This window comes from Procambarus clarkii, chromosome 5, assembly GCF_040958095.1.
Source record: "Procambarus clarkii isolate CNS0578487 chromosome 5, FALCON_Pclarkii_2.0, whole genome shotgun sequence".
NCBI classification, from domain to species: Eukaryota; Metazoa; Arthropoda; class Malacostraca; order Decapoda; family Cambaridae; genus Procambarus; species Procambarus clarkii.
In genome coordinates, this window is record NC_091154.1 from 4,306,844 (window position 1) to 4,451,022 (window position 144,179).

At 46.0% G+C, this 144,179-nt stretch overlaps 4 protein-coding genes and 2 long non-coding RNA genes across 14 annotated transcripts in view; all 6 read right to left on the reverse strand.

Annotated features, from left to right (window-relative positions):
• Window positions 1-10,272, reverse strand: part of LOC123765391 (diphosphoinositol polyphosphate phosphohydrolase 1) — a 45,037-nt gene extending 34,765 nt beyond the window's left edge. The window contains exon 1 of the mRNA XM_045753940.2: window positions 8,524-10,272. Coding sequence (XP_045609896.1) covers window positions 8,524-8,613 — 90 coding nt within the window. The 5' untranslated portion in view covers window positions 8,614-10,272. The remainder of the gene's footprint in view (window positions 1-8,523) is intronic.
• Window positions 10,273-12,317: 2,045 nt separating this feature from the next.
• Window positions 12,318-13,697, reverse strand: LOC123766973 (outer mitochondrial transmembrane helix translocase-like). The gene is made up of 2 exons (XM_045756457.1): window positions 13,458-13,697; window positions 12,318-13,358 (listed from the first exon to the last, which is right to left on the reverse strand). The coding sequence occupies exons 1-2, from the start codon at window positions 13,695-13,697 to the stop codon at window positions 12,318-12,320; spliced, it is 1,281 nt and encodes a 426-aa protein (XP_045612413.1).
• Window positions 13,698-23,929: 10,232 nt separating this feature from the next.
• Window positions 23,930-28,416, reverse strand: LOC138372928 (uncharacterized). The gene is made up of 2 exons (XR_011230990.1): window positions 27,467-28,416; window positions 23,930-24,944 (listed from the first exon to the last, which is right to left on the reverse strand). It is a non-coding gene; the product is annotated as an uncharacterized lncRNA (long non-coding RNA).
• Window positions 28,417-39,391: 10,975 nt separating this feature from the next.
• LOC138349665 (uncharacterized) lies at window positions 39,392-62,904 on the reverse strand. 4 transcript variants are annotated; one of them, XR_011230988.1, is made up of 3 exons: window positions 43,865-44,568; window positions 41,362-41,578; window positions 39,392-40,230 (listed from the first exon to the last, which is right to left on the reverse strand). XR_011230988.1 is itself a non-coding variant. In XM_069338625.1 (2 exons), exons 1-2 carry the CDS (start codon window positions 44,495-44,497, stop codon window positions 41,569-41,571), a joined length of 351 nt encoding a protein of 116 aa, XP_069194726.1. In that variant the 5' UTR covers window positions 44,498-44,566; the 3' UTR covers window positions 40,898-41,568. The 4 variants fall into 4 exon arrangements, 1 of the variants encoding a protein (XP_069194726.1); XR_011230989.1 differs by lacking the exons at window positions 39,392-40,230; window positions 43,865-44,568 and adding an exon at window positions 62,034-62,904 and having other exon boundaries at window positions 40,898-41,578; XR_011230987.1 differs by lacking the exon at window positions 39,392-40,230 and having other exon boundaries at window positions 40,898-41,578; window positions 43,865-44,669.
• Window positions 62,905-73,789: 10,885 nt separating this feature from the next.
• Window positions 73,790-94,807, reverse strand: LOC123765403 (uncharacterized). 6 transcript variants are annotated; one of them, XR_011230981.1, is made up of 4 exons: window positions 93,808-94,671; window positions 90,885-91,101; window positions 89,718-89,772; window positions 73,790-74,629 (listed from the first exon to the last, which is right to left on the reverse strand). XR_011230981.1 is itself a non-coding variant. In XM_069338595.1 (2 exons), the coding sequence occupies exons 1-2, from the start codon at window positions 94,598-94,600 to the stop codon at window positions 91,092-91,094; spliced, it is 351 nt and encodes a 116-aa protein (XP_069194696.1). In that variant the 5' UTR covers window positions 94,601-94,664; the 3' UTR covers window positions 90,421-91,091. The 6 variants fall into 6 exon arrangements, 1 of the variants encoding a protein (XP_069194696.1); XR_011230979.1 differs by lacking the exon at window positions 89,718-89,772 and having other exon boundaries at window positions 73,790-74,864; window positions 93,808-94,670; XR_011230980.1 differs by lacking the exon at window positions 73,790-74,629 and having other exon boundaries at window positions 88,934-89,772; window positions 93,808-94,670.
• Window positions 94,808-107,117: 12,310 nt separating this feature from the next.
• Window positions 107,118-113,584, reverse strand: LOC123765427 (uncharacterized). Its single transcript, XR_011230985.1, has 2 exons — window positions 112,854-113,584; window positions 107,118-108,257 (listed from the first exon to the last, which is right to left on the reverse strand). It is a non-coding gene; the product is annotated as an uncharacterized lncRNA (long non-coding RNA).
• Window positions 113,585-144,179: the final 30,595 nt, after the last annotated feature.

The window sequence follows — 144,179 nt, forward strand, 5'->3', positions numbered from 1 at the left end:
ATAGAAACACTTGTAATGCACAGAAGAAGTCACTATAACAAGTGACGATGTTTCCGTTCGTCCTGGATGCCTTATGTATTAAGGGCCAATGGGCTCAACATGCCTCTGTTGACCTAGCGGCAAATAGACACCCAGTGTTACGAATTGGCTACTACTTCATTGCAAGTTGAGTAAGTGTTAATTCAAAGTTCATTTAATCTTAGACAAGTATTTTACGCCACGGAACTGAAAGGATAAAATCGTAGCGGACAAGTCGGAAGGTATTTTGGTGGTCGGCGAGTGGTGTCGGGACCTCAAAGCAATGTTCAAGACACTGTAGTGAGAAATTGACCACCAATCAGCACCACCGACCCACGTGACCGAAGCGAGGTCAGCCTGGGCCACCATTGAAATTGAAATTGAAATAAGTTTATTGAGGTAAAATACACACAAAGGGATGAGGTAGCTCAAGCTATTCTCACCCCATTCAGTACAACGTGTTAATATATACATAGACACACATCTCAAACAATAAACATATTACCAAACATTCTGAGAGGTAAACATATACATTTCCTCCTTCACAAGTAGTATGGTATCAGACGTACACACAAATACTTTTATGACCTAGGTATACTGTATAGACAATTTGCAAGACACCTGCAGATAATTCAACAAAATATTACAATCTTGGTGCAAAATTCTTATATCTCTCAAGAATATCATCAACCTTTCCGTTGTGACACATCCAGGCTATTTGTTCAGGAACAGTCCTTATCTCAGTGTTTCTATATACATTAATCAACGGACAATCAAGAATATAATGGGCAAGGGTGTGAGACCTTAACATACCACATAGTTTACACTTCGTGTCATTACCATGAACATCTATCCCATATTCCCAGTAATATTTGTACCCAAGCCTGAGCCGCATGTACACAGAGTCACTCCAAGCATTTCTCCTTTTACCATAAGTGAAAAGGGTGTTTTGACTCACATACATGTAGTGTTGCATGGTTTGACTTCTCTCATACATTATCTCTCTCCTCTCCACTCCCACCTGTGCCTGAATATTTCTGATTTTGCTTCTTATTTGTCTCATTGTGAATTCACATTCAATGTCAACTTGTGGTTTTGATGTGGCACGTTTGGCCAAGTCATCCCCCACCTCGTTGAGCACTATTCCAACATGAGATGGAATCCACATGAATTTCACACTATGACCTTTCAGCTGTATCTCAGTTATTCTTCTCTTACAGTCCTCCACTATAGACATGAAGACTGGGTTTCGACTGTTTAAGGACTCCAGTGCTCCTCGGCTATCGACAAATACAAAAACATTTTTGTCGTCATGACGTACTTCCTCCAAACACGCCAGAATGGCCTGCAGTTCAGCTTGTGTGGATGATATATAATTACTAAGTCGGAGTTCAATTATCCTGTCCACAGTCCCAAACTCTGTATAATCCCTTATTAGGACACCACACCCTGCCCTGCCCCGGCCACCAAGGCAGGAGCAGTCTCGTCCCACCTGTCAGTCTCTCGTCCCACCTGCCAGAATCTTATTTCTACTTCTTGGGGAATTTTGGCCTACATCCCAGGCAGTATAGTTCCCCTGCTTGAATCATCTATTTAAAACATGTTTAATATATTTTGCTTGAAACATATACAACATAAATAAATAGATAACAAAACCCATACATGAATAAAATGAAAGTGATTTTTTTTTAATTACTGTTCACTTAATTACAGTGTTATTGGCTCTCCATAACACGTTTTGTCAACTGTTGTGTTAGAAGACATTGGTGTCTCCCTATTGACCACAGACATCATCCATTTGTCCCTGACGTCCTTTAAGTTGCAAAACTACTGTGAATTACCGTGGTCTGTATATAACCTGAGATTTTGGCAAGCAAGACAGTTAACTTCGAACTGTGCGATTATGTATTCAGTACCAAAGACGAACCAGTTTAGGTGATAAACGTTGTAAATTTATTCTTTCAGAGCACATACAAAGATACAGGTAGTAGTGAGGTACATGTATAATAGCGACATACTTTGTACATTAAGGGAATTGGTTGTGCAGGTGTACATACGTTAAGTACATTGGTGATGATTTTTGCACATTTAAATATATATTACATTCCCAAAAGCCTAAAAAGTGAAAATGCTTTATACACTCTGAGGTAAACGTTGTAAGAGCATGTGTCAGGCGTTGCTTCTAATACAATTATCAGAACCCACACAAGGACAGAAGTGAGCCGCACATGACAAGCCTGGCTCATCGTTTACAACGCTCCGATATGTTCCACAGGCTGGTCCAGAGGTTACTCTGACCAGTAAGCTTTTAGAGCGGGGGAGGGAATTATCAGGGGAAAGCACCAAGCCATTACAACTATACCTGTATAGCACTTAGAAAGGGTCAGGATAAGGATCTGGGATGGGATATTGGAAAAGGAATGGTGTCCAACTACTTGTCGGGGATTGAATGCTGACGTGCAAGAAGCGAGACCGTCGCTCTACCGTCCAGCCCAAGTGGTTCGACTACTGACGAACAGTTGGGGGTGGTCTCCAGGACGAACGATCTCAACACCGGGAGTTGGGCAACTGTTGATGGGCTGCATCAGGTGTCAGTAGTGCGACCTTGTGACAGGGTGTGGGGAAAGGGGGAGGGTCCTGATCCAAGCCTAAACTTTATACACAGGTTTCCTGTCCTTGATAGCACAAATTATGGGAATATACCTTATGACCCTTGTGATAAGGGTCCAGGATAGACTAAAAAAAAAAAATTTACTTTCCATTTTATTCCATGTATGGGTTTTGTTATTTATCTATTTATTTTAAATATTTTTCACTTATTACATAAAAGTCAAACAGTAAGTAATAGTTCTAGTAACAAGGGAAGTATCAAAGCGTGTCATTTTAATGGTTTAGTATCATTTCCTGACACTAATGAAGTCCAGAAAGCAGCCTCTTCCTGGACCTCATGCCAACCAACCGAAAAATGCTGCTACTTCGTGTCATCTGTTCTACACATGTTCTCCTGCAGTTAACACCTGCACTTTGTATACAAAATTCTTTTGTAGACTGAATGCTTTGTTATGTATTTCTTTTTCAAGAAAATTTACATATGTAGGTGACGAGTCACAATAACGTGGCTAAAGTATGTTGACCAGACCACACACTAGAAGGTGAAGGGATGACGACGTTTCGATCCGCCCTGGACCATTCTCAAGTCAATTGACTTGAGAATGGTCCAGGACGGACCGAAACAACGTCGTCCCTTCACCTTCTAGTGTGTGGTCTGGTCAACAAAATTTACATATTTTTTGGGGGGTGGCCTGCAGGAATAGACCAAATGTCCAATGCTGATTACATATTCAATTGCAATTGGGGCTGAACTGATTGAATTGGAGGTTGTTGAATATATATCAGATTTGAAGATATGATGTGTGTGTTTATGATATATATGCTTGCTCTTGCGGGCGATGAGTCACAATAACGTAGCTGAAGAATGTTGACCAGACCACACACTACGAAACGTCGTCGTCCCTTCACCTTCTAGTGTGTAATTACCTAAGTGTAATTACCCAAGTCTAGTTACAGGATGAGAGCTACGCTCGTGGTGTCCCGTCTCCCCAGCACTCTTTGTCATATAACGCTTTGAAATTACTGATGGTTTTGGCCTCCACCACCGTGTAATTACCTAAGTGTAGTTACAGGATGAGAGCTACGCTCGTGGTATCCCGTCTTCCCAGCACTCTTTGTCATATAACGCTTTGAAACTACCTGACGGTCTTGGCCTCCACCACCTTCTCACTTAACTTGCTCCAACCGTCTACCACTCTATTTGCGAAGGTGAATTTTCTTATATTTCTTCGGCATCTGTGTTTAGCTAGTTTAAATCTATGACCTCTTGTTCTTGAAGTTCCAGGTCTCGGGAAATCTTCCCTGTCTATTTTATCAATTCCTGTTACTATTTTGTACGTAGTGATCATATCACCTCTTTTTCTTCTGTCTTCTAGTTTTGGCATATTTAATGCTTCTAACCTCTCCTCGTAGCTCTTGTCCTTCATTTCTGGGAGCCACTTAGTAGCATGTCTTTGCACCTTTTCCAGTTTGTTGATGTGCTTCTTAAGATATGGGCACCACACAACAGCTGCATATTCTAGCTTTGGCCTAACAAAAGTCATGAACAATTTCTTTAGTATATCGCCATCCATGTATTTAAAAGCAATTCTGAAGTTAGAAAGCATAGCATAGGCTCCTTGCACAATATTCTTTATGAGGTCCTCAGGTGATAGTTTTCTATCTAGAACCACCCCTAGATCTCTTTCTTTATCAGAATTCTTTAAAGATTTCTCACATAATATATAGGTTGTGTGGGGTCTATGTTCTCCTATTCCACATTCCATAACATGACATTTATTAACATTAAATTCCATTTGCCAAGTGGTGCTCCATATACTTACTTTGTCCAGGTCTTCTTGAAGGGCATGACAATCATCTAAGTTTCTTATCCTTCCTATTATCTTAGCATCATCAGCAAACATGTTCATATAATTCTGTATACCAACTGGTAGATCATTTATGTACACAATAAACATCACTGGTGCAAGAACTGAACCCTGTGATACTCCACTTGTGACATTTTTCCATTCCGATACATTGCCTCTGATTACTGCCCTCATTTTTCTATCAGTCAGAAAATTTTTCATCCATGTTAGAAGCTTACCTGTCACCCCTCCAATATTTTCCAGTTTCCAGAACAACCTCTTATGTGGAACTCTGTCGAAAGCCTTTTTTTAGGTCCAGATATATGCAGTCAACCCAACCATCTCTTTCCTGTAATATCTCTGTGGCTCGATCATAGAAACTGAGTAAATTCGATACACAGGATCTTCCAGATCGAAAACCATACTGTCTGTCTGATATTATATCATTTCTCTCCAGGTGTTCTACCCATTTAGTTTTGATTATTTTTTCCAATACTTTCACTATTACCAGTGTGGTCTGGTCAACATGCTTGCTCTTGATTCCATCTTTCAATCTGAGTATTACTTATCCATCCCCCGTAAGCTCATGATCGACCTTCTACAGGATGCAACACTAACAGTCGCTAACTCTTAGATATCTATCTACTGTTAGGTGAACAGCGACACCAGGAGTAAGGAAATGGGATCTAGATGTCTCACTCTGTTCAGGAATCTAGCTTGGGGCCCAATTGGTTGCGAGCCAACTGCACTTACTACCGTGTCACAGGTTAAGCTTTCCAGTTTATCAGTGTGCTTAAACACACAAGTAACCAGATACAGTTTTGGCAATTTTAACACAATAATAATGTTGTATATTTATATAAAATACATTAGGCATATTGGATGTTCATAAATACACTTGTAATGTGAATTACAAGTATAATGTGAGTAAATCCGTGCAGTCTCCGTGGTGTAGTGGTAAGACACTCGCCTGGCGTTCCGCGAGCGCTATGTCATGGGTTCGTATCCTGGCCGGGGAGGATTTACTGGGCGCAATTCCTTAACTGTAGCCTCTGTTTAACGCAACAGTAAAATGTGTACTTGGATGAAAAAACGATTCTTCGCGGCAGGGGATCGTATTCCAGGGACCATAGGATTAAGGACTTGCCCGAAACGCTACGCGTACTAGTGGCTGTACAAGAATGTAACAACTCTTGTATATATCTGAAAAAAAAAAAAAAAAAAAAAAAAAAAATGCAAAGCCCCTAACACGCATTAGCATTTCGGGCAGAGACATTGAACCTAACCACAATAAACCTAACGTTAACCACAAACATTGGGAATATAGATCAATAGTCACGTCTACAAATGGTGAATTTTTACCCATGATAGACAATAAAATATATTTAACTACAAAAATAAAAAAAACTATCGCACAAATTGCATTTGTGGGTTTTCCATTATTTTTAAAAGTATCAATCTGTAATTTTGGGGTAACCACTGTCAATTTTAATAGCCCAAGTAGGTGGCTGTAACAAGATATAGTCAACCAATACAAAAATTTGATGAAGCTTCCTGTTGAAATCTGCATTTTATTTATATTATAGTAGTAGGCATCCATCAGGCTGCGAGCAGCCGCGTCCAACAGCCTGGTTGATCAGTCCGGCAACCAGGAGGCCTGGTCGACGACCGGGCCGCGGGGACGCTAAGCCCCGCAAGCACCTCAAGGTAACCTCAAGGTAGTAGTAGGCATCCATCAGGCTCAGGAGACTATGGAGTTGCGCAGTGGCGTCGGCCTGGTCTGCAGTGGCCTCACCAGGACGCAAAGCCAGGGCAGGTTGATTCGGGGAAGAAGCTGTTACCCAGGCAGCAGGTCCCCCCCCCTCTCCACGGTGCTGAAAGTCTCCAATGGAAAGGCATATGCCAATACGATTGGTTCCAGTTCCCATATGTATATGTATATATATATATACATATACATACATACGGGTTCCAGACAGAGATCATCACAGCCCCCTTTCACCCGAGGTCAGTTTCCTTCAAGACCAAGTAGAAGAGGGATAATAATTATAATAATAATTGTTGTATTTAATAATTATCACTCTTCCTTCTGCTTGGACTTGAAGGAAGCCGGCCTCGGGTGAAAGAGCGCTCTGACGATCTGTCTGGAAATCATAGGTGCGGGACTTTTTTTTATTATTATTATTATTTTCTACCACAGACGTGGCCAGACATTTACAATGCTCACCAGCATATATACATTTTCTTCTGTCCTCCATGGACAGGGTTAGAGATGTGTTAAACATATAGTTCAGGGATTTATTGAACAAACTACCACAGTAGGTGATTCGGTGCTTTTAAAATGCTAAGCTAACGTACATACGTAAATACATAGATACACAGATTTACGTATGCTCTACATAGTGTTCGATATGTCTTTTACATAGTGTCATTAATGTGCATTTACAAAGGTGAAATGTAATTCTGATCAGCTTCCATATATATATACTTAATACACATACATATACATACACACACACATATACGTACATATACATATATTACATACATATATACACACACGCATGCATTCACATACATTTGTCTCTTTTACCCTGACAGGGTGAGATAGCTGATGGAGAAACTAGTGTGCAATTAAGCGGGACTGGGACCTTTAAGGTGACTGGGAAGTCCACCTCCTGGGGCTCGTGCGGCCCCAGGCTCTGCTTCAGGAGGCTGGGGGCGTTCTTGCCCTTGCTGGGGTGGTTCTTCTCTGGCTCCGACCATGGCGGTCTCCGGGTTTGGAGTCCCTGTGCCTTCTTTCACCAACTTCGAGGTTAACTCCTGACCTGACAGTGCCTGCAATGATGCTGGAACCAATCGTATTGGTGTTTGCCTTTCCACTGGAGACTTTCGGTGCCAGACAGAGGGGGGGGGGGGGGGACCTGCTGCTTAGGTGACAGCTTCTCCATATCAACCTACCCTGGCTTTGTGGTCTGGAGAGGCCACTCCAGACCACCAATTCCACAGTCTCCTGAGACTGATGGATGCCTACTACTACATACATACAAACATACATATACATGTACACAATTTTATATATATATATATATATATATATATATATATATATATATATATGTCGTACCTAATAGCCAGAACGCACTTCTCAGCCTACTATGCAAGGCCCGATTTGCTTAATAAGCCAAGTTTTCATGAATTAATTATTTTTCGACTACCTAACCTACCTAACCTAACCTAACCTAACTTTTTCGGCTACCTAACCAAACCTAACCTATAAAGATAGGTTAGGTTAGGTAGGGTTGGTTAGGTTCGGTCATATATTTACGTTAATTTTAACTCCAATAAAAAAAAAATGACCTCATACATAATGAAATGGGTAGCTTTATCATTTCATAAGAAAAAAATTAGAAAAAATATATTAATTCCGGAAAACTTGGCTTATTAGGCAAATCGGGCCTTGAATAGTAGGCCAAAAAGTGAGTTCTGGCTACTAGGTATGACATATATATATATATATATTTATTAGATTTTACATTCTTGTACAGCCACTAGCACGCATAGCATTTCAGGTAGGTCGTTAAAACTTAATTTTCCCTGGAATACGGCCCACCAAATCGTTTAACAACCAGGTACCCATTCACTGCTGGGTGAACAGAGGCTACAGTTAACGATTGGTACCTGGTCAATCCTCCTCAGCCAGGATACGAACCCAGGCAAAATAGCTCGTGAAACGCCGGTCGAATGTCTTACCACTGTTGGTGTGCCGAAGCATATATATGGTTAGGTTAGGATGCATTCGCTTAGGCACAGTTAGACAGGGACTTTGTTTGGTTAATTGTAAGGTTAAGCAGATTTGAAAAATTAAACAGTATTATACCTGACGAGATGTATATCCAGCTGTAGCGAGGTGCACATAAAAGACTAACCAACTAATTATGCCAACTAAATGATAAATCCTATAGACATAAAAATCCTATAGAGTGTAGGTGTCTAAATGGTAAATCCTATAGACATATATGGTTAAGTTGGGCTGGGAACGGCTCACCTGCGTCTCGTCCTCGTTGACACATATACACGCTGCCCGCTTAACAAATCCGTCTTCATCGTAGTTACGCGCTTTCACCATTTCGGTCATAATACACAGGTCTCGGAGAGCGATCCGGCGATGATGACGGTGACGACAATGATGATGATGGTCGGTGATGGTGACGGCGGCCTAGACTAGGTGCCCGTGGAGTCGTGGAGACATGATGGTGATGCTTGCTGGGAGACGGGCGGAGGTGAGGTGAGGGGGGTAGGGGGGGGAGGAGGAGTAGGGAGAGGTAGCCCAGAGAGGATGAGAGAAAGCGAAAACAGACGAGTTGTAAGATAAAGTGGGGGAAAAAAACGTCAAAAACGAAGCAGAAAGGAAGAAAAAAAAAAGTGTCAAGAGAGAGACAGAGAGAACCGAAGTATTTAAAAAATGGAGAGGAAAATAAGTGTTTCCGAACCAACCGGCTCGGGCAGGGGTTTAGCGGAGAGGGAAGCGTGGCCCGACCATGGCAGCAATCTCTATCCCCTATGGCGGGAGAGACAGACAGGCATCAAGAGAATGCGGGCAGGTCCACCTATGAGGTGGAGAGGGAGATGAGAGATGGGGAGGTGGAGGGGGACCCACACACACACACACACACACGAGACAGAGAGAGAGAGAGAGAGAGAGCCTTCCACACCTCAATTTACGGGGGGGAACAAGAGCGGCGAACCTCCCCCTCGAGCGTTATATTATAACTCTCCCCCAAACACAACACTCCGCGGCCGCTGCCCCTCGCCCTACTTGTAGTTCAGATATATAAGTAAGCCGTCAGTCCTACTGCAGTAGCGTGTCACAGCCATGGCTTCACGTGAGGGAGGAGGCAGGAGACGCGGTCAGGGAAGGGGCGTGAGAGAGCGGGAGATATAAACTATCCACCACTAAAGATACTTGTCTCGCCTCCGCTCGACGGCGATGGCTGACGGCCGCCCAGCTGGGAGTCGGGTCCAAAATGCCGCGAAAGACGCACTGTTCTACGTCATCTCTAGCCTCTAGACGTATCTATTCTACCCTAACCTGACTTAATTGTGCCTAACTTGGCCCTATTCTAACTTGTCCTAACGTTGTCTAGCCTGCTAAAAATAAAACACAAATTTATATAATTTTATTTATACCGAGTGTGAAGAGCGTGACGTCACTGTGACGTCATGAGCTTGACTTTTGGGATTAGTTTTGGACCCTTGTGCCAGCTGGTTCCCAGCGATCGTTACCTTCCTCCCCTTCACTCTCTGGGAAATATATCTCTGCTCGTTTGTTTACACAACTATTTTCCCTATTTACGGCTCTAACTCTCCATTAAATACGCTTCTCTATACTCCGTCTCTTATATAATCACAAGATATCCAAGGTAATATATTAATCAATGCAAATCTCTTTTGTTTTCATTGTTTTCTCCATGTCGAATTTTGTTTGGTCTAATTTAGAGTTATATATATGCATGTTTTCCACCCCCGTGTTTATATATCATAGTGTATTTATTGCGCTTTTTAATTAGTTTCGCTTCAATATATAAATTATTTAGGGTTTTAAAATATCCAAAATATTTGGCAAGACGTACACAAATAGTTTAATTTCCTTGGTAACTGATGGGACTCCGGACCCACCAACCAACACATGTGCATTCATTATTGACAACACGAGAGTAAATATTTACCCTAATTGACTAGTTATACTCTGTCTTGCTCAACTTCAAGTTATGAAAAACATCTAAAAATTCAACCAGTTAAAAAAATATTAGCTCTCGTTGAATAAACACTGTAAAAAAAAGAACTTATTAACCCCCCCCCCCCGTTCCCTTCCTTATTTAGATTTTATCCAGCTTATCCAGATTTTAAGTACCCGGGACCCCAGTGTCAACCCAGCCCGCTGGAGGCAGAATGCAGTTCCCTGGAGACAAAACGCAGCTCGCTGGAGGAAGAACGCAGTTCCCTGGAGGCAGAACGCAGCTCGCTGGAGGAAGAACGCAGTTCCCTGGAGGCAGAACGCAGCTCGCTGGAGGAAGAACGCAGTTCCCTGGAGGCAGAACGCAGCTCGCTGGAGGAAGAACGCAGTTCCCTGGAGGCAGAACGCAGCTCGCTGGAGGAAGAACGCAGTTCCCTGGAGGCAGAACGCAGCTCGCTGGAAATAATAGGAAATGACATTGCAGACGAAGCTGCAAAACTTGCAACTAAGAGAAGAAATGAAGACATTTACCATACCATTTTTATCTTATTATTATTATTATTATTATTATTATTATTATTATTATACCACAGAGTCTATCACAGATTAAGAAAGTAATTAGAAACAGAGCAATGGAAAAGATGTACAGTGACCACAACACAGCAGTTGCAACATCAGGATCTGCGGGTTGGTACAAGAATTCAACCAACTACGAACCACTTAGTTTGATGAAAGGGGGCAGTAGAGCAGCAGAAGTACACGAAGTACACTTACATCGCATCAGGCGGGGATACCCATGTGCATGGGAGATAGGCTTACAGGTTCCGGAAGATGAGAGGAAATGTCAACACTGTGGAGAAATGCCCGACAGACCACTGGAACATTATCTAACACAGTGCACAGTTACAGCCACAACAGACCACTGGAACATTATCTAACACAGTGCACAGTTACAGCCACAACAGACCACTGGAACATTATCTAACACAGTGCACAGTTACAGCCACAACAGACCACTGGAACATTATCTAACACAGTGCACAGTTACAGCCACAACAGACCACTGGAACATTATCTAACACAGTGCACAGTTACAGCCACAACAGACCACTGGAACATTATCTAACACAGTACACAGTTACAGCCACAACAGACCACTGGAACATTATCTAACACAGTGCACAGTTACAGCCACAACAGACCACTGGAACATTATCTAACACAGTGCACAGTTACAGTCACAACAGACCACTGGAACATTATCTAACACAGTGAACAGTTACAGCCACAACAGACCACTGGAACATTATCTAACACAGTGCACAGTTACAGTCACAACAGACCACTGGAACATTATCTAACACAGTGCACAGTTACAGCCACAACAGACCACTGGAACATTATCTAACACAGTGCACAGTTACAACCACAACAGACCACTGGAACATTATCTAACACAGTACACAGTTACAAACCCATTAAGATTTCAACTTAGATTCAACAGAGCAGAAGAAGTTGTTAAACACATGGGACAAAATCTTACTGAAGCGACCATACGAGTCATAAACACTCATACTCCGCCCAAGTAAAACAGAAACAAGCAACACTTAGTGGGCCAGCCAGAGGCTTAGGGCCCGCCCAGTGGGCCACCCAGTGGGCCACCCAGAGGCTTAATAGGGCCCGCCCAGTGGGCCAGCCAGAGGCTTAGTGCCCGCCCAATGGGCCACCCAGAGGCTTAGGGCCCGCCCAGTGGGCCAGCCAGAGGCTTAGGGCCCGCCCAGTGGGCCAGCCAGAGGCTTAGGGCCCGCCCAGTGGGCCAGCCAGAGGCTTAGGGCCCGCGCAGGAATATCGCTGCAAAAAAAAAAAAAAAAAAGCTCGCTGGAGGCAGAACGCAGCTCCCTGGAGGCAGAACGCAGCTCCCTGGAGGAAGAACGCAGCTCCCTGGAGGAAGAACGCAGCTCGCAAGTTGCACAAATTTTCTGCCCATGACGCTATGCATATGTAAGTGGCGTTGCAAGAATGTAATAAACATCAGTACTATGTAGTAGGCATCCATCAGTCTCTGGAGACTATGGATGAGAAAAAAACGAGAATACTATGTACTCTCATTTTATTTTGCACTTCTTATATTGCTGCAGCGCCGTCACCAAGTGGTCCTGTGTTATGGGTGAGAGAGGCACGTGGTGGTGCCGTCGGTGGAAGGCTGCGTCGGTCTCTTCCTCGTGTTTTGGGTCATGTTGACCCTTGCAGTATGTTGCCACATACTCCCTGTGCAGTTGACTTGCCGCTCTCTGCACTATGTTCTTTAGGTCAGAGCCGGTGAAATTCTTGGTGGCTTTAGCAATGGAGTCTAAGTCCACGCCGGCGTCAACGTGTTGCTTGCAGAGATGATGGTGCAAGATTTTCTTCCGGGTTGCTTGATCCGGCTTGTCGACATGCAGCGTGAGGGGAAACCGGCGGAGAATGGCCGGGTCGATGTTCGAGGTCGTGTTTGTGGCGGCAATTACGATGATTAGGATGTCTGACTCCTCGGCGACCTTGTTTGTGGCCAGAAGAAAGGTGGCCAAAATGCCGCTGTCCAGACCGCGGTCTTGGCGGTCCACGAAGAAGAGGTCGACCTCGTCTATGAAGATGATGCAAGGCTGGAGCTTGACGGCCAGTGTAAAGGCGGCCTTCATGTTGTTCTCTGACTCCCCGACCCACTTGCTCTTTACTGCCGCCGGGGAGATGACTATCATGGCCAGCTGCATGGCGTCTGCGATAGCTTCCGCCATGATGGTCTTGCCACATCCGGGCGGCCCGTACAGGAGCAGGCTGGGCACTTGCCCGACCACATGGCTACTGTGGTACAGCTTCAGCGTGGCCGCCGTTAACACATTATCCTCTATAAGTTCCAAGACGCTCTCGTACCCGGATATATTCTGCCAGGGAGACTCTACCCGCTGCGGGTACCGTACGCCGCAGAGCAGGTTGCGCTCGGCGGTCGTCAGCTGCGGGAGATCGTCGTCGTCCGCAGCGGTACTCACGTGCCCGGAGCTCGCCTCACCTCGTCCCACCACGTAGCGGTCGACAATGTCCCTGAGGGCCTGGCCCTTGTCCTCGGCCCCACGGTCACCACGCAGGACCTGCCACACCTCCTGGAGGACCTGGCGGTCACGGAGGAGGGCACCAGAGCCGCCTCCCGGGTCCTCCAGGCCGCGGGCGATCCACTACACCCGCCACCTGGTCGCGGCCTCCTGGGCTACCTGGCGGAGGAGGCCCACCAGGCACACGCCGGCGTTGACGCCCAGGTCGAGGAGCAGGTCCTTCAGGACGACGCCCGCCTGGACGACCAGGCCGTAGAGGAAGGCCAGGATCTTGCGCCTGTCCCGCCAGAGGACGGACAGGGCCCCGAGGACCGCGGCCAGGATGAGCGCCTCCGTCAGGTAGACGGTCACGCGGACGGTCCTCGCGGCTCTGGCCTCCAACACCTCTCTGCTCACCATGTTTGTCGCTTTAATATTTATATTTTATATAGTTTTGATCAATATTTCAACAGTAGAAAACTATGGAGGAGAAGTGCGGGAAGGGAGTTGTTGGCTGGGGCCCCAGTGTCATCCCGAGCCCATATAGCCTCTACCCGGGCCCCCAGTGTCATCTCAGGCCCCCAGTGTTATCATAGGCCCCAAAGTGTCATTACGGGCCCCTATAGCTTCTACCCGGGCCCCCAGTGTCATCCCGGGCCCCCAGTGTCATCCCGGACCCCTAGCATCTACCCGGGACCCCTAGTGTTATCACGGGCCACTAGCCTCTACCCGGGCCCCTATAACATCTACCCGGGCCCCCGGTTTTATCACGGGCCCCTAGCCTCTACCCGGGCCCCTATAACATCTACCCGGGCCCCCGGTGTTATCACAGGCCCCTAGCCTCTACCCGGGGCCCCTATAACATCTACCCGGGCCCCCAGTGTTATCACGAGCCCCTAGCCTCTACCCGGGCCCCTAGCATCTACCCGGGCCCCCAGTGTTATCACGGGCCCCTAGCCTCTACCCGGGCCCCTAGCATCTACCCGGGCCCCCTAGCATCAACGCAGGCTGAACTCCAAGGTGTACTAGCAGCATTACAGGAAGTAGAGGAGCCCTGGAGTCTTGACATAAGAGACGACCAGTACACCAGCACCTTGTGGTGAGTATAGAGACAATGTGAGGACAAAACTGGGTGTAAAGTAAGCTTCGTGTGGAACCCTTCACATGTGGGTGTATTAGTGTGTAGTATGGTGCACGCCTACACCTTAGATCACTGTGTATTAGTGTGTAGTACTGAGCTATGTAACACTGAGCTATGTAGCTCAGAGCTATGTAACACTGAGCTATGTAACACTGAGCTATGTAGTACTGAGCTATGTAGCCCTGATCGAGCTATGTAGCACTTCTTTTCTTCCTGTGAGGAAGAATCATTCGAGGTTGTCAAAAACTAGGTCAGGTCTGGCCTCTCTTCATCCCCCCCTGAGCTCTGGACGACGACTTCAACCGGTGTTTCACCGCGTTGGAGTCAGAAATTTACCTTCCTGATTTACCCGAGTTCCTCTAACACCAGTGACCTCGACGAGGACAGGAAGCTGGCGGCTTGTCGAAGGGCCCCAATGATCGTTATAATGAGTAATATTTACAGGTGTGCTTGGGTCTGCAACTCACCGGCTGCTTCCTACCTGCTGGATACCTGCTTGATGGGGTTCTGGGAGTAGTTCTACTCCCCAAGCCCGGCCCAAGACCAGGCTTGACTTGTGAGAGTTTGGTCCACGAGCTGTTGCTTGGAAGCGAACCGCAGGCCCACATATCCACCACAGCTCGATTGGTCCGGCACTCATTGGAGAAAACAATCTACTCTTCTCTTGAAGATGTCCACGGTTGTTCCGGCAATATTTCTTATGCTCGCTGGGAGGATCCTTAAAAGCTCTCAAATGCTCATCCTTAAATGCTCTCAACTCTCTAAGACATAACTGTCACATGCTCGCGTCCGAAGCTAGACACAAATACAACAAAATTATTATGGATGGTAACAGAGTCCATTTCATGTGGTCTCCATCTCATGTTGGCCTCCGAATGCATGATAGAGCTGATAAGTTAGCACAAGAATCTGCCTTTAAAGGAGCCGTTGAGTGTAACCTTGGATTATCAATGAGCAATCTGAGAGCAGCAGTACACCGAGAACTTCAACAAGATCTTGTAGATCTGAGGCAAAGTGAAATTGACACCAGTAATTCCATCTATCATCATACTATCATGCAAGAGGAGCCACACATCTATGGATCATCCAATAAAATCAGCAGACTTCTAGATAAAACTAAAGATGTTACTACTGCTCGGCTTAGACTCGGTTACAAGTATCTCTGGGAATTCTCATTATCTGCCGATGTAGACCTGACCAAATGTAAACTGTGTCAACAAAATTATTCGCACACCCTCCGCCGTCACTATGTGATGGAGTGCGAAAAGATACGTGAATTTAGAGACAATTCTATAACCACTGTTCCAGCGATGTGTAAATATTTCATTCAAAATGATCTACCAGACATTTTAGCCAATTATCCCCAGTTTGCAAACTGTAGGTAGTAACTGAGTGATTGTAACCTATCCACCGCTGCCCACTGGATGGGGGGCAGTGTGCAGGACAAACATATCAATTGTGACACTAGGCTCTCCACATATGTTAGTTGCTTAATTTAGAAACTGTACTTGTGGTCGATCTCGAACCCATTGTTAATGTGACGACTTATATTGAATTTTGTAACTAGCTCATCAAGACTGTAACTTGCTTAGCTAAATGAATTGTGGGGTTCAGTCCCTGAGCCCATTATGTGCCTCTGTAACCCTTTCCACTACCGCCCACAAGATGGGTATGGGGTGCATAATAAATGAACTAAACTAAAAACGCTGGGAGGATACCGAACAACGTTTTCCTCTGATGTTTATACAATATTTCCTGTGCCCATGGCACCCCTGCTCTTCACTGGTTCTATTCTGCATTTGCTTCCATATCCTTCACTCCAGTACGTTGTTATTTTACTGTGTAGATTAGGGACCTGTCCCTCCAGCATTTTCCACGTGTATATTATTTTATATATCTCTCGTCTCCTTTGTAGCGAGTATATTTGGAGAGCTTTGAGACGATCCCAATAATTTAGGTGCTTTATCCCGTCTATGTATGCCGTATATGTTCTCTGTATTCCCTCTTTTTCAGCACCCTTTCTTCTGCCCAGTCGAGAACTTTATTAATATCTGCTTGTAGTTTTTCAATGTCTTCAGAAGAGGTAATTTTCATGCTGATTTTTGTGTCATCTAAAAGGATGATACGAAGATGTTACTTGTATTTTTGTCTATATCTGATATGAGAATAAGGAATAGCAGTGGTGCAATGACTGTACCCTGAGGTACAGTGCTTTTAACTTGGACTCTTGTTTTATATAGCGGACTGTTACCCTGTGTTCTGTTCCACAGAAAATTTAGTATTCACCATCATACTTTACCAGTTATTCCCATTGACCTCATTTTGTGCTCTATCACTCCATGGTCACATTTATCAAATGCCTTTGCTAAGTCCGTGTATACCATATCGACATTCTGTTTTTCTTCTAATGCCTCAGTGACTTTGTCGTGGCGGTCAAGTAGCTGTGAGAGGCATGATCTTCCCGCTTTAAATCCATGTTGGCCTGGGTTGAGGAGGTCATTGGTCTCCATGAAACTGGTGACCTGACTCCTGATCACTCTCTCAGGAGTCGTAATCTATCACTCTCACCAGCGTACTCCATAACTTTAAATAAATAAATAAATGTTTATTTAGGTAAGGTACATACATACAAGAGAGTTTACAAAGATTGATCGATTTATAGATAGAGCTAGTACATACAATGCCTAAAGTAAGTAAGTAATTATCAAAAGAAGGCACCAAACCGGGAAGGCTGTGTAGCACCATCAAATGCGCAAAAGAATCAGAGGGCGCTAAATATCACCAAGGATGCCAATACGAGAACAAAAACGCATAAGGCGAACGATATCAAAAGTATCCGAGTCACCAAGAATTCTATTGAGGGACAGGTGACCGCGAGGGGCGGTCGGAAAGCAAGACACACGCTCGTCCTGGAAGTCAGGACATTCAAGAAGGACATGCACGACCGTAAGAGGGACAATGCAACTAGGACAATAAGGAGCAGGGCGGCGCTCCATCAAGTGACCATGGGTTAAGCGAGTATGGCCAATACGCAACCTCGCCAGAGCTGTTTCCCACCGCCGGTTACGGTGGAAGGAGGACGGCCACGAGGAAACACAACATTTAAGAGTACGTAGCTTGTTACTAGTAACAGACAACCAAGAAGCCTGCCAACGGGTAAGGACTGAGGAATGGATAACCGGGTAAAAGTCGGAATACGAAATGCCTTTACGAGAGACGGGACAAGAGCGGACAGCTTCCTTGGGGGCAGCATCCGCACGCTCATTTAAAGACACACCAATATGGCTGGGAACCCAACAAAACTCAACCGACTTAAATTTACTGTGAACGAGAAACAGCCAATGCTGGATCTCGACAACTACTGGATGAACCGGATTAAAGGACTCGAGAGCCATGAGGGCACTACGAGAGTCAACAACAACTACAAAGGAAGACTGATAACGAGAAAGCAGGAGACGAAGAGCATAGAGAATAGCATAAAGTTCCTCTGTAAAGATGCTAGTCTCCGGAGGCAAGTGACACATATAAGTGCGATCAGGAAAAACAACAGAGTAGCCAACACCGTCCGCTGACTTAGACCCATCGGTGAAGACAGAAACGGAGCGGGAGTGAGAAGAAAAGTGCTCGAGGAAAAGGAGTTTTAGAACCGTAGGAGGGGTTAAAGCTTTAGTGATACGGGTCAAGGATGTACAAAACCGCGGAAGAGGGACCCTCCACGGGGGCAAAGAAGGAACAACACGTGGAGAAACATCAGAAATACGAACGGAAAGAGAATCCTGTAGGCGAGATAACCGGACAGAAAGAGGGAGGTGGTGAAGAGGAACAGGAACCGCAGGAGGGGTAAAAGTTAAAGCATGACAGAGGCGAGAGGAAGGATGTTACAAGGACCGCGCAAGATAGCGAAGACAGTAGCGATCACGGCGGTCCTGGAGAGACAGGAAGCCAGTGTCAACATACAAGCTAAGGATGGGAGTCGAACGAAAGGCACCAGAACTGAGGCGCAACCCAGTATGGTGCAAAGCATCAAGACGGCGAAGAGTAGAAGGAGAAGCAGACGAGTAAGCAGGGCAACCATAATCGAGCTTAGACAGGACGAGAGAGGAATGTAAAGCAAGGAGAGTGCGCCTATCTGCCCCCCAAGAAGTATGGGACAAGACCCGAAGGAGGGTAAGTGCCTTAGAGCACTCAACACGGAGGTAAGAGATATGGGGAGACCAAGACAAACGAGTGTCAAGGAATAACCCCAAAAGCTTCGCGGAATCTTTGTATTCAAGGGGATGACCATAAAGTGACAAAGAGGGACGAAGAACAACCCGTTTCCGCGTAAAAGTCATGGCACAAGTCTTAGAAGTAGAGAACTTGAAGCCATGATCTGTGGCCCAAGACGACAAGGCATCAATTGCAAGTTGAAGCCGGCGTTGAAGGAGAGGCGAATCATCACCCTGACAACAAAGGGTAAGATCATCGACATAGAGAGCAGGATAAGACACCAGAAGGAAGAGAGGAAAGAAGACCATTGAGGGCAACCAGAAAAAGAGTAGTGCTCAGAACACTACCCTGGGGCACACCTTCGTATTGCTGAAAAGAGGGAGAGAGAGCGGTACCAAGGCGCACCCGAAAGGAACGACGAGAGAGGAAGCTGCGGAGAAAGAGAGGGAGATGACCACGAAGGCCAAAAGAATGAAGTTGAGATAGGATATGATAACGCCAAGTGGTGTCGTAAGCCTTTTCCAGGTCAAAAAGGACGGCAACAACGGAGGTCTTCGCAGCAAAAGCAGTACGAATATAGACCTCCAAGTTCACCAGGACATCTGTCGTGCTGCGGCACTTGCGGAAACCAAATTGAGAAGGGAAGAGGAGGTGATGGTGTTCCAGGAACCACATCAGACGAACGTTAACCATACGTTCAAAGAGTTTGCAGACACAACTTGTGAGGGCAATAGGGCCAAAGTCCTTAGGGGAAGTACCCAGAGACCCCGGTTTGCGAAAAGAGGGGGACAACGGCATCAAGCCAGTCCTCAGGGACTGACGACGACTCCCAGATCCGATTATACAGACTCAGTAAATACCGAGACGTGCACAGAGGGAGATGGCGAAGCATCTCAATGAATACCATCGGAGCCCGCCGCCGTAGAACCGCAGAGGGCCAGGGCAGAACGAAGTACAGAGAGAGAGAGAAGGGATCATTATAGGGAAGCTGAAGATGAGTGCAGAAATCTAAAGGAGGACGAGATTCAAGGACAGGTTTACGAAGAAGGAAAGATTGGGGAAGATGAAGACCAGAACTAACAGAAGGAAAGTGGGAACCCAGTACGGAAGCGACCTGCAACGGGTCCGCCACAAGAGTATCATGGAGGTGAAGGACCGGTGAAACATCGGGAACGAACTTACCCGCTATCTTGCGGATACGCTTCTAGATCTGGGCCAGAGGAGTTTCGGACGTAATTGTTGAGACATAAGATGCCCAACATTCACGTTTAGCCGTACAGATGGCCCTACGGGCCACCGCACTCGCTTTCCGAAAGAAAAGAAAAGAATCGGTCGTCTGCCTACGGCGGTGCTTCTTCCAGGCTGCACGCTTACAGCCGACAACCCGAGCACAGTCCGCATTCCACCAGGGAACGCACTTTCGTGGACCCCGAGAGGAAGAGCGAGGAATAGAGCGGAGGGCAGCGTTGAAGACAGTGTCATGAAAAAGGAGGAGAGCGCGAGAGAGGGGCAGAAGGGAGAGGTCAGAGAGAGCAGCACTGAGGGTAAATAGGGTCCAGTCTACCTTAGCAAACTGCCACCTAGGGAAAGAGAGGGAAGGGCGAAAAGAGAAAAAGGAAACAAGGATGGGGAAATGATCACTTCCATGGAGGTCATCAAGAACCTGCCACGTGAAATCTAAGTAAAGAGAAGAAGAGCAGAGAGAAAGATCAAGACAAGAAAGGGTGCGAGTCCGAGAGTCCAAATGAGTGGGTTCACCAGAATTCAGAAGAGACAGGGAAGAAGAGAGGAGAAACGGCTCAAGAAGGCGACCCCGGGTATTCGTCAGAACGTCACCCCAAAGAGAATGACGAGAATTGAAGTCACCCAGCAGGAGCACAGGCTCCGGCAAGGAGTCTAGGTGGTGTTTCAAATCAGGAAGAGAAAGCGGGACACTCGGGGCGGAGATAAATGGAACAAACTGTGTACCATTTCCCCACAAAGATACGAGCAGCAGAACAATGGAGAGGCGAAGGAAAAAGTAAAGGAACAAAGGGAACATCAGCACGAATCAAGAGAGCAGAAGAGTTAGAAGCCCCAGCAACGGCTGGGGGGGGAAGAGAAAGGAATAGCCACGAAAACGACCAGGACGAGCACCAAGCATCGGCTCCTGGAGACAGACACAAAGGGGCGAAAACCACGAAATCAGAAGTTGGAGTTCAAGAAAATTGGCGTAATGACCTCGAACGTTCCATTGAAGAATGGACAACGACGAGAAGAGAAAAGACAAAAACAGAGAACAAGGAAGAAACAAAGACGAAAGAGCAACAGAGCACGTTAATGAATATCAGGGTCGGGATCAGGGTCAGCAAAGTCAGGGTTGGGAGGCATGGGTAAACTGTAAACTGAGCAAAGACGGAGGGAAGGAAACGGGAGAACAGATCAGAGGTGGGCGGGCGGAGTCCGGAGGAGGAGGAGGAGGAGGAAGAGGAGGAGACAACGGAGAGGAGCAGTCAAGGACAGCAGCAGGAAGAGGGGGGGGGGGGGTAGAAAGAGGGGAGCGTACCTCAACAAGGGCAGCAACCGAGAGGGAAGCGGGGGCTAAAGAAACGTCCATAGCAGGAACAGGGGGCGCAACCACCGAAATGGGATGGGAAGGAGCGAGAGAGGCAGAAGTAGGGGCCGAGGAAGAAAGCGAAACCTTCTTACCCGCCGGGGAGGAGGAAGGAGAGGAGCCAGGCTTACGCTTCTGACGTAAAGAGACAGGTGTCCCAGCAACCACGTACTTGGCAACGTATTCTAGCGTCTCAACAGGAGAAACTGAACGAGAGCACACATGACGGCCGTTTGGAGAGGGATGGACATCAGCCCGCACCGACAGGCGGCGGGGAGAGTCAAGAGACGGAGGGGAAGGAGGATCAGAGGGAGACGAGGAAGAAGACACAGGAGACATGACAGACCGGGTAGAAAGAAGGGGAACCCCAGACAGAGGACCAGGAGGAGGATCCTACGGGAGAGAACCCAAAGGAACAGAGGAGGGGGCAGTGGGCGTATCACGGTCCAAGGCCCGGAAACGGTTGAGAGTCTGAGGAAGGCGGGAAGGACGAGGAGAGGAAGAGCGCAACACGCGAGCATAAGAGATATTAGCATAAGGCGGGAGCCGGCGAACCTGGCGCCTCGCCTCAGGAAAAGATAAACGCTCCCGGTGCTTCAAGTTGAGGACGGCTGCCTCAAGCTTGTAATGGACACACGCACGGGAGAAGGTAGGATGGGCCTCACCGCAGTTGAGGCAACGAGCCTGGGGAGAAGTGCACTCCGACTTAGAGTGACCCTTCGCCACCACACAAAGGACAGAGAGAGACAGTCCCGGAGCAGCGGAGGGCACCATGCCCAAACCTCCAGCACTTGTTGCAGAGCCGAGGAGAAGGAATGTACTCCTGGACAGAGCACCTGGCACCAGCAAGAATGACAGAGGGATGGAAGGGTACCTACCATCAAAGGTGATCTTCACAACCCGGAGGGGTTGACGGCGACTACCACGAGGGGGACGAGTAAACGTGTCCACCTGGAGAATAGAATGGCCCTGGGCAGCGAGGATATGGCGAATATCGTCGTGGCAGTCGCGCAGGTCCCGAACACCGGTCGCAACATGGGGCGGGAGCAGAATAGTGCCAACACTGGCATTCAACTGAGCGTTCTTGGAGACCCGAACAGGGGTCTCGCCAAGGCAGGATAAGGCAGCCAAGCGGGAAGCTGCATCCTGAGAAGGAGCAGCAACGACACGTGTACCGAGACGAGTGGGGTTGAAAGTAATGGAGGCATCCACGGAATCAACGAGATGTCGATGGAGGGAGAAATCGTCAGGAGGCGCAGAATCAAGAGGGAGGAGATCAAAATATTTGGCCCACGAAGCGGGACCAAACAAAGCTTGATAGGTAGCAGAACTGGAAGGAATGGAACGAGGGCGGCCGTGACGAGGACGGCGGTGAGAACCCCCAAAGAGAGAGGGGTTAAAAGGCGCAGTAGTTACAACTAGAGAAGGAGCCGCGCCAGGGGACGAGGTAGTCACCACTGGGGGCTTGGGGCTCGACCCAACCACAGAGGAGGGAGGGGAGCCAGGGGAAGGAGTCAGAGAGGCCAAAGGAGGAGCAAGGTCGGGGCCCAATGCAGCGGAGGCTACAGAGCCCGGTCTTCCAATACGGACTCGGGGGCTTGGTCGCCCACCCCACGAGCTTGAGAAGGTAAACCAGAAGCAGCCGAAACAGGGGTTATCATCATTACGAAAAGAAGAATTCATTCACGAATGTGCCCCCACACCCACCATGGAGCCACAATTAGAGGCAGGACACCCTAACTAGCTAACGCCGATCTTGTCGGGGCCTCCTAGGGGTGCGTCGTGAGTATACGCCCCACAAACGCCACCTTAAGAAACCGACAGTCCGTCGAGATCGGGTTCAGTGACGAAAGTAGGATTGACAATAAAAGGTTCCCCTCGCTCTCGACGGCGGGTACTACAGTTCTACGGGTGCAAGAGTATGCCTCCTCAAGCACCCGGGCGTCAATACAAAAGGCCAAAAGAATGATCAAAACTGGCACAAGGTCAGCAGGAAGTGACAACGAGAAAGGAGAAAAGGGGGGGGGGGGAGAAAAAGAAACAGAAGGAAAAGGCGTCCAGCAAAATTTGAGACGACAGCAGCAGGAGCACAAAGCTACAAAAGGACAGGGGGGACCTCCCCAAGAAGCATCACACTCCGGCAGCCGGCCACTAAGCCCCCCTCACGACAGCAACGAGCTGAACAGGAAGGAAGGGGGGGGGGGGGCGCTAATATAAAATAAGTGTTTCTTTGATAAATTATTGGACAATCTAAACAAGAACTACAGTACTGTATAAATCAAACGCCTTTTTTATTTTTTTTTACTAAAAAGTTCACTTTTAAATATTGTGATTTCTTGGGATTCAAGAAATGATCACGTTTAATGTAGAATGATAACATTAATGATAAAAAAAAACCTTTGCAGTACAACATTATCCTACAAAAAAAAAAAAAAAAACTTTTGCTTCGAGGGGCAAGTTTATTGGGCAGCGCCACTCATCCTGTGAGTGGACACACTGCCATAGTGACAGTATTGAGCAGCGCCAATGACAGTATTAAGCAGCGCCACTCATCCTACGAGTGGACACATCCCTAATAGGAAGAAAACCCGCCGGGTTCATCCTGTCACTTGTACCCAGACACAGCTGGGACTTGCTTAACTGTCAAGTAAACAGGTTCTTAAACAAGATTAACATTCGTCAACCCTTAAAATCTTATATTATCGTGCGGGTGCAAAATGGGGAAATCTTGTGTAAAGTATCTATATATGACAAATAGTATTTTCCTAACTCAATGTGGGGTTTACTATTCTACACATTTAAGCTATTTAACCCGACCCTTAACCGTCTGGCTGAGAGTGTTTGAATTTTGTATTCAATGCCAAAAAACTGTTTACGTTGAGTCAATATTATAAATATGCTCCATTGTGTGTAAAACTTCACATACAGAACATTAAAAATTTCATCACATTTCAGAATATCAATGCTCACATTTGGCAGGTATTCTATGCTTATCAGATCACTGAACACAATATGTAACTTCAGATTTATATAAACATTTAAATTTACATCACAATATTCATCACATTGACAGGAATGAGTGAAGCTTCTCGGGCAACAAAAATGTCAATAAAAGTTCATATTCGTTTAAAATATAAAAGGTAGTTCATCTTATTTGGCATCATATATATACTTATGTACACAATCTGCTGACTAGTTGGCTCTCACCTCAGGATAATGTGACCATCAAATACTGGTCAACCAGTATTTCTTAGACCAGTCAAGAGACTGGTCTAAGAAAATTGAACGATGTTAACACTAAATAAACAAAACTCTTGCCTATATACAAATGGACAAAAACAACATTTTTCCAGTCCCAAACGCCTCTTCAAGATTATACAAAGTGGTCAAGCACCTGGCTCAAGGTAGACCTAAACCTGAATACCGTATCGTACCCTAGTCTATGGACTTACGGAGGGGAAGATCAGGCCACGGGGCCATTGATCCCTGGAACTTCTTTGGTGATCCGTCTGGTAGCCTCACTGGCCTTTTCAATCTGACTGGTATAGCCTCACTAGCCTTGGGAATCAGTCTGGTAGCCTCACTAGCCTTGGGAATCAGTCTGGTAGCCTCACTAGCCTTGGGAATCAGTCTGGTAGCCTCACTAGCCTTGGGAATCAGTCTGGTAGCCTCACTAGCCTTGGGAATCAGTCTGGTAGCCTCACTAGCCTTGGGAATCTGTAATCTGGAAATTTGAAAATTCTTTAGTCTGAGTAGGCTACACTGAACAGTCTCGAAATCAGCTAACCAGAACAGATTTATATAATTCAAAAGTGATGCAAGCTGTATAGTATTGCATTCTAATTATAATATAATATATTATAAAATATAATATATTATAAAATATAATATATTATAAAATATACCGGCACCGAGTCTGGAATTATGAGCAGGAAAATTGAACCTGTGACTTAGTAACTATATATCCCCCACACAAGCTGAACTGAAGGCCATTCCGGCTGGTTTGGAAGAAGTCCAGCAATATGAAAATAGTTTTATTTGTCGATGGCCGAGGAGCAGTTGATTGTTTAAACAAACTAAATCCAATCTTCATGTCCATAGTTTAGGTTTGTAAGAATAGGATAAATGAGATACAGGTGAAAGGTCAAAAAAATTAAATTCATGTGGATTCCATCTCATGTTGGAATAATGGTCAACGAGGTGGCGGAACACCACATCAAAACCACAAGTTGACAGTGAATGTGTTTTAACAATGAGACAAATAAGAGAATCTTGTGTATCTTAAAGGAGTGGAGGTGTCCTTACCGGAGGCGGCGGCCTCAGCCACCACCAACACCCCTCCCTCGTCACCACCACAACCATCACCACCACCACCACTGACACCATGCAAAGCCAACATCCACCATCACCACCACTACCGGTATCAAGTACCAACCACAACCACAGATCAACAACATATTAGCCCTATATAATATCACCTTATCATTCGCTATCTAATCTGATTAGATCCTATTTACCCTCATAAATAGTAGCCCATGCACTTAGTCTGATTGGTACAGCGACGGATTCACTTCTTGCTGGGTCGCCGCTCAATCCCCAATGGTCCAAGTGGTTAGAAACAGAAATAAGAAATATTCAGGCTTAGAAGTGGTGAGGAGCGGTAATGTATGAGAGAAGTCAAACCTTGCAACACAATCATGTATGACTCGAAACACAAATTTATCGTAAAAGAAAGGGAAATATCAGGTGAAAGCGCCAAGCCATTACGACTATACATCACTGGGAAGGAATGGTGCCCAACCACTGGGTGGACGGTCTGGGATTGAACTCTGCCCTGCATGGTAAAGGAGATATGCTCTAAAGTGACTCTGTACACATGCGGCTCAGGCTTGGGTATACATACAACTAGGAATATGGAACAGGTGTGCACACGGCTAAGACGGAACAGGTGTGCACACGGCTAAGACGGAACAGGTGTGCACACGGCTAAGACGGAACAGGTGTGCACACGGCTAAGACGGAACAGGTGTGCACACGGCTAAGACGGAACAGGTGTGCACACGGCTAAGACGGAACAGGTGTGCACACGGCTAAGACGGAACAGGTGTGCACACGGCTAAGACGGAACAGGTGTGCACACGGCCAAGACGGAACAGGTGTGCACACGGCTAAGACGGAACAGGTGTGCACACGGCTAAGACGGAACAGGTGTGCACACGGCTAAGACGGAACAGGTGTGCACACGGCTAAGACGGAACAGGTGTGCACACGGCTAAGACGGAACAGGTGTGCACACGGCTAAGACGGAACAGGTGTGCACGCGGCTAAGACGGAACAGGTGTGCACACGGCTAAGACGGAACAGGTGTGCACACGGCTAAGACGGAACAGGTGTGCACACGGCTAAGACGGAACAGGTGTGCACACGGCTAAGACGGAACAGGTGTGCACACGGCTAAGACGGAACAGGTGTGCACACGGCTAAGACGGAACAGGTGTGCACACGGCCAAGACGGAACAGGTGTGCACACGGCTAAGACGGAACAGAAGCGAACAGTGTGAACTACAGAACCTACACACTTGCTACTTCAGGTTAGGCTAGGTTAAGGAAAGGTAATGTTAAGGTTAGGCCATGGTTAGGGCAAGGCCAAGGTTAAGGCAAGGCCAAGGTTAAGCTTAACGTTAAGTTATGGGTAGGCTAAGGTATGGTAAGGTTAAGGCTAGGGCAAGTTAAAGGAAGGTTAAGGTTAATAAAAGACTATGGCAAGAATAAGGCTAGGTTAAGGCAAGGTTAAGGAAGGGTAGGGCAAGTTTAGAGTAGACTAAGGTCAAGGTTAAGGTAAAGATAAGGTTAATGTAATATATGGTTAAGGTATGGTAAAGCAAGCTTAAGGTAAGGGTAAGAATAGGTTAAAGTAAGGTTAGGGTAAGTTTAAGGTCAAAGGCAAGGTTAAAGGTTAATGCAAGGTTACGGTAAGGTTAAGGTAGATTACGAGGTGCGTTAGGTTAAATTATGTAAAGTAACATGGGGTTAGTGAGGCAGAGATAGGGGCGGGGCGGGGCGGGGCCGGGCGGAGTGAGGCTAGGCTAGTATGCTACAAGTATATGCGCCGGCTTCCTGTCCCCGCCGAGGCCACTAGTGATAGTGGCCCACAGGTAAACTCGGTTAAACCCTTATACATTACCTAAAAATTCAACACCCCTGGTAAACCATTGTCTACTTTCCCTAAACAATATTAATATCTACCTTAGCTGAGAGGAGGAAGGTGACGGGTCCAAGGTAGATGTTGGGGGTCCAGGGTAGATGTTGGGAGTCCAGGGAAGATGGTGGGAGTCCAGGGAAGATGGTGGGAGTCCAGGGAAGATGGTGGGGCCCCGGGTAAATGCTGTTTACCGGTTTACGGTAAACAACGGTTTACACGCGGTTGAAATTAAATCTGGGTGAGACATAAAATAAAAATATGCTGCACAAATGATGTTAGGTAAGGAGAAGGGTAAAAATGTAAAAAACTTTATTTATTGAATACTTAAAGCTATAATTATGACTATATAGACTATTAAAAAAGAGCCCGGGTAGATGTTGAGGGATGCTAGAGGCTCAGAGTGGATGCTGGGGGCCCATGGTAGATGCTGGGGGGGGGGGGGGAGGCGTTCTACTCGACAGAGTCCAGCTACCTGGGAGTTCTCTCCTACGCCATGCTAGCTGTCACTCGCCTCAAGGCATCGGTTTCCTGCACCAAGCGATCCGCCACCCTCCTCAAGGCATCGGTTTCCTTCACCAAGCGATCCCCCACCTTTATCAAGCCATTTGTTTCCCGCGTCAAGCGAGCTACGTCCCGCTTCAAGCGAGGTGTCCCCAGCGTCGAGCCATCTGCCACCATCGACATTCGAGTTACCACCTGCATCAGGTGATCTGTCACCTCCCACAGGTGATCTGTCGCCTGCGTCAAGAGAGTTGTCATCTGCGTCAGGCGAGCTGTCACTTGCGTTAAGCGAGCTTCCTGCTGCATCCGGTAACTTTGGTCTAACGAACTGTTGCTGGCAGCGTCCCCCATGTCCACTCAAAGCAAGCTGATCCAACACTGCGGGCCTTGCTGCTGAGTGGACAGCGTTCGGGGGTCGTTGTCCTAAGCAGGGTTGCCAGATCCGAATTGTCAAATGTCGCGAAATTTTAATTAAAGTCCCGCAATATTTTGTTTATCAACTGAGACGGTTTTCATTGCAATATATTTTAATACATAAAATAATACAACATGATTTAATGATTGTATTAATATTATCACTGAATGTATTTAATAATATATTGAAGGTAGAACAACCCGGCCTCACACTAGGCTGGTTAGAGTAGCGGCCGGCCTCCCAGGACACATTCATCAATTTTATCAAACTGTGTATTAAAAATTTGTTTACACTTATATATAAATTAATATTATTATACTTAAAATTCTTTGTATAGTTAGGCACAGGTCAAACTAGGTGTTTAGGTTCTGTTGGCGATTATTTGTAATTTTAGTTCGTGAGTGAAGCATTTGAAGATTTTTGGTTCGAACAGAGGACGTGAGCGAAACACATTTTCCGGAAGTGTTCGGACGTCATCAGTTGAGAGTCCAGCCCGTCCTCCAAACAAAGACATAAAAGTGATTCCATGCACCCGCCAAACTCCCTGTTTATGAATGAAAAACGGTTTACACGCGACTGACAACTGCTGACATTCGAACACTTCTGGAACAAGTGGTTCACTGACGACTATTGTTCGAACCACAACGCTATAAATGCTTCACCCACGTACTACAAATACAAATAATCGCCAACAGAATCTAAACATCTAACCTAACCTATGCCTATAGATGCACAATGTGCTAAAATATTATAATATTCACTTGCATTTGCGAATATTCTTGTTTTGAATGAACAGCATGTTAAAATTTATGAATGCGTCATTGGGGTCGACCGCTGGATGGAATGGATTTGAGTCGAGAACGGGTTGCAAGAGGATTAAGAAAAAGTTAAGATAACGGCAATGATGGACAGCAGTAACACCCTTAAGCATTATACAATAATAAACACAAATTCTTCCTCTACTGGCCGAGGAGGATTGACTGGGCGCTAATCCTTAACTGTAGCCTCTGTTCACCCAACAGTGAAATAAGTGGGATGGTATAGAGGCCCACACAACCCATACCTGTCCTGTGAGTGCCAGTGTGGACTGTCACTCACCACCACAACTACCACCACCACAATCACAACCACCACCACACCCATCACCACCACCACAAAGACCACCCCCATCACAATCACCACATCAACTAACTCCATCACCACCACAAATTACAAAGTAAATGTCCATCAATATTGCACAATCATTGCATACTCTTGCAAGCGATACTTTTTGAGTACATCTGGCCCTCCGTCGGCTGGGTTTTGCCCGTTCAAATGTTCACTTAAGCTGTTCACCCGGGCCGGTTTATATGACCTGCTCCTGGTTGTCAAAGTTCACTGAGTGAACATCCAGAGGCTGAACATTATTGGTGGGGTGATGAACATGGCGGGAAGAACAAGTGAACAATACGAACACGATGAACATGTGAACTTTTGGACAAATTCCATCCCCCCTCTTGCAGTTTTCACAATATGATGCCTATTTGAAATATTTCGCCTGAGAGTTATTTGTGAGCGGAATTTTGGGTGATTGGACGAATTTGGAGTTGTATATGTATTATATAGCACTGAGCTATGTAGCCCTAAGCTATGTAGCCCTGAGCTATGTAGCCCTGGGGCCGGATTCAGGAAGGTACTTACGAAGGTTTTTCCTCTTAGCTAAGTGCGTTTTCCGTCTTAGCGCCTTCGTGGCGGCTACGTCCGTATTCAATTAACTACCCCAAGTGGAAAAACCTTCTTAAGTTCATTCCGGGATTTAAGTGTGGTTTCGACCACTCGTAGCTTTACGTAAACTGGATATAAGTCATTTGTTCTCTACTACATAACACTGGGATCGATTTATGATATTGGAACATGACCAAAATATTATAGCTGGTGAATCTAGTGGAGAGGAATCCTTCGTGTTAGTTATATATGCATTCTCTGCTTGGAACTTGAAGTAAATATGTGTTTGATGATAGTAGAATTAGTTTTATAATAGCAGGATATTATACCAGTAGTTATTAAGTAAATAAACACTGGTGATCATGAAATATGAGAGAAGGTGATGAGCCCTGCCTGATGGGATCATTTACTATCACCAAATGCCCCTGTTCACCTAGTAGTAAGGGTGTACCTTAGCTATACATACCCATTTCTAATTTATTTAGTTTGGTTTTATTTTGAAATTAAATCTGGGTGAGACATAAAATAAAAATATGCTGCACAAATGATGTTAGGTAAGGAGAAGGGTAAAAATGTAAAAAACTTTATTTATTGAATACTTAAAGCTATAATTATGACTATATAGACTATTAAAAAAGAGAGAGGGAAGTAGGGGTCCAAGACCTCTTCCTGTTATACAATTTGGGTGTGGAACAAGTAATTATCAAAAGAAGGCACCATGCCGGGAAGGCTATGTAGCAGTAAGGCAGTGAGGTAAGGCAGCTACTTATTTGAGAAATGCTTATTTTATTTACCTTATAAGCTGAGGCAACTTATTTTATTTGAGGAATACTCAGCTGATTCCTCTACATTTAGCATGGAACAAATTTGTGTCCAAGACCTCTTCCTGTTACTCAATTTGGCTGTGTGTAACCAAACTCGAAGTGCTCTACAAATCAAGGGACCCAGAATGTGGAATGACCTCCCGAATCATGTCAAAGGCTGTACCTCTCTCAACCAGTTTAAGAGTTAAACCAAGTACTGCCTAATTAACTCCATGTAACCTAACTTACCTCCTAAATGTCAACCCATGTCTTGCTATTTTTTAAACAACGCTGTTCACCAACATGTGCAATTGCTGATTTATGCTATGTTAACCCCCTTTTTGTATTTTTTATTCCTTCTTTCAACACAATTTATACCTAATCCCGATTACTATTAAGTTTTAGTCTGTTTTTTTTCCCCCACACCGTGCCCGAAATGCTATGAGTATTAGTGGCTTTAGGTATTGTATGTACTAGCTCTGTCTATAAATCCAACATTATGTTTGTAAATCAACTGTATGTACTTTTCCTGAATAAAATGTATTTATTATTTATTTTTTAATCAGTAAGTATTAAAAGAAGGCACCAAGCTGGGAAGGCTATGTAGCACTATTGTGTGTAACAATAAACCATTTTTTTTTTTTGACAAATAATGCACCTGTATGGGAAAACAAATCCTGTCAGCTGTAAAAATATTGATGCAGTTATTTAAATGAAAAATATAATGAAAGAAATATTACTGGTTTATTTTTATCCTATCTTTTAGTACTGTACAGTATATCCAAGGAAGTGAAAAATTGAGACATAATGCACAATTTAATGAATGATTAGCATGGATTAGCAGTTCAAAAGAAATATGACTATTACATATCAACATGAGATCTTAATGATCCATGGTCAATATGATTTAATAAGGATAATACAGTACTGTATTTGTAATACAAACTATAATTTAAATTCTTTATTACTGATTTTTTTTATTAAGAAGATTAGGTATACACAGCAATGTGCTGCTACCCTATTCTATATGGAATATTACACAGTGTAGATAAAAAACTAGCTATAAGTTTATCTAATACTCCCATCTCACAGGATGGTTAGACATACTGTACATGGAATCAATTTAGAAAATACCAGCCTCAATACAAAAAACAAATCAACTCTGACTAAACAACTCTAAGCAATTTTCACAAGAGGTAAGCACTGAATCATGGAAACATTATATTAAAATTACTCTTACCAGTTTCTACAAAACTCCTCTCAAACAATGTATTTTTAAACATGTTTAGGTATACACAGCAATGTGCTGCTTCCCTATTCTGTATAAAGGACCACACAGTGTAGATCAAAAACCAGCTACAAGCTCATCCAACATCCTCACCTCACAGGATGGCCAGTCATACATGGAATTAGGAGAGAACAAAATACTTAATGCTGATCTATTAGCCTCCACTGGCAAAATCTGGGTGCAGCACAAGAATATCTTCCAATATTCCTGAGTGTATGAAGTAATTACAGAGCTCAAAATACCTCATACCATTTGGTATGAAGTCACTGATAACAGGACAATCACAGATATAGTGTTGGAGAGTATGTTCTCTCAAGTAGGACTGAAAACAGATGTTTTTTTTTCCACCAAGAGGGCTATAAACCCATGGAACCACCTACCCGCTGAAGCCGTAAATGCCAAATTCCAGCTAAAAAGTAAGTAAGTAAGTAATTATCAAAAGAAGGCACCAAACCGGGAAGGCTATGTAGCACCATCAAATACGCAAAATAATCAGAGGGCGCTAAATATCACCAAGGATGCCAATACGAGAACAAAAACGCATAAGGCGAACGATATCAAAAGTATCCGAGTCACCAAGAATTCTATCGAGGGACAGGTGACCGCGAGGGGCGGTCGGAAAGCAAGACACACGCTCGTCCTGGAAGTCAGGACATTCAAGAAGGACATGCACGACCGTAAGAGGGACAATGCAACTAGGACAATAAGGAGCAGGGCGGCGCTCCATCAAGTGACCATGGGTTAAGCGAGTATGGCCAATACGCAACCTCGCCAGAGCTGTTTCCCACCGCCGGTTACGGTGGAAGGAGGACGGCCACGAGGAAACACAACATTTAAGAGTACGTAGCTTGTTACCAGTAACAGACAACCAAGAAGCCTGCCAACGGGTAAGAACTGAGGAATGGATAACTGGGTAAAAGTCGGAATACGGAATGCCTTTACGAGAGATGGGACAAGAGCGGACAGCTTCCTTAGCGGCAGCATCCGCACGCTCATTTAAAGACACACCAATAAGGCTGGGAACCCAACAAAACTCAACCGACTTAAATTTACTGTGAACGAGAAACAGCCAATGCTGGATCTCGACAACTACTGGATGAACCGGATTAAAGGACTCAAGAGCCATGAGGGCACTACGAGAGTCAACAACAACTACAAAGGAAGACTGATAACGAGAAAGCAGGAGACGAAGAGCATAGAGAATAGCATAAAGTTCTGCTGTAAAGATGCTAGTCTCCGGAGGCAAGCGACACATATAAGTGCGATCAGGAAAAACAACAGAGTAGCCAACACCGTCCGCTGACTTAGACCCATCGGTGAAGACAGAAACGGAGCAGGAGTGAGAAGAAAAGTGCTCGAGGAAAAGGCGTTTTAGAACCGTAGGAGGGGTAAAAGCTTTAGTGATACGGGTCAAGGAAGTACAAAACCGCGGAAGAGGGACCCTCCACGGGGGCAAAGAAGGAACAACACGAGGAGAAACATCAGAAATACGAACGGAGAGAGAATCCTGTAGGCGAGATAACCGGACAGAAAGAGGGAGGTGGTGAAGAGGAACAGGAACCGCAGGAGGGGTAAAAGTTAAAGCACGACAGAGGCGAGAGGAAGGATGTTGTATGGACCGCGCAAGATAGCGAAGACAGTAGTGATCACGGCGGTCCTGGAGAGACAGGAAGCCAGTGTCAACATACAAGCTAAGGATGGGAGTCGAACGAAAGGCACCAGAACTGAGGCGCAACCCAGTATGGTGCAAAGCATCAAGACGGCGAAGAGTAGAAGGAGAAGCAGACGAGTAAGCAGGGCAACCATAATCGAGCTTAGACAGGACGAGAGAGGAATGTAAAGCAAGGAGAGTGCGCCTATCTGCCCCCCAAGAAGTATGGGACAAGACCCGAAGGAGGGTAAGGGCCTTAGAGCACTCAACACGGAGGTAAGAGATATGGGGAGACCAAGACAAACGAGTGTCAAGGAATAACCCCAAAAGCTTCGCGGAATCTTTGTATTCAAGGGGATGACCATAAAGTAACAAAGAGGGACGAAGAACAACCCGTTTCCGCGTAAAAGTCATGGCACAAGTCTTAGAAGTAGAGAACTTGAAGCCATGACCTGTGGCCCAAGACGACACGGCATCAATTGCAAGTTGAAGCCGGCGTTGAAGGAGAGGCGAATCATCACCCTGACAACAAAGGGTAAGATCATCGACATAGAGAGCGGAGAAGACACCAGAAGGAAGAGAGGAAAGAAGACCATTGAGGGCAACCAGAAAAATAGTGCTCAGAACACTACCCTGGGGCACACCTTCGTATTGCTGAAAAGAGGGAGAGAGAGCGGTACCAAGGCGCACCCGAAAGGAACGACGAGAGAGGAAGCTGCGGAGAAAGAGAGGGAGATGACCACGAAGGCCAAAAGAATGAAGTTGAGATAGGATATGATAACGCCAAGTGGTGTCGTAAGCCTTTTCTAGGTCAAAAAGGACGGTAACAACGGAGGTCTTCGCAGCAAAAGCAGTACGAATATAGACCTCCAAGTTCACCAGGACATCTGTCGTGCTGCGGCACTTGCGGAAACCAAATTGAGAAGGGGAGAGGAGGTGATGGTGTCCCAGGAACCACATCAGACGAACGTTAACCATACGTTCAAAGAGTTTGCAGACACAACTTGTGAGAGCAATAGGGCGAAAGTCCTTAGGGGAAGTACCCAGAGACCCCGGTTTGCAAACAGGGAGGACAACGGCATCGAGCCAGTCCTCAGGGACTGACGACGACTCCCAGATCCGATTATACAGACTCAGTAAATACTGAGACGTGCTCGGAGGGAGATGGTGAAGCATCTCATAATGAATACCATCGGAGCCCGCCGCCGTAGAACCGCAGAGGGCCAGGGCAGAACGAAGTTCAGAGAGAGAGAAGGGATCATTATAGGGAAGCTGAAGATGAGTGCAGAAATCTAAAGGACGAGACTCAAGGACAGGTTTACGAAGAAGGAAAGATTGGGGAAGATGAAGACCAGAGCTAACATAAGAAAAGTGGGAACCCAGTTCGGAAGCGACCTGCAACGGGTCCGCCACAAGAGTATCATGGAGGTGAAGGACCGGTGAAACATCGGGAACGAACTTACCCGCTATCTTGCGGATACGCTTCCAGATCTGGGCCAGAGGGGTCTCGGACGTAATTGTTGAGACATAAGATGCCCAACATTCACGTTTAGCCGTACGGATGGCCCTACGGGCCACCGCACTCGCTTTCCGAAAGAAAAGAAAAGAATCGGTCGTCTGCCTACGGCGGTGCCTCTTCCAGGCTGCACGCTTACAGCGGACAGCCCGAGCACAGTCCGCATTCCACCAGGGAACGCACTTCCGTGGACCCCGAGAGGAAGAGCGAGGAATAGAGCGGAGGGCAGCGTTGAAGACAGTGTCATGAAAAAGGAGGAGAGCGCGAGAGAGAGGCAGAAGGGAGAGGTCAGGGAGAGCAGCACTGAGGGTAAATAGGGTCCAGTCTGCCTTAGCAAACTGCCACCTAGGGAAAGAGAGGGAAGGGCGAAAAGAGAAAAAGGAAACAAGGATGGGGAAATGATCACTTCCATGGAGGTCATCAAGAACCTGCCACGTGAAATCTAAGTAAAGAGAAGAAGAGCAGAGAGAAAGATCAAGACAAGAAAGGGTGCGAGTCCGAGAGTCCAAATGAGTGGGCTCACCAGAATTCAGAAGAGACAGGGAAGAAGAGAGGAGAAACGGCTCAAGGAGGCGACCCCGGGTATTCGTCAGAACGTCACCCCAAAGAGAATGACGACAATTGAAGTCACCCAGCAGGAGCACAGGCTCCGGCAAGGAGTCCAGGAGGTGTTTCAAATCAGGAAGAGAGAGCGGGACACTCGGGGGGAGATAAATGGAACAAACTGTGTACCATTTCCCCACAAAGATACGAGCAGCAGAACAATGGAGAGGTGAAGGAAAAAGTAAAGGAACAAAGGGAACATCAGCCCGAATCAAAAGAGCAGAAGAATTAGAAGCCCCAGCAATGGCTGGGGGGGGGGGGGGGGAGAGAAAGGAATAGCCACGAAAACGACCAGGACGAGCACCAAGCATTGGCTCCTGGAGACAGACACAAAGGGGCGAAAACCGCGAAATCAGAAGTTGGAGTTCGAGGAAATTGGCGTAATAACCTCGAACGTTCCATTGAAGAATGGACAACGACGAGAAGAGAAAGGACAAAAACAGAGAACAAGGAAGAAACAAAGGCGAAAGACCAACAGAGCACGTCAAAGAATATCAGGGTCGGGATCAGGGTCAGCAAAGTCAGGGTTAGGGGGCATGGGTAAACTGAGCAAAGACGGAGGGAAGGAAACGGGAGAACAGAGCAGAGGTGGGCGGGCAGGGTCTGGAGGAGGAGGAGGAGGAGGAGGAGGAGGAAGAGGAGGAGACAACGAAGAGGAGCCGTCAAGGACAGCAGCAGGAGGAGGGGGAGTAGAAAGAGGGGAGCGCACCCCAGCAAGAGCAGCAACCGAAAGGGAAGCAGAGGCCAAAGAAACCTCCATAGCAGGAACAGGGGGCGCAAGCACTGAAACGGGAGGGGAAGGAGCAACAGAGCCAGAAGGAGGAGCTGAGGAAGAAAGCGAAGCCTTCTTACCCGCCGGGGAAGAGGAAGGAGAGGAGCCAGGCTTACGCTTCTGACTTAAAGAGACAGGTGTCCCAGCAACTACGTACCGGGCAACGGATTCCAGTGTCTCAACAGGAGAAGCCGAACGAGAGCACACACGACGGCCGTTAGGAGAGCGATGGACATCCGCCCGCACCGACAGGAGGCGGGGAGAGCCGATAGATGGAGGAAGAGGATGGGAAGGAGGATCGGAGGGGGACGAGGAAGAAGACACAGAAGACACGACAGACCGGGTAGAAGGAAGGGGAACCCCAGACAGAGGACCAGGAGGAGGATCCTTCGGGAGAGAACCCAAAGGGACAGAGGAGGGGGCAGTGGGCGCATCAGGGTCCAAGGCCCGGAAACGGTTGTGAGTCTGAGGAAGGCGGGAAGGACGAGGAGAGGAAGAGCGCAACACGCGAGCATAAGAGATATTAGCATAAGGCGGGAGCCGGCGAACCTGGCGCCTCGCCTCAGGAAAAGATAAACGCTCCCGGTGCTTCAGGTTGAGGACGGCTGCCTCAAGCTTGTAATGGACACACGCACGGGAGAAGGTAGGATGGGCCTCTCCGCAGTTGAGGCAGCGAGCCTGGGGAGAAGTGCACTCCGACTTAGAGTGACCTTCGCCACCACACAAAGGACAGAGAGAGACAGTCCCGGAGCAGCGGAGGGCACCATGCCCAAACCTCCAGCACTTATTACAAAGTCGAGGAGAAGGAATATACTCCTGGACAGAGCACCTGGCACCAGCAAGAATGACAGAGGATGGAAGGGTCCTACTATCAAAGGTGATCTTCACAACGCGAAGGGGTTGACGGCGACGACCACGAGGGGGACGAGTAAACGAGTCAACCTGGAGGACAGAATGGCATTGGGCATCAAGGATATGCCGAATATCATCGTGGCAATCCTGCAGATTCCGAACACCGGTTGGAACATGGGGTGGGAGGAGAATAGTGCCAACACTGGAATTCATCTGAACGTTCTTGGAGACCCGAACAGGGGTCTCGCCAAGGCAAGATAAGGCAGCCAAGCGGGAAGCCGCATCCTGAGAAGGAGCAGCAACGACACGTGTACCGAGACGAGTGGGGTTGAAAGTAACACACGCATCCACGGAATCCACAAGATGCCGATGGAGGGAGAAATCGTCAGGAGGCGCAGAATCAAGAGGGAGGAGATCAAAGTATTTGGCCGATGAAGCAGGACCAAACAAGGCCTGATACGCATCAGCACGGGAAGGAATCGAGCGAGTGCGGTTGGGGCGCGAACGGCGTTGAGAACCCCTAGAGAGAGAGGGGTCAAAAGGCGCAGTAGTCACAACGAAAGACTTAGCCACACCAGGGGACGAAGTGGTCACCACCGGGGGCTGGAGGCTCGACCCAACCTCAGAGGAGGGAGGGGAGCTGGGGGAAGAAGTCAGGACGGTCAAAGGAGGAGCAAGGTCGGGGCCCAACGCAGGGGGAGCTACAGAGCCCGGTCTTCCAATACAGGCCGACTCGGGGGCTTGGTCGCCCACCCCACGAGCCTGAGAGGGTACAACGGAAACATTCAACGACATAGAGACGAAAAGTGACAAATTCATCCACGAATGTGCCCCCATACCCACCATGGAGCCACAATTAGAGGCAGGACACCCAACAGGAAGCTATCGCCGATCATGCCGGGGCCCCCTAGGGGTGCGTCGTGAGTATACGCCCCACAAACGCCACCTTAAGAACCGTCAGTCCGTCGAGATCGGGTTCAGCGACGAAAGGAGATTTGACAATAAAAGGTTCCCCTCGCTCGAGACGTCGGGTACCACAGTTCTACGGGTGCAAGAGTATGCCTCCTCAAGCACCCGGGCGTCAAAATAGAAGAAGTCCAAAGAAATAATTCAAAACAAGCAAAAGGTCGGCAGGAAACGACAAGCAGATAGGAGAAGAGGGGGGAGAAAAACGAAACACAAGGAAAAGGAAAAGCGATCCGGCACAATTGGAGAAGACAGCAGCATGAGTGCAATGCCAGAAAAGGACAGAGGACTGCCCAACGGAGCATCACACTCCGGCAGCCGTCCACCAAGCCCCCTCACGACGCCAACGGGCCGGAAGGGGAGGGGGAGCCGTCCACTAAGCCCCCCTCACGACGCCAACGAGCTGAGCGGGGAGGGGGGGGGGGCGCTAATATAAAATAAGTGTTTCTTTGATAAATTATTGGACAATCTAAACAAGAACTACAGTACTGTATAAATCAAACGCCTTTATTTTTTTTCTAAAAAAATCACTTTTAAGTATTGTGATTTCTTGGGATTCAAGAAATTATCACGTTTTAATGTAGAATGATAACATTAATGATAAAAAAATTCTTTTGCAGTACAACATTATCCTACAAAAAAAAAAAAAAAAAAAACTTTTGCTTCAAGGGGCAAGTTTATTGGGCAGCGCCACTCATGTGAGTGGACACACTGCCATAGTGACAGTATTAAGCAGCGCCACTCATCCTATGAGTGGAAACATCCCTAATAGGAAGAAAACCCGCCGGGTTCATTCTGTCACTTGTACCCAGACACAGCTGGGACTTGCTTAACCGTCAAGTAAACAGGTTCTTAAACAAGATTAACATTCATCAACCCTTAAAATGTTATGTTATCATGCGGGTGCAAAATGGGGAAATCTTGTGGAAAGTATCTATATATGACAAATACTATTTTCCTAACTCAATGTGGGTTTACTGTTCTACACATTTAACCTATTTAACCCGACCCTTAACCGTCTGGTTGAGAGTGTTTGAATTTTGTATTCAATGCCAAAAAACTGTTTACGTTGAGTCAATATTATAAATATGCTCCATTGTGTAAAACTTCACATACAGAACAGTAAAAATTTCATCACATTTCAGGATATCAATGCTCACATTTGGCAGGTATTCTATGCTTATCAGATCACTGAACACAGAATATGTAACTTCAGATTTATATAAACATTTAAATTTACATCACAATATTCATCACGTTGACGGGAATGAGTGAAGCTTCTCGGGCAACAAAAATGTCAATAAAAGTGTTCATATTCGTTTCAAATATAAAGGTAGTTCATCTTATTTGGCATCATATATATATACTTATGTACACAATGTGCTGACTAGTTGGCTCTCACCTCAGGATAATGTGACCATCAAATACAAGAGACTGGTCTAAGAAAATTGAACGATGTGAACACGATATATACAAAACTCTTGCTATATACAAATGGGCAAGAACAACATTTTTCCAGGCCCAAATTCCTCTTCACATTATACAAAGTGGTCAAGCACCTGGCTCAAGGTGGACCTAAATCTGAATACCGTATCGTACCCTAGTCTATGGACTTAGCGAGGTGGAGATCAGGCCACGGGGCCATTGATCCCTGGAACCTCTTTGGTGATCCGTCTGGTAGCCTCACTAGCCTTGGGAATCAGTCTGGTAGCCTCACTAGCAATGGGAATCTGTTATCTGGAAATTTGAAAATTCTTTAGTCTGAGTAGGCTACACTGAACAGTCTCGAAATCAGCTAACCAGAACAGATTTATATAATTCAAAAGTGATGCAAGCTGTATAGTATTGCATTCTAAATATTATATATATATATATATATATATATATATATATATATATATATATATAATATATATATAATATATATATAATATATATATAATATATATATAATATATATATAATATATATATAATATATATATAATATATATATAATATATATATAATATATATATAATATATATATAATATATATATAATATATATATAATATATATATAATATATATATAATATATATATAATATATATATAATATATATATAATATATATATAATATATATATATAATATATATATATATATAATATATATATATATATAATATATATATATATAATATATATATATATATAATATATATATATATATAATATATATATATATATAATATATATATATATAATATATATATATATATAATATATATATATATATAATATATATATATATATATATATATATATATATATAATATATATATATATATAATATATATATATATATATATATATATATATATATATATATATATATATATATATATATATATATAATCAACAACAGTGTTCATTTACGTCGCTAGTCCCTCAATCAAATCCTTTATAGATGCATTTTTTAACAAAATGAGTTTGGCTAGTGTCATCAACCCAATAATTCTTGCATGTGATGTTTGAAAATTATCCAAAGAAAGGGGGGGGCCATTCTATGAGGTGTGGAGTGACTAAGTGGCATAATGTTTGTATAATAATGTCCATATGTCTGTCTTCCATTATGGAGCCACGAGTCGTGTGTGTGTGTGAGGGCCCATTACAGTCTAGCCAGGACCCATTTCCTGCCACCTATTTCAGTGGTAGGGAGGAAAGCCATGGGTATGGGTTACATGTAAAAGCTCACAGCTTGTTATTAATACGGAGAGGATATGGGTAGCGATTCTAGCCTAATGTGTGTGAAGCAGGGATCCGATTAACCACAAAGGGTGCATAGGACTGTGTGAATACTTTACATATTTTATAACTCAAAAAGACCAGCTGACTATGATGGTTGAGACAGGTGCTGCTCCTGCTGGGTGATGAATTCATTTTACAGTAGGCGCCAAACTCCACAATTGCTTGCATATGCCCTTCCAATAGTTAACATGTTCAGACTTGCTTGAGAGATGCACACACCTCCAGCAAACGAAGACACTTGCCACACAAGGCTAATGACCTCAGGGACTCGACAGTGTAGGAGGACTACTTCTCCCTGGAATATACAGAAAATTTAAGTTAAAATTTTACCCCAGAAGGTTAAAAGGATTCAGCATGAACCGGGACAACTACGGTGTATGGAAGCACGATAACTGGGTTACCAAGAGGCAATAGTTGACATATATTGTGACGGGTCGGTGGCGGAAGATGGCAGGACAGTTAATTGTAGTGTCCTGATAAAGGGAATCTTGAGGTTATCTTGAGATGATTTCGTGGCTTTTTAGTGTCCCCGCGGCCCGGTCCTCGACCAGGCCTCCACCCCCAGGAAGCAGCCCGTGACATCTGACTAACACCCAAGTACATATTTTACTGCTAGGTAACAGGGGCATAGGGTGAAAAACTCTACCCATTGTTTCTCGCCGGCGCCTGGGATCGAACCCAGGACCACAGGATCACAAGTCCAGCGTGCTTTCCGCTCGGCACCGAGTCTGGAATTATGAACAGGAAAATTGAACCTGTGACTTCGTAACTATATATCACCCACACAAGCTGAACTGAAGGCCATTCCGGCAGGTTTGGAAGAAGTCCAGCAATATGAAAATAGTTTTATTTGTCGATGGCCGAGGAGCAGTTGATTCTTTAAACAATCTAAATCCAATCTTCATGTCCATAGTTTAGGTTTGTAAGAATAGGATAAATGAGACACAGGTGAAAGGTCACAAAAAAATTAAGTTCATGTGGATTCCATCTCATGTTGGAATAGTGGTCAACGAGGTGGCGGAACACCACATCAAAACCACAAGTTGACAGTGAATGTGTTTTAACAATGAGACAAATAAGAGAATCTTTTTTATCTTAAAGGAGTGGAGGTGTCCTTACCGGAGGCGGCGGCCTCAGCCACCACCCCTCCCTCGTCACCACCACCACCACCAACACCCCTCCCTCGTCACCACCACCACAACCATCACCACCACCACCACAACCATCACCACTGACACCATGCAAAGCCAACATAAACCATCACCACCACAACCGGTATCAAGTACCAACCACAACCACAGATCAACAACATATTAGCCCTGTATAATATCACCTTATCATTCGCTATCTAATCTGATTAGATCCTATTTACCCTCATAAATAGTAGCCCATGCACTTAGTCTGATTGGTACAGCGACGGATTCACTTCTTGCTGGGTCGCCGCTCAATCCCCAATGGTCCAAGTGGTTAGAAACAGAAATAAGAAATATTCAGGCTTAGAAGTGGTGAGGAGCGGTAATGTATGAGAGAAGTCAAACCTTGCAACACAATCATGTATGACTCGAAACACAAATTTATCGTAAAAGAAAGGGAAATATCAGGTGAAAGCGCCAAGCCATTACGACTATATATCACTGGGAAGGAATGGTGCCCAACCACTGGGTGGACGGTCTGGGATTGAACTCTGCCCTGCATGGTAAAGGAGATATGCTCTAAAGTGACTCTGTACACATGCGGCTCAGGCTTGGGTATACATACAACTAGGAATATGGAACAGGTGTGCACACGGCTAAGACGGAACAGGTGTGCACACGGCTAAGACGGAACAGGTGTGCACACGGCTAAGACGGAACAGGTGTGCACACGGCTAAGACGGAACAGAAGCGAACAGTGTGAACTACAGAACCTACACACTTGCTACTTCAGGTTAGGCTAGGTTAAGGAAAGGTAATGTTAAGGTTAGGCCATGGTTAGGGCAAGGCCAAGGCTAAGGCAAGGCCAAGGTTAAGCTTAACGTTAAGTTATGGGTAGGCTAAGGTATGGTAAGGTTAAGGCTAGGGCAAGTTAAAGGAAGGTTAAGGTTAATAAAAGACTATGGCAAGAATAAGGCTAGGTTAAGGCAAGGTTAAGGAAGGGTAGGGCAAGTTTAGAGTAGACTAAGGTCAAGGTTAAGGTAAAGATAAGGTTAATGTAATATATGGTTAAGGTAAGGTAAAGCAAGCTTAAGGTAAGGGTAAGAATAGGTTAAAGTAAGGTTAGGGTAAGTTTAAGGTCAAAGGCAAGGTTAAAGGTTAATGCAAGGTTACGGTAAGGTTAAGGTAGATTACGAGGTGCGTTAGGTTAAATTATGTAAAGTAACATGGGGTTAGTGAGGCAGAGATAGGGGCGGGGCGGGGCGGGGCCGGGCGGAGTGAGGCTAGGCTAGTATGCTACAAGTACATGCGCCGGCTTCCTGTCCCCGCCGAGGCCACTAGTGATAGTGGCCCACAGGTAAACTCGGTTAAACCCTTATACATTACCTAAAAATCCAACGCCCCTGGTAAACCATTGTCTACTTTCCCTAAACAATATTAATATCTACCTTAGCTGAGAGGAGGAAGGTGACGGGTCCAAGGTAGATGTTGGGGGTCCAGGGTAGATGGTGGGAGTCCAGGGAAGATGGTGGGAGTCCAGGGAAGATGGTGGGAGTCCAGGGAAGATGGTGGGGCCCCGGGTAAATGCTGGGGGCACCGGGTAGATGTTGAGGGATGCTAGAGGCTCAGAGTGGATGCTGGGGGCCCATGGTAGATGCTGGGGGGGGGGGGGAGGCGTTCTACTCGACAGAGTCCAGCTACCTGGGAGTTCTCTCCTACGCCATGCTAGCTGTCACTCGCCTCAAGGCATCGGTTTCCTGCACCAAGCGATCCGCCACCCTCCTCAAGGCATCGGTTTCCTTCACCAAGCGATCCCCCACCTTTATAAAGCCATTTGTTTCCCGCGTCAAGCGAGCTACGTCCCGCTTCAAGCGAGGTGTCCCCAGCGTCGAGCCATCTGCCACCATCGACATTCGAGTTACCACCTGCATCAGGTGATCTGTCACCTCCCACAGGTGATCTGTCGCCTGCGTCAAGAGAGTTGTCATCTGCGTCAGGCGAGCTGTCACTTGCGTTAAGCGAGCTTCCTGCTGCATCCGGTAACTTTGGTCTAACGAACTGTTGCTGGCAGCGTCCCCCATGTCCACTCAAAGCAAGCTGATCCAACACTGCGGGCCTTGCTGCTGAGTGGACAGCGTTCGGGGGTCGTTGTCCTAAGCAGGGTTGCCAGATCCGAATTGTCAAATGTCGCGAAATTTTAATTAAAGTCCCCCAATATTTTGTTTATCAACTGAGACGGTTTTCATTGCAATATATTTTAATACATAAAATAATACAACATGATTTAATGATTGTATTAATATTATCACTGAATGTATTTAATAATATACTGAAGGTAGAACAACCCGGCCTCACACTAGGCTGGTTAGAGTAGCGGCCGGCCTCCCAGGACACATTCATCAATTTTATCAAACTGTGTATTAAAAATTTGTTTACACTTATATATAAATTAATATTATTATACTTAAAATTCTTTGTATAGTTAGGCATAGGTCAAACTAGGTGTTTAGGTTCTGTTGGCGATTATTTGTAATTTTAGTTCGTGAGTGAAGCATTTGAAGATTTTTGGTTCGAACAGAGGACGTGAGAGAAACACATTTTCCGGAAGTGTTCGGACGTCATCAGTTGAGAGTCCAGCCCGTCCTCCAAACAAAGACATAAAAGTGATTCCATGCACCCTCCAAACTCCCTGTTTATGAATGAAAAACGGTTTACACACGACTGACAACTGCTGACATTCGAACACTTCTGGAACAAGTGGTTCACTGACGACTATTGTTCGAACCACAACGCTATAAATGCTTCACCCACGTACTACAAATACAAATAATCGCCAACAGAATCTAAACATCTAACCTAACCTATGCCTATAGATGCACAATATGCTAAAATATTATAATATTCACTTGCATTTGCGAACATTCTTGTTTTGAATGAACAGCATGTTAAAATTTATGAATGCGTCATTGGGGTCGACCGCTGGATGGAATGGATTTGAGTCGAGAACGGGTTGCAAGAGGATTAAGAAAAAGTTAAGATAACGGCAATGATGGACAGCAGTAACACACTTAAGCATTATACAATAATAAACAGAAATTCTTCCTCTACTGGCCGAGGAGGATTGACTGGGCGCTAATCCTTAACTGTAGCCTCTGTTCACCCAACAGTGAAATAAGTGGGATGGTATAGAGGCCCACACAACCCATACCTGTCCTGTGAGTGCCAGTGTGGACTGTCACTCACCACCACAATCACAACCACCACCACAACCATAACTACCACTACCACCACCTCCACAACCATCACCACAGCCACCACCACCACCAATACAACCACCACCACCACCAATACAACCACCACCACCACACCCATCACCACCACCACACCCATCACCACCACCACACCCATCACCACCACCACACCCATCACCACAACCACCACCACCACAAAGACCACCCCCATCACAACCACCACAATCACCACATCAACTAACTCCATCACCACCACAAATTACAAAGTAAATGTCCCTCAATATTGCACAATCATTGCATACTCTTGCAAGCGATACTTTTTAAGTACATCTGGCCCTCCGTCGGCTGGGTTTTGCCCGTTCAAATGTTCACTTAAGCTGTTCACCCAGGCCGGTTTATATGACCTGCTCCTGGTTGTCAAAGTTCACTGAGTGAACATCCAGGGGCTGAACATTATTGGTGGGTGATGAACATGGCGGGAAGAACAAGTGAACAATACGAACACGATGAACATGTGAACTTTTGGACAAATTCCATCCCCCATCCTGCAGTTTTCACAATATGATGCCTATTGGAAATATTTCGCCCGAGAGTTATTTGTGAGCGGAATTTTGGGTGATTGGACGAATTTGGAGTTGTATATGTATTATATAGCACTGAGCTATGTAGCCCTAAGCTATGTAGCCCTGAGCTATGTAGCCCTGGGGCCGGATTCAGGAAGGTACTTACGAAGGTTTTTCCTCTTAGCTAAGTGCGTTTTCCGTCTTAGCGCCTTCGTGGCGGCTACGTCCGTATTCAATAAACTACCCTAAGTGGAAAAACCTTCGTAAGTTCATTCCGGGATTTAAGTGTGGTTTCGACCACTCGTAGCTTTACGTAAACTGGATATAAGTCATTTTTTCTCTACTACATAACACTGGGATCGATTTATGATATTGGAACATGACCAAAATATTATAGCTGGTGAATCTAGTGAAGAGGAATCCTTCGTGTTAGTTATATATGCATTCTCTGCTTGAAACTTGAAGTAAATATGTGTTTGATGATAGTAGAATTAGTTTTATAATAGCAAGATATTATACCAGTAGTTATTAAGTAAATAAACACTGGTGAACATGAAATATGAGAGAAGGTGATGAGCTTTGCCTGATGGGATCATTTACTATCACCAAATGCCCCTGTTCACCTAGTAGTAAGGGTGTACCTTAGCTATACATACCCATTTCTAATTTATTTAGTTTGGTTTTATTTTGAAATTAAATCTGGGTGAGACATAAAATATGCTGCACAAATGATGTTAGGTAAGGAGAAGGGTAAAAATGTCAAAAACTTTATTCATTGAATACTTAAAGCTATAATTATGACTATATAGATTATTAAAAAAGAGAGAGGGAAGTAGGGGTCCAAGACCTCTTCCTGTTATACAATATGGGTGTGGAACAAGTAATTATCAAAAGAAGGCACCATGCCGGGAAGGCTATGTAGCAGTAAGGCAGTGAGGTGAGGCAGCTACTTATTTGAGAAATGCTTATTTTATTTACCTTATAAGCTGAGGCAACTTATTTTATTTGAGGAATACTCAGCTGATTCCTCTACATTTAGCATGGAACAAATTTGTGTCCAAGACCTCTTCCTGTTACTCAATTTGGCTGTGTGTAACCAAACTAGAAGTGCTCTACAAATCAAGGGACCCAGAATGTGGAATGACCTCCCGAATCATGTCAAAGGCTGTACCTTTCTCAACCAGTTTAAGAGTTAAACCAAGTACTGCCTAATTAACTCCATGTAACCTAACTTACCTCCTAAATGTCAACCCATGTCTTGCTATTTTTTAAACAACGCTGTTCACCAACATGTGCAATTGCTGATTTATGCTATGTTAACCCCCTTTTTGTATTTTTTATTCCTTCTTTTAACACAATTTATACCTAATCCCGATTACTATTAAGTTTTAGTCCGTGTTTTTTTCCCCCACACCTTGCCCGAAATGCTATGAGTATTAGTGGCTTTAGGTATTGTATGTACTAGCTCTGCCTATAAATCCAACATTATGTTTGTAAATCAACTGTATGTACTTTTCCTGAATAAAATGTATTTATTATTTATTTTTTAATCAGTAAGTATTAAAAGAAGGCACCAAGCTGGGAAGGCTATGTAGCACCATTGTGTGTAACAATAAACCAAAATTTTTTAACAAATAATGCACCTGTATGGGAAAACAAATCCTGTCAGCTGTAAAAATATTGATGCAGTTATTTAAATGAAAAATATAATGAAAGAAATATTACTGGTTTATTTTTATCCTATCTTTTTGTACTGTACAGTATATCCAAGGAAGTGAAAAATTGAGACAATGCACAATTTAATGAATGATTAGCATGGATTAGCAGTTAAAAAGAAATATGACTTGTATTACATATGAACACGAGATCTTAATGCTCCATGGTCAACACGATTTAATAAGGATAATACAGTACTGTATTTGTAATAATGCAAACTATATTTTCAAATCTTTATTACTGATTTTTTTTTATTAAGATTAGGTATACACAGCAATGTGCTGATACCCTATTCTATATGGAATATTACACAGTGAGATAGTAAGTAAGTAAGTAATTATCAAAAGAAGGCACCAAACCGGGAAGGCTATGTAGCACCATCAAATACGCAAAATAATCAGAGGGCGCTAAATATCACCAAGGATGCCAATACAAGAACAAAAACGCATAAGGCGAACGATATCAAAAGTATCCGAGTCACCAAGAATTCTATCGAGGGACAGGTGACCGCGAGGGGCGGTCGGAAAGCAAGACACACGCTCGTCCTGGAAGTCAGGACATTCAAGGACATGCACGACCGTAAGAGGGACAATGCAACTAGGACAATAAGGAGCAGGGCGGCGCTCCATCAAGTGACCATGGGTTAAGCGAGTATGGCCAATACGCAACCTCGCCAGAGCTGTTTCCCACCGCCGGTTACGGTGGAAGGAGGACGGCCACGAGGAAACACAACATTTAAGAGTACGTAGCTTGTTACCAGTAACAGACAACCAAGAAGCCTGCCAACGGGTAAGGACTGAGGAATGGATAACCGGATAAAAGTCGGAATACGGAATGCCTTTACGAGAGATGGGACAAGAGCGGACAGCTTCCTTAGCGGCAGCATCCGCACGCTCATTTAAAGACACCAATATGGCTGGGAACCCAACAAAACTCAACCGACTTAAATTTACTTTGAACGGGAAACAGCCAATGCTGGATCTCGACAACTACTGGATGAACCGGATTAAAGGACCCGAGAGCCATGAGGGCACTACGAGAGTCAACAACAACTACAAAGGAAGACTGACAACGAGAAAGCAGGAGACGAAGAGCATAGAGAATAGCATAAAATTCCGCTGTAAAGATGCTAGTCTCCGGAGGCAAGCGACACATACAAGTGCGATCAGGAAAAACAAGAGAGTAGCCAACACCGTCCGCTGACTTAGACCCATCGGTGAAGACAGAAACGGAGCGGGAGTGAGAAGAAAAGTGCTCGAGGAAAAGGCGTTTTAGAACCTTAGGAGGGGTAAAAGCTTTAGTGATACGGGTCAAGGAAGTACAAAACCGCGGAAGAGGGACCCTCCACGGGGGCAAAGAAGGAACAACACGAGGAGAAACATCAGAAATACGAACGGAGAGAGAATCCTGTAGGCGAGATAACCGGACAGAAAGAGGGAGGTGGTGAAGAGGAACAGGAACCGCAGGAGGGGTAAAAGTTAAAGCACGACAGAGGCGAGAGGAAGGATGTTGCAAGGACCGCGCAAGATAGCGAAGACAGTAGCGATCACGGCGGTCCTGGAGAGACAGGAAGCCAGTGTCAACATACAAGCTAAGGATGGGAGTCGAACGAAAGGCACCAGAACTGAGGCGCAACCCAGTATGGTGCAAAGCATCAAGACGGCGAAGAGTAGAAGGAGAAGCAGACGAGTAAGCAGGGCAACCATAATCGAGCTTAGACAGGACGAGAGAGGAATGTAAAGCAAGGAGAGTGCGCCTATCTGCCCCCCAAGAAGTATGGGACAAGACCCGAAGGAGGGTAAGGGCCTTAGAGCACTCAACACGGAGGTTAGAGATATGGGGAGACCAAGACAAACGAGTGTCAAGGAATAACCCCAAAAGCTTCGCGGAATCTTTTTATTCAAGGGGATGACCATAAAGTGACAAAGAGGGACGAAGAACAACCCGTTTCCGCGTAAAAGTCATGGCACAAGTCTTAGAAGTAGAGAACTTGAAGCCACGACCTGTGGCCCAAGACGACACGGCATCAATTGCAAGTTGAAGCCGGCGTTGAAGGAGAGGCGAATCATCACCCTGACAACAAAGGGTAAGATCATCGACATAGAGAGCGGAGAAGACACCTAAAGGAAGAGAGGAAAGAAGACCATTGAGGGCAACCAGAAAAAGAGTAGTGCTCAGAACACTACCCTGGGGCACACCTTCGTATTGCTGAAAAGAGGGAGAGAGAGCGGTACCAAGGCGCACCCGAAAGGAACGACGAGAGAGGAAGCTGCGGAGAAAGAGAGGGAGATGACCACGAAGGCCAAAAGAATGAAGTTGAGATAGGATATGATAACGCCAAGTGGTGTCGTAAGCCTTTTCCAGGTCAAAAAGGACGGCAACAACGGAGGTCTTCACAGCAAAAGCAGTACGAATATAGACCTCCAAGTTCACCAGGACATCTGTCGTGCTGCGGCACTTGCGGAAACCAAATTGAGAAGGGGAGAGGTGGTGATGGTGTTCCAGGAACCACATCAGACGAACGTTAACCATATGTTCAAAGAGTTTGCAGACACAACTTGTGAGAGCAATAGGGCGAAAGTCCTTAGGGGAAGTACCCAGAGACCCCGGTTTGCGAACAGGGAGGACAACGGCATCGAGCCAGTCCTCAGGGACTGACGACGACTCCCAGATCCGATTATACAGACTCAGTAAATACTGAGACGTGCTCGGAGGGAGATGGCGAAGCATCTCATAATGAATACTATCGGAGCCCGCCGCCGTAGAACCGCAGAGGGCCAGGGCAGAACGAAGTTCAGAGAGAGAGAAGGGATCATTATAGGGAAGCTGAAGATGAGTGCAGAAATCTAAAGGACGAGACTCAAGGACAGGTTTACGAAGAAGGAAAGATTGGGGAAGATGAAGACCAGAGCTAACAGAAGAAAAGTGGGAACCCAGTTCGGAAGCGACCTGCAACGGGTCCGCCACAAGAGTATCATGGAGGTGAAGGACCGGTGAAACATCGGGAACGAACTTACCCGCTATCTTGCGGATACGCTTCCAGATCTGGGCCAGAGGGGTTTTGGACGTAATTGTTGAGACATAAGATGCCCAACATTCACGTTTAGCCGTACGGATGGCCCTACGGGCCACCGCACTCGCTTTCCGAAAGAAAAGAAAAGAATCGGTCGTCTGCCTACGGCGGTGCCTCTTCCAGGCTGCACGCTTACAGCGGACAGCCCGAGCACAGTCCGCATTCCACCAGGGAACGCACTTCCGTAGACCCCGAGAGGAAGAGCGAGGAATAGAGCGGAGGGCAGCGTTGAAGACAGTCATGAAAAAGGAGGAGAGCGCAAGAGAGAGGCAGAAGGGAGAGGTCAGAGAGAGTAGCACTGAGGGTAAATAGGGTCCAGTCTGCCTTAGCAAACTGCCACCTAGGGAAAGAGAGGGAAGGGCGAAAAGAGAAAAAGGAAACAAGGATGGGGAAATGATCACTTCCATGGAGGTCATCAAGAACCTGCCACGTGAAATCTAAGTAAAGAGAAGAAGAGCAGAGAGAAAGATCAAGACAAGAAAGGGTGCGAGTCCGAGAGTCCAAATGAGTGGGCTCACCAGAATTCAGAAGAGACAGGGAAGAAGAGAGGAGAAACGGCTCAAGGAGGCGACCCCGGGTATTCGTCAGAACGTCACCCCAAAGAGAATGACGACAATTGAAGTCACCCAGCAGGAGCACAGGCTCCGGCAAGGAGTCTAGGAGGTGTTTCAAATCAGGAAGAGAGAGCGGGACACTCGGGGGGAGATAAATGGAACAAACTGTGTAACATTTCCCCTCAAAGATACGAGCAGCAGAACAATGGAGAGGCGAAGGAAAAAGTAAAGGAACAAAGGGAACATCAGCCCGAATCAAGAGAGCAGAAGAATTAGAAGCCCCAGCAATGGCTTGGGGGGGGGGGGGGAGAGAAAGTAATAGCCACGAAAACGACCAGGACGAGCACCAAGCATTGGCTCCTGGAGACAGACACAAAGGGGCGAAAACCGCGAAATCAGAAGTTGGAGTTCGAGGAAATTGGCGTAATAACCTCGAACGTTCCATTGAAGAATGGACAACGACGAGAAGTAAGTAAGTAATTATCAAAAGAAGGCACCAAACCGGGAAGGCTATGTAGCACCATCAAATGCGCAAAATAATCAGAGGGCGCTAAATATCACCAAGGATGCCAATACGAGAACAAAAACGCATAAGGCGAACGATATCAAAAGTATCCGAGTCACCAAGAATTCTATCGAGGGACAGGTGACCGCGAGGGGCGGTCGGAAAGCAAGACACACGCTCGTCCTGGAAGTCAGGACATTCAAGAAGGACATGCACGACCGTAAGAGGGACAATGCAACTAGTACAATAAGGAGCAGGGCGGCGCTCCATCAAGTGACCATGGGTTAAGCGAGTATGGCCAATACGCAACCTCGCCAGAGCTGTTTCCCACCGCCGGTTACGGTGGAAGGAGGACGGCCACGAGGAAACACAACATTTAAGAGTACGTAGCTTGTTACCAGTAACAGACAACCAAGAAGCCTGCCAACGGGTAAGGACTGAGGAATGGATAACCGGGTAAAAGTCGGAATACGGAATGCCTTTACGAGAGATGGGACAAGAGCGGACAGCTTCCTTAGCGGCAGCATCCGCACGCTCATTTAAAGACACGCCAATATGGCTGGGAACCCAACAAAACTCAACCGACTTAAATTTACTGTGAACGAGAAACAGCCAATGCTGGATCTCGACAACTACCGGATGAACTGGATTAAAGCACCCGAGAGCCATGAGGGCACTACGAGAGTCAACAACAACCACAAAGGAAGACTGACAACGAGAAAGCAGGAGACGAAGAGCATAGAGAATAGCATAAAGTTCCACTGTAAAGATGCTAGTCTCCGGAGGCAAGCGACACATATAAGTGCGATCAGGAAAAACAACAGAGTAGCCAACACCGTCCGCTGACTTAGACCCATCGGTGAAGACAGAAACGGAGCGGGAGTGAGAAGAAAAGTGCTCGAGGAAAAGGCGTTTTAGAACTGTAGGAGGGGTAAAAGCTTTAGTGATACGAGTCAAGGATGTACAAAACCGCGGAAGAGGGACCCTCCACGGGGGCAAAGAAGGAACAACACGAGGAGAAACATCAGAAATACGAACGGAAAGAGAATCCTGCAGGCGAGATAACCGGACAGAAAGAGGGAGGTGGTGAAGAGGAACAGGAACCGCAGGAGGGGTAAAAGTTAAAGCACGACAGAGACGAGAGGAAGGATGTTGCAAGGACCGCGCAAGATAGCGAAGACAGTAGCGATCACGGCGGTCCTGGAGAGACAGGAAGCCAGTGTCAACATTCAAGCTAAGGACGGGAGTCGAACGAAAGGCACCAGAACTGAGGCGCAACCCAGCATGGTGCAAAGCATCAAGACGGCGAAGAGTAGAAGGAGAAGCAGACGAGTAAGCAGGGCAACCATAATCGAGCTTAGACAGGACGAGAGAGGAATGTAAAGCAAGGAGAGTGCGCCTATCTGCCCCCCAAGAAGTATGGGACAAGACCCGAAGGAGGGTAAGGGACTTAGAGCACTCAACACGGAGGTAAGAGATATGGGGAGACCAAGACAAACGAGTGTCAAGGAATAACCCCAAAAGCTTCGCGGAATCTTTGTATTCAAGGGGATGACCATAAAGTGACAAAGAGGGACGAAGAACAACCCGTTTCCGCGTAAAAGTCATGGCACAAGTCTTAGAAGTAGAGAACTTGAAGCCATGACCTGTGGCCCAAGACGACACGGCATCAATCGCAAGTTGAAGCCGGCGTTGAAGGAGAGGCGAATCATCACCCTGACAACAAAGGGTAAGATCATCGACATAGAGAGCGGAGAAGACACCAGAAGGAAGAGAGGAAAGAAGACCATTGAGGGCAACCAGAAAAAGAGTAGTGCTCAGAACACTACCCTGGGGCACACCTTCGTATTGCTGAAAAGAGGGAGAGAGAGCGGTACCAAGGTGCACCCGAAAGGAACGACGAGAGAGGAAGCTGCGGAGAAAGAGAGGGAGATGACCACGAAGGCCAAAAGAATGAAGTTGAGATAGGATATGATAACGCCAAGTGGTGTCGTAAGCCTTTTCTAGGTCAAAAAGGACGGCAACAACGGAGGTCTTCGCAGCAAAAGCAGTACGTATATAGACCTCCAAGTTCACCAGGACATCTGTCGTGCTGCGGCACTTGCGGAAACCAAATTGAGAAGGGGAGAGGAGGTGATGGTGTTCCAGGAACCACATCAGACGAACGTTAACCATACGTTCAAAGAGTTTGCAGACACAACTTGTGAGAGCAATAGGGCGAAAGTCCTTAGGGGAAGTACCCAGAGACCCCGGTTTGCGAACAGGGAGGACAACGGCATCGAGCCGGTCCTCAGGGACTGACGACGACTCCCAGATCCGATTATACAGACTCAGTAAATACTGAGACGTGCTCGGAGGGAGATGGCGAAGCATCTCATAATGAATACCATCGGAGCCCGCCGCCGTAGAACCGCAGAGGGCCAGGGCAGAACGAAGTTCAGAGAGAGAGAAGGGATCATTATAGGGAAGCTGAAGATGAGTGCAGAAATCTAAAGGACGAGACTCAAGGACAGGTTTACGAAGAAGGAAAGATTGGGGAAGATGAAGACCAGAGCTAACAGAAGAAAAGTGGGAACCCAGTTCGGAAGCGACCTGCAACGGGTCCGCCACAAGAGTATCATGGAGGTGAAGGACCGGTGAAACATCGGGAACGAACTTACCCGCTATCTTGCGGATACGCTTCCAGATGTGGGCCAGAGGGGTTTCGGACGTAATTGTCGAGACATAAGATGCCCAACATTCACGTTTAGCCGTACGGATGGCCCTACGGGCCACCGCACTCGCTTTCCGAAAGAAAAGAAAAGAATCGGTCGTCTGCCTACGGCGGTGCTTCTTCCTGGCTGCACGCTTACAGCGGACAGCCCGAGCACAGTCCGCATTCCACCAGGGAACGCACTTCCGTGGACCCCGAGAGGAAGAGCGAGGAATAGAGCGGAGGGCAGCGTCGAAGACAGTGTCATGAAAAAGGAGGAGAGCGCGAGAGAGGGGCAGAAGGGAGAGGTCAGAGAGAGTAGCACTGAGGGAAAATAGGGTCCAGTCCGCCTTAGCAAACTGCCACCTAGGGAAAGAGAGGGAAGGGCGAAAAGAGAAAAAGGAAACAAGGATGGGGAAATGATCACTTCCATGGAGGTCATCAAGAACCTGCCATGTGAAATCTAAGTAAAGAGAAGAAGAGCAGAGAGAAAGATCAAGACAAGAAAGGGTACGAGTTCGAGAGTCCAAATGAGTGGGCTCACCAGAATTCAGAAGAGACAGGGAAGAAGAGAGGAGAAACGGCTCAAGGAGGCGACCCCGGGTATTCGTCAGAACGTCACCCCAAAGAGAATGACGACAATTGAAGTCACCCAGCAGGAGCACAGGCTCCGGCAAGGAGTCTAGGAGGTGTTTCAAATCAGGAAGAGAGAGCGGGACACTCGGGGGGAGATAAATGGAACAAACTGTGTACCATTTCCCCACAAAGATACGAGCAGCAGAACAATGGAGAGGCGAAGGAAAAAGTAAAGGAACAAAGGGAACATCAGCCCGAATCAAGAGAGCAGAAGAATTAGAAGCCCCAGCAATGGCTGGGGGGGGAGAGAAAGGAATAGCCACGAAAACGACCAGGACGAGCACCAAGCATCGGCTCCTGGAGACAGACACAAAGGGGCGAAAACCGCGAAACCAGAAGTTGGAGTTCGAGGAAATTGGCGTAATAACCTCGAACGTTCCATTGAAGAATGGACAACGACGAGAAGAGAAAGGACAAAAACAGAGAACAAGGAAGAAACAAAGGCGAAAGACCAACAGAGCACGTTAAAGAATATCAGGGTCGGGATCAGGGTCAGCAAAGTCAGGGTTAGGGGGCATGGGTAAACTGAGCAAAGACGGAGGGAAGGAAACGGGAGAACAGATCAGAGGTGGGCGGGCAGGGTCCGGAGGAGGAGGAGGAGGAGGAGGAGGAGGAGGAGGAGGAGGAGGAGGAGGAGACAACGGAGAGGAGCAGTCAAGGACAGCAGCAGGAAGAGGGGGAGTAGAAAGAGAGGAGCGCACCCCAGCAAGAGCAGCAACCGAAAGGGAAGCAGGGGCCAAAGAAACCTCCATAGCGGGAACAGGGGGCGCAAGCACTGAAACGGGAGTGGAAGGAGCAACAGAGCCAGAAGGAGGAGCTGAGGAAGAAAGCGAAGCCTTCTTACCCGCCGGGGAAGAGGAAGGAGAGGAGCCAGGCTTACGCTTCTGACTTAAAGAGACCGGTGTCCCAGCAACTACGTACCGGGCAACGGATTCCAGTGTCTCAACAGGAGAAGCCGAACGAGAGCACACACGACGGCCGTTAGGAGAGCGATGGACATCCGCCCGCACCGACAGGCGGCGGGGAGAGCCGATAGATGGAGGAAGAGGATGGGAAGGAGGATCGGAGGGGGACGAGGAAGGAGACACAGAAGACACGACAGACCGGGTAGAAGGAAGGGGAACCCCAGACAGAGGACCAGGAGGAGGATCCTACGGGAGAGAACCCAAAGGAACAGAGGAGGGGGCAGTGGGCGCATCAGGGTCCAAGGCCCGGAAACGGTTGTGAGTCTGAGGAAGGCGGGAAGGACGAGGAGAGGAAGAGCGCAACACGCGAGCATAAGAGATATTAGCATAAGGCGGGAGCCGGCGAACCTGGCGCCTCGCCTCAGGAAAAGATAAACGCTCCCGGTGCGTTTATCAAGTTGAGGACGGCTGCCTCAAGCTTGTAATGGACACACGCACGGGAGAAGGTAGGATGGGCCTCACCGCAGTTGAGGCAACGAGCCTGGGGAGAAGCGCACTCCGACTTAGAGTGACCTTCGCCACCACACAAAGGACAGAGAGACAGTCCCGGAGCAGCGGAGGGCACCATGCCCAAACCTCCAGCACTTGTTGCAGAGCCGAGGAGAAGGAATGTACTCCTGGACAGAGCACCTGGCACCAGCAAGAATGACAGAGGGTGGAAGGGTCCTACCATCAAAGGTAATCTTCACAACCCGGAGGGGTTGACGGCGACTACCACGAGGGGGACGAGTAAACGTGTCCACCTGGAGAATAGAATGGCCCTGGGCAGCGAGGATATGTCGAATATCGTCGTGGCAGTCGCGTAGGTCCCGAACACCGGTCGCAACATGGGGCGGGAGCAAAATAGTGCCAACACTGGCATTCAACTGAACGTTCTTCGAGATCCGAACGGGGGTCTCGCCAAGGCAGGATAAGGCAGCCAAGCGGGAAGCAGCATCCTGAGAAGGAGCAGCAACGACACGCGTACCGAGACGAGTGGGGTTAAAAGTAATGGAGGCATCCACGGAATCAATGAGATGTCGATGAAGGGAGAAATCGTCAGGAGGCGCAGAATCAAGAGGGAGGAGATCAAAATATTTGGCCCACGAAGCGGGACCAAACAAGGCTTGATAGGTAGCAGAACTGGAAGGAATCGAGCGAGGGCGGCCGTGACGAGAACGGCGGTGAGAACCCCCAGAGAGAGAGGGGTTAAAAGGCGCAGTAGTTACAACTAGAGAAGGAGCCGCGCCAGGGGACGAGGTAGTCACCACTGGGGGCTTGGGGCTCGACCCAACCACAGAGGAGGGAGGGGAGCCAGGGGAAGGAGTCAGAGAGGCCAAAGGAGGAGCAAGGTCGGGGCCCAATGCAGCGGAGGCTACAGAGCCCGGTCTTCCAATACGGACCGACTCGGGGGCTTGGTCGCCCACCCCACGAGCCTGAAAAGGTAAGCCAGAAGCAGCCGAAACAGGGGTTATCATCTTGACGAAATTACGAATTCACTCACGAATGTGCCCCTACACCCACCATGGAGCCACAATTAGAGGCAGGACACCCAACAAGAAGCTATCGCCGATCTTGTCGGGGCCTCCTAGGGGTGCGTCGTGAGTATACGCCCCACAAACGCCACCTTAAGAAACCGACAGTCCGTCGAGATCGGGTTCAGTGACGAAGTGGGGATTGACAATAAAAGGTTCCCCTCGCTCTCGACGTCGGGTACTGCAGTTCTACGGGTGCAAGAGTATGCCTCCTCAAGCACCCGGGCGTCAAAGTAGAAGTAGTCCAAGGGAAGAACCAGAACGAGCAAAAGGTCGGCAGGAAACGGCAAGCAGATAGGAGAAGAGGGGGGAGAAAAACGAAACAGAAGGAAAAGGAAAAGATGCCCAGCAGAATTGGAGAGGACGGCAGCAGGAGCACAAGGCTAGAAAAGTACAGAGGACTGTCCCAAGGAGCATCACACTCCGGCAGCCGCCCACTAAGCCCCCACAAGGCGACAACGAGCTGAGCGGGGAGGGGGAGTACTGTATAAATCAAACGCTTTTTTTTTTTTTTTTTTTTTACTAAATTCACTTTTAAATATTGTGATTTCTTGGGATTCAAGAAATGATCACGTTTTAATGTAGAATGATAACATTAATGATAAAAAAATTCCTTTGCAGTACAACATTATCCTAAAAAAAAAAACTCTTGCTTTGAGGGGCAAGATTATTGGGCAGCGCCACTCATCCTGTGAGTGGACACACTGCCATAGTGACAGTATTGGGCAACGCCAATGACAGTATTAAGCAGCGCCACTCATCCTACGAGTGGACACATCCCTAATAGGAAGAAAACCCGCCGGGTTCATCCTGTCACTTGTACCCAGACACAGCTGGGACTTGCTTAACTGTCTCAAGTAAACAGGTTCTTAAACAAGATTAACATTCGTCAACCCTTAAAATCTTATATTATCGTGCGGGTGCAAAATGGGGAAATCTTGTGTAAAGTATCTATATATGACAAATAGTATTTTCCTAACTCAATGTGGGGTTTACTATTCTACACATTTAAGCTATTTAACCCGACCCTTAACCGTCTGGCTGAGAGTGTTTGAATTTTGTATTCAATGCCAAAAAACTGTTTACGTTGAGTCAATATTATAAATATGCTCCATTGTGTGTAAAACTTCACATACAGAACATTAAAAATTTCATCACATTTCAGAATATCAATGCTCACATTTGGCAGGTATTCTATGCTTATCAGATCACTGAACACAATATGTAACTTCAGATTTATATAAACATTTAAATTTACATCACAATATTCATCACATTGACAGGAATGAGTGAAGCTTCTCGGGCAACAAAAATGTCAATAAAAGTTCATATTCGTTTAAAATATAAAAGGTAGTTCATCTTATTTGGCATCATATATATACTTATGTACACAATCTGCTGACTAGTTGGCTCTCACCTCAAGATAATGTGACCATCAAATACTGGTCAACCAGTATTTCTTAGACCAGTCAAGAGACTGGTCTAAGAAAATTGAACGATGTTAACACTAAATAAACAAAACTCTTGCCTATATACAAATGGACAAAAACAACATTTTTCCAGTCCCAAACGCCTCTTCAAGATTATACAAAGTGGTCAAGCACCTGGCTCAAGGTAGACCTAAACCTGAATACCGTATCGTACCCTAGTCTATGGACTTAGGGAGGGGAAGATCAGGCCACGGGGCCATTGATCCCTGGAACTTCTTTGGTGATCCGTCTGGTAGCCTCACTGGCCTTTTCAATCTGACTGGTATAGCCTCACTAGCCTTGGGAATCAGTCTGGTAGCCTCACTAGCCTTGGGAATCAGTCTGGTAGCCTCACTAGCCTTGGGAATCAGTCTGGTAGCCTCACTAGCCTTGGGAATCAGTCTGGTAGCCTCACTAGCCTTGGGAATCAGTCTGGTAGCCTCACTAGCCTTGGGAATCAGTCTGGTAGCCTCACTAGCCTTGGGAATCAGTCTGGTAGCCTCACTAGCCTTGGGAATCTGTAATCTGGAAATTTGAAAATTCTTTAGTCTGAGTAGGCTACACTGAACAGTCTCGAAATCAGCTAACCAGAACAGATTTATATAATTCAAAAGTGATGCAAGCTGTATAGTATTGCATTCTAATTATAATATAATATATTATAAAATATAATATATTATAAAATATAATATATTATAAAATATACCGGCACCGAGTCTGGAATTATGAACAGGAAAATTGAACCTGTGACTTAGTAACTATATATCACACAAGCTGAACTGAAGGCCATTCCGGCTGGTTTGGAAGAAGTCCAGCAATATGAAAATAGTTTTATTTGTCGATGGCCGAGGAGCAGTTGATTCTTTAAACAATCTTAATCCAATCTTCATGACCATAGTTTAGGTTGGTAAGAATAGGATAAATGAGACAGGTGAAAGGTCACAAAAAAATTAAATTCATGTGGATTCCATCTCATGTTGGAATAGTGGTCAACGAGGTGGCGGAACACCACATCAAAACCACAAGTTGACCGTGAATGTATTTTAACAATGAGACAAATAAGAGAATCTTGTGTATCTTAAATGAGTGGAGGTGTCCTTACCGGAGGTGGCGGCCTCAGCCACCACCAACACCCCTCCCTCGTCACCACCACCACAACCATTACCACCACCACCACAACCATCACCACCACCACTGACACCATGCAAAGCCAACATCCACCATCACCACCACAACCGGTATCAAGTACCAACCACAACCACAGATCAACAACATATTAGCCCTGTATAATATCACCTTATCATTCGCTATCTAATCTGATTAGATCCTATTTACCCTCATAAATAGTAGCCCATGCACTTAGTCTGATTGGTACAGCGACGGATTCACTTCTTGCTGGGTCGCCGCTCAATCCCCAATGGTCCAAGTGGTTAGAAACAGAAATAAGAAATATTCAGGCTTAGAAGTGGTGAGGAGCGGTAATGTATGAGAGAAGTCAAACCTTGCAACACAATCATGTATGACTCGAAACACAAATTTATCGTAAAAGAAAGGGAAATATCAGGTGAAAGCGCCAAGCCATTACGACTATATATCACTGGGAAGGAATGGTGCCCAACCACTGGGTGGACGGTCTGGGATTGAACTCTGCCCTGCATGGTAAAGGAGATATGCTCTAAAGTGACTCTGTACACATGCGGCTCAGGCTTGGGTATACATACAACTAGGAATATGGAACAGGTGTGCACACGGCTAAGACGGAACAGGTGTGCACACGGCTAAGACGGAACAGGTGTGCACACGGCTAAGACGGAACAGGTGTGCACACGGCTAAGACGGAACAGGTGTGCACACGGCTAAGACGGAACAGGTGTGCACACGGCTAAGACGGAACAGGTGTGCACACGGCTAAGACGGAACAGGTGTGCACACGGCTAAGACGGAACAGGTGTGCACACGGCTAAGACGGAACAGAAGCGAACAGTGTGAACTACAGAACCTACACACTTGCTACTTCAGGTTAGGCTAGGTTAAGGAAAGGTAATGTTAAGGTTAGGCCATGGTTAGGGCAAGGCCAAGGTTAAGGCAAGGCCAAGGTTAAGCTTAACGTTAAGTTATGGGTAGGCTAAGGTATGGTAAGGTTAAGGCTAGGGCAAGTTAAAGGAAGGTTAAGGTTAATAAAAGACTATGGCAAGAATAAGGCTAGGTTAAGGCAAGGTTAAGGAAGGGTAGGGCAAGTTTAGAGTAGACTAAGGTCAAGGTTAAGGTAAAGATAAGGTTAATGTAATATATGGTTAAGGTATGGTAAAGCAAGCTTAAGGTAAGGGTAAGAATAGGTTAAAGTAAGGTTAGGGTAAGTTTAAGGTCAAAGGCAAGGTTAAAGGTTAATGCAAGGTTACGGTAAGGTTAAGGTAGATTACGAGGTGCGTTAGGTTAAATTATGTAAAGTAACATGGGGTTAGTGAGGCAGAGATAGGGGCGGGGCGGGGCGGGGCGGGGCCGGGCGGAGTGAGGCTAGGCTAGTATGCTACAAGTATATGCGCCGGCTTCCTGTCCCCGCCGAGGCCACTAGTGATAGTGGCCCACAGGTAAACTCGGTTAAACCCTTATACATTACCTAAAAATTCAACACCCCTGGTAAACCATTGTCTACTTTCCCTAAACAATATTAATATCTACCTTAGCTGAGAGGAGGAAGGTGACGGGTCCAAGGTAGATGTTGGGGGTCCAGGGTAGATGTTGGGAGTCCAGGGAAGATGGTGGGAGTCCAGGGAAGATGGTGGGAGTCCAGGGAAGATGGTGGGGCCCCGGGTAAATGCTGGGGGCACCGGGTAGATGTTGAGGGATGCTAGAGGCTCAGAGTGGATGCTGGGGGCCCATGGTAGATGCTGGGGGGGGGGGGGGGGAGGCGTTCTACTCGACAGAGTCCAGCTACCTGGGAGTTCTCTCCTACGCCATGCTAGCTGTCACTCGCCTCAAGGCATCGGTTTCCTGCACCAAGCGATCCGCCACCCTCCTCAAGGCATCGGTTTCCTTCACCAAGCGATCCCCCACCTTTATCAAGCCATTTGTTTCCCGCGTCAAGCGAGCTACGTCCCGCTTCAAGCGAGGTGTCCCCAGCGTCGAGCCATCTGCCACCATCGACATTCGAGTTACCACCTGCATCAGGTGATCTGTCACCTCCCACAGGTGATCTGTCGCCTGCGTCAAGAGAGTTGTCATCTGCGTCAGGCGAGCTGTCACTTGCGTTAAGCGAGCTTCCTGCTGCATCCGGTAACTTTGGTCTAACGAACTGTTGCTGGCAGCGTCCCCCATGTCCACTCAAAGCAAGCTGATCCAACACTGCGGGCCTTGCTGCTGAGTGGACAGCGTTCGGGGGTCGTTGTCCTAAGCAGGGTTGCCAGATCCGAATTGTCAAATGTCGCGAAATTTTAATTAAAGTCCCCCAATATTTTGTTTATCAACTGAGACGGTTTTCATTGCAATATATTTTAATACATAAAATAATACAACATGATTTAATGATTGTATTAATATTATCACTGAATGTATTTAATAATATATTGAAGGTAGAACAACCCGGCCTCACACTAGGCTGGTTAGAGCAGCGGCCGGCCTCCCAGGACACATTCATCAATTTTATCAAACTGTGTATTAAAAATTTGTTTACACTTATATATAAATTAATATTATTATACTTAAAATTCTTTGTATAGTTAGGCACAGGTCAAACTAGGTGTTTAGGTTCTGTTGGCGATTATTTGTAATTTTAGTTCGTGAGTGAAGCATTTGAAGATTTTTGGTTCGAACAGAGGACGTGAGCGAAACACATTTTCCGGAAGTGTTCGGACGTCATCAGTTGAGAGTCCAGCCCGTCCTCCAAACAAAGACATAAAAGTGATTCCATGCACCCGCCAAACTCCCTGTTTATGAATGAAAAACGGTTTACACGCGACTGACAACTGCTGACATTCGAACACTTCTGGAACAAGTGGTTCACTGACGACTATTGTTTGAACCACAACGCTATAAATGCTTCACCCACGTACTACAAATACAAATAATCGCCAACAGAATCTAAACATCTAACCTAACCTATGCCTATAGATGCACAATGTGCTAAAATATTATAATATTCACTTGCATTTGCGAATATTCTTGTTTTGAATGAACAGCATGTTAAAATTTATGAATGCGTCATTGGGGTCGACCGCTGGATGGAATGGATTTGAGTCGAGAACGGGTTGCAAGAGGATTAAGAAAAAGTTAAGATAACGGCAATGATGGACAGCAGTAACACCCTTAAGCATTATACAATAATAAACACAAATTCTTCCTCTACTGGCCGAGGAGGATTGACTGGGCGCTAATCCTTAACTGTAGCCTCTGTTCACCCAACAGTGAAATAAGTGGGATGGTATAGAGGCCCACACAACCCATACCTGTCCTGTGAGTGCCAGTGTGGACTGTCACTCACCACCACAACTACCACCACCACAATCACAACCACCACCACACCCATCACCACCACCACAAAGACCACCCCCATCACAATCACCACATCAACTAACTCCATCACCACCACAAATTACAAAGTAAATGTCCATCAATATTGCACAATCATTGCATACTCTTGCAAGCGATACTTTTTGAGTACATCTGGCCCTCCGTCGGCTGGGTTTTGCCCGTTCAAATGTTCACTTAAGCTGTTCACCCGGGCCGGTTTATATGACCTGCTCCTGGTTGTCAAAGTTCACTGAGTGAACATCCAGAGGCTGAACATTATTGGTGGGGTGATGAACATGGCGGGAAGAACAAGTGAACAATACGAACACGATGAACATGTGAACTTTTGGACAAATTCCATCCCCCCTCTTGCAGTTTTCACAATATGATGCCTATTTGAAATATTTCGCCTGAGAGTTATTTGTGAGCGGAATTTTGGGTGATTGGACGAATTTGGAGTTGTATATGTATTATATAGCACTGAGCTATGTAGCCCTAAGCTATGTAGCCCTGAGCTATGTAGCCCTGGGGCCGGATTCAGGAAGGTACTTACGAAGGTTTTTCCTCTTAGCTAAGTGCGTTTTCCGTCTTAGCGCCTTCGTGGCGGCTACGTCCGTATTCAATTAACTACCCCAAGTGGAAAAACCTTCTTAAGTTCATTCCGGGATTTAAGTGTGGTTTCGACCACTCGTAGCTTTACGTAAACTGGATATAAGTCATTTGTTCTCTACTACATAACACTGGGATCGATTTATGATATTGGAACATGACCAAAATATTATAGCTGGTGAATCTAGTGGAGAGGAATCCTTCGTGTTAGTTATATATGCATTCTCTGCTTGGAACTTGAAGTAAATATGTGTTTGATGATAGTAGAATTAGTTTTATAATAGCAGGATATTATACCAGTAGTTATTAAGTAAATAAACACTGGTGATCATGAAATATGAGAGAAGGTGATGAGCCCTGCCTGATGGGATCATTTACTATCACCAAATGCCCCTGTTCACCTAGTAGTAAGGGTGTACCTTAGCTATACATACCCATTTCTAATTTATTTAGTTTGGTTTTATTTTGAAATTAAATCTGGGTGAGACATAAAATAAAAATATGCTGCACAAATGATGTTAGGTAAGGAGAAGGGTAAAAATGTAAAAAACTTTATTTATTGAATACTTAAAGCTATAATTATGACTATATAGACTATTAAAAAAGAGAGAGGGAAGTAGGGGTCCAAGACCTCTTCCTGTTATACAATTTGGGTGTGGAACAAGTAATTATCAAAAGAAGGCACCATGCCGGGAAGGCTATGTAGCAGTAAGGCAGTGAGGTAAGGCAGCTACTTATTTGAGAAATGCTTATTTTATTTACCTTATAAGCTGAGGCAACTTATTTTATTTGAGGAATACTCAGCTGATTCCTCTACATTTAGCATGGAACAAATTTGTGTCCAAGACCTCTTCCTGTTACTCAATTTGGCTGTGTGTAACCAAACTCGAAGTGCTCTACAAATCAAGGGACCCAGAATGTGGAATGACCTCCCGAATCATGTCAAAGGCTGTACCTCTCTCAACCAGTTTAAGAGTTAAACCAAGTACTGCCTAATTAACTCCATGTAACCTAACTTACCTCCTAAATGTCAACCCATGTCTTGCTATTTTTTAAACAACGCTGTTCACCAACATGTGCAATTGCTGATTTATGCTATGTTAACCCCCTTTTTGTATTTTTTATTCCTTCTTTCAACACAATTTATACCTAATCCCGATTACTATTAAGTTTTAGTCTGTTTTTTTTCCCCCACACCGTGCCCGAAATGCTATGAGTATTAGTGGCTTTAGGTATTGTATGTACTAGCTCTGTCTATAAATCCAACATTATGTTTGTAAATCAACTGTATGTACTTTTCCTGAATAAAATGTATTTATTATTTATTTTTTAATCAGTAAGTATTAAAAGAAGGCACCAAGCTGGGAAGGCTATGTAGCACTATTGTGTGTAACAATAAACCATTTTTTTTTTTTGACAAATAATGCACCTGTATGGGAAAACAAATCCTGTCAGCTGTAAAAATATTGATGCAGTTATTTAAATGAAAAATATAATGAAAGAAATATTACTGGTTTATTTTTATCCTATCTTTTAGTACTGTACAGTATATCCAAGGAAGTGAAAAATTGAGACATAATGCACAATTTAATGAATGATTAGCATGGATTAGCAGTTCAAAAGAAATATGACTATTACATATCAACATGAGATCTTAATGATCCATGGTCAATATGATTTAATAAGGATAATACAGTACTGTATTTGTAATACAAACTATAATTTAAATTCTTTATTACTGATTTTTTTTATTAAGAAGATTAGGTATACACAGCAATGTGCTGCTACCCTATTCTATATGGAATATTACACAGTGTAGATAAAAAACTAGCTATAAGTTTATCTAATACTCCCATCTCACAGGATGGTTAGACATACTGTACATGGAATCAATTTAGAAAATACCAGCCTCAATACAAAAAACAAATCAACTCTGACTAAACAACTCTAAGCAATTTTCACAAGAGGTAAGCACTGAATCATGGAAACATTATATTAAAATTACTCTTACCAGTTTCTACAAAACTCCTCTCAAACAATGTATTTTTAAACATGTTTAGGTATACACAGCAATGTGCTGCTTCCCTATTCTGTATAAAGGACCACACAGTGTAGATCAAAAACCAGCTACAAGCTCATCCAACATCCTCACCTCACAGGATGGCCAGTCATACATGGAATTAGGAGAGAACAAAATACTTAATGCTGATCTATTAGCCTCCACTGGCAAAATCTGGGTGCAGCACAAGAATATCTTCCAATATTCCTGAGTGTATGAAGTAATTACAGAGCTCAAAATACCTCATACCATTTGGTATGAAGTCACTGATAACAGGACAATCACAGATATAGTGTTGGAGAGTATGTTCTCTCAAGTAGGACTGAAAACAGATGTTTTTTTTTCCACCAAGAGGGCTATAAACCCATGGAACCACCTACCCGCTGAAGCCGTAAATGCCAAATTCCAGCTAAAAAGTAAGTAAGTAAGTAATTATCAAAAGAAGGCACCAAACCGGGAAGGCTATGTAGCACCATCAAATACGCAAAATAATCAGAGGGCGCTAAATATCACCAAGGATGCCAATACGAGAACAAAAACGCATAAGGCGAACGATATCAAAAGTATCCGAGTCACCAAGAATTCTATCGAGGGACAGGTGACCGCGAGGGGCGGTCGGAAAGCAAGACACACGCTCGTCCTGGAAGTCAGGACATTCAAGAAGGACATGCACGACCGTAAGAGGGACAATGCAACTAGGACAATAAGGAGCAGGGCGGCGCTCCATCAAGTGACCATGGGTTAAGCGAGTATGGCCAATACGCAACCTCGCCAGAGCTGTTTCCCACCGCCGGTTACGGTGGAAGGAGGACGGCCACGAGGAAACACAACATTTAAGAGTACGTAGCTTGTTACCAGTAACAGACAACCAAGAAGCCTGCCAACGGGTAAGAACTGAGGAATGGATAACTGGGTAAAAGTCGGAATACGGAATGCCTTTACGAGAGATGGGACAAGAGCGGACAGCTTCCTTAGCGGCAGCATCCGCACGCTCATTTAAAGACACACCAATAAGGCTGGGAACCCAACAAAACTCAACCGACTTAAATTTACTGTGAACGAGAAACAGCCAATGCTGGATCTCGACAACTACTGGATGAACCGGATTAAAGGACTCAAGAGCCATGAGGGCACTACGAGAGTCAACAACAACTACAAAGGAAGACTGATAACGAGAAAGCAGGAGACGAAGAGCATAGAGAATAGCATAAAGTTCTGCTGTAAAGATGCTAGTCTCCGGAGGCAAGCGACACATATAAGTGCGATCAGGAAAAACAACAGAGTAGCCAACACCGTCCGCTGACTTAGACCCATCGGTGAAGACAGAAACGGAGCAGGAGTGAGAAGAAAAGTGCTCGAGGAAAAGGCGTTTTAGAACCGTAGGAGGGGTAAAAGCTTTAGTGATACGGGTCAAGGAAGTACAAAACCGCGGAAGAGGGACCCTCCACGGGGGCAAAGAAGGAACAACACGAGGAGAAACATCAGAAATACGAACGGAGAGAGAATCCTGTAGGCGAGATAACCGGACAGAAAGAGGGAGGTGGTGAAGAGGAACAGGAACCGCAGGAGGGGTAAAAGTTAAAGCACGACAGAGGCGAGAGGAAGGATGTTGTAAGGACCGCGCAAGATAGCGAAGACAGTAGTGATCACGGCGGTCCTGGAGAGACAGGAAGCCAGTGTCAACATACAAGCTAAGGATGGGAGTCGAACGAAAGGCACCAGAACTGAGGCGCAACCCAGTATGGTGCAAAGCATCAAGACGGCGAAGAGTAGAAGGAGAAGCAGACGAGTAAGCAGGGCAACCATAATCGAGCTTAGACAGGACGAGAGAGGAATGTAAAGCAAGGAGAGTGCGCCTATCTGCCCCCCAAGAAGTATGGGACAAGACCCGAAGGAGGGTAAGGGCCTTAGAGCACTCAACACGGAGGTAAGAGATATGGGGAGACCAAGACAAACGAGTGTCAAGGAATAACCCCAAAAGCTTCGCGGAATCTTTGTATTCAAGGGGATGACCATAAAGTGACAAAGAGGGACGAAGAACAACCCGTTTCCGCGTAAAAGTCATGGCACAAGTCTTAGAAGTAGAGAACTTGAAGCCATGACCTGTGGCCCAAGACGACACGGCATCAATTGCAAGTTGAAGCCGGCGTTGAAGGAGAGGCGAATCATCACCCTGACAACAAAGGGTAAGATCATCGACATAGAGAGCGGAGAAGACACCAGAAGGAAGAGAGGAAAGAAGACCATTGAGGGCAACCAGAAAAATAGTGCTCAGAACACTACCCTGGGGCACACCTTCGTATTGCTGAAAAGAGGGAGAGAGAGCGGTACCAAGGCGCACCCGAAAGGAACGACGAGAGAGGAAGCTGCGGAGAAAGAGAGGGAGATGACCACGAAGGCCAAAAGAATGAAGTTGAGATAGGATATGATAACGCCAAGTGGTGTCGTAAGCCTTTTCTAGGTCAAAAAGGACGGTAACAACGGAGGTCTTCGCAGCAAAAGCAGTACGAATATAGACCTCCAAGTTCACCAGGACATCTGTCGTGCTGCGGCACTTGCGGAAACCAAATTGAGAAGGGGAGAGGAGGTGATGGTGTCCCAGGAACCACATCAGACGAACGTTAACCATACGTTCAAAGAGTTTGCAGACACAACTTGTGAGAGCAATAGGGCGAAAGTCCTTAGGGGAAGTACCCAGAGACCCCGGTTTGCAAACAGGGAGGACAACGGCATCGAGCCAGTCCTCAGGGACTGACGACGACTCCCAGATCCGATTATACAGACTCAGTAAATACTGAGACGTGCTCGGAGGGAGATGGTGAAGCATCTCATAATGAATACCATCGGAGCCCGCCGCCGTAGAACCGCAGAGGGCCAGGGCAGAACGAAGTTCAGAGAGAGAGAAGGGATCATTATAGGGAAGCTGAAGATGAGTGCAGAAATCTAAAGGACGAGACTCAAGGACAGGTTTACGAAGAAGGAAAGATTGGGGAAGATGAAGACCAGAGCTAACATAAGAAAAGTGGGAACCCAGTTCGGAAGCGACCTGCAACGGGTCCGCCACAAGAGTATCATGGAGGTGAAGGACCGGTGAAACATCGGGAACGAACTTACCCGCTATCTTGCGGATACGCTTCCAGATCTGGGCCAGAGGGGTCTCGGACGTAATTGTTGAGACATAAGATGCCCAACATTCACGTTTAGCCGTACGGATGGCCCTACGGGCCACCGCACTCGCTTTCCGAAAGAAAAGAAAAGAATCGGTCGTCTGCCTACGGCGGTGCCTCTTCCAGGCTGCACGCTTACAGCGGACAGCCCGAGCACAGTCCGCATTCCACCAGGGAACGCACTTCCGTGGACCCCGAGAGGAAGAGCGAGGAATAGAGCGGAGGGCAGCGTTGAAGACAGTGTCATGAAAAAGGAGGAGAGCGCGAGAGAGAGGCAGAAGGGAGAGGTCAGGGAGAGCAGCACTGAGGGTAAATAGGGTCCAGTCTGCCTTAGCAAACTGCCACCTAGGGAAAAGAGAGGGAAGGGCGAAAAGAGAAAAAGGAAACAAGGATGGGGAAATGATCACTTCCATGGAGGTCATCAAGAACCTGCCACGTGAAATCTAAGTAAAGAGAAGAAGAGCAGAGAGAAAGATCAAGACAAGAAAGGGTGCGAGTCCGAGAGTCCAAATGAGTGGGCTCACCAGAATTCAGAAGAGACAGGGAAGAAGAGAGGAGAAACGGCTCAAGGAGGCGACCCCGGGTATTCGTCAGAACGTCACCCCAAAGAGAATGACGACAATTGAAGTCACCCAGCAGGAGCACAGGCTCCGGCAAGGAGTCCAGGAGGTGTTTCAAATCAGGAAGAGAGAGCGGGACACTCGGGGGGAGATAAATGGAACAAACTGTGTACCATTTCCCCACAAAGATACGAGCAGCAGAACAATGGAGAGGCGAAGGAAAAAGTAAAGGAACAAAGGGAACATCAGCCCGAATCAAAAGAGCAGAAGAATTAGAAGCCCCAGCAATGGCTGGGGGGGGGGGGAGAGAAAGGAATAGCCACGAAAACGACCAGGACGAGCACCAAGCATTGGCTCCTGGAGACAGACACAAAGGGGCGAAAACCGCGAAATCAGAAGTTGGAGTTCGAGGAAATTGGCGTAATAACCTCGAACGTTCCATTGAAGAATGGACAACGACGAGAAGAGAAAGGACAAAAACAGAGAACAAGGAAGAAACAAAGGCGAAAGACCAACAGAGCACGTCAAAGAATATCAGGGTCGGGATCAGGGTCAGCAAAGTCAGGGTTAGGGGGCATGGGTAAACTGAGCAAAGACGGAGGGAAGGAAACGGGAGAACAGAGCAGAGGTGGGCGGGCAGGGTCTGGAGGAGGAGGAGGAGGAGGAGGAGGAGGAGGAGGAGGAGGAGGAAGAGGAGGAGACAACGAAGAGGAGCCGTCAAGGACAGCAGCAGGAGGAGGGGGAGTAGAAAGAGGGGAGCGCACCCCAGCAAGAGCAGCAACCGAAAGGGAAGCAGAGGCCAAAGAAACCTCCATAGCAGGAACAGGGGGCGCAAGCACTGAAACGGGAGGGGAAGGAGCAACAGAGCCAGAAGGAGGAGCTGAGGAAGAAAGCGAAGCCTTCTTACCCGCCGGGGAAGAGGAAGGAGAGGAGCCAGGCTTACGCTTCTGACTTAAAGAGACAGGTGTCCCAGCAACTACGTACCGGGCAACGGATTCCAGTGTCTCAACAGGAGAAGCCGAACGAGAGCACACACGACGGCCGTTAGGAGAGCGATGGACATCCGCCCGCACCGACAGGAGGCGGGGAGAGCCGATAGATGGAGGAAGAGGATGGGAAGGAGGATCGGAGGGGGACGAGGAAGAAGACACAGAAGACACGACAGACCGGGTAGAAGGAAGGGGAACCCCAGACAGAGGACCAGGAGGAGGATCCTTCGGGAGAGAACCCAAAGGGACAGAGGAGGGGGCAGTGGGCGCATCAGGGTCCAAGGCCCGGAAACGGTTGTGAGTCTGAGGAAGGCGGGAAGGACGAGGAGAGGAAGAGCGCAACACGCGAGCATAAGAGATATTAGCATAAGGCGGGAGCCGGCGAACCTGGCGCCTCGCCTCAGGAAAAGATAAACGCTCCCGGTGCTTCAGGTTGAGGACGGCTGCCTCAAGCTTGTAATGGACACACGCACGGGAGAAGGTAGGATGGGCCTCTCCGCAGTTGAGGCAGCGAGCCTGGGGAGAAGTGCACTCCGACTTAGAGTGACCTTCGCAACCACACAAAGGACAGAGAGAGACAGTCCCGGAGCAGCGGAGGGCACCATGCCCAAACCTCCAGCACTTGTTGCAGAGCCGAGGAGAAGGAATGTACTCCTGGACAGAGCACCTGGCACCAGCAAGAATGACAGAGGGTGGAAGGGTCCTACCATCAAAGGTAATCTTCACAACCCGGAGGGGTTGACGGCGACTACCACGAGGGGGACGAGTAAACGTGTCCACCTGGAGAATAGAATGGCCCTGGGCAGCGAGGATATGTCGAATATCGTCGTGGCAGTCGCGCAGGTCCCGAACACCGGTCGCAACATGGGGCGGGAGCAGAATAGTGCCAACACTGGCATTCAACTGAGCGTTCTTCGAGACCCGAACGGGGGTCTCGCAAAGGCAGGATAAGGCAGCCAAGCGGGAAGCTGCATCCTGAGAAGGAGCAGCAACGACAAGTGTACCGAGACGAGTGGGGTTGAAAGTAATGGAGGCATCCACGGAATCAACGAGATGTCGATGGAGGGAGAAATCGTCAGGAGGCGCAGAATCAAGAGGGAGGAGATCAAAATATTTGGCCCACGAAGCGGGACCAAACAAGGCTTGATAGGTAGCAGAACTGGAAGGAATGGAACGAGGGCGGCCGTGACGAGGACGGCGGTGAGAACCCCCAAAGAGAGAGGGGTTAAAAGGCGCAGTAGTTACAACTAGAGAAGGAGCCGCGCCAGGGGACGAGGTAGTCACCACTGGGGGCTTGGGGCTCGACCCAACCACAGAGGAGGGAGGGGAGCCAGGGGAAGGAGTCAGAGAGGCCAAAGGAGGAGCAAGGTCGGGGCCCAATGCAGCGGAGGCTACAGAGCCCGGTCTTCCAATACGGACTCGGGGGCTTGGTCGCCCACCCCACGAGCTTGAGAAGGTATACCAGAAGCAGCCGAAACAGGGGTTATCATTACGAAAAGAAGAATTCATTCACGAATGTGCCCCCACACCCACCATGGAGCCACAATTAGAGGCAGGACACCCAACAAGAAGCTATCGCCGATCATGCCGGGGCCTCCTAGGGGTGCGTCGTGAGTATACGCCCCACAAACGCCACCTTAAGAAACCGACAGTCCGTCGAGATCGGGTTCAGTGACGAAAGGAGGATTGACAATAAAAGGTTCCCCTCGCTCTCGACGGCGGGTACTACAGTTCTACGGTGCAAGAGTATGCCTCCTCAAGCACCCGGGCGTCAATACAAAAGGCCAAAAGAATGATCAAAACTGGCACAAGGTCAGCAGGAAGTGACAACGAGAAAGGAGAAAAGGGGGGGGGGGGGGGTGGGGGAGAAAAAGAAACAGAAGGAAAAGGCGTCCAGCAAAATTTGAGAGGACAGCAGCAGGAGCACAAAGCTACAAAAGGACAGGGGGGACCTCCCCAAGAAGCATCACACTCCGGCAGGCGCCCACTAAGCCCCCCTCACGGCAGCAACGAGCTGAACAGGAAGGAAGGGGGGTGGGGTTGCTAATATAAAATAAGTGTTTCTTTGATAAATTATTGGACAATCTAAACAAGAACTACAGTACTGTATAAATCAAACGCCTTTTTTTATTTTTTTTTACTAAAAAATTCACTTTTAAATATTGTGATTTCTTGGGATTCAAGAAATGATCACGTTTAATGTAGAATGATAACATTAATGATAAAAAAAACCTTTGCAGTACAACATTATCCTACAAAAAAAAAAAAAAAAACCTTTTGCTTCGAGGGGCAAGTTTATTGGGCAGCGCCACTCATCCTGTGAGTGGACACACTGCCATAGTGACAGTATTGAGCAGCGCCAATGACAGTATTAAGCAGCGCCACTCATCCTACGAGTGGACACATCCCTAATAGGAAGAAAACCCGCCGGGTTCATCCTGTCACTTGTACCCAGACACAGCTGGGACTTGCTTAACTGTCAAGTAAACAGGTTCTTAAACAAGATTAACATTCGTCAACCCTTAAAATCTTATATTATCGTGCGGGTGCAAAATGGGGAAATCTTGTGTAAAGTATCTATATATGACAAATAGTATTTTCCTAACTCAATGTGGGGTTTACTATTCTACACATTTAAGCTATTTAACCCGACCCTTAACCGTCTGGCTGAGAGTGTTTGAATTTTGTATTCAATGCCAAAAAACTGTTTACGTTGAGTCAATATTATAAATATGCTCCATTGTGTGTAAAACTTCACATACAGAACATTAAAAATTTCATCACATTTCAGAATATCAATGCTCACATTTGGCAGGTATTCTATGCTTATCAGATCACTGAACACAATATGTAACTTCAGATTTATATAAACATTTAAATTTACATCACAATATTCATCACATTGACAGGAATGAGTGAAGCTTCTCGGGCAACAAAAATGTCAATAAAAGTTCATATTCGTTTAAAATATAAAAGGTAGTTCATCTTATTTGGCATCATATATATACTTATGTACACAATCTGCTGACTAGTTGGCTCTCACCTCAGGATAATGTGACCATCAAATACTGGTCAACCAGTATTTCTTAGACCAGTCAAGAGACTGGTCTAAGAAAATTGAACGATGTTAACACTAAATAAACAAAACTCTTGCCTATATACAAATGGACAAAAACAACATTTTTCCAGTCCCAAACGCCTCTTCAAGATTATACAAAGTGGTCAAGCACCTGGCTCAAGGTAGACCTAAACCTGAATACCGTATCGTACCCTAGTCTATGGACTTAGGGAGGGGAAGATCAGGCCACGGGGCCATTGATCCCTGGAACTTCTTTGGTGATCCGTCTGGTAGCCTCACTGGCCTTTTCAATCTGACTGGTATAGCCTCACTAGCCTTGGGAATCAGTCTGGTAGCCTCACTAGCCTTGGGAATCAGTCTGGTAGCCTCACTAGCCTTGGGAATCAGTCTGGTAGCCTCACTAGCCTTGGGAATCAGTCTGGTAGCCTCACTAGCCTTGGGAATCAGTCTGGTAGCCTCACTAGCCTTGGGAATCAGTCTGGTAGCCTCACTAGCCTTGGGAATCAGTCTGGTAGCCTCACTAGCCTTGGGAATCTGTAATCTGGAAATTTGAAAATTCTTTAGTCTGAGTAGGCTACACTGAACAGTCTCGAAATCAGCTAACCAGAACAGATTTATATAATTCAAAAGTGATGCAAGCTGTATAGTATTGCATTCTAATTATAATATAATATATTATAAAATATAATATATTATAAAATATAATATATTATAAAATATACCGGCACCGAGTCTGGAATTATGAACAGGAAAATTGAACCTGTGACTTAGTAACTATATATCACACAAGCTGAACTGAAGGCCATTCCGGCTGGTTTGGAAGAAGTCCAGCAATATGAAAATAGTTTTATTTGTCGATGGCCGAGGAGCAGTTGATTCTTTAAACAATCTTAATCCAATCTTCATGACCATAGTTTAGGTTGGTAAGAATAGGATAAATGAGACAGGTGAAAGGTCACAAAAAAATTAAATTCATGTGGATTCCATCTCATGTTGGAATAGTGGTCAACGAGGTGGCGGAACACCACATCAAAACCACAAGTTGACCGTGAATGTATTTTAACAATGAGACAAATAAGAGAATCTTGTGTATCTTAAATGAGTGGAGGTGTCCTTACCGGAGGTGGCGGCCTCAGCCACCACCAACACCCCTCCCTCGTCACCACCACCACAACCATTACCACCACCACCACAACCATCACCACCACCACTGACACCATGCAAAGCCAACATCCACCATCACCACCACAACCGGTATCAAGTACCAACCACAACCACAGATCAACAACATATTAGCCCTGTATAATATCACCTTATCATTCGCTATCTAATCTGATTAGATCCTATTTACCCTCATAAATAGTAGCCCATGCACTTAGTCTGATTGGTACAGCGACGGATTCACTTCTTGCTGGGTCGCCGCTCAATCCCCAATGGTCCAAGTGGTTAGAAACAGAAATAAGAAATATTCAGGCTTAGAAGTGGTGAGGAGCGGTAATGTATGAGAGAAGTCAAACCTTGCAACACAATCATGTATGACTCGAAACACAAATTTATCGTAAAAGAAAGGGAAATATCAGGTGAAAGCGCCAAGCCATTACGACTATATATCACTGGGAAGGAATGGTGCCCAACCACTGGGTGGACGGTCTGGGATTGAACTCTGCCCTGCATGGTAAAGGAGATATGCTCTAAAGTGACTCTGTACACATGCGGCTCAGGCTTGGGTATACATACAACTAGGAATATGGAACAGGTGTGCACACGGCTAAGACGGAACAGGTGTGCACACGGCTAAGACGGAACAGGTGTGCACACGGCTAAGACGGAACAGGTGTGCACACGGCTAAGACGGAACAGGTGTGCACACGGCTAAGACGGAACAGGTGTGCACACGGCTAAGACGGAACAGGTGTGCACACGGCTAAGACGGAACAGGTGTGCACACGGCTAAGACGGAACAGGTGTGCACACGGCTAAGACGGAACAGAAGCGAACAGTGTGAACTACAGAACCTACACACTTGCTACTTCAGGTTAGGCTAGGTTAAGGAAAGGTAATGTTAAGGTTAGGCCATGGTTAGGGCAAGGCCAAGGTTAAGGCAAGGCCAAGGTTAAGCTTAACGTTAAGTTATGGGTAGGCTAAGGTATGGTAAGGTTAAGGCTAGGGCAAGTTAAAGGAAGGTTAAGGTTAATAAAAGACTATGGCAAGAATAAGGCTAGGTTAAGGCAAGGTTAAGGAAGGGTAGGGCAAGTTTAGAGTAGACTAAGGTCAAGGTTAAGGTAAAGATAAGGTTAATGTAATATATGGTTAAGGTATGGTAAAGCAAGCTTAAGGTAAGGGTAAGAATAGGTTAAAGTAAGGTTAGGGTAAGTTTAAGGTCAAAGGCAAGGTTAAAGGTTAATGCAAGGTTACGGTAAGGTTAAGGTAGATTACGAGGTGCGTTAGGTTAAATTATGTAAAGTAACATGGGGTTAGTGAGGCAGAGATAGGGGCGGGGCGGGGCGGGGCCGGGCGGAGTGAGGCTAGGCTAGTATGCTACAAGTATATGCGCCGGCTTCCTGTCCCCGCCGAGGCCACTAGTGATAGTGGCCCACAGGTAAACTCGGTTAAACCCTTATACATTACCTAAAAATTCAACACCCCTGGTAAACCATTGTCTACTTTCCCTAAACAATATTAATATCTACCTTAGCTGAGAGGAGGAAGGTGACGGGTCCAAGGTAGATGTTGGGGGTCCAGGGTAGATGTTGGGAGTCCAGGGAAGATGGTGGGAGTCCAGGGAAGATGGTGGGAGTCCAGGGAAGATGGTGGGGCCCCGGGTAAATGCTGTTTACCGGTTTACGGTAAACAACGGTTTACACGCGGTTGAAATTAAATCTGGGTGAGACATAAAATAAAAATATGCTGCACAAATGATGTTAGGTAAGGAGAAGGGTAAAAATGTAAAAAACTTTATTTATTGAATACTTAAAGCTATAATTATGACTATATAGACTATTAAAAAAGAGCCCGGGTAGATGTTGAGGGATGCTAGAGGCTCAGAGTGGATGCTGGGGGCCCATGGTAGATGCTGGGGGGGGGGGGAGGCGTTCTACTCGACAGAGTCCAGCTACCTGGGAGTTCTCTCCTACGCCATGCTAGCTGTCACTCGCCTCAAGGCATCGGTTTCCTGCACCAAGCGATCCGCCACCCTCCTCAAGGCATCGGTTTCCTTCACCAAGCGATCCCCCACCTTTATCAAGCCATTTGTTTCCCGCGTCAAGCGAGCTACGTCCCGCTTCAAGCGAGGTGTCCCCAGCGTCGAGCCATCTGCCACCATCGACATTCGAGTTACCACCTGCATCAGGTGATCTGTCACCTCCCACAGGTGATCTGTCGCCTGCGTCAAGAGAGTTGTCATCTGCGTCAGGCGAGCTGTCACTTGCGTTAAGCGAGCTTCCTGCTGCATCCGGTAACTTTGGTCTAACGAACTGTTGCTGGCAGCGTCCCCCATGTCCACTCAAAGCAAGCTGATCCAACACTGCGGGCCTTGCTGCTGAGTGGACAGCGTTCGGGGGTCGTTGTCCTAAGCAGGGTTGCCAGATCCGAATTGTCAAATGTCGCGAAATTTTAATTAAAGTCCCCCAATATTTTGTTTATCAACTGAGACGGTTTTCATTGCAATATATTTTAATACATAAAATAATACAACATGATTTAATGATTGTATTAATATTATCACTGAATGTATTTAATAATATATTGAAGGTAGAACAACCCGGCCTCACACTAGGCTGGTTAGAGCAGCGGCCGGCCTCCCAGGACACATTCATCAATTTTATCAAACTGTGTATTAAAAATTTGTTTACACTTATATATAAATTAATATTATTATACTTAAAATTCTTTGTATAGTTAGGCACAGGTCAAACTAGGTGTTTAGGTTCTGTTGGCGATTATTTGTAATTTTAGTTCGTGAGTGAAGCATTTGAAGATTTTTGGTTCGAACAGAGGACGTGAGCGAAACACATTTTCCGGAAGTGTTCGGACGTCATCAGTTGAGAGTCCAGCCCGTCCTCCAAACAAAGACATAAAAGTGATTCCATGCACCCGCCAAACTCCCTGTTTATGAATGAAAAACGGTTTACACGCGACTGACAACTGCTGACATTCGAACACTTCTGGAACAAGTGGTTCACTGACGACTATTGTTCGAACCACAACGCTATAAATGCTTCACCCACGTACTACAAATACAAATAATCGCCAACAGAATCTAAACATCTAACCTAACCTATGCCTATAGATGCACAATGTGCTAAAATATTATAATATTCACTTGCATTTGCGAATATTCTTGTTTTGAATGAACAGCATGTTAAAATTTATGAATGCGTCATTGGGGTCGACCGCTGGATGGAATGGATTTGAGTCGAGAACGGGTTGCAAGAGGATTAAGAAAAAGTTAAGATAACGGCAATGATGGACAGCAGTAACACCCTTAAGCATTATACAATAATAAACACAAATTCTTCCTCTACTGGCCGAGGAGGATTGACTGGGCGCTAATCCTTAACTGTAGCCTCTGTTCACCCAACAGTGAAATAAGTGGGATGGTATAGAGGCCCACACAACCCATACCTGTCCTGTGAGTGCCAGTGTGGACTGTCACTCACCACCACAACTACCACCACCACAATCACAACCACCACCACACCCATCACCACCACCACAAAGACCACCCCCATCACAATCACCACATCAACTAACTCCATCACCACCACAAATTACAAAGTAAATGTCCATCAATATTGCACAATCATTGCATACTCTTGCAAGCGATACTTTTTGAGTACATCTGGCCCTCCGTCGGCTGGGTTTTGCCCGTTCAAATGTTCACTTAAGCTGTTCACCCGGGCCGGTTTATATGACCTGCTCCTGGTTGTCAAAGTTCACTGAGTGAACATCCAGAGGCTGAACATTATTGGTGGGGTGATGAACATGGCGGGAAGAACAAGTGAACAATACGAACACGATGAACATGTGAACTTTTGGACAAATTCCATCCCCCCTCTTGCAGTTTTCACAATATGATGCCTATTTGAAATATTTCGCCTGAGAGTTATTTGTGAGCGGAATTTTGGGTGATTGGACGAATTTGGAGTTGTATATGTATTATATAGCACTGAGCTATGTAGCCCTAAGCTATGTAGCCCTGAGCTATGTAGCCCTGGGGCCGGATTCAGGAAGGTACTTACGAAGGTTTTTCCTCTTAGCTAAGTGCGTTTTCCGTCTTAGCGCCTTCGTGGCGGCTACGTCCGTATTCAATTAACTACCCCAAGTGGAAAAACCTTCTTAAGTTCATTCCGGGATTTAAGTGTGGTTTCGACCACTCGTAGCTTTACGTAAACTGGATATAAGTCATTTGTTCTCTACTACATAACACTGGGATCGATTTATGATATTGGAACATGACCAAAATATTATAGCTGGTGAATCTAGTGGAGAGGAATCCTTCGTGTTAGTTATATATGCATTCTCTGCTTGGAACTTGAAGTAAATATGTGTTTGATGATAGTAGAATTAGTTTTATAATAGCAGGATATTATACCAGTAGTTATTAAGTAAATAAACACTGGTGATCATGAAATATGAGAGAAGGTGATGAGCCCTGCCTGATGGGATCATTTACTATCACCAAATGCCCCTGTTCACCTAGTAGTAAGGGTGTACCTTAGCTATACATACCCATTTCTAATTTATTTAGTTTGGTTTTATTTTGAAATTAAATCTGGGTGAGACATAAAATAAAAATATGCTGCACAAATGATGTTAGGTAAGGAGAAGGGTAAAAATGTAAAAAACTTTATTTATTGAATACTTAAAGCTATAATTATGACTATATAGACTATTAAAAAAGAGAGAGGGAAGTAGGGGTCCAAGACCTCTTCCTGTTATACAATTTGGGTGTGGAACAAGTAATTATCAAAAGAAGGCACCATGCCGGGAAGGCTATGTAGCAGTAAGGCAGTGAGGTAAGGCAGCTACTTATTTGAGAAATGCTTATTTTATTTACCTTATAAGCTGAGGCAACTTATTTTATTTGAGGAATACTCAGCTGATTCCTCTACATTTAGCATGGAACAAATTTGTGTCCAAGACCTCTTCCTGTTACTCAATTTGGCTGTGTGTAACCAAACTCGAAGTGCTCTACAAATCAAGGGACCCAGAATGTGGAATGACCTCCCGAATCATGTCAAAGGCTGTACCTCTCTCAACCAGTTTAAGAGTTAAACCAAGTACTGCCTAATTAACTCCATGTAACCTAACTTACCTCCTAAATGTCAACCCATGTCTTGCTATTTTTTAAACAACGCTGTTCACCAACATGTGCAATTGCTGATTTATGCTATGTTAACCCCCTTTTTGTATTTTTTATTCCTTCTTTCAACACAATTTATACCTAATCCCGATTACTATTAAGTTTTAGTCTGTTTTTTTTCCCCCACACCGTGCCCGAAATGCTATGAGTATTAGTGGCTTTAGGTATTGTATGTACTAGCTCTGTCTATAAATCCAACATTATGTTTGTAAATCAACTGTATGTACTTTTCCTGAATAAAATGTATTTATTATTTATTTTTTAATCAGTAAGTATTAAAAGAAGGCACCAAGCTGGGAAGGCTATGTAGCACTATTGTGTGTAACAATAAACCATTTTTTTTTTTTGACAAATAATGCACCTGTATGGGAAAACAAATCCTGTCAGCTGTAAAAATATTGATGCAGTTATTTAAATGAAAAATATAATGAAAGAAATATTACTGGTTTATTTTTATCCTATCTTTTAGTACTGTACAGTATATCCAAGGAAGTGAAAAATTGAGACATAATGCACAATTTAATGAATGATTAGCATGGATTAGCAGTTCAAAAGAAATATGACTATTACATATCAACATGAGATCTTAATGATCCATGGTCAATATGATTTAATAAGGATAATACAGTACTGTATTTGTAATACAAACTATAATTTAAATTCTTTATTACTGATTTTTTTTATTAAGAAGATTAGGTATACACAGCAATGTGCTGCTACCCTATTCTATATGGAATATTACACAGTGTAGATAAAAAACTAGCTATAAGTTTATCTAATACTCCCATCTCACAGGATGGTTAGACATACTGTACATGGAATCAATTTAGAAAATACCAGCCTCAATACAAAAAACAAATCAACTCTGACTAAACAACTCTAAGCAATTTTCACAAGAGGTAAGCACTGAATCATGGAAACATTATATTAAAATTACTCTTACCAGTTTCTACAAAACTCCTCTCAAACAATGTATTTTTAAACATGTTTAGGTATACACAGCAATGTGCTGCTTCCCTATTCTGTATAAAGGACCACACAGTGTAGATCAAAAACCAGCTACAAGCTCATCCAACATCCTCACCTCACAGGATGGCCAGTCATACATGGAATTAGGAGAGAACAAAATACTTAATGCTGATCTATTAGCCTCCACTGGCAAAATCTGGGTGCAGCACAAGAATATCTTCCAATATTCCTGAGTGTATGAAGTAATTACAGAGCTCAAAATACCTCATACCATTTGGTATGAAGTCACTGATAACAGGACAATCACAGATATAGTGTTGGAGAGTATGTTCTCTCAAGTAGGACTGAAAACAGATGTTTTTTTTTCCACCAAGAGGGCTATAAACCCATGGAACCACCTACCCGCTGAAGCCGTAAATGCCAAATTCCAGCTAAAAAGTAAGTAAGTAAGTAATTATCAAAAGAAGGCACCAAACCGGGAAGGCTATGTAGCACCATCAAATACGCAAAATAATCAGAGGGCGCTAAATATCACCAAGGATGCCAATACGAGAACAAAAACGCATAAGGCGAACGATATCAAAAGTATCCGAGTCACCAAGAATTCTATCGAGGGACAGGTGACCGCGAGGGGCGGTCGGAAAGCAAGACACACGCTCGTCCTGGAAGTCAGGACATTCAAGAAGGACATGCACGACCGTAAGAGGGACAATGCAACTAGGACAATAAGGAGCAGGGCGGCGCTCCATCAAGTGACCATGGGTTAAGCGAGTATGGCCAATACGCAACCTCGCCAGAGCTGTTTCCCACCGCCGGTTACGGTGGAAGGAGGACGGCCACGAGGAAACACAACATTTAAGAGTACGTAGCTTGTTACCAGTAACAGACAACCAAGAAGCCTGCCAACGGGTAAGAACTGAGGAATGGATAACTGGGTAAAAGTCGGAATACGGAATGCCTTTACGAGAGATGGGACAAGAGCGGACAGCTTCCTTAGCGGCAGCATCCGCACGCTCATTTAAAGACACACCAATAAGGCTGGGAACCCAACAAAACTCAACCGACTTAAATTTACTGTGAACGAGAAACAGCCAATGCTGGATCTCGACAACTACTGGATGAACCGGATTAAAGGACTCAAGAGCCATGAGGGCACTACGAGAGTCAACAACAACTGCAAAGGAAGACTGATAACGAGAAAGCAGGAGACGAAGAGCATAGAGAATAGCATAAAGTTCTGCTGTAAAGATGCTAGTCTCCGGAGGCAAGCGACACATATAAGTGCGATCAGGAAAAACAACAGAGTAGCCAACACCGTCCGCTGACTTAGACCCATCGGTGAAGACAGAAACGGAGCAGGAGTGAGAAGAAAAGTGCTCGAGGAAAAGGCGTTTTAGAACCGTAGGAGGGGTAAAAGCTTTAGTGATACGGGTCAAGGAAGTACAAAACCGCGGAAGAGGGACCCTCCACGGGGGCAAAGAAGGAACAACACGAGGAGAAACATCAGAAATACGAACGGAGAGAGAATCCTGTAGGCGAGATAACCGGACAGAAAGAGGGAGGTGGTGAAGAGGAACAGGAACCGCAGGAGGGGTAAAAGTTAAAGCACGACAGAGGCGAGAGGAAGGATGTTGTATGGACCGCGCAAGATAGCGAAGACAGTAGTGATCACGGCGGTCCTGGAGAGACAGGAAGCCAGTGTCAACATACAAGCTAAGGATGGGAGTCGAACGAAAGGCACCAGAACTGAGGCGCAACCCAGTATGGTGCAAAGCATCAAGACGGCGAAGAGTAGAAGGAGAAGCAGACGAGTAAGCAGGGCAACCATAATCGAGCTTAGACAGGACGAGAGAGGAATGTAAAGCAAGGAGAGTGCGCCTATCTGCCCCCCAAGAAGTATGGGACAAGACCCGAAGGAGGGTAAGGGCCTTAGAGCACTCAACACGGAGGTAAGAGATATGGGGAGACCAAGACAAACGAGTGTCAAGGAATAACCCCAAAAGCTTCGCGGAATCTTTGTATTCAAGGGGATGACCATAAAGTGACAAAGAGGGACGAAGAACAACCCGTTTCCGCGTAAAAGTCATGGCACAAGTCTTAGAAGTAGAGAACTTGAAGCCATGACCTGTGGCCCAAGACGACACGGCATCAATTGCAAGTTGAAGCCGGCGTTGAAGGAGAGGCGAATCATCACCCTGACAACAAAGGGTAAGATCATCGACATAGAGAGCGGAGAAGACACCAGAAGGAAGAGAGGAAAGAAGACCATTGAGGGCAACCAGAAAAATAGTGCTCAGAACACTACCCTGGGGCACACCTTCGTATTGCTGAAAAGAGGGAGAGAGAGCGGTACCAAGGCGCACCCGAAAGGAACGACGAGAGAGGAAGCTGCGGAGAAAGAGAGGGAGATGACCACGAAGGCCAAAAGAATGAAGTTGAGATAGGATATGATAACGCCAAGTGGTGTCGTAAGCCTTTTCTAGGTCAAAAAGGACGGTAACAACGGAGGTCTTCGCAGCAAAAGCAGTACGAATATAGACCTCCAAGTTCACCAGGACATCTGTCGTGCTGCGGCACTTGCGGAAACCAAATTGAGAAGGGGAGAGGAGGTGATGGTGTCCCAGGAACCACATCAGACGAACGTTAACCATACGTTCAAAGAGTTTGCAGACACAACTTGTGAGAGCAATAGGGCGAAAGTCCTTAGGGGAAGTACCCAGAGACCCCGGTTTGCAAACAGGGAGGACAACGGCATCGAGCCAGTCCTCAGGGACTGACGACGACTCCCAGATCCGATTATACAGACTCAGTAAATACTGAGACGTGCTCGGAGGGAGATGGTGAAGCATCTCATAATGAATACCATCGGAGCCCGCCGCCGTAGAACCGCAGAGGGCCAGGGCAGAACGAAGTTCAGAGAGAGAGAAGGGATCATTATAGGGAAGCTGAAGATGAGTGCAGAAATCTAAAGGACGAGACTCAAGGACAGGTTTACGAAGAAGGAAAGATTGGGGAAGATGAAGACCAGAGCTAACATAAGAAAAGTGGGAACCCAGTTCGGAAGCGACCTGCAACGGGTCCGCCACAAGAGTATCATGGAGGTGAAGGACCGGTGAAACATCGGGAACGAACTTACCCGCTATCTTGCGGATACGCTTCCAGATCTGGGCCAGAGGGGTCTCGGACGTAATTGTTGAGACATAAGATGCCCAACATTCACGTTTAGCCGTACGGATGGCCCTACGGGCCACCGCACTCGCTTTCCGAAAGAAAAGAAAAGAATCGGTCGTCTGCCTACGGCGGTGCCTCTTCCAGGCTGCACGCTTACAGCGGACAGCCCGAGCACAGTCCGCATTCCACCAGGGAACGCACTTCCGTGGACCCCGAGAGGAAGAGCGAGGAATAGAGCGGAGGGCAGCGTTGAAGACAGTGTCATGAAAAAGGAGGAGAGCGCGAGAGAGAGGCAGAAGGGAGAGGTCAGGGAGAGCAGCACTGAGGGTAAATAGGGTCCAGTCTGCCTTAGCAAACTGCCACCTAGGGAAAGAGAGGGAAGGGCGAAAAGAGAAAAAGGAAACAAGGATGGGGAAATGATCACTTCCATGGAGGTCATCAAGAACCTGCCACGTGAAATCTAAGTAAAGAGAAGAAGAGCAGAGAGAAAGATCAAGACAAGAAAGGGTGCGAGTCCGAGAGTCCAAATGAGTGGGCTCACCAGAATTCAGAAGAGACAGGGAAGAAGAGAGGAGAAACGGCTCAAGGAGGCGACCCCGGGTATTCGTCAGAACGTCACCCCAAAGAGAATGACGACAATTGAAGTCACCCAGCAGGAGCACAGGCTCCGGCAAGGAGTCCAGGAGGTGTTTCAAATCAGGAAGAGAGAGCGGGACACTCGGGGGGAGATAAATGGAACAAACTGTGTACCATTTCCCCACAAAGATACGAGCAGCAGAACAATGGAGAGGTGAAGGAAAAAGTAAAGGAACAAAGGGAACATCAGCCCGAATCAAAAGAGCAGAAGAATTAGAAGCCCCAGCAATGGCTGGGGGGGGGGGGGGAGAGAAAGGAATAGCCACGAAAACGACCAGGACGAGCACCAAGCATTGGCTCCTGGAGACAGACACAAAGGGGCGAAAACCGCGAAATCAGAAGTTGGAGTTCGAGGAAATTGGCGTAATAACCTCGAACGTTCCATTGAAGAATGGACAACGACGAGAAGAGAAAGGACAAAAACAGAGAACAAGGAAGAAACAAAGGCGAAAGACCAACAGAGCACGTCAAAGAATATCAGGGTCGGGATCAGGGTCAGCAAAGTCAGGGTTAGGGGGCATGGGTAAACTGAGCAAAGACGGAGGGAAGGAAACGGGAGAACAGAGCAGAGGTGGGCGGGCAGGGTCTGGAGGAGGAGGAGGAGGAGGAGGAGGAGGAAGAGGAGGAGACAACGAAGAGGAGCCGTCAAGGACAGCAGCAGGAGGAGGGGGAGTAGAAAGAGGGGAGCGCACCCCAGCAAGAGCAGCAACCGAAAGGGAAGCAGAGGCCAAAGAAACCTCCATAGCAGGAACAGGGGGCGCAAGCACTGAAACGGGAGGGGAAGGAGCAACAGAGCCAGAAGGAGGAGCTGAGGAAGAAAGCGAAGCCTTCTTACCCGCCGGGGAAGAGGAAGGAGAGGAGCCAGGCTTACGCTTCTGACTTAAAGAGACAGGTGTCCCAGCAACTACGTACCGGGCAACGGATTCCAGTGTCTCAACAGGAGAAGCCGAACGAGAGCACACACGACGGCCGTTAGGAGAGCGATGGACATCCGCCCGCACCGACAGGAGGCGGGGAGAGCCGATAGATGGAGGAAGAGGATGGGAAGGAGGATCGGAGGGGGACGAGGAAGAAGACACAGAAGACACGACAGACCGGGTAGAAGGAAGGGGAACCCCAGACAGAGGACCAGGAGGAGGATCCTTCGGGAGAGAACCCAAAGGGACAGAGGAGGGGGCAGTGGGCGCATCAGGGTCCAAGGCCCGGAAACGGTTGTGAGTCTGAGGAAGGCGGGAAGGACGAGGAGAGGAAGAGCGCAACACGCGAGCATAAGAGATATTAGCATAAGGCGGGAGCCGGCGAACCTGGCGCCTCGCCTCAGGAAAAGATAAACGCTCCCGGTGCTTCAGGTTGAGGACGGCTGCCTCAAGCTTGTAATGGACACACGCACGGGAGAAGGTAGGATGGGCCTCTCCGCAGTTGAGGCAGCGAGCCTGGGGAGAAGTGCACTCCGACTTAGAGTGACCTTCGCAACCACACAAAGGACAGAGAGAGACAGTCCCGGAGCAGCGGAGGGCACCATGCCCAAACCTCCAGCACTTATTACAAAGTCGAGGAGAAGGAATATACTCCTGGACAGAGCACCTGGCACCAGCAAGAATGACAGAGGATGGAAGGGTCCTACTATCAAAGGTGATCTTCACAACGCGAAGGGGTTGACGGCGACGACCACGAGGGGGACGAGTAAACGAGTCAACCTGGAGGACAGAATGGCATTGGGCATCAAGGATATGCCGAATATCATCGTGGCAATCCTGCAGATTCCGAACACCGGTTGGAACATGGGGTGGGAGGAGAATAGTGCCAACACTGGAATTCATCTGAACGTTCTTGGAGACCCGAACAGGGGTCTCGCCAAGGCAAGATAAGGCAGCCAAGCGGGAAGCCGCATCCTGAGAAGGAGCAGCAACGACACGTGTACCGAGACGAGTGGGGTTGAAAGTAACACACGCATCCACGGAATCCACAAGATGCCGATGGAGGGAGAAATCGTCAGGAGGCGCAGAATCAAGAGGGAGGAGATCAAAGTATTTGGCCGATGAAGCAGGACCAAACAAGGCCTGATACGCATCAGCACGGGAAGGAATCGAGCGAGTGCGGTTGGGGCGCGAACGGCGTTGAGAACCCCTAGAGAGAGAGGGGTCAAAAGGCGCAGTAGTCACAACGAAAGACTTAGCCACACCAGGGGACGAAGTGGTCACCACCGGGGGCTGGAGGCTCGACCCAACCTCAGAGGAGGGAGGGGAGCTGGGGGAAGAAGTCAGGACGGTCAAAGGAGGAGCAAGGTCGGGGCCCAACGCAGGGGGAGCTACAGAGCCCGGTCTTCCAATACAGGCCGACTCGGGGGCTTGGTCGCCCACCCCACGAGCCTGAGAGGGTACAACGGAAACATTCAACGACATAGAGACGAAAAGTGACAAATTCATCCACGAATGTGCCCCCATACCCACCATGGAGCCACAATTAGAGGCAGGACACCCAACAGGAAGCTATCGCCGATCATGCCGGGGCCCCCTAGGGGTGCGTCGTGAGTATACGCCCCACAAACGCCACCTTAAGAACCGTCAGTCCGTCGAGATCGGGTTCAGCGACGAAAGGAGATTTGACAATAAAAGGTTCCCCTCGCTCGAGACGTCGGGTACCACAGTTCTACGGGTGCAAGAGTATGCCTCCTCAAGCACCCGGGCGTCAAAATAGAAGAAGTCCAAAGAAATAATTCAAAACAAGCAAAAGGTCGGCAGGAAACGACAAGCAGATAGGAGAAGAGGGGGGAGAAAAACGAAACACAAGGAAAAGGAAAAGCGATCCGGCACAATTGGAGAAGACAGCAGCATGAGTGCAATGCCAGAAAAGGACAGAGGACTGCCCAACGGAGCATCACACTCCGGCAGCCGTCCACCAAGCCCCCTCACGACGCCAACGGGCCGGAAGGGGAGGGGGAGCCGTCCACTAAGCCCCCCTCACGACGCCAACGAGCTGAGCGGGGAGGGGGGGGGGCGCTAATATAAAATAAGTGTTTCTTTGATAAATTATTGGACAATCTAAACAAGAACTACAGTACTGTATAAATCAAACGCCTTTATTTTTTTTCTAAAAAAATCACTTTTAAGTATTGTGATTTCTTGGGATTCAAGAAATTATCACGTTTTAATGTAGAATGATAACATTAATGATAAAAAAATTCTTTTGCAGTACAACATTATCCTACAAAAAAAAAAAAAAAAAAAACTTTTGCTTCAAGGGGCAAGTTTATTGGGCAGCGCCACTCATGTGAGTGGACACACTGCCATAGTGACAGTATTAAGCAGCGCCACTCATCCTATGAGTGGAAACATCCCTAATAGGAAGAAAACCCGCCGGGTTCATTCTGTCACTTGTACCCAGACACAGCTGGGACTTGCTTAACCGTCAAGTAAACAGGTTCTTAAACAAGATTAACATTCATCAACCCTTAAAATGTTATGTTATCATGCGGGTGCAAAATGGGGAAATCTTGTGGAAAGTATCTATATATGACAAATACTATTTTCCTAACTCAATGTGGGTTTACTGTTCTACACATTTAACCTATTTAACCCGACCCTTAACCGTCTGGTTGAGAGTGTTTGAATTTTGTATTCAATGCCAAAAAACTGTTTACGTTGAGTCAATATTATAAATATGCTCCATTGTGTAAAACTTCACATACAGAACAGTAAAAATTTCATCACATTTCAGGATATCAATGCTCACATTTGGCAGGTATTCTATGCTTATCAGATCACTGAACACAGAATATGTAACTTCAGATTTATATAAACATTTAAATTTACATCACAATATTCATCACGTTGACGGGAATGAGTGAAGCTTCTCGGGCAACAAAAATGTCAATAAAAGTGTTCATATTCGTTTCAAATATAAAGGTAGTTCATCTTATTTGGCATCATATATATATACTTATGTACACAATGTGCTGACTAGTTGGCTCTCACCTCAGGATAATGTGACCATCAAATACAAGAGACTGGTCTAAGAAAATTGAACGATGTGAACACGATATATACAAAACTCTTGCTATATACAAATGGGCAAGAACAACATTTTTCCAGGCCCAAATTCCTCTTCACATTATACAAAGTGGTCAAGCACCTGGCTCAAGGTGGACCTAAATCTGAATACCGTATCGTACCCTAGTCTATGGACTTAGCGAGGTGGAGATCAGGCCACGGGGCCATTGATCCCTGGAACCTCTTTGGTGATCCGTCTGGTAGCCTCACTAGCCTTGGGAATCAGTCTGGTAGCCTCACTAGCAATGGGAATCTGTTATCTGGAAATTTGAAAATTCTTTAGTCTGAGTAGGCTACACTGAACAGTCTCGAAATCAGCTAACCAGAACAGATTTATATAATTCAAAAGTGATGCAAGCTGTATAGTATTGCATTCTAAATATTATATATATATATATATATATATATATATATATATATATATATATATATAATATATATATAATATATATATAATATATATATAATATATATATAATATATATATAATATATATATAATATATATATAATATATATATAATATATATATAATATATATATAATATATATATAATATATATATAATATATATATAATATATATATAATATATATATAATATATATATAATATATATATAATATATATATAATATATATATATAATATATATATATATATAATATATATATATATATAATATATATATATATATAATATATATATATATATAATATATATATATATATAATATATATATATATATAATATATATATATATATAATATATATATATATATAATATATATATATATATAATATATATATATATATATATATATATAATATATATATATATATAATATATATATATATATATATATATATATATATATATATATATATATATATATATATATAATCAACAACAGTGTTCATTTACGTCGCTAGTCCCTCAATCAAATCCTTTATAGATGCATTTTTTAACAAAATGAGTTTGGCTAGTGTCATCAACCCAATAATTCTTGCATGTGATGTTTGAAAATTATCCAAAGAAAGGGGGGGGCCATTCTATGAGGTGTGGAGTGACTAAGTGGCATAATGTTTGTATAATAATGTCCATATGTCTGTCTTCCATTATGGAGCCACGAGTCGTGTGTGTGTGTGAGGGCCCATTACAGTCTAGCCAGGACCCATTTCCTGCCACCTATTTCAGTGGTAGGGAGGAAAGCCATGGGTATGGGTTACATGTAAAAGCTCACAGCTTGTTATTAATACGGAGAGGATATGGGTAGCGATTCTAGCCTAATGTGTGTGAAGCAGGGATCCGATTAACCACAAAGGGTGCATAGGACTGTGTGAATACTTTACATATTTTATAACTCAAAAAGACCAGCTGACTATGATGGTTGAGACAGGTGCTGCTCCTGCTGGGTGATGAATTCATTTTACAGTAGGCGCCAAACTCCACAATTGCTTGCATATGCCCTTCCAATAGTTAACATGTTCAGACTTGCTTGAGAGATGCACACACCTCCAGCAAACGAAGACACTTGCCACACAAGGCTAATGACCTCAGGGACTCGACAGTGTAGGAGGACTACTTCTCCCTGGAATATACAGAAAATTTAAGTTAAAATTTTACCCCAGAAGGTTAAAAGGATTCAGCATGAACCGGGACAACTACGGTGTATGGAAGCACGATAACTGGGTTACCAAGAGGCAATAGTTGACATATATTGTGACGGGTCGGTGGCGGAAGATGGCAGGACAGTTAATTGTAGTGTCCTGATAAAGGGAATCTTGAGGTTATCTTGAGATGATTTCGTGGCTTTTTAGTGTCCCCGCGGCCCGGTCCTCGACCAGGCCTCCACCCCCAGGAAGCAGCCCGTGACATCTGACTAACACCCAAGTACATATTTTACTGCTAGGTAACAGGGGCATAGGGTGAAAAACTCTACCCATTGTTTCTCGCCGGCGCCTGGGATCGAACCCAGGACCACAGGATCACAAGTCCAGCGTGCTTTCCGCTCGGCACCGAGTCTGGAATTATGAACAGGAAAATTGAACCTGTGACTTCGTAACTATATATCACCCACACAAGCTGAACTGAAGGCCATTCCGGCAGGTTTGGAAGAAGTCCAGCAATATGAAAATAGTTTTATTTGTCGATGGCCGAGGAGCAGTTGATTCTTTAAACAATCTAAATCCAATCTTCATGTCCATAGTTTAGGTTTGTAAGAATAGGATAAATGAGACACAGGTGAAAGGTCACAAAAAAATTAAGTTCATGTGGATTCCATCTCATGTTGGAATAGTGGTCAACGAGGTGGCGGAACACCACATCAAAACCACAAGTTGACAGTGAATGTGTTTTAACAATGAGACAAATAAGAGAATCTTTTTTATCTTAAAGGAGTGGAGGTGTCCTTACCGGAGGCGGCGGCCTCAGCCACCACCCCTCCCTCGTCACCACCACCACCACCAACACCCCTCCCTCGTCACCACCACCACAACCATCACCACCACCACCACAACCATCACCACTGACACCATGCAAAGCCAACATAAACCATCACCACCACAACCGGTATCAAGTACCAACCACAACCACAGATCAACAACATATTAGCCCTGTATAATATCACCTTATCATTCGCTATCTAATCTGATTAGATCCTATTTACCCTCATAAATAGTAGCCCATGCACTTAGTCTGATTGGTACAGCGACGGATTCACTTCTTGCTGGGTCGCCGCTCAATCCCCAATGGTCCAAGTGGTTAGAAACAGAAATAAGAAATATTCAGGCTTAGAAGTGGTGAGGAGCGGTAATGTATGAGAGAAGTCAAACCTTGCAACACAATCATGTATGACTCGAAACACAAATTTATCGTAAAAGAAAGGGAAATATCAGGTGAAAGCGCCAAGCCATTACGACTATATATCACTGGGAAGGAATGGTGCCCAACCACTGGGTGGACGGTCTGGGATTGAACTCTGCCCTGCATGGTAAAGGAGATATGCTCTAAAGTGACTCTGTACACATGCGGCTCAGGCTTGGGTATACATACAACTAGGAATATGGAACAGGTGTGCACACGGCTAAGACGGAACAGGTGTGCACACGGCTAAGACGGAACAGGTGTGCACACGGCTAAGACGGAACAGGTGTGCACACGGCTAAGACGGAACAGGTGTGCACACGGCTAAGACGGAACAGGTGTGCACACGGCTAAGACGGAACAGGTGTGCACACGGCTAAGACGGAACAGGTGTGCACACGGCTAAGACGGAACAGGTGTGCACACGGCTAAGACGGAACAGGTGTGCACACGGCTAAGACGGAACAGGTGTGCACACGGCTAAGACGGAACAGGTGTGCACACGGCTAAGACGGAACAGGTGTGCACACGGCTAAGACGGAACAGGTGTGCACACGGCCAAGACGGAACAGGTGTGCACACGGCCAAGACGGAACAGGTGTGCACACGGCCAAGACGGAACAGGTGTGCACACGGCTAAGACGGAACAGGTGTGCACACGGCTAAGACGGAACAGAAGCGAACAGTGTGAACTACAGAACCTACACACTTGCTACTTCAGGTTAGGCTAGGTTAAGGAAAGGTAATGTTAAGGTTAGGCCATGGTTAGGGCAAGGCCAAGGTTAAGGCAAGGCCAAGGTTAAGCTTAACGTTAAGTTATGGGTAGGCTAAGGTATGGTAAGGTTAAGGCTAGGGCAAGTTAAAGGAAGGTTAAGGTTAATAAAAGACTATGGCAAGAATAAGGCTAGGTTAAGGCAAGGTTAAGGAAGGGAAGGGCAAGTTTAGAGTAGACTAAGGTCAAGGTTAAGGTAAAGATAAGGTTAATGTAATATATGGTTAAGGTAAGGTAAAGCAAGCTTAAGGTAAGGGTAAGAATAGGTTAAAGTAAGGTTAGGGTAAGTTTAAGGTCAAAGGCAAGGTTAAAGGTTAATGCAAGGTTACGGTAAGGTTAAGGTAGATTACGAGGTGCGTTAGGTTAAATTATGTAAAGTAACATGGGGTTAGTGAGGCAGAGATAGGGGCGGGGCCGGGCGGAGTGAGGCAGAGATAGGGGCGGGGCCGGGCGGAGTGAGGCAGAGATAGGGGCGGGGCCGGGCGGAGTGAGGCTAGGCTAGTATGCTACAAGTATATATGCGCCGGCTTCCTGTCCCCGCCGAGGCCACTAGTGATAGTGGCCCACAGGTAAACTCGGTTAAACCCCTATACATTACCTAAAAATTCAACACCCCTGGTAAACCATTGTCTACTTTCCCTAAACAATATTAATATCTACCTTAGCTGAGAGGAGGAAGGTGACGGGTCCAAGGTAGATGTTGGGGGTCCAGGGTAGATGGTGGGAGTCCAGGGAAGATGGTGGGAGTCCAGGGAAGATGGTGGGAGTCCAGGGAAGATGGTGGGAGTCCAGGGAAGATGGTGGGAGTCCAGGGAAGATGGTGGGAGTCCAGGGAAGATGGTGGGAGTCCAGGGAAGATGGTGGGAGTCCAGGGAAGATGGTGGGAGTCCAGGGAAGATGGTGGGAGTCCAGGGAAGATGGTGGGAGTCCAGGGAAGATGGTGGGGCCCCGGGTAAATGCTGGGGGCACCGGGTAGATGTTGAGGGATGCTAGAGGCTCAGAGTGGATGCTGGGGGCCCATGGTAGATGCTGGGGGGGGGGGGGAGGCGTTCTACTCGACAGAGTCCAGCTACCTGGGAGTTCTCTCCTACGCCATGCTAGCTGTCACTCGCCTCAAGGCATCGGTTTCCTGCACCAAGCGATCCGCCACCCTCCTCAAGGCATCGGTTTCCTTCACCAAGCGATCCCCCACCTTTATCAAGCCATTTGTTTCCCGCGTCAAGCGAGCTACGTCCCGCTTCAAGCGAGGTGTCCCCAGCGTCGAGCCATCTGCCACCATCGACATTCGAGTTACCACCTGCATCAGGTGATCTGTCACCTCCCACAGGTGATCTGTCGCCTGCGTCAAGAGAGTTGTCATCTGCGTCAGGCGAGCTGTCACTTGCGTTAAGCGAGCTTCCTGCTGCATCCGGTAACTTTGGTCTAACGAACTGTTGCTGGCAGCGTCCCCCATGTCCACTCAAAGCAAGCTGATCCAACACTGCGGGCCTTGCTGCTGAGTGGACAGCGTTCGGGGGTCGTTGTCCTAAGCAGGGTTGCCAGATCCGAATTGTCAAATGTCGCGAAATTTTAATTAAAGTCCCCCAATATTTTGTTTATCAACTGAGACGGTTTTCATTGCAATATATTTTAATACATAAAATAATACAACATGATTTAATGATTGTATTAATATTATCACTGAATGTATTTAATAATATATTGAAGGTAGAACAACCCGGCCTCACACTAGGCTGGTTAGAGTAGCGGCCGGCCTCCCAGGACACATTCATCAATTTTATCAAACTGTGTATTAAAAATTTGTTTACACTTATATATAAATTAATATTATTATACTTAAAATTCTTTATATAGTTAGGCACAGGTCAAACTAGGTGTTTAGGTTCTGTTGGCGATTATTTGTAATTTTAGTTCGTGAGTGAAGCATTTGAAGATTTTTGGTTCGAACAGAGGACGTGAGCGAAACACATTTTCCGGAAGTGTTCGGACGTCATCAGTTGAGAGTCCAGCCCGTCCTCCAAACAAAGACATAAAAGTGATTCCATGCACCCGCCAAACTCCCTGTTTATGAATGAAAAACGGTTTACACACGACTGACAACTGCTGACATTCGAACACTTCTGGAACAAGTGGTTCACTGACGACTATTGTTCGAACCACAACGCTATAAATGCTTCACCCACGTACTACAAATACAAATAATCGCCAACAGAATCTAAACATCTAACCTAACCTATGCCTATAGATGCACAATATGCTAAAATATTATAATATTCACTTGCATTTGCGAACATTCTTGTTTTGAATGAACAGCATGTTAAAATTTATGAATGGGTCATTGGGGTCGACCGCTGGATGGAATGGATTTGAGTCGAGAACGGGTTGCAAGAGGATTAAGAAAAAGTTAAGATAACGGCAATGATGGACAGCAGTAACACACTTAAGCATTATACAATAATAAACAGAAATTCTTCCTCTACTGGCCGAGGAGGATTGACTGGGCGCTAATCCTTAACTGTAGCCTCTGTTCACCCAACAGTGAAATAAGTGGGATGGTATAGAGGCCCACACAACCCATACCTGTCCTGTGAGTGCCAGTGTGGACTGTCACTCACCACCACAATCACAACCACCACCACAACCATAACTACCACTACCACCACCTCCACAACCATCACCACAGCCACCACCACCACCAATACAACCACCACCACCACACCCATCACCACCACCACACCCATCACCACCACCACACCCATCACCACAACCACCACCACCACAAAGACCACCCCCATCACAACCACCACAATCACCACATCAACTAACTCCATCACCACCACAAATTACAAAGTAAATGTCCCTCAATATTGCACAATCATTGCATACTCTTGCAAGCGATACTTTTTAAGTACATCTGGCCCTCCGTCGGCTGGTTTTTACCCGTTCAAATGTTCACTTAAGCTGTTCACCCAGGCCGGTTTATATGACCTGCTCCTGGTTGTAAAAGTTCACTGAGTGAACATCCAGGGGCTGAACATTATTGGTGGGGTGATGAACATGGCGGGAAGAACAAGTGAACAATACGAACACGATGAACATGTGAACTTTTGGACAAATTCCATCCCCCCTCTTGCAGTTTTCACAATATGATGCCTATTGGAAATATTTCGCCTGAGAGTTATTTGTGAGCGGAATTTTGGGTGATTGGACGAATTTGGAGTTGTATATGTATTATATAGCACTGAGCTATGTAGCCCTAAGCTATGTAGCCCTGAGCTATGTAGCCCTGGGACCGGATTCAGGAAGGTACTTACGAAGGTTTTTCCTCTTAGCTAAGTGCGTTTTCCGTCTTAGCACCTTCGTGGCGGCTACGTCCGTATTCAATTAACTACCCTAAGTGGAAAAACCTTCGTAAGTTCATTCCGGGATTTAAGTGTGGTTTCGACCACTCGTAGCTTTACGTAAACTGGATATAAGTCATTTTTTCTCTACTACATAACACTGGGATCGATTTATGATATTGGAACATGACCAAAATATTATAGCTGGTGAATCTAGTGGAGAGGAGTCCTTCGTGTTAGTTATATATGCATTCTCTGCTTGAAACTTGAAGTAAATATGTGTTTGATGATAGTAGAATTAGTTTTATAATAGCAACATATTATACCAGTAGTTATTAAGTAAATAAACACTGGTGAACATGAAATATGAGAGAAGGTGATGAGCTTTGCCTGATGGGATCATTTACTATCACCAAATGCCCCTGTTCACCTAGTAGTAAGGGTGTACCTTAGCTATACATACCCATTTCTAATTTATTTAGTTTCGTTTTATTTTGAAATTAAATCTGGGCGAGGCATAAAATATGCTGCACAAATGATGTTAGGTAAGGAAAAGGGTAAAAATGTCAAAAACTTTATTCATTGAATACTTAAAGCTATAATTATGACTATATAGATTATTAAAAAAGAGAGAGGGAAGTAGGGGTCCAAGACCTCTTCCTGTTATACAATTTGGGTGTGGAACAAGTAATTATCAAAAGAAGGCACCATGCCGGGAAGGCTATGTAGCAGTAAGGCAGTGAGGTGAGGCAGCTACTTATTTGAGAAATGCTTATTTTATTTACCTTATAAGCTGAGGCAACTTATTTTATTTGAGGAATACTCAGCTGATTCCTCTACATTTAGCATGGAACAAATTTGTGTCCAAGACCTCTTCCTGATACTCAATTTGGCTGTGTGTAACCAAACTAGAAATGCTCTACAAATCAAGGGACCCAGAATGTGGAATGACCTCCCGAATCATGTCAAAGGCTGTACCTCTCTCAACCAGTTTAAGAGTTAAACCAAGTACTGCCTAATTAACTCCATGTAACCTATCTTACCTCCTAAATGTCAACCCATGTCTTGTTATTTTTTAAACAACGCTGTTCACCAACATGTGCAATTGCTGATTTATGCTATTTTAACCCCCTTTCTGTATTTTTTATTCCTTCTTTCAACACAATTTATACCTAATCCCGATTACTATTAAGTTTTAGTCCGTGTTTTTTTCCCCCACACCTTGCCCGAAATGCTATGGTATTAGTGGCTTTAGGTATTGTATGTACTAGCTCTGCCTATAAATCCAACATTATGTTTGTAAATCAACTGTATGTACTTTTCCTGAATAAAATGTATTTATTATTTATTTTTTAATCAGTAAGTATTAAAAGAAGGCACCAAGCTGGGAAGGCTATGTAGCACCATTGTGTGTAACAATAAACCAAAATTTTTTAACAAATAATGCACCTGTATGGTAAAACAAATCCTGTCAGCTGTAAAAATATTGATGCAGTTATTTAAATGAAAAATATAATGAAAGAAATATTACTGGTTTATTTTTATCCTATCTTTTTGTACTGTACAGGATATCCAAGGAAGTGAAAAATTGAGACAATGCACAATTTAATGAATGATTAGCATGGATTAGCAGTTAAAAAGAAATATGACTTGTATTACATATGAACACGAGATCTTAATGATCCATGGTCAACATGATTTAATAAGGATAATACAGTACTGTATTTGTAATAATGCAAACTATATTTTAAAATCTTTATTACTGATTTTTTTTTATTAAGATTAGGTATACACAGCAATGTGCTGATACCCTATTCTATATGGAATATTACACAGTGAGATAAAAAACTAGCTATAAGTTTATCTAATACTCCCATCTCACAAGATGGTTAGACATACTGTACATGGAATCAATTTAGAAAATACCAGCCTCAATACAAAAAACAAATCAACTCTGACTAAACAACTCTAAGCAATTTTCACAAGAGGTAAGCACTGAATCATGGAAACATTATATTATAATTACTCTTACCAGTTTCTACAAAACTCCTCTCAAACAATGTATTTTTAAACATGTTTAGGTATACACAGCAATGTGCTGCTTCCCTATTCTGTATAAAGGACCACACAGTGTAGATCAAAAACCAGCTACAAGCTCACCCAACATCCTCACCCAACATCCTCACCTCACAGGATGGCCAGTCATACATGGAATTAGGAGAGAACAAAATACTTAATGCTGATCTATTAGCCTCCACTGGCAAAATCTGGGTGCAGCACAAGAATATCTTCCAATATTCCTGAGTGTATGAAGTAATTACAGAGCTCAAAATACCTCATACCATTTGGTATGAAGTCACTGATAACAGGACAATCACAGATATAGTGTTGGAGAGTATGTTCTCTCAAGTAGGACTGAAAACAGATGTTTTTTTTCCACCAAGAGGGCTATAAACCCATGGAACCGCCTACCCGCTGAAGCCGTAAATGCCAAATTCCAGCTAAAAAGTATCATTAAGACAATTGGCGGGCCCTTTAACAAGCCGCCGGCTTTCTGTCCTCTTCGAGGTCACTAGATAGTTAGTGGCCCTTGGGTAAATTCAGTAAATATATACAATAATTGTCAGCGCATCTTCCGAGCAACAAGGACAGCTACACAGTATCTTAGAATTACGTAGGTAAACAACAAATGTAACATATTTGTTTACTACAATGTCGGTGCTGGCTGTAGAAGTTGAAAAAACATTGTTTTACTTCGAAATATACTAATTTTATAAGAAAATTCTACGTAAATAGGAGGCAGTAGAGCTCCGATAAGCCAGCGCTAAATCTTCAATATGAAGAATGTTGCTGCTCTCTGATTGGCCAAACGAAACACAGTAGTGACCTCTATCGGCACGCAGGTGAACCAACAAATTTCTTCCTAAGTACACCTTATTGAATCGCACCTAAGCATCATAGGGCGCACTTAGGAACCTTCGTAGCAAACCCACTTACGAAGAAATACACAACTTCCTGAATCTAGGTCCTGGTCGCCCACCCCATGAGCCTAGTTAAGACAAATCGTGTCGTCATCCATTCAGCACTCAATTTTAAAGGTTTGGGACCTGGAACCAAGGGATACCACCTACCAGGGCAGCCAGGGAGGCCGAGCGTGGGCCAGTGCAGGAAGGGTGTGTCGTCCCCAGCGGTGCTCCCCCTTTTCAACAGGGGAGTCCTACTACATCGTCCATTCTCCCACACTGTTAAGACTCCATTCCCCCCATCGTCCCAGCCTGGACACCCAACCATCCACTCAGGGCGGCCTCTCACAGGCGACCCCTCCAGCGGGTGGTCCGATGGCTCACAAGGCCCCTACATGGTGCCCTTCAGCACGTACACCACCCAAAGAGGAGGCAGGAGAGGGGGCAAAGGCAACCCTCACCGGTCCCAGGGAGGTGTACTTGAGCCCCTCACCACGGCAAGGAGGCACCACGGAGGGGAACCGAGAGGGAAGTGGGGGGTCAAAGAAACCTCCATAGCAGGAACAAGGCACCGAAATGGGAGGGAAGGCGCGATAGAGGCAGAAGTAGGGGCCGAGGAAGAAAGCGAAACCACCTTATCTGCCGGGGTAAGAAGGGTCCTCTCCCTCCTCCGGGGAGGAGGAAGGAGAGGAGCCAGGCTTACGTTTCTGACGTAAAGAGACTGGTGTCCCAGCAACTACGTACTGGGCAACGGATTCTAGCATCTCAACAGGAGAAGCTGAACGAGAGCACATATGACGGCCGTTAGGAGAGCGATGGACATCAGCCCGCACCGACAGGCGGCGGGGAGAGTCAAGTAAGTAATTATCAAAAGAAGGCACCAAACCGGGAAGGCTATGTAGCACCATCAAATACGCAAAATAATCAGAGGGCGCTAAATATCACCAAGGATGCCAATACGAGAACAAAAACGCATAAGGCGAACGATATCAAAAGTATCCGAGTCACCAAGAATTCTATCGAGGGACAGGTGACCGCGAGGGGCGGTCGGAAAGCAAGACACACGCTCGTCCTGGAAGTCAGGACATTCAAGAAGGACATGCACGACCGTAAGAGGGACAATGCAACTAGGACAATAAGGAGCAGGGCGGCGCTCCATCAAGTGACCATGGGTTAAGCGAGTATGGCCAATACGCAACCTCGCCAGAGCTGTTTCCCACCGCCGGTTACGGTGGAAGGAGGACGGCCACGAGGAAACACAACATTTAAGAGTACGTAGCTTGTTACCAGTAACAGACAACCAAGAAGCCTGCCAACGGGTAAGGACTGAGGAATGGATAACCGGGTAAAAGTCGGAATACGGAATGCCTTTACGAGAGATGGGACAAGAGCGGACAGCTTCCTTAGCGGCAGCATCTGCACGCTCATTTAAAGACACCAATATGGCTGGGAACCCAACAAAACTCAACCGACTTAAATTTACTTTGAACGGGAAACAGCCAATGCTGGATCTCGACAACTACTGGATGAACCGGATTAAAGGACCCGAGAGCCATGAGGGCACTACGAGAGTCAACAACAACTACAAAGGAAGACTGACAACGAGAAAGCAGGAGACGAAGAGCATAGAGAATAGCATAAAATTCCGCTGTAAAGATGCTAGTCTCCGGAGGCAAGCGACACATATAAGTGCGATCAGGAAAAACAAGAGTAGCCAACACCGTCCGCTGACTTAGACCCATCGGTGAAGACAGAAACGGAGCGGGAGTGAGAAGAAAAGTGCTCGAGGAAAAGGCGTTTTAGAACCGTAGGAGGGGTAAAAGCTTTAGTGATACGGGTCAAGGAAGTACAAAACCGCGGAAGAGGGACCCTCCACGGGGGCAAAGAAGGAACAACACGAGGAGAAACATCAGAAATACGAACGGAGAGAGAATCCTGTAGGCGAGATAACCGGACAGAAAGAGGGAGGTGGTGAAGAGGAACAGGAACCGCAGGAGGGGCAAAAGTTAAAGCACGACAGAGGCGAGAGGAAGGATGTTGCAAGGACCGCGCAAGATAGCGAAGACAGTAGCGATCACGGCGGTCCTGGAGAGACAGGAAGCCAGTGTCAACATACAAGCTAAGGATGGGAGTCGAACGAAAGGCACCAGAACTGAGGCGCAACCCAGTATGGTGCAAAGCATCAAGACGGCGAAGAGTAGAAGGAGAAGCAGACGAGTAAGCAGGGCAACCATAATCGAGCTTAGACATAACGAGAGAGGAATGTAAAGCAAGGAGAGTGCGCCTCTCTGCCCCCCAAGAAGTATGGGACAAGACCCGAAGGAGGGTAAGGGCCTTAGAGCACTCAACACGGAGGTAAGAGATATGGGGAGACCAAGACAAACGAGTGTCAAGGAATAACCCCAAAAGCTTCGCGGAATCTTTTTATTAAAGGGGATGACCATAAAGTGACAAAGAGGGACGAAGAACAACCCGTTTCCGCGTAAAAGTCATGGCACAAGTCTTAGAAGTAGAGAACTTGAAGCCACGACCTGTGGCCCAAGACGACACGGCATCAATTGCAAGTTGAAGCCGGCGTTGAAGGAGAGGCGAATCATCACCCTGACAACAAAGGGTAAGATCATCGACATAGAGAGCGGAGAAGACACCAGAAGGAAGAGAGGAAAGAAGACCATTGAGGGCAACCAGAAAAAGAGTAGTGCTCAGAACACTACCCTGGGGCACACCTTCGTATTGCTGAAAAGAGGGAGAGAGAGCGGTACCAAGGCGCACCCGAAAGGAACGACGAGAGGGGAAGCTGCGGAGAAAGAGAGGGAGATGACCACGAAGGCCAAAAGAATGAAGTTGAGATAAGATATGATAACGCCAAGTGGTGTCGTAAGCCTTTTCTAGGTCAAAAAGGACGGCAACAACGGAGGTCTTCGCAGCAAAAGCAGTACGAATATAGACCTCCAAGTTCACCAGGACATCTGTCGTGCTGCGGCACTTGCGGAAACCAGATTGAGAAGGGGAGAGGAGGTGATGGTGTTCCAGGAACCACATCAGACGAACGTTAACCATACGTTCAAAGAGTTTGCAGACAACTTGTGAGAGCAATAGGGCGAAAGTTCTTAGGGGAAGTACCCAGAGACCTCGGTTTGCGAACAGGGAGGACAACGGCATCGAGCCAGTCCTCGGGGACTGACGACGACTCCCAGATCCGATTATACAGACTCAGTAAATACTGAGACGTGCTCGGAGGGAGATGGCGAAGCATCTCATAATGAATACCATCGGAGCCCGCCGCCGTAGAACCGCAGAGGGCCAGGGCGGAACGAAGTTCAGAGAGAGAGAAGGGATCATTATAGGGAAGCTGAAGACGAGTGCAGAAATCTGAAGGACGAGACTCTAGGACAGGTTTACGAAGAAAGAAAGATTGGGGAAGATGAAGACCAGAGCTAACAGAAGAAAAGTGGGAACCCAGTTCGGAAGCGACCTGCAACGGGTCCGCCACAAGAGTATCATGGAGGTGAAGGACCGGTGAAACATCGGGAACGAACTTACCCGCTATCTTGCGGATACGCTTCCAGATCTGGGCCAGAGGAGTTTCGGACGTAATTGTTGAGACATAAGATGCCCAACATTCACGTTTAGCCGTACGGATGGTCCTACGGGCCACCGCACTCGCTTTCCGAAAGAAAAGAAAAGAATCGGTCGTCTGCCTACGGCGGTGCCTCTTCCAGGCTGCACGCTTACAGCGGACAGCCCGAGCACAGTCCGCATTCCACCAGGGAACGCACTTCCGTGGACCCCGAGAGGAAGAGCGAGGAATAGAGCGGAGGGCAGCGTTGAAGACAGTGTCATGAAAAAGGAGGAGAGCGCGAGAGAGAGGCAGAAGGGAGAGGTCAGAGAGAGCAGCACTGAGGGTAAATAGGGTCCAGTCTACCTTAGCAAACTGCCACCTAGGGAAAGAGAGGGAAGGGCGAAAAGAGAAAAAGGAAACAAGGATGGGGAAATGATCACTTCCATGGAGGTCATCAAGAACCTGCCACGTGAAACCTAAGTAAAGAGAAGAAGAGCAGAGAGAAAGATCAAGACAGGAAAGGGTGCGAGTCTGAGAGTCCAAATGAGTGGGCTCACCAGAATTCAGAAGAGACAGGGAAGAAGAGAGGAGAAACGGCTCAAGGAGGCGACCCCGGGTATTCGTCAGAACGTCACCCCAAAGAGAATGACGACAATTGAAGTCACCCAGCAGGAGCACAGGCTCCGGCAAGGAGTCTAGGTGGTGTTTCAAATCAGGAAGAGAGAGCGGGACACTCGGGGGGAGATAAATGGAACAAACTGAGTACCATTTCCCCACAAAGATACGAGCAGCAGAACAATGGAGAGGCGAAGGAAAAAGTAAAGGAACAAAGGGAACATCAGCACGAATCAAGAGAGCAGAAGAATTAGAAGCCCCAGCAACGGCTGGGGGGGGGGGGGGGGGGGAAGAGAAAGGAATAGCCACGAAAACGACCAGGACGAGCACCAAGCATCGGCTCCTGGAGACAGACACAAAGGGGCGAAAACCACGAAATCAGAAGTTGGAGTTCGAGGAAATTGGCGTAATAACCTCGAACGTTCCATTGAAGAATGGACAACGACGAGAAGAGAAAGGACAAAAACAGAGAACAAGGAAGAAACAAAGGCGAAAGAGCAACAGAGCACGTTAAAGAATATCAGGGTCGGGATCAGGGTCAGCAAAGTCAGGGTTGGGAGGCATGGGTAAACTGAGCAAAGACGGAGGGAAGGAAACGGGAGAACAGATCAGAGGTGGGCGAGCGGAGTCCGGAGGAGGAGGAGGAGGAAGAGGAGGAGACAACGGAGAGGAGCAGTCAAGGACAGCAGCAGGAAGAGGGGGGGGGGGGGGGTAGAAAGAGGGGAGCGTACCTCAACAAGGGCAGCAACCGAGAGGGAAGCGGGGGCTAAAGAAACGTCCATAGCAGGAACAGGGGTCGCAACCACCGAAATGGGATGGGAAGGAGCGAGAGAGGCAGAAGTAGGGGCCGAGGAAGAAAGCGAAACCTTCTTACCCGCCGGGGAGGAGGAAGGAGAGGAGCCAGGTTTACGCTTCTGACGTAAAGAGACAGGTGTCCCAGCAACCACGTACTTGGCAACGTATTCTAGCGTCTCAACAGGAGAAACTGAACGAGAGCACACATGACGGCCGTTTGGAGAGGGATGGACATCAGCCCGCACCGACAGGCGGCGGGGAGAGTCAAGAGACGGAGGGGAAGGAGGATCAGAGGGAGACGAGGAAGAAGACACAGGAGACATGACAGACCGGGTAGAAAGAAGGGGAACCCCAGACAGAGGACCAGGAGGTGGATCCTACGGAAGAGAACTCAAAGGAACAGAGGAGGGGGCAGTGGGCGTATCAGGGTCCAAGGCCCGGAAACGGTTGTGAGTCTGAGGAAGGCGGGAAGGACGAGGAGAGGAAGAGCGCAACACGCGAGCATAAGAGATATTAGCATAAGGCGGGAGCCGGCGAACCTGGCTCCTCGCCTCAGGAAAAGATAAACGCTCCCGGTGCTTCAAGGTGAGGACGGCTGCCTCAAGCTTGTAATGGACACACGCACGGGAGAAGGTAGGATGGGCCTCACCGCAGTTGAGGCAACGAGCCTGGGGAGAAGTGCACTCCGACTTAGAGTGACCTTCGCCACCACACAAAGGACAGAGAGAGACAGTCCCAGAGCAGCGGAGGGCACAATGCCCAAACCTCCAGCACTTGTTGCAGAGCCGAGGAGAAGGAATGTACTCCTGGACAGAGCACCTGGCACCAGCAAGAATGACAGAGGATGGAAGGGACCTACCATCAAAGGTAATCTTCACAACCCGGAGGGGTTGACGGCGACTACCACGAGGGGGACGAGTAAACGTGTCCACCTGGAGAATAGAATGGCCCTGGGCAGCGAGGATATGTCGAATATCGTCGTGGCAGTCGCGCAGGTCCCGAACACCGGTCGCAACATGGGGCGGGAGCAAAATAGTGCCAACACTGGCATTCAACTGAGCGTTCTTGGAGACCCGAACAGGGGTCTCGCCAAGGCAGGATAAGGCAGCCAAGCGGGAAGCTGCATCCTGAGAAGGAGCAGCAACGACAAGTGTACCGAGACGAGTGGGGTTGAAGGTAATGGAGGCATCCACGGAACCAACGAGATGTCGATGGAGGGAGAAATCGTCAGGAGGCGCAGAATCAAGAGGGAGGAGATCAAAATATTTGGCCCACGAAGCGGGACCAAACAAGGCTTGATAGGTAGCAGAACTGGAAGGAATGGAACGAGGGCGGCCGTGACGAGGACGGCGGTGAGAACCCCCAAAGAGAGAGGGGTTAAAAGGCGCAGTAGTTACAACTAGAGAAGGAGCCGCGCCAGGGGACGAGGTAGTCACCACTGGGGGCCTGGGGCTCGACCCAACCACAGAGGAGGGAGGGGAGCCAGGGGAAGGAGTCAGAGAGGCCAAAGGAGGAGCAAGGTCGGGGCCCAATGCAGCGGAGGCTACAGAGCCCGGTCTTCCAATACGGACTCGGGGGCTTGGTCGCCCACCCCACGAGCTTGAGAAGGTAAACCAGAAGCAGCCGAAACAGGGGTTATCATTACGAAAAGAAGAATTCATTCACGAATGTGCCCCCACACCCACCATGGAGCCACAATTAGAGGCAGGACACCCAACAAGAAGCTATCGCCGATCATGCCGTTGCCTCCTAGGGGTGCGTCGTGAGTATACGCCCCACAAACGCCACCTTAAGAAACCGACAGTCCGTCGAGATCGGGTTCAGTGACGAAGTGGGGATTGACAATAAAAGGTTCCCCTCGCTCTCGACGGCGGGTACTACAGTTCTACGGTGCAAGAGTATGCCTCCTCAAGCACCCGGGCGTCAATACAAAAGGCCAAAAGAATGATCAAAACTGGCACAAGGTCAGCAGGAAGTGACAACGAGAAAGGAGAAAGGGGGGGGGGGGGGGGGGGGGGGAGAAAAAGAAACAGAAGGAAAAGGCGTCCAGCAAAATTTGAGAGGACAGCAGCAGGAGCACAAAGCTACAAAAGGACAGGGGGGACCGCCCCAAGAAGCATCACACTCCGGCAGGCGCCCACTAAGCCCCCCTCACGGCAGCAACGAGCTGAACAGGAAGGAAGGGGGGTGGGGTTGCTAATATAAAATAAGTGTTTCTTTGATAAATTATTGGACAATCTAAACAAGAACTACAGTACTGTATAAATCAAACGCCTTTTTTTATTTTTTTTACTAAAAAATTCACTTTTAAATATTGTGATTTCTTGGGATTCAAGAAATGATCACGTTTAATGTAGAATGATAACATTAATGATAAAAAAAACCTTTGCAGTACAACATTATCCTACAAAAAAAAAAAAAAAAAAACTTTTGCTTCGAGGGGCAAGTTTATTGGGCAGCGCCACTCATCCTGTGAGTGGACACACTGCCATAGTGACAGTATTGAGCAGCGCCAATGACAGTATTAAGCAGCGCCACTCATCCTACGAGTGGAAACATCCCTAATAGGAAGAAAACCCGCCGGGTTCATCCTGTCACTTGTACCCAGACACAGCTGGGACTTGCTTAACTGTCAAGTAAACAGGTTCTTAAACAAGATTAACATTCGTCAACCCTTAAAATCTTATATTATCGTGCGGGTGCAAAATGGGGAAATCTTGTGTAAAGTATCTATATATGACAAATAGTATTTTCCTAACTCAATGTGGGGTTTACTATTCTACACATTTAAGCTATTTAACCCGACCCTTAACCGTCTGGCTGAGAGTGTTTGAATTTTGTATTCAATGCCAAAAAACTGTTTACGTTGAGTCAATATTATATATATGCTCCATTGTGTGTAAAACTTCACATACAGAACATTAAAAATTTCATCACATTTCAGAATATCAATGCTCACATTTGGCAGGTATTCTATGCTTATCAGATCACTGAACACAATATGTAACTTCAGATTTATATAAACATTTAAATTTACATCACAATATTCATCACATTGACAGGAATGAGTGAAGCTTCTCGGGCAACAAAAATGTCAATAAAAGTTCATATTCGTTTAAAATATAAAAGGTAGTTCATCTTATTTGGCATCATATATATACTTATGTACACAATCTGCTGACTAGTTGGCTCTCACCTCAGGATAATGTGACCATCAAATACAAGAGTCTGGTCTAAGAAAATTGAACGATGTTAACACTAAATAAACAAAACTCTTGCTATATACAAATGGACAAAAACAACATTTTTCCAGTCCCAAACGCCTCTTCAAGATTATACAAAGTGGTCAAGCACCTGGCTCAAGGTAGACCTAAACCTGAATACCGTATCGTACCCTAGTCTATGGACTTAGGGAGGGGAAGATCAGGCCCCGGGGCCATTGATCCCTGGAACCTCTTTGTTGATCCGTCTGGTAGCCTCACTGGCCTTTTCAATCTGACTGGTATAGCCTCACTAGCCTTGGGAATCAGTCTGGTAGCCTCACTAGCCTTGGGAATCAGTCTGGTAGCCTCACTAGCCTTGGGAATCAGTCTGGTAGCCTCACTAGCCTTGGGAATCAGTCTGGTAGCCTCACTAGCCTTGGGAATCAGTCTGGTAGCCTCACTAGCCTTGGGAATCAGTCTGGTAGCCTCACTAGCCTTGGGAATCAGTCTGGTAGCCTCACTAGCCTTGGGAATCAGTCTGGTAGCCTCACTAGCCTTGGGAATCAGTCTGGTAGCCTCACTAGCCTTGGGAATCAGTCTGGTAGCCTCACTAGCCTTGGGAATCTGTAATCTGGAAATTTGAAAATTCTTTAGTCTGAGTAGGCTACACTGAACAGTCTCGAAATCAGCTAACCAGAACAGATTTATATAATTCAAAAGTGATGCAAGCTGTATAGTATTGCATTCTAATTATAATATAATATATTATAAAATATAATATATTATAAAATATAATATATTATAAAATATACCGGCACCGAGTCTGGAATTATGAACAGGAAAATTGAACCTGTGACTTAGTAACTATATATCCCCCACACAAGCTGAACTGAAGGCCATTCCGGCTGGTTTGGAAGAAGTCCAGCAATATGAAAATAGTTTTATTTGTCGATGGCCGAGGAGCAGTTGATTCTTTAAACAATCTTAATCCAATCTTCATGTCCATAGTTTAGGTTGGTAAGAATAGGATAAATGAGACAGGTGAAAGGTCACAAAAAAATTAAATTCATGTGGATTCCATCTCATGTTGGAATAGTGGTCAACGAGGTGGCGGAACACCACATCAAAACCACAAGTTGACAGTGAATGTGTTTTAACAATGAGACAAATAAGAGAATCTTGTGTATCTTAAATGAGTGGAGGTGTCCTTACCGGAGGCGGCGGCCTCAGCCACCACCAACACCCCTCCCTCGTCACCACCACCACAACCATTACCACCACCACCACAACCATCACCACCACCACCACTGACACCATGCAAAGCCAACATCCACCATCACCACCACTACCGGTATCAAGTACCAACCACAACCACAGATCAACATATTAGCCCTATATAATATCACCTTATCATTCGCTATCTAATCTGATTAGATCCTATTTACCCTCATAAATAGTAGCCCATGCACTTAGTCTGATTGGTACAGCGACGGATTCACTTCTTGCTGGGTCGCCGCTCAATCCCCAATGGTCCAAGTGGTTAGAAACAGAAATAAGAAATATTCAGGCTTAGAAGTGGTGAGGAGCGGTAATGTATGAGAGAAGTCAAACCTTGCAACACAATCATGTATGACTCGAAACACAAATTTATGGTAAAAGCAAAGAAATATCAGGTGAAAGCGCCAAGCCATTAGACTATATATCACTGGAAAGGAATGGTGCCCAACCACTGGGTGGACGGTCTGGGATTGAACTCTGCCCTGCATGGTAAAGGAGATATGCTCAAAAGTGACTCTGCACACATGCGGCTCAGGCTTGGGTATACATACTACTTGGAAGACGGAACAGGTGTGCACACGGCCAAGACGGAACAGGTGTGCACACGGCCAAGACGGAACAGGTGTGCACACGGCCAAGACGGAACAGGTGTGCACACGGCCAAGACGGAACAGGTGTGCACACGGCCAAGACGGAACAGGTGTGCACACGGCCAAGACGGAACAGGTGTGCACACAGCCAAGACGGAACAGGTGTGCACACAGCCAAGACGGAACAGGTGTGCACACAGCCAAGACGGAACAGGTGTGCACACAGCCAAGACGGAACAGGTGTGCACACAGCCAAGACGGAACAGGTGTGCACACAGCCAAGACGGAACAGGTGTGCACACAGCCAAGACGGAACAGGTGTGCACACAGCCAAGACGGAACAGGTGTGCACACAGCCAAGACGGAACAGGTGTGCACACAGCCAAGACGGAACAGGTGTGCACACAGCCAAGACGGAACAGGTGTGCACACAGCCAAGACGGAACAGGTGTGCACACAGCCAAGACGGAACAGGTGTGCACACAGCCAAGACGGAACAGGTGTGCACACAGCCAAGACGGAACAGGTGTGCACACAGCCAAGACGGAACAGGTGTGCACACAGCCAAGACGGAACAGGTGTGCACACAGCCAAGACGGAACAGGTGTGCACACAGCCAAGACGGAACAGGTGTGCACACAGCCAAGACGGAACAGGTGTGCACACAGCCAAGACGGAACAGGTGTGCACACAGCCAAGACGGAACAGGTGTGCACACAGCCAAGACGGAACAGGTGTGCACACAGCCAAGACGGAACAGGTGTGCACACAGCCAAGACGGAACAGGTGTGCACACAGCCAAGACGGAACAGGTGTGCACACAGCCAAGACGGAACAGGTGTGCACACAGCCAAGACGGAACAGGTGTGCACACAGCCAAGACGGAACAGGTGTGCACACAGCCAAGACGGAACAGGTGTGCACACAGCCAAGACGGAACAGGTGTGCACACAGCCAAGACGGAACAGGTGTGCACACAGCCAAGACGGAACAGGTGTGCACACAGCCAAGACGGAACAGGTGTGCACACAGCCAAGACGGAACAGGTGTGCACACAGCCAAGACGGAACAGGTGTGCACACAGCCAAGACGGAACAGGTGTGCACACAGCCAAGACGGAACAGGTGTGCACACAGCCAAGACGGAACAGGTGTGCACACAGCCAAGACGGAACAGGTGTGCACACAGCCAAGACGGAACAGGTGTGCACACAGCCAAGACGGAACAGGTGTGCACACAGCCAAGACGGAACAGGTGTGCACACAGCCAAGACGGAACAGGTGTGCACACAGCCAAGACGGAACAGATGTGCACACAGCCAAGACGGAACAGGTGTGCACACAGCCAAGACGGAACAGGTGTGCACACAGCCAAGACGGAACAGGTGTGCACACAGCCAAGACGGAACAGGTGTGCACACAGCCAAGACGGAACAGGTGTGCACACAGCCAAGACGGAACAGGTGTGCACACAGCCAAGACGGAACAGGTGTGCACACAGCCAAGACGGAACAGGTGTGCACACAGCCAAGACGGAACAGGTGTGCACACAGCCAAGACGGAACAGGTGTGCACACAGCCAAGACGGAACAGGTGTGCACACAGCCAAGACGGAACAGGTGTGCACACAGCCAAGACGGAACAGGTGTGCACACAGCCAAGACGGAACAGGTGTGCACACAGCCAAGACGGAACAGGTGTGCACACAGCCAAGACGGAACAGGTGTGCACACAGCCAAGACGGAACAGGTGTGCACACAGCCAAGACGGAACAGGTGTGCACACAGCCAAGACGGAACAGGTGTGCACACAGCCAAGACGGAACAGGTGTGCACACAGCCAAGACGGAACAGGTGTGCACACAGCCAAGACGGAAACAGGTGTGCACACAGCCAAGACGGAACAGGTGTGCACACAGCCAAGACGGAACAGGTGTGCACACAGCCAAGACGGAACAGGTGTGCACACAGCCAAGACGGAACAGGTGTGCACACAGCCAAGACGGAACAGGTGTGCACACAGCCAAGACGGAACAGGTGTGCACACAGCCAAGACGGAACAGGTGTGCACACAGCCAAGACGGAACAGGTGTGCACACAGCCAAGACGGAACAGGTGTGCACACAGCCAAGACGGAACAGGTGTGCACACAGCCAAGACGGAACAGGTGTGCACACAGCCAAGACGGAACAGGTGTGCACACAGCCAAGACGGAACAGGTGTGCACACAGCCAAGACGGAACAGGTGTGCACACAGCCAAGACGGAACAGGTGTGCACACAGCCAAGACGGAACAGGTGTGCACACAGCCAAGACGGAACAGGTGTGCACACGGCCAAGACGGAACAGGTGTGCACACGGCTAAGACGGAACAGGTGTGCACACGGCCAAGACGGAACAGGTGTGCACACGGCCAAGACGGAACAGGTGTGCACACGGCTAAGACGGAACAGGTGTGCACACGGCTAAGACGGAACAGGTGTGCACACGGCTAAGACGGAACAGGTGTGCACACGGCTAAGACGGAACAGGTGTGCACACGGCTAAGACGGAACAGGTGTGCACACGGCTAAGACGGAACAGGTGTGCACACGGCTAAGACGGAACAGGTGTGCACACGGCTAAGACGGAACAGGTGTGCACACGGCTAAGACGGAACAGAAGCGAACAGTGTGAACTACAGAACCTACACACTTGCTACTTCAGGTTAGGCTAGGTTAAGGAAAGGTAATGTTAAGGTTAGGCCATGGTTAGGGCAAGGCCAAGGTTAAGGCAAGGCCAAGGTTAAGCTTAACGTTAAGTTATGGGTAGGCTAAGGTATGGTAAGGTTAAGGCTAGGGCAAGTTAAAGGAAGGTTAAGGTTAATAAAAGACTATGGCAAGAATAAGGCTAGGTTAAGGCAAGGTTAAGGAAGGGTAGGGCAAGTTTAGAGTAGACTAAGGTCAAGGTTAAGGTAAAGATAAGGTTAATGTAATATATGGTTAAGGTAAGGTAAAGCAAGCTTAAGGTAAGGGTAAGAATAGGTTAAAGTAAGGTTAGGGTAAGTTTAAGGTCAAAGGCAAGGTTAAAGGTTAATGCAAGGTTACGGTAAGGTTAAGGTAGATTACGAGGTGCGTTAGGTTAAATTATGTAAAGTAACATGGGGTTAGTGAGGCAGAGATAGGGGCGGGGCGGGGCGGGGCCGGGCGGAGTGAGGCTAGGCTAGTATGCTACAAGTACATGCGCCGGCTTCCTGTCCCCGCCGAGGCCACTAGTGATAGTGGCCCACAGGTAAACTCGGTTAAACCCTTATACATTACCTAAAAATCCAACGCCCCTGGTAAACCATTGTCTACTTTCCCTAAACAATATTAATATCTACCTTAGCTGAGAGGAGGAAGGTGACGGGTCCAAGGTAGATGTTGGGGGTCCAGGGTAGATGGTGGGAGTCCAGGGAAGATGGTGGGAGTCCAGGGAAGATGGTGGGAGTCCAGGGAAGATGGTGGGGCCCCGGGTAAATGCTGGGGGCACCGGGTAGATGTTGAGGGATGCTAGAGGCTCAGAGTGGATGCTGGGGGCCCATGGTAGATGCTGGGGGGGGGGGAGGCGTTCTACTCGACAGAGTCCAGCTACCTGGGAGTTCTCTCCTACGCCATGCTAGCTGTCACTCGCCTCAAGGCATCGGTTTCCTGCACCAAGCGATCCGCCACCCTCCTCAAGGCATCGGTTTCCTTCACCAAGCGATCCCCCACCTTTATCAAGCCATTTGTTTCCCGCGTCAAGCGAGCTACGTCCCGCTTCAAGCGAGGTGTCCCCAGCGTCGAGCCATCTGCCACCATCGACATTCGAGTTACCACCTGCATCAGGTGATCTGTCACCTCCCACAGGTGATCTGTCGCCTGCGTCAAGAGAGTTGTCATCTGCGTCAGGCGAGCTGTCACTTGCGTTAAGCGAGCTTCCTGCTGCATCCGGTAACTTTGGTCTAACGAACTGTTGCTGGCAGCGTCCCCCATGTCCACTCAAAGCAAGCTGATCCAACACTGCGGGCTTTGCTGCTGAGTGGACAGCGTTCGGGGGTCGTTGTCCTAAGCAGGGTTGCCAGATCCGAATTGTCAAATGTCGCGAAATTTTAATTAAAGTCCCGCAATATTTTGTTTATCAACTGAGACGGTTTTTATTGCAATATATTTTAATACATTAAATAATACAACATGATTTAATGATTGTATTAATATTATCACTGAATGTATTTAATAATATATTGAAGGTAGAACAACCCGGCCTCACACTAGGCTGGTTAGAGTAGCGGCCGGCCTCCCAGGACACATTCATCAATTTTATCAAACTGTGTATTAAAAATTTGTTTACACTTATATATAAATTAATATTATTATACTTAAAATTCTTTGTATAGTTAGGCACAGGTCAAACTAGGTGTTTAGGTTCTGTTGGCGATTATTTGTAATTTTAGTTCGTGAGTGAAGCATTTGAAGATTTTTGGTTCGAACAGAGGACGTGAGAGAAACACATTTTCCGGAAGTGTTCGGACGTCATCAGTTGAGAGTCCAGCCCGTCCTCCAAACAGACATAAAAGTGATTCCATGCACCCGCCAAACTCCCTGTTTTTTAATGAAAAGCAGTTTACACACGACTGACAACTGCTGACATTCGAACACTTCTGGAACAAATGGTTCACTGACGACTATTGTTCGAACCACAACGCTATAAATGCTTCACCCACGTACTACAAATACAAATAATCGCCAACAGAATCTAAACATCTAACCTAACCAATGCCTATAGATGCACAATGTGCTAAAATATTATAATATTCACTTGCATTTGCGAACATTCTTGTTTTGAATGAACAGCATGTTAAAATTTATGAATGCGTCATTGGGGTCGACCGCTGGATGGAATGGATTTGAGTCGAGGACGGGTTGCAAGAGGATTAAGAAAAAGTTAAGATAACGGCAATGATGGACAGCAGTAACACACTTAAGCATTATACAATAATAAACACAAATTCTTCCTCTACTGGCCGAGGAGGATTGACTGGGCGCTAATCCTTAACTGTAGCCTCTGTTCACCCAACAGTGAAATAAGTGGGATGGTATAGAGGCCCACACAACCCATACCTGTCCTGTGAGTGCCAGTGTGAACTGTCACTCACCACCACAACTACCACCACCACAATCACAACCACCAATACAACCACCACCACACCCATCACCACCACCACAAAGACCACCCCCATCACAATCACCACATCAACTAACTCCATCACCACCACAAATTACAAAGTAAATGTCCCTCAATATTGCACAATCATTGCATACTCTTGCAAGCGATACTTTTTGAGTACATCTGGCCCTCCGTCGGCTGGGTTTTGCCCGTTCAAATGTTCACTTAAGCTGTTCACCCTGGCCGGTTTATATGACCTGCTCCTGGTTGTCAAAGTTCACTGAGTGAACATCCAGGGGCTGAACATTATTGGTGGGGTGATGAACATGGCGGGAAGAACAAGTGAACAATACGAACACGATGAACATGTGAACTTTTGGACAAATTCCATCCCCCCTCCTGCAGTTTTCACAATATGATGCCTATTGGAAATATTTCGCCTGAGAGTTATTTGTGAGCGGAATTTTGGGTGATTGGACGAATTTGGAGTTGTATATGTATTATATAGCACTGAGCTATGTAGCCCTAAGCTAAGTAGCCCTGAGCTATGTAGCCCTGGGGCCGGATTCAGGAAGGTACTTACGAAGGTTTTTCCTCTTAGCTAAGTGCGTTTTTCCGTCTTAGCGCCTTCGTGGCGGCTACGTCCGTATTCAATTAACTACCCTAAGTGGAAAAACCTTCGTAAGTTCATTCCGGGATTTAAGTGTGGTTTCGACCACTCGTAGCTTTACGTAAACTGGATATAAGTCATTTTTTCTCTACTACATAACACTGGGATCGATTTATGATATTGGAACATGACCAAATATTATAGCTGGTGAATCTAGTGGAGAGGAGTCCTTCGTGTTAGTTATATATGCATTCTCTGCTTGAAACTTGAAGTAAATATGTGTTTGATGATAGTAGAATTAGTTTTATAATAGCAAGATATTATACCAGTAGTTATTAAGTAAATAAACACTGGTGAACATGAAATATGAGAGAAGGTGATGAGCTTTGCCTGATGGGATCATTTACTATCACCAAATGCCCCTGTTCACCTAGTAGTAAGGATGTACCTTAGCTATACATACCCATTTCTAATTTATTTAGTTTGGTTTTATTTTGAAATTAAATCTGGGTGAGACATAAAATATGCTGCACAAATGATGTTAGGTAAGGAGAAGGGTAAAAATGTCAAAAACTTTATTCATTGAATACTTAAAGCTATAATTATGACTATATAGATTATTAAAAAAGAGAGAGGGAAGTAGGGGTCCAAGACCTCTTCCTGTTATACAATATGGGTGTGGAACAAGTAATTATCAAAAGAAGGCACCATGCCGGGAAGGCTATGTAGCAGTAAGGCAGTGAGGTGAGGCAGCTTCTTATTTGAGAAATGCTTATTTTATTTACCTTATAAGCTGAGGCAACTTATTTTATTTGAGGAATACTCAGCTGATTCCTCTACATTTAGCATGGAACAAATTTGTGTCCAAGACCTCTTCCTGTTACTCAATTTGGCTGTGTGTAACCAAACTAGAAGTGCTCTACAAATCAAGGGACCCAGAATGTGGAATGACCTCCCGAATCATGTCAAAGGCTGTACCTCTCTCAACCAGTTTAAGAGTTAAACCAAGTACTGCCTAATTAACTCCATGTAACCTAACTTACCTCCTAAATGTCAACCCATGTCTTGTTATTTTTTAAACAACGCTGTTCACCAACATGTGCAATTGCTGATTTATGCTATTTTAACCCCCTTTCTGTATTTTTTATTCCTTCTTTCAACACAATTTATACCTAATCCCGATTACTATTAAGTTTTAGTCCGTGTTTTTTCCCCCACACCTTGCCCGAAATGCTATGAGTATTAGTGGCTTTAGGTATTGTATGTACTAGCTCTGCCTATAAATCCAACATTATGTTTGTAAATCAACTGTATGTACTTTTCCTGAATAAAATGTATTTATTATTTATTTTTTAATCAGTAAGTATTAAAAGAAGGCACCAAGCTGGGAATGCTATGTAGCACCATTGTGTGTAACAATAACCAAAATTTTTTAACAAATAATGCACCTGTATGGGAAAACAAATCCTGTCAGCTGTAAAAATATTGATGCAGTTATTTAAATGAAAAATATAATGAAAGAAATATTACTGGTTTATTTTTATCCTATCTTTTTGTACTGTACAGTATATCCAAGGAAGTGAAAAATTGAGACAATGCACAATTTAATGAATGATTAGCATGGATTAGCAATTAAAAAGAAATATGACTTGTATTACATATGGACACGAGATCTTAATGATCCATGGTCAACACGATTTAATAAGGATAATACAGTACTGTATTTGTAATAATGCAAACTATATTTTAAAATCTTTATTACTGATTTTTTTTTTTTATTAAGATTAGGTATACACAGCAATGTGCTGATACCCTATTCTATATGGAATATTACACAGTGAGATAAAAAACTAGCTATAAGTTTATCTAATAGTCCCATCTCACAAGATGGTTAGACATACTGTACATGGAATCAATTTAGAAAATACCAGCCTCAATACAAAAAACAAATCAACGCTGACTAAACAACTCTAAGCAATTTTCACAAGAGGTAAGCACTGAATCATGTAAACATTATATTATAATTACTCTTACCAGTTTCTACAAGACTCCTCTCAAACAATGTATTTTAAACATGTTTAGGTATACACAGCAATGTGCTGCTTCCCCTATTCTGTATAAAGGACCACACAGTGTAGATCAAAAACCAGCTACAAGCTCACCCAACATCCTCACCTCACAGGATGGCCAGTCATACATGGAATTAGGAGAGAACAAAATACTTAATGCTGATCTATAGCCTCCACTGGCAAAAATCTGGGTGCAGCACAAGAATATCTTCCAATATTCCTGAGTGTATGAAGTAATTACAGAGCTCAAAATACCTCATACCATTTGGTATGAAGTCACTGATAACAGGACAATCACAGATATAGTGTTTGGAGAGTATGTTCTCTCAAGTAGGACTGAAAACAGATGTTTTTTTTCCACCAAGAGGGCTATAAACCCATGGAACCGCCATACCCGCTGAAACCGTAAATGCCCAAATTCCAGCTAAAAAGTATCATTAAGACAATGGCGGGCCCTTCAACAAGCCGCCGGCTTTCTGTCCTCTTCGAGGTCACTAGATAGTTAGTGGTCCTTGGGTAAATTCAGTAAATATATACAATAATTGTCAGCGCATCTTCCGAGCAACAAGGACAGCTACACAGTATCTTAGAATTACGTAGGTAAACAACAAATGTAACATATTTTGTTTACTACAATGTCGGTGCTGGCTGTAGAAGTTGAAAAAAACATTGTTTTACTTCGAAATATACTAATTTTATAAGAAAATTCTACGTAAATAGGAGGCAGTAGAGCTCCGATAAGCCAGCGCTAAATCTTTCAATATGAAGAATGTTGCTGCTCTCTGATTGGCCAAACGAAACACAGTAGTGACCTCTATCGGCACGCAGGTGAACCAACAAATTTCTTCCTAAGTATACCTTATTGAATCGCACCTAAGCATCTTAGGGCGCACTTAGGAACCTTCGTAGCAAACCCACTTACGAAGAAATACACAGAGCTTTCTGAATCTAGGTCCTGGTCGCCCACCCCATGAGGCCTGGTTAAGACAAATCGTGTCGTCATCCATTCAGCACTCAATTTTAAAGGTTTGGGACCTGGAACCAAGGGATACCACCTACCAGGGCAGCCAGGGAGGCCGAGCGTGGGCCAGTGCAGGAAGGGTGTGTCGTCCCCAGCGGTGCTCCCCCTTTTCAACAGGGGAGTCCTACTACATCGTCCATTCTCCCACACTGTTAAGACTCCATTCCCCCTATCGTCCCAGCCTGGACACCCAACCATCCACTCAGGGCGGCCTCTCACAGGCGACCCCCTCCAGCGGGTGGTCCGATGGCTCACAAGGCCCCTACATGTGTGCCCTTCAGCACGTACACCACCCAAAGAGGAGGCAGGAGAGGGGGGCAAAGGCAACCCTCACTGGTCCCAGGGAGTTGTACGTGAGCCCCTCACCACGGCAAGGAGGCACCACGGAGGGGAACCGAGAGGGAAGTGGGGGGTCAAAGAAAACCTCCATAGCAGGAACAAGGCACCGAAATGGGAGGGAAGGCGCGATAGAGGCAGAAGTAGGGGCCGAGGAAGAAAGCGAAACCTCCTTATCTGCCGGGGTAAGAAGGGTCCTCTCCCTCCTCCGGGGAGGAGGGAGAGGACCCTTCTTACCCCGGCAGATAAGGAGGTTTCGCTTTCTTCCTCGGCCCCTACTTCTGCCTCTATCGCGCCTTCCCTCCCATTTCGGTGCCTTGTTCCTGCTATGGAGGTTTCTTTGACCCCCACTTCCCTCTCGGTTCCCCTCCGTGGTGCCTCCTTGCCGTGGTGAGGGGCTCACGTACACCTCCCTGGGACCAGTGAGGGTTGCCTTTGCCCCCTCTCCTGCCTCCTCTTTGGGTGGTGTACGTGCTGAAGGGCACCATGTAGGGGCCTTGTGAGCCATCGGACCACCCGCTGGAGGGGTCGCCTGTGAGAGGCCGCCCTGAGTGGATGGTTGGGTGTCCAGGCTGGGACGATAGGGGGAATGGAGTCTTAACAGTGTGGGAGAATGGACGATGTAGTAGGACTCCCCTGTTGAAAAGGGGGAGCACCGCTGGGGACGACACACCCTGCACTGGCCCACGCTCGGCCTCCCTGGCTGCCCTGGTAGGTGGTATCCCTTGGTTTCCAGGTCCCAAACCTTTAAAATTGAGTGCTGAATGGATGACGACACGATTTGTCTTAACCAGCTCATGGGTGGGCGACCAGGACCTAGATTCAGAAAGCTCTGTATTTCTTCGTAAGTGGGTTTGCTACGAAGGTTTCCTAAGTGCGCCCTAAGATGCTTAGGTGCGATTCAATAAGGTATACTTAGAAGAAATTTGTTGGTTCACCTGCGTGCCGATAGAGGTCACTACTGTGTTTCGTTTGGCCAATCAGAGAGCAGCAACATTCTTCATATTGAAGATTTAGCGCTGGCTTATCGGAGCTCTACTGCCTCCTATTTACGTAGAATTTTCTTATAAAATTAGTATATTTCGAGTAAAACAATGTTTTTTCAACTTCTACAGCCAGCACCGACATTGTAGTAACAAATATGTTACATTTGTTGTTTACCTACGTAATTCTAAGATTACTGTGTAGCTGTCCTTGTTGCTCGGAAGATGCGCTGACAATTATTGTATATATTTACTGAATTTACCCAAGGGCCACTAACTATCTAGTGACCTCGAAGAGGACAGAAAGCCGGCGGCTTGTTGAAGGGCCCGCCAATTGTCTTAATGATACTTTTAGCTGGAATTTGGCATTTACGGTTTCAGCGGGTAGGCGGTTCCATGGGTTTATAGCCCTCTTGGTGGAAAAAAAACATCTGTTTTCAGTCCTACTTGAGAGAACATACTCTCCAACACTATATCTGTGATTGTCCTGTTATCAGTGACTTCATACCAAATGGTATGAGGTATTTTGAGCTCTGTAATTACTTCATACACTCAGGAATATTGGAAGATATTCTTGTGCTGCACCAGATTTGCCAGTGGAGGCTAATAGATCAGCATTAAGTATTTTGTTCTCTCCTAATTCCATGTATGACTGGCCATCCTGTGAGGTGAGGATGTTGGGTGAGCTTGTAGCTGGTTTTGGATCTACACTGTGTGGTCCTTTAGACAGAATAGGGAAGCAGCACATTGCTGTGTATACCTAAACATGTTTAAAAATACATTGTTTGAGAGGAGTTTTGTAGAAACTGGTAAGAGTAATTATAATATAATGTTTCATGATTCAGTGCTTACCTCTTGTGAAAATTGCTTAGAGTTGTTTAGTCAGAGTTGATTTGTTTTTTGTATTGAGGCTGGTATTTTCTAAATTGATTCCATGTACAGTATGTCTAACCATCTTGTGAGATGGGACTATTAGATAAACTTTTAGCTAGTTTTTTATCTCACTGTGTAATATTCCATATAGAATAGGGTATCAGCACATTGCTGTGTATACCTAATCTTAATAAAAAAAAAATCAGTAATAAAGATTTTAAAATATAGTTTGCATTATTACAAATACAGTACTGTATTATCCTTATTAAATCGTGTTGACCATGATCATTAAGATCTCGTGTCCATATGTAATACAAGTCATATTTCTTTTTAACTGCTAATCCATGCTAATCATTCATTAAATTGTGCATTGTCTCAATTTTTCACTTCCTTGGATATACTTGTACAGTACAAAAAGATAGGATAAAAATAAACCAGTAATATTTCTTTCATTATATTTTTCATTTAAATAACTGCATCAATATTTTTACAGCTGACAGGATTTGTTTTCCCATACAGGTGCATTATTTGTTAAAAAATTTTGGTTTATTGTTACACACAATGGTGCTACATAGCCTTCCAGCTTGGTGCCTTCTTTTAATACTTACTGATTAAAAAATAAATAATAAATACATTTTATTCAGGAAAAGTACATACAGTTGATTTACAAACATAATGTTGGATTTATAGGCAGAGCTAGTACATACAAATACCTAAAGCCACTAATACTCATAGCATTTCGGGCAAGGTGTGGGGGGAAAAAACACGGACTAAAACTTAATAGTAATCGGGATTAGGTATAAATTGTGTTGAAAGAAGGAATAAAAAATACAGAAAGGGGTTAAAATAGCATAAATCAGCAATTGCAACATGTTGGTGAACAGCGTTGTTTAAAAAATAACAAGACATGGGTTGACATTTAGGAGGTAAGTTAGGTTACATGGAGTTAATTAGGCAGTACTTGGTTTAACTCTTAAACTGGTTGTTTGACATGATTCGGGAGGTCATTCCCACATTCTGGGTCCCTTGATTTGTAGAGCACTTCTAGTTTGGTTACACACAGCCAAATTGAGTAACAGGAAGAGGTCTTGGACACAAAATTTGTTCCATGCTAAATGTAGAGGAATCAGCTGAGTATTCCTCAAATAAAATAAGTTGCCTCAGCTTATAAGGTAAATAAAATAAGCATTTCTCAAATAAGTAGCTGCCTCACCTAACTGCCTTACTGCTACATAGCCTTCCCGGCATGGTGCCTTCTTTTGATAATTACTTGTTCCACACCCATATTGTATAACAGGAAGAGGTCTTGGACCCTACTTCCCTCTCTCTTTTTTAATAATCTATATAGTCATAATTATAGCTTTAAGTATTCAATGAATAAAGTTTTTGACATTTTTACCCTTCTCCTTACCTAACATCATTTGTGCAGCATATTTTATGTCTCACCCAGATTTAATTTCAAAATAAAACCAAACTAAATAAATTAGAAATGGGTATGTATAGCTAAGGTACACCCTTACTACTAGGTGAACAGGGGCATTTGGTGATAGTAAATGATCCCATCAGGCAAAGCTCATCACCTTCTCTCATATTTCATGTTCACCAGTGTTTATTTACTTAATAACTACTGGTATAATATCTTGCTATTATAAAACTAATTCTACTATCATCAAACACATATTTACTTCAAGTTTCAAGCAGAGAATGCATATATAACTAACACGAAGGATTACTCTCCACTAGATTCACCAGCTATAATATTTTGGTCATGTTCCAATATCATAAATCGATCCCAGTGTTATGTAGTAGAGAAAAAATGACTTATATCCAGTTTACGTAAAGCTACGAGTGGTCGAACCACACTTAAATCCCGGAATGAACTTACGAAGGTTTTTCCATTTAGGGTAGTTAATTGAATACGGACGTAGCCGCCACGAAGGCGCTAAGACGGAAAACGCACTTAGCTAAGAGGAAAAAACCTTCGTAAGTACCTTCCTGAATCCGGCCCCAGGGCTACATAGCTCAGGGCTACTTAGCTTAGGGCTACATAGCTCAGTGCTATATAATACATATACAACTCCAAATTCGTCCAATCACCCAAAATTCCGCTCACAAATAACTCTCAGGCGAAATATTTCCAATAGGCATCATATTGTGAAAACTGCAGGAGGGGGGATGGAATTTGTCCAAAAGTTCACATGTTCATCGTGTTCGTATTGTTCACTTGTTCTTCCCGCCATGTTCATCACCCCACCAATAATGTTCAGCCCCTGGATGTTCACTCAGTGAACTTTGACAACCAGGAGCAGGTCATATAAACCGGCCCGGGTGAACAGCTTAAGTGAACATTTGAACGGGCAAAACCCAGCCGACGGAGGGCCAGATGTACTCAAAAAGTATCGCTTGCAAGAGTATGCAATGATTGTGCAATATTGAGGGACATTTACTTTGTAATTTGTGGTGGTGATGGAGTTAGTTGATGTGGTGATTGTGATGGGGGTGGTCTTTGTGGTGGTGGTGATGGGTGTGGTGGTGGTGGTGATGGGTGTGGTGGTGGTTGTATTGGTGGTTGTGATTGTGGTGGTGGTAGTTGTGGTGGTGAGTGACAGTTCACACTGGCACTCACAGGACAGGTATGGGTTGTGTGGGCCTCTATACCATCCCACTTATTTCACTGTTGGGTGAACAGAGGCTACAGTTAAGGATTAGCGCCCAGTCAATCCTCCTCGGCCAGTAGAGGAAGAATTTGTGTTTATTATTGTATAATGCTTAAGTGTGTTACTGCTGTCCATCATTGCCGTTATCTTAACTTTTTCTTAATCCTCTTGCAACCCTTCCTCGACTCAAATCCATTCCATCCAGCGGTCGACCCAATGACGCATTCATAAATTTTAACATGCTGTTCATTCAAAACAAGAATGTTCGCAAATGCAAGTGAATATTATAATATTTTAGCGTATTGTGCATCTATAGGCATAGGTTAGGTTAGATGTTTAGATTCTGTTGGCGATTATTTGTATTTGTAGTACGTGGGTGAAGCATTTATAGCGTTGTGGTTCGAACAATAGTCGTCAGTGAACCATTTGTTCCAGAAGTGTTCGAATGTCAGCAGTTGTCAGTCGTGTGTAAACTGCTTTTCATTAAAAAACAGGGAGTTTGGCGGGTGCATGGAATCACTTTTATGTCTGTTTGGAGGACGGGCTGGACTCTCAACTGATGACGTCGGAACACTTCCGGAAAATGTGTTTCGCTCACGTCCTCTGTTCGAACCAAAAATCTTCAAATGCTTCACTCACGAACTAAAATTACAAATAATCGCCAACAGAACCTAAACACCTAGCCTAACCTAAGCCTAACTATACAAAGAATTTTTATGTATAATAATATTAATTTAAATATAAGTACAAACAAATTTTTAATACACAGTATGTTAAAATTGATGAATGTGTCTGGGGAGGACGGCCGCTGCTCTAACCAGCCTAGTGTGAGGCCGGGTTGTTCTACCTTAAATGTATTATTATATACATTCAGTGATAATATGAATACAATCATTAAATCCTGTAGTATTACTCTATGTATTAAAATATATTGCAATGAAAACCGTCTCAGTTGATAAACAAAATATTGGTGGACTTTAATTAAAATTTCGCGACATTTGACAATTTGGATCTGGCAACCCTGCTTAGGACAACGACCCCCGAACGCTGTCCACTCAGCAGCAAGGCCCGCAGTGTTGGATCAGCTTGCTTTGAGTGGACATGGGGGACGCTGCCAGCAACAGTTCGTTAGACCAAAGTTACCGGATGCAGCAGGAAGCTCGCTTAACGCAAGTGACAGCTCGCCTGATGCAGGTGACAACTCTCTTGACGCAGGCGACAGATCACCTGATACGGGTGACAGATCACCTGATGCAGGTGGTAACTCGAATGGCGCTGGTGGCAGATGGCTCGACGCTGGGGACACCTCGCTTGTCGCGGGACGTAGCTCGCTTGAAGCGGGAAACAAATGGCTTGATGCAGGTGGCGGATCGCTTGATACAGGAAACCGATGGCTTGATGGAGGTGGCGGATCGCTTGGTGCAGGAAACCGATGCCTTGAGGCGAGTGACAGCTAGCATGGCGTAGGAGAGAACTCCCAGGTAGCTGGACTCTGTCGAGTAGAACGCCTCCCCCCCCCCCCCAGCATCTTCCATGGGCCCCCAGCATCCACTCTGAGCCTCTAGCATCCCTCAACATCTACCCGGTGCCCCCAGCATTTACCCGGGGCCCCACCATCTTCCCTGGACTCCCACCATCTTCCCTGGACTCCCACCATCTTCCCTGGACTCCCACCATCTTCCCTGGACTCCCACCATCTTCCCTGGACTCCCACCATCTTCCCTGGACTCCCAACATCTACCCTGGACTCCCAACATCTACCTTGGACCCGTCACCTTCCTCCTCTCAGCTAAGGTAGATATTAATATTGTTTAGGGAAAGTAGACAATGGTTTACCAGGGGTGTTGAATTTTTAGGTAATGTATAAGGGTTTAACCGAGTTTACCTGTGGGCCACTATCACTAGTGGCCTCGGCGGGGACAGGAAGCCGGCGCATGTACTTGTAGCATACTAGCCTAGCCTCACTCCGCCCGGCCCCGCCCCGCCCCGCCCCGCCCCTATCTCTGCCTCACTAACCCCATGTTACTTTACATAATTTAACCTAACGCACCTCGTAATCTACCTTAACCTTACCGTAACCTTGCATTAACCTTTAACCTTGCCTTGACCTTAAACTTACCCTAACCTTACTTTAACCTATTCTTACCCTTACCTTAAGCTTGCTTTACCTTACCTTAACCATATATTACATTAACCTTATCTTTACCTTGACCTTAGTCTACTCTAAACTTGCCCTACCCTTCCTTAACCTTGCCTTAACCTAGCCTTATTCTTGTCATAGTCTTTCATTAACCTTAACCTTCCTTTAACTTGCCCTAGCCTTAACCTTACCATACCTTAGCCTACCCATAACTTAACGTTAAGCTTAACCTTGCCTTAACCTTGGCCTTGCCCTAACCATGGCCTAACCTTAACATTACCTTTCCTTAACCTAGCCTAACCTGAAGTAGCAAGTGTGTAGGTTCTGTAGTTCACACTGTTCGCTTCTGTTCCGTCTTAGCCGTGTGCACACCTGTTCCGTCTTAGCCGTGTGCACACCTGTTCCGTCTTAGCCGTGTGCACACCTGTTCCGTCTTAGCCGTGTGCACACCTGTTCCGTCTTAGCCGTGTGCACACCTGTTCCGTCTTAGCCGTGTGCACACCTGTTCCGTCTTAGCCGTGTGCACACCTGTTCCGTCTTAGCCGTGTGCACACCTGTTCCGTCTTAGCCGTGTGCACACCTGTTCCGTCTTAGCCGTGTGCACACCTGTTCCGTCTTAGCCGTGTGCACACCTGTTCCGTCTTAGCCGTGTGCACACCTGTTCCGTCTTAGCCGTGTGCACACCTGTTCCATATTCCTAGTTGTATGTATACCCAAGCCTGAGCCGCATGTGTACAGAGTCACTTTAGAGCATATCTCCTTTACCATGCAGGGCAGAGTTCAATCCCAGACCGTCCACCCAGTGGTTGGGCACCATTCCTTCCCAGTGATATATAGTCGTAATGGCTTGGCGCTTTCACCTGATATTTCCCTTTCTTTTACGATAAATTTGTGTTTCGAGTCATACATGATTGTGTTGCAAGGTTTGACTTCTCTCATACATTACCGCTCCTCACCACTTCTAAGCCTGAATATTTCTTATTTCTGTTTCTAACCACTTGGACCATTGGGGATTGAGCGGCGACCCAGCAAGAAGTGAATCCGTCGCTGTACCAATCAGACTAAGTGCATGGGCTACTATTTATGAGGGTAAATAGGATCTAATCAGATTAGATAGCGAATGATAAGGTGATATTATACAGGGCTAATATGTTGTTGATCTGTGGTTGTGGTTGGTACTTGATACCGGTTGTGGTGGTGATGGTTTATGTTGGCTTTGCATGGTGTCAGTGGTGATGGTTGTGGTGGTGGTGGTGATGGTTGTGGTGGTGGTGACGAGGGAGGGGTGTTGGTGGTGGTGGTGGTGACGAGGGAGGGGTGGTGGCTGAGGCCGCCGCCTCCGGTAAGGACACCTCCACTCCTTTAAGATAAAAAAGATTCTCTTATTTGTCTCATTGTTAAAACACATTCACTGTCAACTTGTGGTTTTGATGTGGTGTTCCGCCACCTCGTTGACCACTATTCCAACATGAGATGGAATCCACATGAACTTAATTTTTTTGTGACCTTTCACCTGTGTCTCATTTATCCTATTCTTACAAACCTAAACTATGGACATGAAGATTGGATTTAGATTGTTTAAAGAATCAACTGCTCCTCGGCCATCGACAAATAAAACTATTTTCATATTGCTGGACTTCTTCCAAACCTGCCGGAATGGCCTTCAGTTCAGCTTGTGTGGGTGATATATAGTTACGAAGTCACAGGTTCAATTTTCCTGTTCATAATTCCAGACTCGGTGCCGAGCGGAAAGCACGCTGGACTTGTGATCCTGTGGTCCTGGGTTCGATCCCAGGCGCCGGCGAGAAACAATGGGTAGAGTTTTTCACCCTATGCCCCTGTTACCTAGCAGTAAAATATGTACTTGGGTGTTAGTCAGATGTCACGGGCTGCTTCCTGGGGGTGGAGGCCTGGTCGAGGACCGGGCCGCGGGGACACTAAAAAGCCACGAAATCATCTCAAGATAACCTCAAGATTCCCTTTATCAGGACACTACAATTAACTGTCCTGCCATCTTCCGCCACCGACCCGTCACAATATATGTCAACTATTGCCTCTTGGTAACCCAGTTATCGTGCTTCCATACACCGTAGTTGTCCCGGTTCATGCTGAATCCTTTTAACCTTCTGGGGTAAAATTTTAACTTAAATTTTCTGTATATTCCAGGGAGAAGTAGTCCTCCTACACTGTCGAGTCCCTGAGGTCATTAGCCTTGTGTGGCAAGTGTCTTCGTTTGCTGGAGGTGTGTGCATCTCTCAAGCAAGTCTGAACATGTTAACTATTGGAAGGGCATATGCAAGCAATTGTGGAGTTTGGCGCCTACTGTAAAATGAATTCATCACCCAGCAGGAGCAGCACCTGTCTCAACCATCATAGTCAGCTGGTCTTTTTGAGTTATAAAATATGTAAAGTATTCACACAGTCCTATGCACCCTTTGTGGTTAATCGGATCCCTGCTTCACACACATTAGGCTAGAATCGCTACCCATATCCTCTCCGTATTAATAACAAGCTGTGAGCTTTTACATGTAACCCATACCCATGGCTTTCCTCCCTACCACTGAAATAGGTGGCAGGAAATGGGTCCTGGCTAGACTGTAATGGGCCCTCACACACACACACGACTCGTGGCTCCATAATGGAAGACAGACATATGGACATTATTATACAAACATTATGCCACTTAGTCACTCCACACCTCATAGAATGGCCCCCCCCTTTCTTTGGATAATTTTCAAACATCACATGCAAGAATTATTGGGTTGATGACACTAGCCAAACTCATTTTGTTAAAAAATGCATCTATAAAGGATTTGATTGAGGGACTAGCGACGTAAATGAACACTGTTGTTGATTATATATATATATATATATATATATATATATATATATATATATATATATATATATATATATATATATATATATATATATATATATATATATATATATATATATATATATATAATATATATATATATATATATATATATTATATATATATTATATATATATATTATATATATATATTATATATATATATTATATATATATTATATATATATTATATTATATATATATTATATATATATTATATATATATTATATATATATTATATATATATTATATATATATTATATATATATTATATATATATTATATATATATTATATATATATTATATATATATTATATATATATTATATATATATTATATATATATTATATATATATATATATATATATATATATATATATATATATAATATTTAGAATGCAATACTATACAGCTTGCATCACTTTTGAATTATATAAATCTGTTCTGGTTAGCTGATTTCGAGACTGTTCAGTGTAGCCTACTCAGACTAAAGAATTTTCAAATTTCCAGATAACAGATTCCCATTGCTAGTGAGGCTACCAGACTGATTCCCAAGGCTAGTGAGGCTACCAGACGGATCACCAAAGAGGTTCCAGGGATCAATGGCCCCGTGGCCTGATCTCCACCTCGCTAAGTCCATGTTAGGGTACGATACGGTATTCAGATTTAGGTCCACCTTGAGCCAGGTGCTTGACCACTTTGTATAATGTGAAGAGGAATTTGGGCCTGGAAAAATGTTGTTCTTGCCCATTTGTATATAGCAAGAGTTTTGTATATATCGTGTTCACGTCGTTCAATTTTCTTAGACCAGTCTCTTGTATTTGATGGTCACATTATCCTGAGGTGAGAGCCAACTAGTCAGCACATTGTGTACATAAGTATATATATATGATGCCAAATAAGATGAACTACCTTTATATTTGAAACGAATATGAACACTTTTATTGACATTTTTGTTGCCCGAGAAGCTTCACTCATTCCCGTCAACGTGATGAATATTGTGATGTAAATTTAAATGTTTATATAAATCTGAAGTTACATATTCTGTGTTCAGTGATCTGATAAGCATAGAATACCTGCCAAATGTGAGCATTGATATCCTGAAATGTGATGAAATTTTTACTGTTCTGTATGTGAAGTTTTACACAATGGAGCATATTTATAATATTGACTCAACGTAAACAGTTTTTTGGCATTGAATACAAAATTCAAACACTCTCAACCAGACGGTTAAGGGTCGGGTTAAATAGGTTAAATGTGTAGAACAGTAAACCCACATTGAGTTAGGAAAATAGTATTTGTCATATATAGATACTTTCCACAAGATTTCCCCATTTTGCACCCGCATGATAACATAACATTTTAAGGGTTGATGAATGTTAATCTTGTTTAAGAACCTGTTTACTTGACGGTTAAGCAAGTCCCAGCTGTGTCTGGGTACAAGTGACAGAATGAACCCGGCGGGTTTTCTTCCTATTAGGGATGTTTCCACTCATAGGATGAGTGGCGCTGCTTAATACTGTCACTATGGCAGTGTGTCCACTCACATGAGTGGCGCTGCCCAATAAACTTGCCCCTTGAAGCAAAAGTTTTTTTTTTTTTTTTTTTGTAGGATAATGTTGTACTGCAAAAGAATTTTTTTATCATTAATGTTATCATTCTACATTAAAACGTGATAATTTCTTGAATCCCAAGAAATCACAATACTTAAAAGTGATTTTTTTAGAAAAAAAATAAAGGCGTTTGATTTATACAGTACTGTAGTTCTTGTTTAGATTGTCCAATAATTTATCAAAGAAACACTTATTTTATATTAGCGCCCCCCCCCCCTCCCCGCTCAGCTCGTTGGCGTCGTGAGGGGGGCTTAGTGGACGGCTCCCCCTCCCCTTCCGGCCCGTTGGCGTCGTGAGGGGGCTTGGTGGACGGCTGCCGGAGTGTGATGCTCCGTTGGGCAGTCCTCTGTCCTTTTCTGGCATTGCACTCATGCTGCTGTCTTCTCCAATTGTGCCGGATCGCTTTTCCTTTTCCTTGTGTTTCGTTTTTCTCCCCCCTCTTCTCCTATCTGCTTGTCGTTTCCTGCCGACCTTTTGCTTGTTTTGAATTATTTCTTTGGACTTCTTCTATTTTGACGCCCGGGTGCTTGAGGAGGCATACTCTTGCACCCGTAGAACTGTGGTACCCGACGTCTCGAGCGAGGGGAACCTTTTATTGTCAAATCTCCTTTCGTCGCTGAACCCGATCTCGACGGACTGACGGTTCTTAAGGTGGCGTTTGTGGGGCGTATACTCACGACGCACCCCTAGGGGGCCCCGGCATGATCGGCGATAGCTTCCTGTTGGGTGTCCTGCCTCTAATTGTGGCTCCATGGTGGGTATGGGGGCACATTCGTGGATGAATTTGTCACTTTTCGTCTCTATGTCGTTGAATGTTTCCGTTGTACCCTCTCAGGCTCGTGGGGTGGGCGACCAAGCCCCCGAGTCGGCCTGTATTGGAAGACCGGGCTCTGTAGCTCCCCCTGCGTTGGGCCCCGACCTTGCTCCTCCTTTGACCGTCCTGACTTCTTCCCCCAGCTCCCCTCCCTCCTCTGAGGTTGGGTCGAGCCTCCAGCCCCCGGTGGTGACCACTTCGTCCCCTGGTGTGGCTAAGTCTTTCGTTGTGACTACTGCGCCTTTTGACCCCTCTCTCTCTAGGGGTTCTCAACGCCGTTCGCGCCCCAACCGCACTCGCTCGATTCCTTCCCGTGCTGATGCGTATCAGGCCTTGTTTGGTCCTGCTTCATCGGCCAAATACTTTGATCTCCTCCCTCTTGATTCTGCGCCTCCTGACGATTTCTCCCTCCATCGGCATCTTGTGGATTCCGTGGATGCGTGTGTTACTTTCAACCCCACTCGTCTCGGTACACGTGTCGTTGCTGCTCCTTCTCAGGATGCGGCTTCCCGCTTGGCTGCCTTATCTTGCCTTGGCGAGACCCCTGTTCGGGTCTCCAAGAACGTTCAGATGAATTCCAGTGTTGGCACTATTCTCCTCCCACCCCATGTTCCAACCGGTGTTCGGAATCTGCAGGATTGCCACGATGATATTCGGCATATCCTTGATGCCCAATGCCATTCTGTCCTCCAGGTTGACTCGTTTACTCGTCCCCCTCGTGGTCGTCGCCGTCAACCCCTTCGCGTTGTGAAGATCACCTTTGATAGTAGGACCCTTCCATCCTCTGTCATTCTTGCTGGTGCCAGGTGCTCTGTACAGGAGTATATTCCTTCTCCTCGACTTGTAATAAGTGCTGGAGGTTTGGGCATGGTGCCCTCCGCTGCTCTGGGACTGTCTCTCTCTGTCCTTTGTGTGGGAGTGAAGGTCACTCTAAGTCGGAGTGCACTTCTCCCCAAGCTCGCTGCCTCAACTGCGGTGAGGCCCATCCTACCTTCTCCCGTGCCTGTGTCCATTACAAGCTTGAGGCGGCCGTCCTTAACCTGAAGCACCGGGAGCGTTTATCTTTTCCTGAGGCGAGGCGCCAGGTTCGCCGGCTCCCGCCTTATACTAACATCTCTTATGCTCGCGTGTTGCGCTCTTCCTCTCCTCGTCCTTCCCCCCTTCCTCAGACTCTCAACCGTTTCCGGGCCTTGGACCCTGATACGCCCACTGCCCCCTCCTCTGTTCCTTTGAGTTCTTTCCCGAGGGGTCCCCCTCCTGGTCCTCTGTCTGGGGTTCCCCTTCCTTCTACCCGGTCTGTCATGTCTCCTGTGTCTTCTTCCTCGTCCCCCTCCGATCCTCCTTCCCATCCTCTTCCTCCATCTATCGGCTCTCCCCACCGCCTGTCGGTGCAGGCGGATGTCCATCGCTCTCCTAACGGCCGTCGTGTGTGCTCTCGTTCGGCTTCTCCTGTTGAGACACTGGAATCCGTTGCCCGGTACGTAGTTGCTGGGACACCTGTCTCTTTAAGTCAGAAGCGTAAGCCTGGCTCCTCTCCTCTCCTCTTCCCCGGCGGGTAAGAAGGCTTCGCTTTCTTCCTTAGCTCCTACTTCTGGCTCTGTTGCTCCTTCCCCTCCCGTTTCAGTGGTTGCGCCCCCTGTTCCTGCTATGGAGGTTTCTTTGGCCCCTGCTTCCCTTTCGGTTGCTGCTCTTGCTGGGGTGCGCTCCCCTCTTTCTACTCCCCCTCTTCCTGCTGCTGTCCTTGACTGCTCCTCTCCGTTGTCTCCTCCTCTTCCTCCTCCTCCTCCTCCGGACCCCACCCGCCCACCTCTGGTCTGTTCTCCTGTTTCCTTCCCTCCGTCTTTGCTCAGTTTACCCATGCCCCCTAACCCTGACTTTGCTGACCCTGATCCCGACCCTGATATTCTTTAACGTGCTCTGTTGCTCTTTCGCCTTTGTTTCTTCCTTGTTCTCTGTTTTTGTCCTTTCTCTTCTCGTCGTTGTCCATTCTTCAATGGAACGTTCGAGGTTATTACGCCAATTTCCTCGAACTCCAACTTCTGATTTCGCGGTTTTCGCCCCTTTGTGTCTGTCTCCAGGAGCCGATGCTTGGTGCTCGTCCTGGTCGTTTTCGTGGCTATTCCTTTCTCCCCCCCCCCCCCCCCCCCCAGCCATTGCTGGGGCTTCTAATTCTTCTGCTCTCTTGATTCGTGCAGATGTTCCCTTTGTTCCTTTACTTTTTCCTTCGCCTCTCCATTGTTCTGCTGCTCGTATCTTTGTGGGGAAATGGTACACAGTTTGTTCCATTTATCTCCCCCCGAGTGTCCCGCTCTCTCTTCCTGATTTGAAACACCTCCTAGACTCCTTGCCGGAGCCTCGCTCCTGCTGGGTGACTTCAATTGTCGTCATTCTCTTTGGGGTGACGTTCTGACGAATACCCGGGGTCGCCTCCTTGAGCCGTTTCTCCTCTCTTCTTCTCTGTCTCTTCTGAATTCTGGTGAGCCCACTCATTTGGACTCTCGGACTCGCACCCTTTCTTGTCTTGATCTTTCTCTCTGCTCTTCTTCTCTTAGATTTCACGTGGCAGGTTCTTGATGACCTCCATGGAAGTGATCATTTCCCCATCCTTGTTTCCTTTTTCTCTTTTCGCCCTTCCCTCTCTTTCCCTAGGTGGCAGTTTGCTAAGGCAGACTGGACCCTATTTACCCTCAGTGCTGCTCTCTCTGACCTCTCCCTTCTGCCTCTCTCTCGCGCTCTCCTCCTTTTTCATGACACTGTCTTCAACGCTGCCCTCCGCTCTATTCCTCGCTCTTCCTCTCGGGGTCCACGGAAGTGCGTTCCCTGGTGGAATGCGGACTGTGCTCGGGCTGTCCGCTGTAAGCGTGCAGCCTGGAAGAGGCACCGCCGTAGGCAGACGACCGATTCTTTTTTCTTTCGGAAAGCGAGTGCGGTGGCCCGTAGGGCCATCCGTACGGCTAAACGTGAATGTTGGGCATCTTATGTCTCAACAATTACGTCCGAAACCCCTCTGGCCCAGATCTGGGAGCGTGTCCGCAAGATAGCGGGTAAGTTCGTTCCCGATGTTTCACCGGTCCTTCACCTCCATGATACTCTTGTGGCGGACCCGTTGCAGGTCGCTTCCGAACTGGGTTCCCACTTTTCTTCTGTTAGCTCTGGTCTTCATCTTCCCCAATCTTTCCTTCTTCGTAAACCTGTCCTTGAGTCTCGTCCTTTAGATTTCTGCACTCATCTTCAGCTTCCCTATAATGATCCCTTCTCTCCCTCTGAACTTCGTTCTGCCCTGGCCCTCTGCGGTTCTACGGCGGCGGGCTCCGATGGTATTCATTATGAGATGCTTTGCCATCTCCCTCCGAGCACGTCTCAGTATTTACTGAGTCTGTATAATCGGATCTGGGAGTCGTCGTCAGTCCCTGAGGACTGGCTCGATGCCGTTGTCCTCCCTGTTCGCAAACCGGGGTCTCTGGGTACTTCCCCTAAGGACTTTCGCCCTATTGCTCTCACGAGTTGTGTCTGCAAACTCTTTGAACGTATGGTTAACGTTCGTCTGATGTGGTTCCTGGAACACCATCACCTCCTCTCCCCTTCTCAATTTGGTTTCCGCAAGTGCCGCAGCACGACAGATGTCCTGGTGAACTTGGAGGTCTATATTCGTACTGGTTTTGCTGCGAAGACCTCCGTTGTTGCCGTCCTTTTTGACCTGGAAAAGGCTTACGACACCACTTGGCGTTATCATATCCTATCTCAACTTCATTCTTTTGGCCTTCGTGGTCATCTCCCTCTCTTTCTCCGCAGCTTCCTCTCTCGTCGTTCCTTTCGGGTGCGCCTTGGTACCGCTCTCTCTCCCTCTTTTCAGCAATACGAAGGTGTGCCCCAGGGTAGTGTTCTGAGCACTACTCTTTTTCTGGTTGCCCTCAATGGTCTTCTTTCCTCTCTTCCTTCTGGTGTCTTCTCCGCTCTCTATGTCGATGATCTTACCCTTTGTTGTCAGGGTGATGATTCGCCTCTCCTTCAACGCCGGCTTCAACTTGCGATTGATGCCGTGTCGTCTTGGGCCACAGGTCATGGCTTCAAGTTCTCTACTTCTAAGACTTGTGCCATGACTTTTACGCGGAAACGGGTTGTTCTTCGTCCCTCTTTGTCACTTTATGGTCATCCCCTTGAATACAAAGATTCCGCGAAGCTTTTGGGGTTATTCCTTGACACTCGTTTGTCTTGGTCTCCCCATATCTCTTACCTCCGTGTTGAGTGCTCTAAGTCCCTTACCCTCCTTCGGGTCTTGTCCCATACTTCTTGGGGGGCAGATAGGCGCGCTCTCCTTGCTTTACATTCCTCTCTCGTCCTGTCTAAGCTCGATTATGGTTGCCCTGCTTACTCGTCTGCTTCTCCTTCTACTCTTCGCCGTCTTGATGCTTTGCACCATACTGGGTTGCGCCTCAGTTCTGGTGCCTTTCGTTCGACTCCCGTCCTTAGCTTGTATGTTGACACTGGCTTCCTGTCTCTCCAGGACCGCCGTGATCGCTACTGTCTTCGCTATCTTGCGCGGTCCTTGCAACATCCTTCCTCTCGCCTCTGTCGTGCTTTAACTTTTACCCCTCCTGCGGTTCCTGTTCCTCTTCACCACCTCCCTCTTTCTGTCCGGTTATCTCGCCTACAGGATTCTCTTTCCGTTCGTATTTCTGATGTTTCTCCTCGTGTTGTTCCTTCTTTGCCCCCGTGGAGGGTCCCTCTTCCGCGGTTTTGTACATCCTTGACTCGTATCACTAAAGCTTTTACCCCTCCTACAGTTCTAAAACGCCTTTTCCTCGAGCACTTTTCTTCTCACTCCCGCTCCGTTTCTGTCTTCACCGATGGGTCTAAGTCAGCGGACGGTGTTGGCTACTCTGTTGTTTTTCCTGATCGCACTTATATGTGTCGCTTGCCTCCGGAGACTAGCATCTTTACAGCGGAACTTTATGCTATTCTCTATGCTCTTCGTCTCCTGCTTTCTCGTTGTCAGTCTTCCTTTGTGGTTGTTGTTGACTCTCGTAGTGCCCTCATGGCTCTCGGGTGCTTTAATCCAGTTCATCCGGTAGTTGTCGAGATCCAGCATTGGCTGTTTCTCGTTCACAGTAAATTTAAGTCGGTTGAGTTTTGTTGGGTTCCCAGCCATATTGGCGTGTCTTTAAATGAGCGTGCGGATGCTGCCGCTAAGGAAGCTGTCCGCTCTTGTCCCATCTCTCGTAAAGGCATTCCGTATTCCGACTTTTACCCGGTTATCCATTCCTCAGTCCTTACCCGTTGGCAGGCTTCTTGGTTGTCTGTTACTGGTAACAAGCTACGTACTCTTAAATGTTGTGTTTCCTCGTGGCCGTCCTCCTTCCTCCGTAACCGGCGGTGGGAAACAGCTCTGGCGAGGTTGCGTATTGGCCATACTCGCTTAACCCATGGTCACTTGATGGAGCGCCGCCCTGCTCCTTATTGTCCTAGTTGCATTGTCCCTCTTACGGTCGTGCATGTCCTTCTTGAATGTCCTGACTTCCAGGACGAGCGTGTGTCTTGCTTTCCGACCGCCCCTCGCGGTCACCTGTCCCTCGATAGAATTCTTGGCGACTCGGATACTTTTGATATCGTTCGCCTTATGCGTTTTTGTTCTCGTATTGGCATCCTTGGTGATATTTAGCGCCCTCTGATTATTTTGCGTATTTGATGGTGCTACATAGCCTTCCCGGTTTGGTGCCTTCTTTTGATAATTACTTACTTGACTCTCCCCGCCGCCTGTCGGTGCGGGCTGATGTCCATCGCTCTCCTAACGGCCGTCATATGTGCTCTCGTTCAGCTTCTCCTGTTGAGACGCTAGAATCCGTTGCACAGTACGTAGTTGCTGGGACACCAGTCTCTTTACGTCAGAAACGTAAGCCTGGCTCCTCTCCTTCCTCCTCCCCGGAGGAGGGAGAGGACCCTTCTTACCCCGGCAGATAAGGAGATTTCGCTTTCTTCCTCGGCCCCTACTTCTGCCTCTATCGCTCCTTCCCTCCCATTTCGGTGCCTTGTTCCTGCTATGGAGGTTTCTTTGACCCCCACTTCCCTCTCGGTTCCCCTCCGTGGTGCCTCCTTGCCGTGGTGAGGGGCTCACGTACAGCTCCCTGGGACCGGTGAGGGTTGCCTTTGCCCCCTCTCCTGCCTCCTCTTTGGGTGTTGTACGTGCTGAAGGGCACCACGTAGGGGCCTTGTGAGCCATCGGACCACCCGCTGGAGGGGTCGCCCGTGAGAGGCCGCCCTGAGTGGATGGTTGGGTGTCCAGGCTGGGACGATAGGGGGAATGGAGTCTTAACAGTGTGGGAGAATGGACGATGTAGTAGGACTCACCTGTTGAAAAGGGGGAGCACCGCTGGGGACGACACACCCTTCCTGCACTGGCCCACGCTCGGCCTCCCTGGCTGCCCTGGTAGGTGGTATCCCTTGGTTCCAGGTCCCAAACCTTTAAAATTGAGTGCTGAATGGATGACGACACGATTTGTCTTAACCAGGCTCATGGGGTGGGCGACTAGGACCTAGATTCAGGAAGCTCTGTGTATTTCTTCGTAAGTGGGTTTGCTACGAAGGTTCCTAAGTGCGCCCTAAGATGCTTGGGTGCGATTCAATAAGGTGTACTTAGGAAGAAATTTGTTGGTTCACCTGTGTGCCGATAGAGGTCACTACTGTGTTTCGTTTGGCCAATCAGAGAGCAGCAACATTCTTCATATTGAAGATTTAGCGCTGACTTATCGGAGCTCTACTGCCTCCTATTTACGTAGAATTTTCTTATAAAATTAGTATATTTCGAAGTAAAACAATGTTTTTTCAACTTCTACAGCCTTCACCGACATTGTAGTAAACAAATATGTTACATTTGTTGTTTACCTACGTAATTCTAAGATACTGTGTAGCTGTCCTTGTTGCTCGGAAGATGTACTGACAATTATTGTATATATTTACTGAATTTACCCAAGGGCCACTAACTATCTAGTGACCTCGAAGAGGACAGAAAGCCGGCGGCTTGTTAAAGGGCCCGCCAATTGTCTTAATGATACTTTTTAGCTGGAATTTGGCATTTACGGCTTCAGCGGGTAGGTAGTTCCATGGGTTTATAGCCCTCTTGGTGGAAAAAAAACATCTGTTTTCAGTCCTACTTGAGAGAACATACTCTCCAACACTATATCTGTGATTGTCCTGTTATCAGTGACTTCATACCAAATGGTATGAGGTATTTTGAGCTCTGTAATTACTTCATACACTCAGGAATATTGGAAGATATTCTTGTGCTGCACCCAGATTTTGCCAGTGGAGGCTAATAGATCAGCATTAAGTATTTTGTTCTCTCCTAATTCCATGTATGACTGGCCATCCTGTGAGGTGATGATGCTGGATGAGCTTGTAGCTGGTTTTTGATCTACACTGTGTGGTACTTTATACAGAATAGGGAAGCAGCACATTGCTGTGTATACCTAAACATGTTTAAAAATACATTGTTTGAGAGGAGTTTTGTAGAAACTGGTAAGAGTAATTGTAATATAATGTTTCCATGATTCAGTGCTTACCTCTTGTGAAAATTGCTTAGAGTTGTTTAGTCAGAGTTTATTTGTTTTTTGTATTGAGGCTGGTATTTTCTAAATTGATTCCATGTACAGTATGTCTAACCATCCTGTGAGATGGGAGTATTAGATAAACTTATAGCTAGTTTTTTATCTACACTGTGTAATATTCCATATAGAATAGGGTAGCAGCACATTGCTGTGTATACCTAATCTTCTTAATAAAAAAAATCAGTAATAAAGAATTTAAATTATAGTTTGTATTACAAATACAGTACTGTATTATCCTTATTAAATCATATTGACCATGGATCATTAAGATCTCATGTTGATATGTAATAGTCATATTTCTTTTGAACTGCTAATCCATGCTAATCATTCATTAAATTGTGCATTATGTCTCAATTTTTCACTTCCTTGGATATACTGAACAGTACAAAAAGATAGGATAAAAATAAACCAGTAATATTTCTTTCATTATATTTTTCATTTAAATAACTGCATCAATATTTTTACAGCTGACAGGATTTGTTTTCCCATACAGGTGCATTATTTGTCAAAAAAAAAAATTGGTTTATTGTTACACACAATAGTGCTACATAGCCTTCCCAGCTTGGTGCCTTCTTTTAATACTTACTGATTAAAAAATAAATAATAAATACATTTTATTCAGGAAAAGTACATACAGTTGATTTACAAACATAATGTTGGATTTATAGACAGAGCTAGTACATACAATACCTAAAGCCACTAATACTCATAGCATTTCGGGCACGGTGTGGGGGAAAAAAAACAGACTAAAACTTAATAGTAATCGGGATTAGGTATAAATTGTGTTGAAAGAAGGAATAAAAAATACAAAAAGGGGGTTAACATAGCATAAATCAGCAATTGCACATGTTGGTGAACAGCGTTGTTTAAAAAATAGCAAGACATGGGTTGACATTTAGGAGGTAAGTTAGGTTACATGGAGTTAATTAGGCAGTACTTGGTTTAACTCTTAAACTGGTTGAGAGAGGTACAGCCTTTGACATGATTCGGGAGGTCATTCCACATTCTGGGTCCCTTGATTTGTAGAGCACTTCGAGTTTGGTTACACACAGCCAAATTGAGTAACAGGAAGAGGTCTTGGACACAAATTTGTTCCATGCTAAATGTAGAGGAATCAGCTGAGTATTCCTCAAATAAAATAAGTTGCCTCAGCTTATAAGGTAAATAAAATAAGCATTTCTCAAATAAGTAGCTGCCTCACCTCACTGCCTTACTGCTACATAGCCTTCCCGGCATGGTGCCTTCTTTTGATAATTACTTGTTCCACACCCAAATTGTATAACAGGAAGAGGTCTTGGACCCCTACTTCCCTCTCTCTTTTTTAATAGTCTATATAGTCATAATTATAGCTTTAAGTATTCAATAAATAAAGTTTTTTACATTTTTACCCTTCTCCTTACCTAACATCATTTGTGCAGCATATTTTTATTTTATGTCTCACCCAGATTTAATTTCAAAATAAAACCAAACTAAATAAATTAGAAATGGGTATGTATAACTAAGGTACACCCTTACTACTAGGTGAACAGGGGCATTTGGTGATAGTAAATGATCCCATCAGGCAGGGCTCATCACCTTCTCTCATATTTCATGATCACCAGTGTTTATTTACTTAATAACTACTGGTATAATATCTTGCTATTATAAAACTAATTCTACTATCATCAAACACATATTTACTTCAAGTTCCAAGCAGAGAATGCATATATAACTAACACGAAGGATTCCTCTCCACTAGATTCACCAGCTATAATATTTTGGTCATGTTCCAATATCATAAATCGATCCCAGTGTTATGTAGTAGAGAACAAATGACTTATATCCAGTTTACGTAAAGCTACGAGTGGTCGAAACCACACTTAAATCCCGGAATGAACTTAAGAAGGTTTTTCCACTTGGGGTAGTTAATTGAATACGGACGTAGCCGCCACGAAGGCGCTAAGACGGAAAACGCACTTAGCTAAGAGGAAAAACCTTCGTAAGTACCTTCCTGAATCCGGCCCCAGGGCTACATAGCTCAGGGCTACATAGCTTAGGGCTACATAGCTCAGTGCTATATAATACATATACAACTCCAAATTCGTCCAATCACCCAAAATTCCGCTCACAAATAACTCTCAGGCGAAATATTTCAAATAGGCATCATATTGTGAAAACTGCAAGAGGGGGGATGGAATTTGTCCAAAAGTTCACATGTTCATCGTGTTCGTATTGTTCACTTGTTCTTCCCGCCATGTTCATCACCCCACCAATAATGTTCAGCCTCTGGATGTTCACTCAGTGAACTTTGACAACCAGGAGCAGGTCACATAAACCGGCCCGGGTGAACAGCTTAAGTGAACATTTGAACGGGCAAAACCCAGCCGACGGAGGGCCAGATGTACTCAAAAAGTATCGCTTGCAAGAGTATGCAATGATTGTGCAATATTGATGGACATTTACTTTATAATTTGTGGTGGTGATGGAGTTAGTTGATGTGGTGATTGTGATGGGGGTGGTCTTTGTGGTGGTGGTGATGGGTGTGGTGGTGGTTGTGATTGTGGTGGTGGTAGTTGTGGTGGTGAGTGACAGTCCACACTGGCACTCACAGGACAGGTATGGGTTGTGTGGGCCTCTATACCATCCCACTTATTTCACTGTTGGGTGAACAGAGGCTACAGTTAAGGATTAGCGCCCAGTCAATCCTCCTCGGCCAGTAGAGGAAGAATTTGTGTTTATTATTGTATAATGCTTAAGGGTGTTACTGCTGTCCATCATTGCCGTTATCTTAACTTTTTCTTAATCCTCTTGCAACCCGTTCTCGACTCAAATCCATTCCATCCAGCGGTCGACCCCAATGACGCATTCATAAATTTTAACATGCTGTTCATTCAAAACAAGAATGTTCGCAAATGCAAGTGAATATTATAATATTTTAGCACATTGTGCATCTATAGGCATTGGTTAGGTTAGATGTTTAGATTCTGTTGGCGATTATTTGTATTTGTAGTACGTGGGTGAAGCATTTATAGCGTTGTGGTTCGAACAATAGTCGTCAGTGAACCACTTGTTCCAGAAGTGTTCGAATGTCAGCAGTTGTCAGTCGCGTGTAAACCGTTTTTCATTCATAAACAGGGAGTTTGGCGGGTGCATGGAATCACTTTTATGTCTTTGTTTGGAGGACGGGCTGGACTCTCAACTGATGACGTCCGAACACTTCCGGAAAATGTGTTTCGCTCACGTCCTCTGTTCGAACCAAAAATCTTCAAATGCTTCACTCACGAACTAAAATTACAAACAATCGCCAACAGAACCTAAACACCTAGTTTGACCTGTGCCTAACTATATAAAGAATTTTAAGTATAATAATATTAATTTATATATAAGTGTAAACAAATTTTTAATACACAGTTTGATAAAATTGATGAATGTGTCCTGGGAGGCCGGCCGCTACTCTAACCAGCCTAGTGTGAGGCCGGGTTGTTCTACCTTCAATATATTATTAAATACATTCAGTGATAATATTAATACAATCATTAAATCATGTTGTATTATTTTATGTATTAAAATATATTGCAATAAAAACCGTCTCAGTTGATAAACAAAATATTGCGGGACTTTAATTAAAATTTCGCGACATTTGACAATTCGGATCTGGCAACCCTGCTTAGGACAACGACCCCCGAACGCTGTCCACTCGGCAGCAAGGCCCGCAGTGTTGGATCAGCTTGCTTTGAGTGGACATGGGGGACGCTGCCAGCAACAGTTCGTTAGACCAAAGTTACCGGATGCAGCAGGAAGCTCGCTTAACGCAAGTGACAGCTCGCCTGACGCAGGTGACAACTCTCTTGACGCAGGCGACAGATCACCTGTGGGAGGTGACAGATCACCTGATGCAGGTGGTAACTCGAATGTCGATGGTGGCAGATGGCTCGACGCTGGGGACACCTCGCTTGAAGCGGGACGTAGCTCGCTTGACGCGGGAAACAAATGGCTTGATAAAGGTGGGGGATCGCTTGGTGAAGGAAACCGATGCCTTGAGGAGGGTGGCGGATCGCTTGGTGCAGGAAACCGATGCCTTGAGGCGAGTGACAGCTAGCATGGCGTAGGAGAGAACTCCCAGGTAGCTGGACTCTGTCGAGTAGAACGCCTCCCCCCCCCCCCCCCCAGCATCTACCATGGGCCCCCAGCATCCACTCTGAGCCTCTAGCATCCCTCAACATCTACCCGGTGCCCCCAGCATTTACCCGGGGCCCCACCATCTTCCCTGGACTCCCACCATCTTCCCTGGACTCCCACCATCTTCCCTGGACTCCCACCATCTTCCCTGGACTCCCACCATCTTCCCTGGACTCCCACCATCTTCCCTGGACTCCCACCATCTTCCCTGGACTCCCACCATCTACCCTGGACTCCCAACATCTACCCTGGACCCCCAACATCTACCTTGGACCCGTCACCTTCCTCCTCTCAGCTAAGGTAGATATTAATATTGTTTAGGGAAAGTAGACAATGGTTTACCAGGGGTGTTGAATTTTTAGGTAATGTATAAGGGTTTAACCGAGTTTACCTGTGGGCCACTATCACTAGTGGCCTCGGCGGGGACAGGAAGCCAGCGCATATACTTGTAGCATACTAGCCTAGCCTCGCTCCGCCCGGCCCCGCCCCTATCTCTGCCTCACTAACCCAATGTTACTTTACATAATTTAACCTAACGCACCTCGTAATCTACCTTAACCTTACCGTAACCTTGCATTAACCTTTAACCTTGCCTTTGACCTTAAACTTACCCTAACCTTACTTTAACCTATTCTTACCCTTACCTTAAGCTTGCTTTACCTTACCTTAACCATATATTACATTAACCTTATCATTACCTTAACCTTAACCTTAGTCTACTCTAAACTTGCCCTACCCTTCCTTAACCTTGCCTTAACCTAGCCTTATTCTTGCCATAGTCTTTTATTAACCTTAACCTTCCTTTAACTTGCCCTAGCCTTAACCTTACCATACCTTAGCCTACCCATAACTTAACGTTAAGCTTAACCTTGGCCTTGCCTTAACCTTGGCCTTGCCCTAACCATGGCCTAACCTTAACATTACCTTTCCTTAACCTAGCCTAACCTGAAGTAGCAAGTGTGTAGGTTCTGTAGTTCACACTGTTCGCTTCTGTTCCGTCTTAGCCGTGTGCACACCTGTTCCGTCTTAGCCGTGTGCACACCTGTTCCGTCTTAGCCGTGTGCACACCTGTTCCGTCTTAGCCGTGTGCACACCTGTTCCGTCTTAGCCGTGTGCACACCTGTTCCGTCTTAGCCGCGTGCACACCTGTTCCGTCTTAGCCGCGTGCACACCTGTTCCGTCTTAGCCGCGTGCACACCTGTTCCGTCTTAGCCGCGTGCACACCTGTTCCGTCTTAGCCGCGTGCACACCTGTTCCGTCTTAGCCGCGTGCACACCTGTTCCGTCTTAGCCGCGTGCACACCTGTTCCGTCTTAGCCGCGTGCACACCTGTTCCGTCTTAGCCGCGTGCACACCTGTTCCGTCTTAGCCGCGTGCACACCTGTTCCGTCTTAGCCGCGTGCACACCTGTTCCGTCTTAGCCGCGTGCACACCTGTTCCGTCTTAGCCGCGTGCACACCTGTTCCGTCTTAGCCGCGTGCACACCTGTTCCGTCTTAGCCGCGTGCACACCTGTTCCGTCTTAGCCGCGTGCACACCTGTTCCGTCTTAGCCGCGTGCACACCTGTTCCGTCTTAGCCGCGTGCACACCTGTTCCGTCTTAGCCGCGTGCACACCTGTTCCGTCTTAGCCGCGTGCACACCTGTTCCGTCTTAGCCGCGTGCACACCTGTTCCGTCTTAGCCGCGTGCACACCTGTTCCGTCTTAGCCGCGTGCACACCTGTTCCGTCTTAGCCGCGTGCACACCTGTTCCGTCTTAGCCGCGTGCACAC

Excerpts from the sequence above, each read along its gene's own strand:
- LOC123766973 (XM_045756457.1), bottom strand. The coding sequence starts at position 13,697 with ATGGTGAGCAGAGAGGTGTTGGAGGCCAGAGCCGCGAGGACCGTCCGC. Across the intron at positions 13,359-13,457 it reads TGGTGGGCCTCCTCCGCCAG|GTCCTCCAGGAGGTGTGGCA; the intron begins GTAGCCCAGGAG and ends CGTGACCGCCAG.
- LOC138349665 (XM_069338625.1), bottom strand. The coding sequence starts at position 44,497 with ATGGGGGACGCTGCCAGCAACAGTTCGTTAGACCAAAGTTACCGGATG.
- LOC123765403 (XM_069338595.1), bottom strand. The coding sequence starts at position 94,600 with ATGGGGGACGCTGCCAGCAACAGTTCGTTAGACCAAAGTTACCGGATG.